Source organism: Mytilus galloprovincialis, chromosome 1 (genome assembly GCF_965363235.1).
Source record: "Mytilus galloprovincialis chromosome 1, xbMytGall1.hap1.1, whole genome shotgun sequence".
In the NCBI taxonomy this organism is placed as follows: Eukaryota; Metazoa; Mollusca; class Bivalvia; order Mytilida; family Mytilidae; genus Mytilus; species Mytilus galloprovincialis.
The window spans coordinates 8,535,807-8,668,625 of NC_134838.1; the positions used below are offsets into that span (position 1 = coordinate 8,535,807).

General features: G+C 32.7%; 6 protein-coding genes across 12 annotated transcripts; 1 reads left to right on the forward strand and 5 right to left on the reverse strand.

Annotated features, from left to right (window-relative positions):
• The first annotated feature begins 5,774 nt into the window (after window positions 1-5,774).
• Window positions 5,775-44,760, forward strand: LOC143064617 (uncharacterized). Of its 3 annotated transcripts, none has more exons than XM_076237565.1 (7): window positions 5,775-6,030; window positions 32,858-32,923; window positions 33,536-33,678; window positions 34,483-34,632; window positions 35,767-35,834; window positions 39,221-39,368; window positions 40,514-44,760. In XM_076237565.1, exons 2-7 carry the CDS (start codon window positions 32,891-32,893, stop codon window positions 42,408-42,410), a joined length of 2,439 nt encoding a protein of 812 aa, XP_076093680.1. In that variant the 5' UTR covers window positions 5,775-6,030; window positions 32,858-32,890; the 3' UTR covers window positions 42,411-44,760. The 3 variants fall into 3 exon arrangements, with proteins under 3 accessions (XP_076093680.1, XP_076093689.1, XP_076093696.1); XM_076237574.1 differs by lacking the exon at window positions 5,775-6,030 and adding an exon at window positions 13,935-14,066; XM_076237581.1 differs by lacking the exon at window positions 5,775-6,030 and having other exon boundaries at window positions 32,626-32,923; window positions 39,221-39,302.
• Window positions 44,761-45,280: 520 nt separating this feature from the next.
• On the reverse strand, window positions 45,281-66,001 carry LOC143064635 (uncharacterized). Of its 2 annotated transcripts, none has more exons than XM_076237596.1 (14): window positions 65,878-66,001; window positions 63,104-63,220; window positions 62,622-62,730; window positions 60,282-60,460; window positions 59,238-59,345; window positions 58,570-58,663; window positions 57,280-57,329; window positions 56,890-56,971; window positions 56,043-56,125; window positions 54,799-54,993; window positions 50,253-50,354; window positions 47,932-48,195; window positions 46,834-46,919; window positions 45,281-46,215 (listed from the first exon to the last, which is right to left on the reverse strand). In XM_076237596.1, the coding sequence occupies exons 2-14, from the start codon at window positions 63,164-63,166 to the stop codon at window positions 46,152-46,154; spliced, it is 1,479 nt and encodes a 492-aa protein (XP_076093711.1). In that variant the 5' UTR covers window positions 63,167-63,220; window positions 65,878-66,001; the 3' UTR covers window positions 45,281-46,151. The 2 variants fall into 2 exon arrangements, with proteins under 2 accessions (XP_076093711.1, XP_076093720.1); XM_076237605.1 differs by lacking the exon at window positions 65,878-66,001 and adding an exon at window positions 64,870-65,107.
• Window positions 66,002-77,536: 11,535 nt separating this feature from the next.
• Window positions 77,537-107,526, reverse strand: LOC143064658 (uncharacterized). Of its 4 annotated transcripts, none has more exons than XM_076237665.1 (13): window positions 107,485-107,526; window positions 95,438-95,549; window positions 94,020-94,201; window positions 92,673-92,780; window positions 90,799-90,892; window positions 88,832-88,881; window positions 87,940-88,021; window positions 87,067-87,152; window positions 84,619-84,813; window positions 79,906-80,007; window positions 79,378-79,638; window positions 78,898-78,983; window positions 77,537-78,364 (listed from the first exon to the last, which is right to left on the reverse strand). In XM_076237665.1, the coding sequence occupies exons 1-13, from the start codon at window positions 107,509-107,511 to the stop codon at window positions 78,274-78,276; spliced, it is 1,476 nt and encodes a 491-aa protein (XP_076093780.1). In that variant the 5' UTR covers window positions 107,512-107,526; the 3' UTR covers window positions 77,537-78,273. The 4 variants fall into 4 exon arrangements, with proteins under 4 accessions (XP_076093780.1, XP_076093768.1, XP_076093758.1 ...); XM_076237653.1 differs by lacking the exon at window positions 107,485-107,526 and adding an exon at window positions 104,927-105,081; XM_076237643.1 differs by lacking the exon at window positions 107,485-107,526 and adding an exon at window positions 104,551-104,818.
• A 1,600-nt stretch (window positions 107,527-109,126) lies between these two features.
• Window positions 109,127-110,106, reverse strand: LOC143068854 (M-phase inducer phosphatase-like). Its single transcript, XM_076243226.1, has one exon. The coding sequence runs from the start codon at window positions 110,071-110,073 to the stop codon at window positions 109,198-109,200; it is 876 nt and encodes a 291-aa protein (XP_076099341.1). The 5' UTR covers window positions 110,074-110,106; the 3' UTR covers window positions 109,127-109,197.
• A 6,966-nt stretch (window positions 110,107-117,072) lies between these two features.
• Window positions 117,073-118,023, reverse strand: LOC143068926 (M-phase inducer phosphatase-like). Its single transcript, XM_076243352.1, has one exon. It carries the CDS (start codon window positions 118,017-118,019, stop codon window positions 117,144-117,146), a length of 876 nt encoding a protein of 291 aa, XP_076099467.1. The 5' UTR covers window positions 118,020-118,023; the 3' UTR covers window positions 117,073-117,143.
• Window positions 118,024-122,995: 4,972 nt separating this feature from the next.
• On the reverse strand, window positions 122,996-124,041 carry LOC143068997 (M-phase inducer phosphatase-like). The gene has a single exon (XM_076243457.1). The coding sequence runs from the start codon at window positions 124,010-124,012 to the stop codon at window positions 123,137-123,139; it is 876 nt and encodes a 291-aa protein (XP_076099572.1). The 5' UTR covers window positions 124,013-124,041; the 3' UTR covers window positions 122,996-123,136.
• Window positions 124,042-132,819: the final 8,778 nt, after the last annotated feature.

The following is a 132,819-nucleotide window of genomic DNA, read 5'->3' on the forward strand; positions in this document are numbered from 1 at the left end:
AGCTCTAATTTTCAAAGTCATACAAGACATTGCTGATATAAACCTATGATACAAGTTGCATAAAAAATCTGGAAAGACTTGTATACTTGAGAGCGCTAACGATGTAAGTTGCTATACAACTGATGTTTAAGGAATATACCTCTTTTAAAAATAAGCAATCGTTTTCAAACTCATTTAAGACATTGCGAATTTAAATCTATGCTATACGTTTCATTAAATTTTATAAGAACAGCACCATGAGACTGGACGAGCCGACGAATGGAAGGACGGTAAATATTTCCTAGTCCACTGAAATGCATTGCGCGAGCACCCATTATTTGATCGGACTAATTTTTAAACTAGTATAAGACATTGCTCATATAAATAATTTAGTACGGTGACGAGCGAGGTATATTGAAAAATTTAATGGAAATAAATATCTAACGACTTTTCTACTTTTGAAGAAATATACAATACCCTCTAAAGCATGTGGTGCAAATTTTTGAAAAAGAACTGCATGTGTTCAAAGATCAACATGCAGGGGGTATTTTTACAAAATCGCAATTTAATGTCTGCCTCTTCTTACAGTGTAAACTGGCTAGAGTGTTAGTAAAAGTTCAAACAGCTGATTTGAAATACTAGTATTACAAAACAGTAAAAAAATATGTAAACGATGCCGAACTTCTTTATTGTATTCTAACTTTCAATGTTGAAATATGAACGGCGTCACTAGAATTTTATCTGCATGTGGTTACATAGGGTTAAGTATTGCTACATAAATGCATTGTTTCTCTGATGCAAGAGCTTCAAGTTTATATTGTAATAGGGGAAGTTGTTATCTAAATAAAAGACCTTGTTAATACAAAACAGAATAATCAAGATTGTCAAATTTCCAATAGAAATTGATAAGATTAGTATTATAAACTTACAAATGAGTTATTTTCATTGAAACAATTTAAAAGCCCCCAAATGCAATTTGACCGAAATAACAGTATGGGTTGGGATTGGGGTTAATCATTGAAAATAGTTTAGATCGGATTAGAAACAATCACTATCACTTCGATATGCTTGGAAACATCAAAATTGATTCATTCCTTCAAAATAACATTTGACCATAGTATGTGGAGTATTTGTTTATTGAACGATACATCAACTGTTGTTACGTTATGTAAATACGTGAACAGATTTTAAATTTGCATAAAACAAAAGTTAAATTCCTCAGATTCATAAACACAATATTAATTTCAAGAATTGTATGTTTGAGTGGGCTGACAGTGCAATTTCTCAAGGACAATATTTTTTAAATGGCTGTAGTCGCCAATTTGTTACTTTTAACAACTGTCATTTTAATGGTTGTTACTACTGAAATATTCATGAGGAAAAATATATGTGTTCAGTATCAAAGTTACAATGAAGCTCGGAACCAGTTTGTAACTGAGATTCCGCAATAGGAAGTGAATTCTTATATCCTCGTGTTCTTCTTCTTTTCGTTTCCAATGACAACCGTATCACTGACGAATTATCCACGAGTATTATTATTTTTTGACTGTTTTCTTTTTCAAGTTAACAGCACAGGAATTCGCCATTTCTTTTATTTTACTGACGATCCAAAAAGTGACTGCTAAATACGGTTTAACTGTATTACCAAAATATGTTTTAAAATAAAATTGTCTAAGAGTAGCTACCAAATGTTGAATATAGTTATCACAGGTACCAGGATTTTAATTTTATACGCCAGAAGCGCGCTTCGTCTACATAAGACTCATCAGAGAAGCTCAGATCAAAATAGTTATGAAGCCAAACAAGTACAAAATATATATATACTGTAAATTCAGAAATGATTGAGTGCATTTATATTAAGATTTTTGAGAAAAAAACAATATTGTTATTTAATTAATGTTATGTCATGAAAATCTGGATACAAATATATGTATTAAATACAAGTATGTGAGTTTTTATTATTGCGATACTCACCAAGTCACATTATTTGCATTTATAAAAACCTCACAATAATTTCTGAATTTAAAGTACTAAGATGAACTTATTGTATTTGTTTTTTGTTTGTTTATTGTTTTTTGCATAAATATGGCTAATATTTTTGTCTCCTTTTAATTGTTTCGAGCCTTTTATAACTTGCTTTGTGTAATGGATTATGATCATTGCTGAAAGCTGTATGGTTACATTAAGCTGTTGAACGTCTCAGTCATGATGTCTCTGGTGGAAAGTTGTCTCCTGGGCAATCATATCACTTTTATATTATAGTTATGCATAGAAACATTTTCAGTTTTTTATTGCCAGTTATTATGTGATGTGCTCAGGAAGGGTTATCATATCCTATTTTCCGTGTGTTTACTAGTCTATTATTGTGTTGTACTGATAAGGAAGAGTAATCATCTCCTGCTTTCCATGTTTCAACCAGTTAATTATTGTTTTGTGTGTAGGAAACGTATTTTTGCTGCTATCAATGTGTCTATAAGTCTATAATGATGTTGGTAATCATATCCTGCTCTCCATGTGTTCACTAGTCTATTATTGTGTTGTGCTGATCAAGAACGATAATCATATCCTGCTTTCTATGAGTCGACCATTCTATTGATGTGTTGTGCAGATCAAAAAGGGAAATCATATCCTATATAAAAAAGAAGATGTGGTATGATTGCCAATGAGACAACTGTCCACAAGAGATCAACATGAAACAGAAATTAACAACTATAGGTCACCGTGCGGCCTTCAACAATGAGCAAAGCCCATACCGCATAGTCAGCTTTCTATAAGTCGACCATTGTATTAATGTGTTATGCTGATTAAGAAGGATAATCAAATCTTTCTTTCTATGAGTCGGTCATTGTTTTAATGTATTATGCTGATCAAGGAAGATAATCAAATCTTGCTTTCAATGAGTCGGCCATTGTGTTAATGTGTTATGCTAATCAAGAAGGATAATCAAATCCTGCTTTATAGGAGTCGACCATTGTATTAATGTGCTGTGCTAAGGGAGGGTAACCATATCATGCTTTCCATGTGTTCACTAGTCTATTAATGTATTGTGCTGATCGAGAAGGGTAATCATATCCTGCTTTCTATGAGTCGACCATTGTATTAATGTGCTGTGTTAAGGGAGGATAACCATATCCTTCTTTCCATGTGTTCACTAGTCTATTAATGTATTGTGCTGATCGAGAAGGGTAATCATATCCTGCTTTCTATGAGTCGACCATTGTATTAATGTGCTGTGCTCAGGAAGGGTAACCATATCCTGCTTTCTATGTGTTTACTAGTCTATTAATGTACTTTGCTGATCAAGAAAGATAATCAAATCCTTCTTTCTATGAGTCGACCATTGTATTAATGTGTTGTGATGATTAAAGCCCCAGTCCCACTAGACCACGAATGCACCACGCTCACCGATATCTAAAATAAATTCAGATCGTGTTGAGCTGACTACGATTATCACGATTTTTTTACGCTTATCACATCCTCACTACAAACATACCACAATTTATTCATTTTCAACACGATCTTACCACGCTTCTACTGCGAGTATAGCACGACCATACTACGATCATGACACGTGCATACTACGATCATGCCACGTGCATACTGCGATCTTCCTACGCTACCAGAAATATATCGTCAACATCGTGTTCCATATAAATGCTGTATTCCTTCTATTTCTCATTGATACGTAGAGTTTCTCGGAAACAATGCAGTCATGCAACCAAAATCTACCAGAACTCGTGGGCGTATTGGTATTGGTAGAGGTAGAGGCATAGGGAGGTCTTATAGTAACGAATCATACGCAAGACGTAACATGTATAATTGACAACTTTGACGCCATATACTAACTTTGACGCCATAACCTAACTTTGACGCCATATACTAACTTTGACATTTTGTTATCAAGAGCGGAGAACCTACTCAATCGACTTTTATCAAATAAATACAATAAGCTGCAGAAATGTTTCAAAATTTATCATGTATAAGGCAATTAAGTAAGGATCGTTTTTATTTTCTGATCTGTAATGAGATGAAAACAAATGCAATTTTTTCCAATTCTATTTTGGATAGGATACATAGCAACCTTTAAAAAAATCTTGCTCCCGGAGGGACACAGGAAAACTAAAATATGGCTGAACATTTTTTTGACAAATTGAACATAAACACTTTTGGTATTTATTTCATAAAAATCGGTCAAATAATAATTCAGCAATATTTCTTTTTATAAGGATTTTAGTTGAAATGCTTTTTTTTTTTTTAGATTGAACTCACTTTTGTCCAATATTTGTATGTGTCTGTGCGAGTTTTCAGACTATTTCTCTATCTTTTTAGCACTGATGGTTTTATTTTACAAATAAGTATTTATTTAATTCTTTAAGAATTATAAGACCATTGTACCTCGGATTCTAATCGGTTTCCTATCTATAAAGGTGTTTTAGATTTGCGTGAAAACTTTTGTCCATAAGAAATTGTTCCTCGGCCCATCCCCCTTTTCCCCTATGTCTATAAAGGGTTTATTCCTTGTGTTGGTGTGTTTTTATAATCTGAGTGTTGTTTTGATTCTGCAGACCATTTTAGAATGAACGTTTCCCGGCATCATTTTAACTGCCTAAACAGTTCGTGAATAGTGTGTATTTGTATAAAAGACGCCACTGTGCAGAAACGTCAAAATGACGCCCTTGGAAATAATGGCTAGACATAGGGAATGCTTTCCGAAAAAAAATTGTAAGGTCATCATGTTTGGGAAAACACCCGACTCATTTAGCCATTTGTATGAACTTATAGTTTGTATCTTATAAATATGTTAGTTTTGTATTATAAATGCACATTTAGTATTTATACAACATGTTTCATCTTAGGAATAGACAAAAATTACGTTTGGACATAGTGGCTAGACATTCATTTTTTTTTAAATTCTGTTTCTTACATTTGAAACTTTGGAAATGTTTATCTTTTTCAGAACTTTCTATTGAGTATAGTTTTAAAATGATTTTATTACTTTATAGGGATAATAATAAAACTGAAATGTTGATAAACTTTCCTAATAACACATTAAGACAGGTTCCTCTGTTGAATATTTCGTTGAAGGCTTGCTTCAAATTTCAGCCAATACCAAAAAAACGGGTATGATGTTATAATATAAATCTAGTAGGAAGCTGATATACTAAATTTCGCAGATTTTATGTGCAAAATTACAACGAAACATAGAAAAATGCATTTTATTTAATTTGAAATGTTACGCCGGACATGCAATTTTAACGTAAAAGTAAGATTTGTGTGTTCAATAGAATGAATGTATTTGTATGGTGCAAAAATTTATAGAATTAATTTAAAATAAGAAAAACATGTCCGGGCCTTTCTGTAGATATATGGATGTTGGTGATTTTATTTTGTATAGGCAAATGGTTGCGTTCTTAAATCATATAATAACGTATATATACATCTATGTTGGTTCTTTTGTTTTATTAATATGTGTTTATTAATATAGCTGATCTGCCTGCAATGCTGAAATTACCACTAATAGCAAAGAAAGAAACTGAGTTAATTAAAATGTTTTATTTCTTCTGGAGTGATATTTGATGAGATAGTCACTGATGCAGTAAACTTACTTAATCTATAATAATACATTTTTGGCATCGATGCTTATAACTACTGTTACAGTTTCTCATAATCACAATAAGCGATCTACCGCTAGAACTGAGGTATTTCAAACTTAATCACGTGTTTAGCTATAATTACAGGGAGTTAAACAATTACGACATGTTGACAGTTTCTACAATGTGCGACATTATAATATTCAGTACGAAAGGTTATTATTCAGGTCAGATAGCTGAGAGGCAGATCGATACTGAACTTAGTACTGATTCCATGTGTTCATTCTTTATTTATTTTTTATATGTCGCTGGCAACATTGAACAGACATAGATGGGGAGACATAATCAATGGGATGTGCTGGTATCAAGACGGAAAACCCTATATTGTTTAAAGTATCGATTTTATCTGATTTAAGTGGAGCAGTGATAATTAAACGTAAAATGTTACAGAGAAGCTAGGGTAAGGTGACATGTTTTAAATTTGATCGATATATTTGTTGTGGCAAGTGCTAAGCTTGGTCTTTGTCAAACTGTAACATTGAATGAGGTTATAATTGTTTACATTATCTCTTGCTGTTTATCTCTTGCTAAGCTTGGCCTTTTTCGAACTGTAATATTGAATGGGGTTATAATTGTTTACATTATCTCTTGCTGTTTATCTCTTGCTAAGCTTGGCCTTTTTCGAACTGTAATATTGAATGGGGTTATAATTGTTTATCTCTACGAACATTAATTTTGACTATGTATTATTTGCATACGATTTTTAAATGTTTATAAGACCTATTACTGTGTAACGTTGTAGAAGCACTATATTCCTTCTCCTTAATTCCATTAACTATCTTATGTTATAGTTTGGGTTTTTTGTTTGTTTGTTTTTTGTCGCCCTGAACATGCATAAGATATTTGCCACTGGATGTTAGGCAATCAACAATCAAGTTTGTCAGGAAGCTAACTGAAAACTTTTTTTAATTGAATATCGCAATCTGCTTTAAAAATCCTTAAAGATTAAAATTAAGAATAAAACGAAACAATATTCATTCGGAAGATAACAATCGTTTATTATGATGGTTCAAGCAAATATAGAAAACACGCAGACATAAAGAAGGCTAGATAGTACTTTAAATTAAGACAACAGTAAACTGCTTATTATGCCCTGCCTACGACATAAGCAATACATTGTCTGGTCGTGTTGTCCGTACGGTGTTACTTAATTGTAAAAGTAAAAGGAAAATTTCCAATTAAATTGAGAACGGATCTGTGGAAAGTTTCAAAGAGACAACAACCCGACCAAAGAGAAAAAAAACTGCCGAAGGCCAACAAAGGGTCGTAATTTTTTTCTTTGAGACTAAACAATTTGTATTTTATGATTTGGTATTATACGCGTCTTGCAACATAGGTAACGATATTTAAATATACACTAAACGTTCAAAGGTAGTCAATCATGAAATTTTGAAAAATTCAAACTAAAAAATAAAATTCATTATGATGATAATATGCCCAATTTTGATTTTGATCCATATTTCATGGTTTACTGAACAAGGAAAACGATAGAGCAAGAGTGGTGTGTTGTCATTAAAAGAAGCTCCAGCGATGACATTTGCATACATCAAATCGAAAACGTCATCTTTGTGAGTTAATGATGGTTTCGCTTTCGACTGTCCGAAGCGGTTGTCTATCGTTTATGATATTGACTGAATAATTGATGAGAGGACTTGTTGGTTTGAGTTATAAACACTTTTGTATGGGATTGTTGGTAAATGTAAACACTTCTGTATGGGATGGTTGGTAAATGTTAACACTTCTGTATGGGATTGTTGGTAAATGTAAACACTTCTGTATGGGATTGTTGGTAAATGTTAACACTTCTGTATGGGATTGTTGGTAAATGTAAACACTTCTGTGTGGGATGGTTGGTAAATGTTAACACTTCTGTATGGGATGGTTGGTAAATGTTAACACTTCTGTATGGGATGGTTGGTAAATGTTAACACTTCTGTATGGGATGGTTGGTAAATGTAAACACTTCTGTGTGGGATTGTTGGTAAATGTAAACACTTCTGTGTGGGATTGTCTGTAAATGTAAACACTTCTGTGTGGGATGGTTGGTAAATGTAAACACTTCTGTGTGGGATTGTCTGTAAATGTAAACACTTCTGTGTGGGATTGTTGGTAAATGTTAACACTTCTGTATGGGATGGTTGGTAAATGTAAACACTTCTGTGTGGGATTGTTGGTAAATGTAAACACTTCTGTGTGGGATGGTTGGTAAATGTTAACACTTCTGTATGGGATTGTTGGTAAATGTAAACACTTCTGTGTGGGATGTGTGGTAAATGTTAACACTTCTGTATGGGATTGTTGGTAAATGTAAACACTTCTGTATGGGATTGTTGGTACATGTAAACACTTCTGTGTGGGATTGTTGGTAAATGTAAACACTTCTGTGTGGGATGGTTGGTAAATGTTAACACTTCTGTGTGGGATGGTTGGTAAATGTTAACACTTCTGTATGGGATGGTTGGTAAATGTAAACACTTCTGTATGGGATGGTTGGTACATGTTAACACTTCTGTATGGGATGGTTGGTACATGTTAACACTTCTGTGTGGGATGGTTGGTACATGTAAACACTTCTGTATGGGATGGTTGGTAAATGTAAACACTTCTGTATGGGATTGTTGGTAAATGTAAACACTTCTGTGTGGGATGGTTGGTAAATGTTAACACTTCTGTGTGGGATGGTTGGTAAATGTTAACACTTCTGTATGGGATTGTTGGTAAATGTAAACACTTCTGTGTGGGATGGTTGGTAAATGTAAACACTTCTGTATGGGATGGTTGGTAAATGTAAACACTTCTGTATGGGATTGTTGGTAAATGTAAACACTTCTGTATGGGATGGTTGGTAAATGTTAACACTTCTGTGTGGGATGGTTGGTAAATGTAAACACTTCTGTGTGGGATTGTTGGTAAATGTAAACACTTCTGTGTGGGATTGTTGGTAAATGTAAACACTTCTGTATGGGATGGTTGGTAAATGTTAACACTTCTGTGTGGGATGGTTGGTAAATGTAAACACTTCTGTATGGGATTGTTGGTAAATGTTAACACTTCTGTATGGGATTGTTGGTAAATGTTAACACTTCTGTGTGGGATGGTTGGTAAATGTAAACACTTCTGTATGGGATTGTTGGTAAATGTAAACACTTCTGTGTGGGATGGTTGGTAAATGTAAACACTTCTGTGTGGGATTGTTGGTAAATGTAAACACTTCTGTGTGGGATTGTTGGTAAATGTAAACACTTCTGTATGGGATGGTTGGTAAATGTAAACACTTCTGTATGGGATTGTTGGTAAATGTTAACACTTCTGTATGGGATTGTTGGTAAATGTTAACACTTCTGTGTGGGATGGTTGGTAAATGTAAACACTTCTGTATGGGATTGTTGGTAAATGTAAACACTTCTGTGTGGGATGGTTGGTAAATGTAAACACTTCTGTATGGGATTGTTGGTAAATGTAAACACTTCTGTATGGGATTGTTGGTAAATGTAAACACTTCTGTGTGGGATGGTTGGTAAATGTAAACACTTCTGTATGGGATTGTTGGTAAATGTTAACACTTCTGTGTGGGATGGTTGGTAAATGTAAACACTTCTGTATGGGATGGTTGGTAAATGGAAACACTTCTGTGTGGGATTGTCTGTAAATGTTAACACTTCTGTATGGGATTGTTGGTAAATGTAAACACTTCTGTATTGGATGGTTGGTAAATGTTAACACTTCTGTGTGGGATTGTTGGTAAATGTAAACACTTCTGTATGGGATTGTTGGTAAATGTCAACACTTCTGTATAAGGGTTGTTGGTAAATGTAAACACTTCTGTATGGGGTTGTTGGTAAATGTAAACACTTCTGTATGGGATTGTCTTTAAATGTAAACACTTCTTTTTGGGATAGTTGGTAAATGTATGGTTGGTAAATGTTAACACTTCTGTATGGCATTGTTGGTAAATGTTATCACTTCTGTATGGGATGGTTGGTAAATGTAAACACTTCTGTGTGGGATTGTCTGTAAATGTTAACACTTCTGTATGGGATGGTTGGTAAATGTAAACACTTCTGTGTGGGATGTGTGGTAAATGTAAACACTTCTGTGTGGGATGGTTGGTAAATGTAAACACTTCTGTGTGGGATGTGTGGTAAATGTAAACACTTCTGTATGGGATGGTTGGTAAATGTAAACACTTCTGTGTGGGATGTGTGGTAAATGTTAACACTTCTGTGTGGGATGGTTGGTAAATGTTAACACTTCTGTATGGGATTGTTGGTAAATGTAAACACTTCTGTGTGGGATGGTTGGTAAATGTAAACACTTCTGTGTGGGATGGTTGGTAAATGTAAACACTTCTGTATGGGATTGTTGGTAAATGTAAACACTTCTGTATGGGATTGTTGGTAAATGTAAACACTTCTGTATGGGATTGTTGGTAAATGTAAACACTTCTGTGTGGGATTGTTGGTAAATGTAAACACTTCTGTGTGGGATGGTTGGTAAATGTTAACACTTCTGTGTGGGATGGTTGGTAAATGTTAACACTTCTGTGTGGAATTGTTGGTAAATGTAAACACTTCTGTGTGGGATGTGTGGTAAATGTAAACACTTCTGTATGGGATGGTTGGTAAATGTAAACACTTCTGTGTGGGATGTGTGGTAAATGTTAACACTTCTGTGTGGGATGGTTGGTAAATGTTAACACTTCTGTATGGGATTGTTGGTAAATGTAAACACTTCTGTATGGGATTGTTGGTAAATGTAAACACTTCTGTATGGGATGGTTGGTAAATGTTAACACTTCTGTGTGGGATGGTTGGTAAATGTTAACACTTCTGTATGGGATTGTTGGTAAATGTCAACACTTCTGTATAAGGGTTGTTGGTAAATGTAAACACTTCTGTGTGGGATGGTTGGTAAATGATAACACTTCTGTATGGGATGGTTGGTAAATGTAAACACTTCTGTGTGGGATGGTTGGTAAATGTAAACACTTCTGTGTGGGATTGTTGGTAAATGTAAACACTTCTGTGTGGGATGGTTGGTAAATGTTAACACTTCTGTGTGGGATGGTTGGTAAATGTTAACACTTCTGTATGGGATGGTTGGTAAATGTAAACACTTCTGTATGGGATGGTTGGTACATGTTAACACTTCTGTATGGGATGGTTGGTACATGTTAACACTTCTGTGTGGGATGGTTGGTACATGTAAACACTTCTGTATGGGATGGTTGGTAAATGTAAACACTTCTGTATGGGATTGTTGGTAAATGTAAACACTTCTGTGTGGGATGGTTGGTAAATGTTAACACTTCTGTGTGGGATGGTTGGTAAATGTTAACACTTCTGTGTGGGATGGTTGGTAAATGTAAACACTTCTGTATGGGATTGTTGGTAAATGTTAACACTTCTGTATGGGATTGTTGGTAAATGTTAACACTTCTGTGTGGGATGGTTGGTAAATGTAAACACTTCTGTATGGGATTGTTGGTAAATGTAAACACTTCTGTGTGGGATGGTTGGTAAATGTAAACACTTCTGTATGGGATTGTTGGTAAATGTAAACACTTCTGTATGGGATTGTTGGTAAATGTAAACACTTCTGTGTGGGATGGTTGGTAAATGTAAACACTTCTGTATGGGATTGTTGGTAAATGTTAACACTTCTGTGTGGGATGGTTGGTAAATGTAAACACTTCTGTATGGGATGGTTGGTAAATGGAAACACTTCTGTGTGGGATTGTCTGTAAATGTTAACACTTCTGTATGGGATTGTTGGTAAATGTAAACACTTCTGTATTGGATGGTTGGTAAATGTTAACACTTCTGTGTGGGATTGTTGGTAAATGTAAACACTTCTGTATGGGATTGTTGGTAAATGTCAACACTTCTGTATAAGGGTTGTTGGTAAATGTAAACACTTCTGTATGGGGTTGTTGGTAAATGTAAACACTTCTGTATGGGATTGTCTTTAAATGTAAACACTTCTTTTTGGGATAGTTGGTAAATGTATGGTTGGTAAATGTTAACACTTCTGTATGGCATTGTTGGTAAATGTTATCACTTCTGTATGGGATGGTTGGTAAATGTAAACACTTCTGTGTGGGATTGTCTGTAAATGTTAACACTTCTGTATGGGATGGTTGGTAAATGTAAACACTTCTGTGTGGGATGTGTGGTAAATGTAAACACTTCTGTGTGGGATGGTTGGTAAATGTAAACACTTCTGTGTGGGATGTGTGGTAAATGTAAACACTTCTGTATGGGATGGTTGGTAAATGTAAACACTTCTGTGTGGGATGTGTGGTAAATGTTAACACTTCTGTGTGGGATGGTTGGTAAATGTTAACACTTCTGTATGGGATTGTTGGTAAATGTAAACACTTCTGTGTGGGATGGTTGGTAAATGTAAACACTTCTGTGTGGGATGGTTGGTAAATGTAAACACTTCTGTATGGGATTGTTGGTAAATGTAAACACTTCTGTATGGGATTGTTGGTAAATGTAAACACTTCTGTATGGGATTGTTGGTAAATGTAAACACTTCTGTGTGGGATTGTTGGTAAATGTAAACACTTCTGTGTGGGATGGTTGGTAAATGTTAACACTTCTGTGTGGGATGGTTGGTAAATGTTAACACTTCTGTGTGGGATTGTTGGTAAATGTAAACACTTCTGTGTGGGATGTGTGGTAAATGTAAACACTTCTGTATGGGATGGTTGGTAAATGTAAACACTTCTGTGTGGGATGTGTGGTAAATGTTAACACTTCTGTGTGGGATGGTTGGTAAATGTTAACACTTCTGTATGGGATTGTTGGTAAATGTAAACACTTCTGTATGGGATTGTTGGTAAATGTAAACACTTCTGTATGGGATGGTTGGTAAATGTTAACACTTCTGTGTGGGATGGTTGGTAAATGTTAACACTTCTGTATGGGATTGTTGGTAAATGTCAACACTTCTGTATAAGGGTTGTTGGTAAATGTAAACACTTCTGTGTGGGATGGTTGGTAAATGTTAACACTTCTGTATGGGATGGTTGGTAAATGTAAACACTTCTGTGTGGGATGGTTGGTAAATGTAAACACTTCTGTGTGGGATGGTTGGTAAATGTAAACACTTCTGTGTGGGATGGTTGGTAAATGTTAACACTTCTGTGTGGGATGGTTGGTAAATGTAAACACTTCTGTGTGGGATTGTTGGTAAATGTAAACACTTCTGTGTGGGATGGTTGGTAAATGTAAACACTTCTGTATGGGATTGTTGGTAAATGTAAACACTTCTGTATGGGATTGTTGGTAAATGTTAACACTTCTGTGTGGGATGGTTGGTAAATGTAAACACTTCTGTAAGGGATGGTTGGTAAATGTTAACACTTCTGTGTGGGATTGTCTGTAAATGTAAACACTTCTGTGTGGGATTGTCTGTAAATGTAAACACTTCTGTGTGGGATTGTTGGTAAATGTTAACACTTCTGTATGGGATGGTTGGTAAATGTAAACACTTCTGTGTGGGATTGTCTGTAAATGTTAACACTTCTGTATAGGATGGTTGGTAAATGTAAACACTTCTGTGTGGGATTGTCTTTAAATGTTAACACTTCTGTATGGGATTGTTGGTAAATGTAAACACTTCTGTGTGGGATTGTTGGTAAATATTAACACTTCTGTGTGGGATTGTTGGTAAATGTAAACCTTTCTGTATGGGGTGGTTGGTAAATGTAAACACATCTGTATGGGATTGTTGGTAAATGTAAACACTTCTGTGTGTTATTAAACTAATTCATAGATTATCAATTACACTCTAAATTGTTGACATTTTAAAATGCAGCTATAATTTCCTGCGAGACGAATATGCTTTATCATTAGTATTCGTATTACATAATTGTTTCATCGGTTGACAGCGTTCAAAACTAGAAACAAAAATTTCAATAAACATGTGATTAATGCTTTAACATGGCATTTTGAAAAATGTTTGAGGATATAAATATTTATATGAAAATGATGAATTTTCTGGGAAAGCCATCCTACCTAGTAACTAGAAAATAGATGGTCCCACGACTTTTAAATTTTTAATTAATATTATGTTTAATTAGATCATACATTAACGGTTGTATCCCTGTAATTTGATATAACTACTCCGGTGTCGCTATTTCATTGGCTGCTTAGAGTTGACAACATATTTTCTAGGAAAGCTTTCGAAATCTGTAAGTAAAATCGGATCTATCGATCTTTTACTGGTTAGCTCATCTTGAATGTAAACAATTTGACGAATGACGACAGTGCCTCGTTCTAGATTGGAATAATTTTCTTCAATGACATTGGTTTTCATTGAAAAAGATCTTGTCACCGACTTTTAGTAATGGCTAAGAAATTAGAAAATTATTTGCACTTGCAATATGGTGACATTTGATTTTAAACGACATCAGATATAACAAAGGTAGGAATTTAATACATCAACTTTAGTAATTATTAATTTGCTTCCAGTGATTGATTAATTTACACGTACGGTTCTCGTTTCCTCTTTTTATACACTTTCATTCATAGAGTGAAGAAATCAATACAAGTTTTATTGCATGTAGAACGTTTATACCATAGATACTGCTGTCGTTTTGAAGTAGTGGCGAAAGAGACATTTCTTTACATGGCTAAAATTAAGATAGAAATGTTGATGTAAATTATTAAAGATGGGACTTCGTAAAATGGCTTAAATAAAGGGCTGGTATATTGCTTGGTGCTGTGCTATTGAATTTACTATTGGCATATAATTAACACATATAACACTTAATGAATTGTCCTGACAGACAAAAAAAAACATATGATTTGTGAAATAATTAGAATAAGTTAATATATATATTATTTATTCCTTATAGCATGCAAGTTAAAGAAGAAAATAACTAGTGAACAATGAACCGGGGGGAGGGGGTATGTGTCAGATATTGGATATTGATATGCATATAAATATAAGATGATGTGCTATGAGTGCCAATAAAGCAACTCTCCATCCATGGTACAATTTGTAAAAGTAAACCATTATAGGTCAAAGTACGGTCTTCAACACGGAGTTTTAGCTCACACCCAACATCAAGCTAAAGGGCTCCAAAAATAACTGGCGTAAGACCTTTGAAACAGGAAAATCAACGGTCTATGAAAAACGTGAAACACTTATGAACCACATCAAAAAACGACAACCACTGAACATCAGGTTCCTGACTTAGAACAGGTGCAAAGAAGTGCAGCTGGTTTAAACGTTTTAATATGTATCAACGATTACCATTAATTTACCTGAAAGGGTGACATCCCAACATAGAAATACACACGTTCAAATATCAATTCACTTTTTTATAATTATTGAAATGGCTTAACTCAACCAAAAGGCATAACATGAATAATGAAACAAAGAATAAGATATTGTGTAAAACTTTATATATTCACTAAGGGAAAAACAAGTGTGAGTGTGTGAGGACTATCTTTAATTTTACCTCAATTTACTGTCAAAAATGCCCCAAAAATTAAGGATAGATGGCAAGGGAACCCTTAACTTTATTTTGACCTGAAATATTTTTCTGTAATATAGAAACATGTCATGATTTTTTTGGATTTAGTTTTAAACAGACATAAAGGTGGGAGTGTCGTTTGTATAATGCGATTACAATAGGAAGATTTCAACCCCCATAAACATCTTTCCCTTAGTATAGCATACAATAGGGTATATAAAGGAGTAAACAAACAATAATACCAACGAAAGGAAACAAATTAATCATTATCAATATGACGTTAATTGCCGTATTTGGTTTTTCTGGAAGAAATCTAACAGACACTGTTTAAAGTCAATTTGTATTTATTGGAATCTCCCTAGAAGCAAATTGAAATCTTTATTTTCTTCAACTTTTTAAAGTTTTGATTATCAGGGAATAAGTATTGATTACAATTCACCAAAAACATATTTCTATCAACATTGTTCGACCGTCATATCATTAATTTTGATAAAAGTATGATTTTTTTTTAAAAAGGGCAGTGGAATATGTGGAAACCAATTAAAATGAAAAAATAGCACATTATGCAGACTTGGACTACCGAGTCCCAATTTATATGTACTTGATTGTATCTATCATCATATATGGACTACCAATTCAGAACTTATACGTAGATTATAGTATCCTTCATTAGACTTTGACAACCTAGTCTGAACTTATACATTAGTTAAATATACTGCCAAGTATCTATATAAGTTTGGGCTCTGTAGTTCAAGCCTGATAAATGATACTGCCAAGAAAATATAAGTTCGAACTCCGTAGTTCAGGTAATAAAGGTATTTAAGATATTAGCTCGGACATGGTAGTTCAAATCTGCTAAAGAATACTTTCAAATAATAGAATATGCATGTTCGAACGTGGTAGTCCATGTCTAGTTAAGGACAGTGTCAAGTATACTCGTATATATAAGCTCGAACTTGGTAGTCAAAGTCTTGTAAAGTATAGTGCCAGGTAAATACAATTTCAGACTTGGTAGTTCAAGATTGATAAAGGATACTGTCGAAGTAATGGTATATTAGTTCGGACTGGGTAGTCAAAGTCTGCATAACGATACTGTCAAGTATGTATAAGTTCGGACTAGGCAGTCAAAGTCTGCATAACGATACTGTCAAGTATGTACAAGTTCGGACTAGGCAGTCAAAGTCTGCATAAGGATACTGTCAAGTATGTACAAGTTCGGACTAGGCAGTCAAAGTCTGCATAAGGATACTGTCAAGTATGTACAAGTTCGTACTGGGTAGTCAAAGTCTGAATAAGGATACTGTCAAGTATGTACAAGTTCGTACTGGGTAGTCAAAGTCTGAATAAGGATACTGTCAAGTATATACAAGTTCGGACTGGGTAGTCAAAGTCTGAATAAGGATACTGTCAAGTATGTACATGTTCGGACTGGGTAGTCCAAGTCTGACTAATGATACTGTCACGTATGTACAAGTTCGGACTGGGTAGTCTAAGTCTGATTAAGGATACTGTCATGTATGTACAAGTTCGGGCTGGGTAGTCTTAAGTCTGACTTATTATACTGTCAAGTAAGTACAAGTTCGGAATAGTTAGTCCACAAAGGTCTCCAATTAATCAGGTCATTCACACTTCTACGTCATAGAGAAATGGTCTTAAGAATAAGTGCGTAAGAGCACTCTTCTTTGTTTCTTAACCGCAAAATATTAAAAAAAAGTCCTCACTTACAGAGTTGTATGAACCGATTGAAAATATGATGATCATGATACATGTAACTGCTTGTCCCATTTGTTAATAGAATGAAATTCAAAACAGTGTGGCTGTGGCCATTGATTGACACATGAAATTCATCCATTGACTGGGACAATTTACGTGAACGTTTGTCTGTAACGACCACTGTTCACGACGTACCTACGATAGACATTTAAACTGTGGGGTCACCAAAGGTTTCTTAACGCCTTTAATTATAAAATAATTCGAAAAATTAATCAGGAATAACCTTTAAGTTTTGATTTATACAATTGATATAAATCAAAACATCGTGTTATTTCTGATTAATTTTTCGAATTACTTTATTAAGGTGTTGAGAACCTTTGGTGACCCCATAGTTTAAGTGTTTTTAAAAAGTACATAGTGAACAGTGGTCGTTACATACAAACGTTCACCTAAATTGTCCCAGTCAATGGATGAATTTCATGTGTCAATCAATGGCCACAGCCACACTGTTTTGAATTTCATTGTAAGTGCTTAAAAGTACAATGATGCATGGTCACACCTTATGTAGAGTACATTGGACATAGATCATTACCCTCGTTTTCAATGTAAAGGACTAGCATTACAAACTGACATCAGATCAAATTCTATATGGGGCGTTTTATTAAGGGTCCATTTGAGGACCACCTCCGGGTGCGGGATTATCTCACTGCATTGAAGATTCGTTGGTGGCCTTCGGCTGTTGTCTGCTCTTTGGTCGGGTTGTTTTCTCTTTGACATATTCCCATTTTCCCTTTTCAATTTTATTCAGGTCATTCCCCTGATAGACTTGCATTAGTATAAAACAATGATTGGAGGGAGGTCAGACTTCTTTGTCGGAAATAATACTCTGAGCTGGGCTCATCTTCCTCTGTATACAGGATAAGGACATGTATAAACTGCCTTTGAATATTAACGAATAAGTTAATTGTCAAACTTATTTGTCTTATTTGTTACGAATGTTTTATAATCAATCTTTACTAGGAGAAATGACCTATTGTCTTGTGGAACTTATCCAACATGACCTCATTTAATTGGGTTTTTATACGACCGCAAAAATTTTAATTTTTTGGTCGTATATTGCTATCACGTTGGCGTCGTCGTCTGCGTCGTCGTCGTCGTCGTCGTCCGAATACTTTTAGTTTTCGCACTCTAACTTTAGTAAAAGTGAATAGAAATCAATGAAATTTTAACACAAGGTTTATGACCATAAAAGGAAGGTTGGGATTGATTTTGGGAGTTTTGGTCCCAACATTTTAGGAATTAGGGGCCAAAAAGGGCCCAAATAAGCATTTTCTTGGTTTTCGCACTATAACTTTAGTTTAAGTGAATAGAAATCTATGAAATTTTGACACAAGGTTTATGACCACAAAAGGACAGTTGGGATTGATTTTGGGAGGTTTGGTTCCAACAGTTTAGGAATTAAGGGCCAAAAAAGGGCCCAAATAAGCATTATTCTTGGTTTTCGCACAATAACTTTAGTATAAGTAAATAGAAATCAATGAAATTTAAACACAAGGTTTATGACCACAAAAGGAAGGTTGGGATTGATTTTTGGAGTTGAGGTCACAACAGTTTATGAATTAGGGGCCAAAAAGGGGCCCAAATAAGCATTATTTTTGGTTTTTGCACCATAACTTTAGTATAAGTAAATAGAAATCTATGAAATTTAAACACAAGGTTTATGACCATAAAAGGAAGGTTGGGTTTGATTTTGGGAGTTTTGGTCCCAACAGTTTAGGAATAAGGGGCCCAAAGGGTCCAAAATTGAACTTTGTGTGATTTCATCAAAAATTGAATAATTGGGGTTCTTTGATATGCCGAATCTAACTATGTATGTAGATTCTTAATTTTTGGTCCCGTTTTCAAATTGGTCTACATTAAGGTCCAAAGGGTCCAAAATTAAACTTAGTTTGATTTTAACAAAAATTGAATCCTTGGGGTTCTTTGATATGCTGAATTTAAAAATGTACTTAGATTTTTAATTATTGGCCTAGTTTTCAAGTTGGTCCAAATGGGGGTCCAAAATTAAACTTTGTTTGATTTCATCAAAAATTGAATAAATGGGTTCTTTGATATGCCAAATCTAACTGTGTATGTAGATTCTTAATTTTTGGTCCAGTTTTCAAATTGGTCTACATTAAGGTCCAAAGGGTCCAAAATTAAACTAAGTTTGATTTTAACAAAAATTAAATTCTTGGGCTTATTTGATATGCTTTATCTAAACATGTACTTTGATTTTTGATTATGGGCCCAGTTTTCAAGTTGGTCCAAATCAGGATTCCATATCAAGTATTGTGCAATAGCAAAAAATTTTCAATTGCACAGTATTGCACAATAGCAAGAAATATCTAATTGCACAATATTGTGCAATAGCAATTAATTTTCAATTGGAGTTATCTTTCTTTGTATAGAATAGTAGTTGATAATATATGTTGAAAATTTGCCAGACATGACTATGATGTCATTTTCTATTTTTATTTGCCAATAACTTTATGTAAATAACTTCATTGGAAATTTGCCAATATAAAATGTTGCTGATGAAGCTTTTTTCCCTTATCTTATCTAAAATGTTTTTAGATAATGTATGTTGGACATTTGCCAGACATGACTATGATGTCATTTTCTATTTTTATTTGCCAATAACTTTATGTAAATAACTTCATTGGAAATTTGCCAATATAAAATGTTTCTGATGAAGTTTTTTTTATTGTTTTATACAATAAACAATTTATATTCACTTTTACTACCAACCAATCTTTACCATTCAGTGATAACAAGCACTTTATTTTACATTTTAATATTTTATGATGTATTTAAAAGAGTAGTTATTGTTGCAAACTCCATTAGAAATTTGAATTGATATCAGTTTTGGAAAAAGGGAAACGGGGATGTGAAAAAAAAATGGGGGGGGGGGGGGGTTAAATTTTTCTCATTTCAGATTTCATAAATAAAAAGAAAATTTCTTCAAACATTTTTTTGAGAGGATTAATATTCAACAGCATAGTGAATTGCTCAAAGGCAAAAAATTTTTTTTAAGTTCATTAGACCACATTCATTCTGTATCAGAAACCTATGCTGTGTCAACTATTTAATTTTAGATTTAAATAAGTTTGAAGAAGAAATCTTTAATTGATTTGTAAAATCTTGAAATTTGTTTTGTGTAAAAAAAACCATGTAATGTCAAAAATTTGATCACAATCCAAATTCAGAGCTGTATCACGCTTGAATGTTTTGTCCATACTTGCCCCAACTGTTCAGGGTTCGACCTCTGCGGTCGTATAAAGCTGCGCCCTGCGGAGCACCTGGTTTACATATGTATGTAAATCCTAGATTAAGTGAATCGCCTCTGTTCAATGTGTTCTGCATAAAGTGTGGCAGTGTATTTTGTGTTCGCCTTTGTTCAAAGTGTTCTTCTTCTTTGGGTCAATAGGCTTCAATATTGAAGAATACATATGGTGTGGCAGTGAGTATTTTTTGTGTTCGCTTTGTTCAATGTGTTTTTCTTCTTTGGGTCAATAGGCTTCAATACTGAAGAATACATATGGTGTGGCAGTGAGTATTTTTTGTGTTCGCCTTTTTGCAATGTGTTGTACATATGGTATGGCAATGTATTTTGTGTTCGCCTTTGTTCAATGTGTTCTACATATGGTGTAGCATTGGTTTTTGTGTTCGCCTCTGTTCAAAGTGTTCTTCTTCTTCTTTGGGTCAATAGGCGTCAATACTGAAGAATACATATGGTGTGGCAGTGAGTTTTTTTTGTGTTACCCTTTGTTAAATGTGTTGTACATACGGTGTGGCCGTGTGTTTTATGTTCGCCTTTGTTCAGTGTGTTCTACATATGTTGTGGCATTGGTTTTTGCGTTTGCCTCTGTTCAAAGTGATCTTCTTCTTCGGGTCAACAAGGCTTACATATGGTGTGATATTGGTTTTTTGTGTTCGCCTCTGTTCAAATTGTTTTTCTTCATCTTTGGTTCAACAAGACTGACATATGGTGTGGTATTTGTTTTTGTGTTCGCCTCTGTTCAAAGTGTTATTCTTTTTTTCTTTGGGTCAACAAGACTGACATATGGTGTGGTATTGTTTTTTTGTGTTTGCCTCTGTTCAAAGTGTTCTTCTTCTTCTTTGGTTCAACAAGGCTGACAAATGGTGTGGTATTGGTCTTTTTGTTCGCCTTTTTTCAATGTGTTCTACATATGGTGAAGCATTGTTTTTTTGTGTTCGTCTTTGTTCAAAGTGGTCTTCTTCTTCTTTTGGTCAACAAGACTGTCATTTGGTGTGGTATAGGTTTTTGTGTTCGCCTCTGTTCAAAGTATTTATCTTCTTCTTTGGGTCAATAGGCTTCAATGCTGAAGAATACATATAGTGTGACAGTGAGTATTTTTTGTGTTCGCCTTTGTTAAATGTGTTCTACATATGGTATTGCAGTGTATTTTGTGTTCGCCTTTGTTCAATGTGTTCTACATATGGTGTAGCATTGGGTTTTGTGTTCGCCTCTGTTCAAAGTGTTCTTCTTTTTCTTTGGGTCAATAGGCGTCAATACTGAAGAATACACATGGTGTGGCGGTGAGTATTTTTTTTGTGTTCGCCTTTGTTCAATGTGTTGTACATATGGTGTGTCAGTGTGTTTTATGTTCGCCTTTGTTCAGTGTGTTCTATATATGTTGTGGCATTGGGTTTTGTGTTCGCCTCTGTTCAAACTGATCTTCTTCTTTGGGTCAACAAGGCTTACATATAGTGTGATATTGGTTTTTGTGTTCGCCTCTGTTCAAATAGTTTTTCTTCTTCTTTGGTTCAACAAGACTGACATATGGTTTGGTATTTGTTTTTGTGTTCGCCTCTGTTCAAAGTGTTATTCTTTTCTCTTTGGGTCAACAAGACTGACATATGGTGTGGTATTGGTTTTTGTGTTCGCCTCTGTTCAAAGTGTTCTTCTTCTTTGGGTCAACAAGGCTGACAAATGGTGTGGTATTGGTTTTTTTGTTCGCCTTTTTTCAATGTGTTCTACATATGGTGAAGCATTGTTTTTTGTGTTCGTCTTTGTTCAAAGTGGTCTTCTTCTTCTTTGGGTCAACAAGACTGTCATTTGGTGTGGTATAGGTTTTTGTGTTCGCCTCTGTTCAAAGTATTTATCTTCTTCTTTGGGTCAATAGGCTTCAATGCTGAAGAATACATATAGTGTGACAGTGAGTATTTTTTGTGTTCGCCTTTGTTAAATGTGTTCTACATATGGTATGGCAGTGTATTTTGTGTTCGCCTTTGTTCAATGTGTTCTACATATGGTATGGCAGTGTATTTTGTGTTCGCCTTTGTTCAATGTGTTTTACATATGGTATAGCATTGGTTTTTGTGTTCGCCTCTGTTCAAAGTGTTCTTATTCTTCTTTCGGTCAATAGGCGTCAATACTGAAGAAAACACATGGTGTGGCAGTGAGTATTTTTTGTGTTCACCTTTGTTCAATGTGTTGTACAAATGGTGTTGCAGTGTGTTTTGTGTTTGCCTTTGTTCAATGTGTTCTACATATGTTTTAGCATTGGGTTTTGTGTTCGCCTCTGTTCAAAGTGTTCTTCTTCTTTGGGTCAATAGGCTTCAATACTGAAGAATACATATGGTGTGGCAGTGAGTATTTTTTGTGTTCGCCTTTGTTCAATGTGTTGTACATATGGTATTGCAGTGTATTTTGTGTTCGCCATTGTTCAATGTGTTCTACATATGGTGTAGCATTGGGTTTTGTGTTCGCCTCTGTTCAAAGTGTTCTTCTTCTTCTTTGGGTCAATAGGCGTCAATACTGAAGAATACATATGGTGTGGCAGTGAGTATTTTTTGTGTTCGCCTTTGTTCAATGTGTTGTACATATGGTATTGCAGTGTATTTTGTGTTCGCCATTGTTCAATGTGTTCTACATATGGTGTAGCATTGGGTTTTGTGTTCGCCTCTGTTCAAAGTGTTCTTCTTCTTCTTTGGGTCAATAGGCGTCAATACTGAAGAATACATATGGTGTGGCAGTGAGTTTTTTTTTTTGTGTTCGCCTTTGTTCAATGTGTTGTACTTATGATGTGGCAGTGTGTTTTATGTTCGCCTTTGTTCAGTGTGTTCTACATATGTTGTGGCATTGGATTTTGTGTTCGCCTCTGTTCAAAGCATTTTTCTTCTTTGGGTCAATAGGCTTCAATACTGAAGAATACATATGGTGTGGCAGTGAGTATTTTTTGTGTTCGCCTTTGTTCAATGTGTTGTACATATGGTATGGCAGTGTATTTTGTGTTCGCCTTTGTTCAATGTGTTCTACATATGGTATAGTATTGGTTTTTGTGTTCGCCTCTGTTCAAAGTATTCTTCTTCTTCTTCGGGTCAATAGGCGTCAGTACTGAAGAATACATATGGTGTGGCAGTGAGTTTTTTTTTGTGTTCGCCTTTGTTCAATGTGTTGTACATATGGTGTGGCAGTGTGTTTTGTGTTTGCCTTTGTTCTATGTGTTCTACATATGTTATGGCATTGGTTTTTGTGTTCGCCTCTGTTTAAAGTGATCTTCTTCTTTGGGTCAACAAGGCTGACAAATGGTGTGGTATTGGTTTTTGTGTTCGCCTTTTTTCAATGTGTTCTTCTATTTCTTTGGGTCAACAAGGCTGACAAATGGTGTGGTATTGGTTTTTGTGTTCGCCTTTTTCAATGTGTTATACATATGGTGAAGCATTGTTTTTTGTGTTCGTCTTTGTTCAAGGTGATCTTCTTCTTTTGGTCAACTAGACTGGCATATTGTGTGGTATTGGTTTTTGTGTTCGCCTCTGTTCAAAGTGTTCTTCTTCTTTGGGTCAACAAGGCTGACAAATGGTGTGGTATTGGTTTTTGTGTTCGCCTTTTTCAATGTGTTATACATATGGTGAAGCATTGTTTTTTGTGTTCGTCTTTGTTCAAGGTGATCTTCTTCTTTTGTTCAACTAGACTGGCATATTGTGTGGTATTGGTTTTTGTGTTCGCCTCTGTTCAAAGTGTTCTTCTTCTTTGGGTCAACAAGGCTGACATATGTTGTTGCATTGGTTTTTGTGTTCGCCTCTGTTCAAAGTCATCTTCTACGTCTTTGTGTCAATAAGGCTGACACATGGTGTGGCATAAGTTTTTGTGTTATTGTATTTATCACTATCATACTTCAGGAAACTTGCCCTTGGTTTTATGCATGTATCATATTTATCTTTAGGGATTCCCCTCCCACTAATTCTACCCAATTAAGACAATTCATTTTCAGACTCCCACTTACCCTGATTCTTATTGGATATGTCATATTATTTTCTTATTCCTAATTAGAGGGTACATCAGTTACCAAAAAAATGTATCATAGTCGTCAACTTCTGAATGTTCATACCATCCCATAAATGACGATCTATAATTTCATATTTATATTCAAACGCAAGACGAATGCACATTAAGACTTCAGAATTGATATTTAATGTGCATACATTATGACGTAGACATTTTTTTATAATGACCTGGGTTTGATTTTTATCGGACGTTTTGAGAATATGATGTTAACGGATGGTGGAGGTTGGGTCCAATTTAGACCATTCGTAAATCCACTGACAATGTTTCAAGTACAATGTTATTCAGTTTTTAATCTGGTCATGACACATATTAGGTGACATTAAACTCTATAAAGTCATACTTATGGTTTTCAATGATTATTCAAATAAGCTTAATGGTAACTTTGATTAAAAAGGATATTGTTTCAAAGACAATTAATTAGGATAGTATTGCTAGAGGGCGACACCACGAAATGAGTTTGATTTGTACAACAAAGGAAACGACAGTTTTTTTCCGCAGATCAAAGACATCACAGAGGCATAGAATATTAAAAAATATCTCTCCCTCTCTCGTCACAAAGCTCTTTGAATTGAGGCACATATTGAACAATACGTAAATAGGTCAAAAGTCAACTTACGTTGGACCCTTGTTCGTGCATCCAAAAGTTGTTGCTGTGCTCTGGAATATTTGGGTATTTTTTTTTTTATGAAAGGTCATTATTTATAGCAATTAAGATGAACCCTACCGAAACAAAAAGGTTCCTAACGTCCGTATTTGCAGATTTCGGTGTCATAGTTCCTTGATATCAAGTATTATATGTAAAGTTCTAAGCACCTGTGTGTAGATTAAATAAATTATTTTTTTTCTAATGGCGTCAAAAGACATTTTAGTATGACTTGCAACCGAAATAATAGATCTTGTTTTAAAAATTGCCTTTTTGTTATATCAATACACGTAGCCATTGATGTTAGCGACGATCTCTTTTGCTGAGGCTAAATTGTTTTTAATTAGATAGAAAGAAAAAGTCAATTTTTCTGTCATGTGATCCATAATAAACATCATAAACCATTCTGTACTTAATAAATATATCCTTTGACCTTTACAAACTAAATAGAATAATAAATCATCATACATGAATATCAGTTTTTCACAAAAAACAACAACTCATAATTGTGGAGTTGTGAAAGAGGCGTAACTAATTCCTTTATTATCAGTTTCACAGTTTTACAAACAAAGCCAATATCGGTGGAAGTTGATAATCAAAGATGCAAACAATGAATGAACTAAAATAATGAATGAATGACCTATATAATGCCCAAACAGGTTAAACAGCGTCACAATCATAGGGAATTTAAGTAAGACTATATAATGCCCAAACAGGTTAAACAGCGTCACAATCATAGGGAATTGAAGTAAGACTATATAATGCCCAAACAGGTTAAACAGCGTCACCATCATAGGGAATTGAAGTAAGACTATATAATGCCCAAACAGGTTAAACAGCGCCACCATCATAGGGAATTGAAGTAAGACTATATAATGCCCAAACAGGTTAAACAGCGTCACAATCATAGGGAATTGAAGCAAGACTATATAATGCCCAAACAGGTTAAACAGCGTCACCATCATAGGGAATTGAAGTAAGACTATATAATGCCCAAACAGGTTAAACAGCGCCACCATCATAGGGAATTGAAGTAAGACTATATAATGCCCAAACAGGTTAAACAGCGTCACCATCATAGGGAATTGAAGGTGAAACAGCGTCACCATCATAGGGAATTGAAGGTTAAAAAGCGTCACCATCATAGGGAATTGAAGGTTAAACAGCGTCACCATCATAGGGAATTGAAGTCCTTTACTTTATTTAGCTGATGAATTAAAACTTTCTTTCAAATTTATTGAAAAAATAGAAGGTCATGATCAAAGCTTAAATTCCTTTTCTGTCATGCCCTGTCCAAATTATTAATTTTCTAAAAGCATTTTTTCCTGTAAGAATAGTACTAATGGAGTTCTAAGACAAAAATCTGTCAAAAAAAAAACAAAACACATGTTTATGCATGTTACGAGTTATGAGTGCCAATGAGAAAACTCTCCATCCATGACTGTCATCATTTGTGAAAGTAAATTATTATAGGTCAAAGTACGGTCTTCAACACGAAGCCTTGACTCACATCGAATAGCAGGCTATAAAGAACCCACAAATGACTAGTGGAAAACCTTTCAAACAGGAGAACCAACGGTCTAATCTATATACAAAAACGAGAAACATTTATGAACTTCATCAACAAACGACAACCACTGAACATCAGGTTGTTCACTGTTAAATTTAACTTCGCATGTTTTACTTATGTTGACGACTTAGAGCCTGACCTATTGTAGAGATATGTTGTTTCTTGACCTATAGTTGTCTTTGGTTGTTTACTACGTTGGGATGTTGTTTTATTGACGTAAACCCCACATATGTTTGTTACAATGATATAACTTTCCTAGGTGCTTTTTTCTTCTTTTTCGCAATGCTACTTAAGTATTTGTGTTTAAATTCTTTAAAAAATTGAGATGTGATACACTTGATTGTCAACAGGACAACTTTCTACCATTAGCAGAATGACACAGTAGTAAATTAATATAGCATTCAACAATGAGCAAAACCGATTTTCCATATCCAGCTACAACAGGTTTCAACATGACAAACATAAAACAATCCAAAACGAGAATACTAACGGCGTGATTTAAGTGTAAAATAATAAACTAAAAACAAATATTATATTCACCAACAAACGACAATAAATTACAGGGTCCTGGCGAGGGACAGGCACTAACATTATATAGTATCAATTACAGGGTCCTGGCAAGGGACAGGCACTAACATTATATAGTATCAATTACAGGGTCCTGGCAAGGGACAGGCACTAACATTATATAGTATCAATTACAGGGTCCTGGCAAGGGACAGGCACTAACATTATATAGTATCAATTACAGGGTCCTGGCAAGGGACAGGCACTAACATTATATAGTATCAATTACAGGGTCCTGGCAAGGGACAGGCACTAACATTATATAGTATCAATTACAGGGTCCTGGCAAGGGACAGGCACTAACATTATATAGTATCAATTACAGGGTCCTGGCAAGGGACAGGCACTAACATTATATAGTATCAATTAATTGAGATAAAAAGTTAGTAGAAAAATATACCGCATCAAACTCAGAGATACCAGGCTTGGAATTTTGACGCCGTATGCGCATCTCGTCTACCACTGATTCTCCGTTAAAGCGCCCAACGTCCACATTATATGTGTTTACTCTCACTACGTTTAATGGTATTGTGCTTGCTAATCAGTAAGACTGTATTCTTCCCGACCAAGTGTTATATTTGAAGCTTGCTGTCTTATTGCATTGGCGTTAATCTATCTTTTATTTAGTATTTTATCCAACAAACCATTATATAGTATATATATATAACTTCCAAGCTTGATTTTAGCTTTTTTGTTGAAAGAGTAATATCCTTAAAGATGAATTAATCTATAGATGTAGTTGGTCACCTTTTGGTGATTCTGTGTAGAAATAACACCTACAATAGACCACGTTTTCCTCAGGGTAAAAATGTCATAAAAAGAACGAGGTATAATGTTGGGGCCGTTAATTATCGTGTTTATAGGTCGATAAAATTGTAAAGACATTAAATAAAGTAATATGATCTACTAATTCAAAATTGATGCATTTCCACAGATTTGTTGGTAAACGTACACATTAGTCATGCTACAAATTATAACTATGTACATGTACATTCAGTGGCGGACCCATAACAAATCATAAGAGGGGTGTCACTGACTGCCTAAGAGGGGATCCGTTTAAGTAATTCCCTATATAATCAAACAAATTTTTACCACAAACATTGGGGCCAGGGTCCCCCCTCCTAAATCAGCCTCTGATATTGTGTGTACACTATTTTTTTTCTTTCTTAGTTCTGGTTCCTTTGAAGACGGATAAGAGCTTATTCCTTAATATATTATGGCCCTCATTCTTCGAATATATTATCTTGGTAAATTTCATCAGAAAATTGACAAAAGGTATGATCGTTGGATTTTTTTAGGAAACCAAAGAGTTGAAAATACATTAATTTGAAACAATTAAGTATACCATAACAGGTTTCCTACTGAAGGCCAGTGGTTCTCTCTGGGCAATGCGGCTTCCTCCACCAATATAAACTAGTCACCACAAATTATTACAATAGTGTTGAAAGTGGCATTAACGCTTATTTTCATGAAACATTAACGCGACTGCAGTGATTTATCCCAGGAGCATCGACCACTTAGCCACAACTACAAGTATTTACCCCAAGAGCATCGAACATTAATGCGACTGCAAGGATTTATCAGAAGAGCATAGGCCACTAATCCACAACTGCAGTGATTCATCCCAGGATCATCGACCACTTAGCCACAACTACAAGTATTTACCCCAAATAACATCGAACATTAATACTACAGCAAGGATTTATGATCACAGGAGCTTACACCCCTTATGCGACTACAAGGATTGAACACAGGAGCATAAACCACTTATCCACAACTACAAGTATTTACCCCAAGAACATCGAACATTAATGCGACAGCAAGAATTGATCACTGGAGTATAGACCACTTATGCGTCTGCAAGGATTTATCACTGGAGTTTAGACTCTAAGGCGACTGCAATGATTTATCACAAGAGCCTAGGCCTCCACAACTGCAAGTATTTATTTCAGGAGCAAGCATACTGATACATGTCAGGTTTTAAAGAAACAATGATGAGTGTAATGCTTACAAAAACAAAAGAAAAAATGAAACACCAAGGTGGCAACCAGAAACCAAAAATGATCTTTAACAATTTTAATGGCTGTCGGTTTTTACATCATTGACGAAACTGAAACTTGTCCGGTTTTCTGATAGAATTTCCCAGAAAATATCAAAAAAAGAAACCGACGTTTCCTTTCATTAACTGCTAAATTATTAAAGGATCCTAATTTATTTTCCCAGAAACTGAGAACACTTCGATGACATTTAACATTTAAAGTATGTGGCTGTTACTGGAATGGTATAATTTACGAGTTGTCAAGTTCTCTATTGTCTTGCATTTAAAGGTCACAGATAAATTATTTTGATATACAGAAGACATTCATTATTATAACGAGAGAACAGAAACTCTATTTTCTTTTCGTTATTTTAATTAAGGTCAATTGATTCGTAACGAATAAGGACAGTTAAAAATTTAAGTAATGAAAACATTTATAGTGGATGACACAGTTTATATTACCATTGTGTTCAATCGTTTTTGACTACCATAAGCATTCGACATGACTATAGTATTTGAGCATCATGAAGAGATTTATTCTATACCTAAAGGAATCTTTTTATTGGTGCAAGTATGACGTCACCTGATTGATCCCAAGGTTGTCATGGAAAAGTAGTTCCTGTAAAATACAAGTTTCTAATGAAAAATGTATTCTGAAATATTACATTATTTGTTCCGATGTAATAAAAGGTTTATCATACTTGTTCCAGAGGAAACAGGTATTATAGTATTGTTAATAATAGGTACCAGATGAATTTCGGTAAAGAGGAACCATTTTACTGTGACAAGGTAATCAGGAAGCGGATGATGATTTTTTTTAAATGGGGGCATAACTTCAGAGACGTAATAGATTTCGGACAATTTTAGGGGAAATAAATATAAATCGTGAAAAACATGAGTTTTAAAAAAAAATGGGGCGATCAAAAGGGGGGCCTATACAAATGTACCGTCTACGCCTTATCCTGGATCCTCCGCTGATTACACTTGGATAAGATGAATGCCTGGTGAGGAACACGTTTTCAATGAGTCTCCAGTTCCATTACAGCGTGCAAATGAAGGCCTTCCCCCCTCAATAATTGATTTATTGTTGGTTGCTTAACGTCCAGTGCACCACCAAATAAAGTACAAAGATCTATCAAATCAATTAAACTGACACCGACGATTAATTAAGAACCTTGATTTTCCTAATTTACAACTGTGTTCAATAGATTTGATCTTTTCTCTTCAAGTAAGAGTCATTTAATTGGAAAAGCACTATTAAGGTAAAATCGATTCTTGCGCTCAGTCATTTGAAAACACACAATGTACATTTCCGTGGTGCAATATTAACCGGAAGCTTCTCTCATGATTCTTATCAGTAGGGATTTCAAAATTGGATTTATGTAATAATTTCCCCCTCAATTTTATTATGAAGTTATTAGGTACAATAAGTCTGATAGTTACGACGTATTTAACGTTATTTAACAATCCCTTGTTCATATCGTTTGACTAACTTTAACACAGAATAGTTTAACGTACTAGCACCTACTATAGTGTTAAGATAAACAAGTACCCTTCCTTTTACTAGTATCAGATTTGGGGAATTCTATAAAGAAAAACTCAGCTGAATACTCATTTGTTGTAAGTTAATTGTTTCTTGTTTTCATTTTTGTATGTTAAATAAAAGGAAATTTTGTATTAAGAATAAGAAGCATGAAAAACAATCTCGAATTTGCCATCTTTTTGAAGTGATATTAAATGTACCACAGTGACATCTTTGTTGTCTTGTTAAAAAAAATGAAAATTTCCTTTTATAAAATAAACCCGTTGCATTTGTTTGCACATGTCCTAAGTCAGGAACCTGATGTTCAGTAGTTGTCGTTTGTTGATGTAGTTCATAAGTGTTTCTCGTTTCTCGGGGTTTTTTTTTTATATAGATTAGACCGTTGGTTTCCACGTTTGAATGGTTTTACTATAGTCATTTTTGGGGCCCTTTATAGCTTACTGTTCGGTGTGAGCCAAGAATCCGTGTTGAAGACCGTACTTTGATTTATAATGGGTTTTCTTTTACAAATTGTGATTAATGAAGAGTTGTCTCATTGGCATCCATACCAATCATCGAAGAACTCGTCGATATCGCAATGACGACATGGGAATAAGCAGAGACGTTTGACCCATCATCGACAAGACATTGGCAAACACGTCAGGGTTAAAATATATATATATATATGACCAATTAAGCCTATAGGGATATTAATTTCATAATGTGCATGTCTATTACTGATTAAAACTAATCCCTACCGATTTATTGATAGTTGCCATCCTTTGTCGTACAATATTTTAATATCGACCTGATAAATATCCATCATAGTTATATATAACGGGTTCAGTAATTAGTTCGACGACACTTGCATAATCGGAAGGAAAAATTATTCCAGCTATTGCATTTATAATGTCTACAGGTGAATTTAGGTTTCTGGGCTCGTTTGGATAATTGTCGCATTGATTTGTGTTCCTTGTGTGAATACGACAACTTTTAGGATTTTCTCTCTTTGTTGAAGACCTATTGATGGACTTCGGCTGATTTATGCTCTTTAGTCGGGTTGTTGTACGTCTCTTTGACACGGTCTCCATTTACATTCTCAATTTTATCCTATCTGTCTCCATGCAATCAAATTAAGCATCAACTCAGCTTTCAGTATTCAAAGTCACGTCAGCATAGTTTATAAACATCTCACGCGAATTCACTTTAAAGTGCATCCGGAATTAGTTAAGAAATCGATAAACAGCCTTGGATCACGTTTGACCTACATATATCTCATTGGATCACGTTTGACCTACATATATCTTTTCTTATTAAATGTTGGCTTCTTTAATTATTTGATTGATTTTGATTAAGTGCAATGAACTTCACATAGCTGTGTAATTATTCAAAAGTATCTCTTACATCACCAAATTGTAATCTTTAATGCTTGCGACATGTAAATTGATTAATATTGTTGACTCTTTTTATATATCGCTTCATTCTCTTTTCATACCAAGAACTTGCAACGTTCTTTATTTCCGTAGTTTTATAGTGCTATATTTCATTGTATTCGTAGTTATCATTTTAAACGTTTTTTGTATATAAATAAGAAGATAGAGTTTTCGATAATGAGAGAACCAACTGAATCTATTATACTGATTTTATAGACGGAAAGAAAACAAGGGTTCAAGTAATACAATATTTAAAAAGTCATGGTTTCATTCATGTGATCAAAATCTCTAATATTTAACTTTTCAGTTGAACCTTGTGTGCATTTCTGTGACTTAATTGTCCTCTTTCGAAAATTCGCGAGACCCCAAACATAAATCTATATTGCTCACAGTACAAGTCAATGGCACCTTCTTGCTTTGACACATATAGTTCATTTGAATATCCGACAATTTATACAGAATTCCTACGTCACAGAATAGCGTTCCTGATTATAATCAGTCTAATTTGTATGATCTCTTAATTCTCAATAAAATCAGTATTGGTTTTCTGTTGTATGATTGATATAATGCATATCTAATATGATCAATCAGAAACTGAATGAATCGTGTCAGTTTGTGTGTGGGTGTAATGCCATCACAACTTTACTCTCAACGCTGAACCAGTCTTTGTTATGTCGAAGGCAGCTGATGACGTATCGTTTGCTTCAGAATATCGATCGATCCATAAATATCGATATTTGTATATTTTATCTGTAAATTGCTTGAGGAATCATCAAATTCTATTATGAATTTTGTGAAATGCCGACATGATGATTTTAAATGTGTGGTGTAAAGTAGACCAGCCATGTTTGTTTTAGTTGACACAGTGACGACATATGTCTTTGTATATTCTAGGAAATGATCAACATCATAAATGGTTGATACGACATGCAACAGTCGACACTTGTTCCTGGCCAATCGGTGAGTATTTTATACACATTAAACCATATATAGTTAGACGTGAATAATATTTAATAATTTTATATTGATAAGTGTATACATATTTAGGTATTTGTATTTCTATTCATCGATGTTGAATTAAGTCCAGACAGAAAGGGAGATAATTATAGTATTTCCTGCTAGAACAATCTTTAAGGGTCTGGATGGGGTTTAGCAAATAGATAATAATGGTAAATAAATAATGAATTGAGACAATAAGGGAAAATAGAACAGAGAATGAATGTATACAAAATATGAAAGATTAACTGTGGAAAATACAAGTATAAGGCAATCAAATAATGAATAATGGTGTAAAGAATAAAAAATCACTGAAAAAAATCATTTTAATTAGAATTTTACAGAAAAGGCGTGTAAAGAAATGCCATATAAATTTTAAAAAATACAGAAGTAAAAGACCCTATCTAGACAATCAGTTTTTACGAGTCTGTAATTTTTTTTATCAGAATAAAAGTACTCAATACCATTCTTTGCTGTTGTATTTTGTAATTCGTCTATCGAAAGAGTAGACAACTTGAAAGTGTATATATTACAGTGAAAACTGATATGACATAACTGATTATATCTTTATTTTAGAGATATACTTCTGTCAAAGGACAAGTTGCCACCGAGATAACAATCGGCATCCTTGTGGCCGGGGTACTCGGTGGACTCATTATAGTAATAGCTGTAATTCTCTTTTGTAAATACTGTGTCAAGAAAAATAAAGACTTTAGAAGGTAATATATTAACTTATACAATTTGTATTATACTGTTACTAAAAATAAATATATGTAACAAAAAGTATAAATAATGTGACCGATTTTGTTTAAATAATAAAACTAAGGAGTTTTGGGATGATTTCCAATGTGACAGCTATCCTCCAAAGTTCAATATAGTGGCTGTAAGCAATTATACTGTCTTTTTACACCCCCCCCCCCTTTTTTTCCGAATCCTGGATCTATACGAGTAACACAAGTAAGTCACAAGTCCTACGGGTAAAAGTTACTTTTTTTTTACCAAAATTGACAAAAATATTTCCCTACCATCTTAAAATTTTGAACATGTATACAACATGGTGTATGAATATAGTATTAATGCAAAATGTCTTATAATGCCATGTTTCCTTGGCTATTTTGCGGTTATTACATATCATGCAGCCACAGGGACGAGGGTCTATATATGTAGCTTACTGTTCCGTCCTTTTGAAAAGTATTTGCACTGAGAAAAATGGACATCACACCTTCATAGATTAATTATTTTTTTGGTAACGGTATATGATGTTGATATTTATAATTTTTGCATTATGTATATATTAGTATTATTCATATGCTGTCAAACCCCTGGGGAAATACTATAAAATTGGTGATACACGACGTCATATCTGAATCGAGATACACGTATCTGAACTCTAAGTTACTTTTTTTTCAATGCATCAATATTAAAATCTGCATGTTCTATATATGTCTAACCTAATATCATTATCAGTAGTATTAAGAAACAACATATTAATCCATATATTTTATTTGATATTGTAATGGTAGACAAGATTCCTATAGTAGCCGAAGACTATCGGACAGAGACCGTAGATTTAAACCATTACAAAGATACGAAACGATCAACTCAGATGTTTTCTCGGAACCAAGTACAGGATCTATGGATGGTGTCCCAATAAGTCCTAGAATTCATCATGAGTGAGTATTACATTGACAGCATGCCTTGGGTTTTAATATATTGGAGCACTGTGATCAGAACCTCATTTACACGTAGCTTTTATCACTACTATACGGAATGTTTTTATTTTATATATTTCTTTCATTTTTAATTTATTTTTTTTTATCTAAAACCGTTATTGGCATTTAAAAAGCAGAGACATATATACATGTGTATATAGTGTATATATATGTCTCTGTAAAAAGTAACCATTGTCCTTTATATCTTACCACGTGTCTAGCTAGTTCTACAGTGAATACAATGGCGTCAACACAATGTTGTTTGGGTTAATAGTTATTAGTATTGTATATGTACTGGGTTAATAGTTACTAGTATTGTATAGGTACTGGGTTAATAGTTACTAGTATTGTATAGGTACTGGGTTAATAGTTACTAGTTTTGTATATGTACGATCTCATCACTTTTAGTTGCAATCTAAAAATAATTCTTTAGTTCAAAGAAAGTATTAATGTATATGAAAAAAGTTAAATCACATAGGTACCGAACTCTGGGGAAAATTCAAAACGCAAAGCTCTGATCAAATGGTCTCAAACTATAACTTAATGATGCATGACAAACACAAAAATCCAGACAAACCCTAGCGTTCACATAAGCGATGTTATTGATCTGTCTTCGAAGGATAGTACGTTGTGAAAAAAATAAAAAATTGCATTTCAACTGGTATAGACTTTCTACGAATGATATCATTCGTTATCTAATAAATGACATAACAACCGTAAACACTACACATAAGCAGATGGTGATTATATACCATCGTCAAGAATTTCTTTGGAAAAGGTGAAAAAAGTAATGCTGAAAAAGTCAGTTGAAAGAAATATTTAGAAGAGGTTTAGTCTTGCAAAATCTCGCGAAAAACACTTTTTACCAGAATTTGACAAAGATCTAACACGATATGAGGTGAGTGTACATAGGTCTTTAAAATTTAAACACTGCATCTTAGTGTTCAGCTAATAATGACTCAGATGTGCATAGTTATACTACAAATAATGTAGAAAACACTTTTAAACTGTTAATAATTCATACACTCGATACTGGAATACCACTTATTGAGTTACTGCTTGTGTTTTATCTTTACAATTATTTCATTTTAATAGGCTCGAGAGATATAGTGAAATTAACGAGGCAGATGAAACAACACAACTTAAATCGGATTTTGATAAAGGTTTGATATTACTAATTTTATATTTTAAGATATACTATGCTATATGTCCATTCGTTTGATGTATTTGAGCATTTGATTTTGCCATTTGATTAGGACTTATATCTAGAAATTGACTATAAGGGTCCGTTGAAAACAAAAAAATAAGACAAAAGAGATTTTACGGACGCCATCACGAGTTGGTTGACCGTTGGAATATACGTTATACAGATGATATCAGATATGTTCTTTATGTCGTAACTACAATCCGTTCCCTTTTCACGAATGTGACCTACCGATATAGGCTATTTACCGGCTTTGTAATAACATGGGCAACACGAAGGGTGCCACACGTGAAGCAGCACCTAAAATCCCCCAACTTTTTGGTGGGATTTGTGTTGTTGTTGTACCCCTATTTGTTCACGCATCGTTGTCAATATAATGGAATTTGATGCGACTGTCGTACAAGTGAGAGGCTTAGCGCTAAAAACATGTTCAATCCACCATTTTCTACATTTGAAAACGCTTGTACCAAGTCAGGAATATGACAGTTGTTGTCCATTCGTTTGATGTGTTTTGTCATTTGATTTTGCCATTTGATTAGGGACTTTACGATTAAATTTTTTTCGGAGTTCGGTATTTTTTTTATTTTACTTTTTTTATACTCACCCTGATAAATCCGAACTACTGATATTTATAAATGTCATCATGATGCCTTGAAGATCTAGTTGCCCCTGTCATGTTGGTCAGTGCAAGTAAAAAAAAGGAATTGTCATAAACTATTATGTTATTAACGAAAAATTTATGACGTAGTTTTTGTAACAACAAGCGGAACATGTCTGCTTTCGTCTGTAACCTATATATTCCATTAGTTTAGATGGAATTATTGTACTACAAATGCACTGTGTTATCCTTAATTTACTGTCTGGTTGTTTCTTCCTTTTAGCTTGCGTTTATCTACTATGGTTTTGACCCTTACTTGAATTGGAATCAGAAAAAAAATATTAACATCCAATATTTATGAAGCAACTCTGACAATTAATGAAATTGTTAACCAGAACACCACAAAATAAATGCTTTGAAAACGATCAATGGTCTGTGGAAAAGGTCTAACAGCAATGATGTTCAAATATACTAAAAAGTGTGAAACTGAAAATAAAGGAATACATTTGCTGTTGTAATTTAGGTATAAACAGGAATGACGTTTTCATTAATGTCAACATGTTTTAACTGCATTTCTTTAGATGAATAAAGGCAAAAGAAGAATACCGGTGTTGAAAAGTCATAAATCGGTTGACAGAAAACAAATCCGGTGTCAAACTAGAACCGAGAGAAACACATCAACTATAAGAGGAAAACAAAGGAACAACAGGAACATTGTATTGCAACTCATAACGCACATAAACTCTCAGATGATTCTGACTTGTCAATCGGTGATCAAATATATATATAGTTATCAAAAGTACCAGGATTATAATTTAGTACGCCAGACGCGCGTTTCGTATATATTATTTATAATTATTCTCTATTTGTATTTAGCTTGAAATAAATCCTAATCTACCATTAGCTTCAATAACATTAACGGTACCAATTTTCCTGCACCAGATGCGCATTTCGACAATACATGTCTCTTCAGTGATGCTCGTGGCCAAAATATTTGAAATCCTAAGCTTATATAAAAGATGAAGAGCTATAATCCAAAAGGTCCAAAAAGTATAGCCAAATCCGTGAAAGGAATCATAGCTTTGCATGAGGGAGATACATTCCTTAATTTATAATAATTTCTAACATTTTGTAACAGCAAATTTTAATAACACAAAAAATCCGTATTTTCATGCCAGTACCGAAGTACTGGCTACTGGGCTGGTAATACCCTCGGGGACTAACAGTCCACCAGCAGAGGCATCGACCCAGTTGTAGTAATAACATTAACGGTACCAATTTTCCTGCACCAGATGCGCATTTCGACAATACATGTCTCTTCAGTGATGCTCGTGGCCAAAATATTTGAAATCCAAAGCTTATATAAAAGATGAAGAGCTATAATCCAAAAGGTCCAAAAAGTATAGCCAAATCCGTGAAAGGAATCAGAGCTTTGCATGCGGGAGATACATTCCTTAATTTATAATAATTTCTAACATTTTGTAACAGCAAATTTTAATAACACAAAAAATCCGTATTTTCATGCCAGTACCGAAGTACTGGCTACTGGGCTGGTGATACCCTCGGGGACTAACAGTCCACCAGCAGAGGCATCGACCCAGTTGTAGTAATAACATTAACAGTACCAATTTTCCTGCATCAGATGCGCATTTCGACAATACATGTCTCTTCAGTGATGCTCGTGGCCAAAATATTTGAAATCCAAAGCTTATATAAAAGATGAAGAGCTATAATCCAAAAGGTCCAAAAAGTATAGCCAAATCCGTGAAAGGAATCAGAGCTTTGCATGAGGGAGATACATTCCTTAATTTATAATAATTTCTAACATTTTGTAACAGCAAATTTTAATAACACAAAAATCCGTATTTTCATGCCAGTACCGAAGTACTGGCTACTGGGCTGCTGATACCCTCCATGATATAATTGTATGTGTTACAAAATAGACACAGAAGATACCAAAGAGACAGTCAAACTCTCAAGTCGAACAATGCCATAACAAACATTGAAAAACGACCTGAAGACAAATAAGTCTACAAAACACCAACATAGAAAACCAAACGAACGCCATCGAAACCGCGAGTGATATCAAGTGCGTGCCTCGAATGAGCAAGCAAATCCTGATAAAAGTAGATGTAAATACAGAATATATACATAGCTACTTTTGCATAGGTACTATTTCTGTACTAAAAGTATGTAGTACTGGAAATTTACTTTTAATATTTAGTACTATTTCTTTACTTTAAAATTATTGTAATATTCAGGTACTTGTATTTTACAGTACTTGATTTGTACTAAATATTTTGGTACAGAAATAATACAATATTCCATCTTTGAAAATCATAATTTTAAGAGATTAGAAATAGAAAAACTTTCAAAATGCTGGAAATGTAACGGTAGTAACCAAAAATCTGTAGTACTTAAATTTCAAGTACAAATTAAGTACTGTAAAATACAGGTACCTAAATATTACAATAGTTTTAAAGTAACAAAATAGTACTCAATATTAAAAGTAAATTTTAAGTACTACAGATTTTTAGTACAGAAATAATACCTATGCAAAAGTAGCTGTGTATCAGTTTGAATACAGCATTTTTATGTTCAGGTTTGGAAGTAAGCTAACCTTTTAGTTACTTCCAATTTTTGGAGATCCCAGATCATCCATCCATTGCCTTCTACTCCTATACAACTGTTCATTTTTTGATAAACCTTTACTTTTCACTTAAAGTTTCATAATTTTCTATTTTTAGTATCTTACAAGGAAATAAAACCAAGCATTGAGACAACTAACGTACAGACAGCTGAAGATGAACCAGAAATTAAAATAGGGAGGCGAGTATCCTTCAAATTGGACGAAAAGAAGAAGGAACGTCAGACATTACGTCAGCAGGGAAGAAGGTGTGGCCAAACTGCTGAACCACTGTAGCGCTAACCAATTAAAATTCAGCTTCACATTAATTTCATATTGAAATTCTTTGTTTATATTTTTATGACATATTCATGTTGTTTTCTTTCCTTCTGATTAAGACGTTGCTTTTTACTAATCAATGTTTTATTAATTACCCTTCTTTACTCCATTTTTACTAATCAATCTTTTATTAATTACCCTTCTTTACTCCAATTTTGCATGTTTATTTCAGCAGTTTGATCAACCTCTTTCCGACGTTCTTTTTTTTTTCTCCACCCCTTTTCTTGATAACCTCTTTTATATGTAAGTATACCTTAAATTTTCTAAGATTACATCGCATGATAATAAAGAGCATGATTTATTTCACATATTTGTCACTTTCGATTTATTCTCAATTCAGGTATCGACGATGTGAATAATTCTGCATTGAAGTAATTATACCAAACTCAGAAAACACAATTATGTGTCATTATGAAATTTGTTTCAGTTATTTTAATGACTTCAACAATATCATATGAGCACGACTTAAGGTGGTACCCAACACAGTGAATAAAATTAATTGGGCTTGTTTAATTATCATAAAATGTTGACAAAATATTTACTTTGACCCTTTGAAAAAAATATAAAAATTTCAAATAACTTGAAACAATCACTTTCTTGGGAAAATTTGGTTGGATAAATATTAGTTTGACAAACACTAATTTTGAGCATCGAGAAGCTTAATATTTCCTTAACAATACACTGTGATTAAAAAATTAAGCTAATTTTACAGAGTTGTCTACCTGTAGTGTTAGGTACCACCTTAAACCAATATAGTAATTGATTGGGTTTTCAGAGTAGAAATGGAAAGGGAACTAAACATGATCTGATGATCTACTCAAAATTGTTTTGATTTTGAAAGAAATGTAACAAAAATCGGTACATGGGTACTAGTATGTGATGTGTATTTCTAGAAATATCTAACGAACGAGGGAACCACACAAAACTACTTTTAGTTCTTGATATATTTGTATAACTGTAATTTTCAAAAAAAAATTATAAAATCATCTTCCGTACATGTTAAAATATTGAATGAATTTTGCATTACATGCCACTTATAATTTTAATTTAAATACTTATTTGTTCATACTTACAGATATACAGAAGGTGATTTTCACCATCTTAAGAAGGCAAGGATAGACAAAAATGTTCCGCGTCAGTACTCTCTAAACGTGAACTACCAAACTTCAAATGAAAACCAATCGGAATGGAAATATCATCAGATACAACTTGAAGAATCCCCAACTGAATCTGAAAATGACGTACTCCATGTGTTTCCACGTGATGATGATTCACCACCAGAGGATCCAACACAAAAGCAGGTCTCTGTGGAGATTCATCGCCAACCGAACCTTTCACCGGTTAAAAGTGATCCCAACTTACAACGACATAAACCAGAGAAACGGGGAAGATCGTTGTCACAGGTTGGTGCATTTAATGAACAAGAAAACTGGAAGAAACGAACAAGAAGAGCAAAGAGTTTTGATCACATTTGCGATCATGATATGTTTAAGATAACAGAGTTCAAAGGACCTTTTTATAATACCGACTTTGATGTTATATCAGAACTAAGCTCCTCTGAAAGTTCTAAAGTTCGATATAATGACACCGGAAGTATCGAACAGTTAAACGAAGATCAGTTAGAACGACTAGAGATTGACAAATTTGATATCGACATTTGTCATTTATCGGAAAGTGATGACACGGATACGTTAAATGGAAGCAGAAAATATCGAGAGTTGTGGAACTTGAGAGCAACGTTTGAAGAAGAAGAGGAATGCAGTGATACTATCCGTATGGAAGACATGACATCACCAGATCAATCGCCGGAATGTGAAGTTAAAGATTCTGACTTTGAATCGCATTCTGGTAGTCCTAAAAGACAAAAAAATGAACAATGTGAATCTGAGAATGGTTGTGAAAAGCTGCAACCCCCAAACTGCGAAAATAAACAAAAACAAAGTTATAAAGAAATATTAAGTAATCGCTTAAAACAGTCTGAACAAAGCGGAAGTCGGGACAACAGTTTCGACAGTATAGAGACATGTGAAACGGACGAAAATGTATCCGATTTAAGTCGAAATGAACCAACAACATCATTTGATTCCACAACGGATAACACAGACAGTACCAATGAAACGCAAAGCAGCAGACTCCTGCAGATGAAAGCTGATAGTGGTTATAAATCATTAGAAATTCAACATCCGCCTCCACCAAATGGGGCCGTAAAACGAAATCATAGTGCGGGGGAAGTAGAGCCTTATTATATTTACGACGATGCTTTTAGGCGCTTTTCATTGTCAAGTCAGGAGGCGGGTCCGTCTGGAGAACAATATTCATCAAGAGGTACATTTTTTGACCGACGTAATGGCAAAACTGCTTCGAAAAAGAGACGTGAGTATAGCAGAGATAGACAGATCGTTCAAATATATGAAAGCATAAACGAGCCAGAATCTGATTCAAAGTCGGACCAGCCATCCGGTGACAGTTTCGAAGAAAACAAAATGCCAAATAAAAAGTCTGTTTTCTCTAGGTTTTTTAAATCCTACCGTGAAAATAAGGACTGTCCTTTATCATCCAATAGAGATTTTAGTATTGATGAAAAAACAAACTCAATATTTCAAGAATTTCTTAGATACGATCCACAACTTGAACCAAAGTGTGCTTATGCGTCGTACCTACGTAGGTCGTCTCGTTTTAACAAACATAGACTACACCGGAAACATACTGATTCTATGTTTATCGATGATCGCAGAAGAGATCGATTAGCACCGGATATGAGAAGTGCTAGCTTGGGAAGTGATAGTAGTGCAAGTTCAGCTAGACGTTTGTCCCCACAAGATAGCATAGAAGAAGAGGAAGAAGAAAGAGAGGAAGAGGAAAGATGGTTAAACCAATTTCCTCGAGATATAGAATCTCGACAATCATTTTCAGTTCACGAAATTCCTATTATAAAACTCCCAGAAGAGGAGAAAACTACTACTGAAGCTTAAAACAAAACCAATTTATGTATCAGACCAATTTTTTGTACATTGCCCTCGTAAACTAATATTTCGTCGATTTCTTTGAAATATCATATGGATTTAACTTAATGTTAATGTAATTTGTAGTTTGACTAAGAGTGATTATTGAGAAAAATTAGATAGTAAATACCATAAATGAATAAGTAAAGTGTGGGTCACTTATGTACTTTTCCGTCTGCTTTCTGTATATAGTGCTTTACATACCCCACCACAAATATATGTGTCAAATTTTGATTGTGATATAACCCTTAATGAGCTGATTGTATGCGTTTTTATATGACTATTTTTTATTTAAAATTCCAGTGTCATGTCAGGGGATATAAACCAAAGTGTTTTTTAATTATTTCTTGCAAGAGATATGAATTTATTTTTCATAAATAAGTATTATTAAATGTTTAAGATTTATACATATTTTTTCAAAACATATAAATATATCATTTGTTTAACAGAAAGCGTAAACCAGTTAGGCGAGCTTTATTCTTCATTTGATAATTGAGATGTATTTTCATTTATTGTTTTATGTTTGATGTTATATTGATAATAAATTATTAGTTTCCTGGGAAAAAAATCTTTTTAATTTGTGACTAGAAAACTGTGCTAGCAGTTAATTGTATAGTGATTAGTGATTTAGGGAGAAATTAATCGGATAACGCCCGAATACTTAAACATTAAAATATGAAAAGCCATACTAAATTTATTAATCTTTTGCGTGTGAACATTTTCTAAATTAATTCGAACTTAATGTATTTCAGAATTTTGGACTCAAAATTATGTAGCAAAACTTGCCATCTTCCTGCTAGTTCAAATCCAATTATTATTTTCCAATTACAAATGTTCAAAATTGTCCACATATTTGGTGAATGAAAATATTTATACATATTTAATTTTACATGTTTACGATGAGGTGTGCTCATAGTCAAGTCCTTTATATAAGTCTATTTCAATTACAGACTCGTGTAATGTTTTATAAAAAAAGAACAGATACTTTTTTTCAATGTAATTCTTTAGGTTAATGATGGTGCTTCTATTAAAGTATGTGTTTATAACAAATGAAAGGGTTACTTCTGTTAACTTTATGTACGCATCACGTAGTATTTATATTTGTAAAAACCCCAGACCTTAATTTAATTTATTAAATATTTTGTTTTCAAAAAGGATTTTCTTGCTGTGCATGCTTGTGTATGATATAGGTTTTTCTTTTTTCAAATTTAACATCAAACTGCATCTCCGCCTTAACTAGAAAGACGTTTGTCATGTTTATCCTTTATATGGTGCTTTTTCTATGTTTAATACAGTTTAAATTATTTTTAGTCTTGATGTTGTATTAGTATTGTTCCTAGAACTTCATATTCATCTGTATAAAGATTATTTATGCTTTCATCGTATAAGAGTTTTGAAAGTAGTGAGTGTGAAACTTTTTCTTTCATTGTATATTTCATCAAGTTTTCAGCGTTTCGTCAAAACTTTTATTATTGGAACATTAAAACTCAACTTTTCTAAATTTATTTTTGAGCTAGTACGCTTGAGGTCTATTTTTTTTTTATTTTTATGATTATAATTTTGGGAACAATTAAAAAGGGCATTTATAAAATTTAATTTGTGAAAGGTGTAAATGTTTAAAGATTTAGTACACAAACAAATCAATTCCAATTTCCAATTCTTGAATTGAAAGAGATAAAAAAAAAAAGAATACAACCTTGTAAAGACTATGAAATAAGCCACAACAAAAACGCATATTATCTTACAAAACTAGATTTTTCGGCTTTTGCACTTAATTTTTGCAGCAGATTTCTACATTTTAGAATAATGATATAAAATGGTCCATAAGGTAACTTTATTCTTAAAACTTTACCACAATCTGTTTTTCTGCTGGTTGAACGAAAAAAATATATAATATTCTAAATAGCTTTAGTGAAAATCACGCACAACCATTGAAATAATAATGTGTTGTTAGTCAAACCTTTAACTTTCTTGAAGGAACCGGTTAAATTGCCAGACAAAATCGAGCAATGATAGAATATTTGTGAAATAGTCTTAAGAAAATTGATTTTTTAGCTTCCTCTAAATGTAGAATTTAAAACGATGTTGTTTTCTCGAATTAAACGACGAGGTGCAGATTAAATCTGTAGACACTTAACTACGATAGACATATGTATACTTATTATTCTGTAATAAATCCTATTTAAGGTATTTAAGAAAAAACAATTCTATCTTTTGCCAAAAAACTTGTGTAACCGTGTACTGGTGTGTTATTCACATTCCAAACCACCCTTTTTTTATTACGTTTCTGTTATTTGTAATAAAATCTTTTATACTGTTATATGTTTTACTTAATTCACATATGGTGTATGTATAAAACTCATCAAAGCTACAAGGCTTTTAATTTAATTTGAACGACGCTCGTTTCGTCTACAGAAGACTCTACATTTATGTTTGAAGCAATTAATATTTGAAAGCCAGATCAATTATGAAGTATAAGAATACTGCAAACTAAAACGTACCAAACATTTGTTTCTATAAACTGCTATTAATGACAAGGAGAAGAAGAACATTTTTTTAACATCTTGTGAACTGTATTAATAAGCTGAACTTTGGATTTTCAAAAACATTTTGCCTCAAGCTTTACCGAAGAGACACTGATTGGCAAAATGCGCAACTGGTGCTAATTTCATGTATACTAATAAACTTTGGTATATATCTGAAGAGCAAATAGGTCATTTTCGTTCCCTTTTCCTTTCATAACATGATCAGTAGTATGTCGTAAAATGTACAGCGAACTCATCAAATCATTATTATATTTTTGATGGATAGGTGTCACATTGGATTACAAAACATAAGTCCTTATTTTATATGTTTAAAATAATATAAAGTTCCATGATTATACAATGTATAAACATTATAGTACATTAACAGTACAGTGCATAAAAAAAAGAATACAAGACAGTATGATTCGAAACAAAAGTAAGACATGATCATATGATAAAAGAATACATCACATTACAACAAATTTCTCTGTAACAAATTTTTACAAATTTACGGATTACATTTATTATATTCACTGCATGTATATAGTTCTACAGTCGTGTAGCTGTTTCATAAACATATGATATATCATTTGAAGCTAGTTGCAATTAGTCCCAGTTATCAGCGGTACAAAAAAATGGATGATAAAATGAACTTAGTACGATTGATGAAATTTTGATAATGTATGCTCACTACCATATATAGTTACCATTTCCTATACAGGTGGATTGGTATGAATGATTTAACAAGCAAATGCAACTATAAATAGATGCCTTGAATAATAATGATATTTATATTGTTCTCATACATTCGTATGCATCCATAATTACTGGGCGCAGTCCTAACAGCTCATTCGTACAGAATGTTTTCACTTGTGTTTTCGTCCTTTACGTACAGAAAAAGTAGCATCCTGCATTCACTGTTAGTTAAAACTAGTTATTTGGTCGAAACAAAGCTATTATCTCGATATTCCTGAGTTAAAACTCTTTTTTAAGGAACACAGTAAGGTTAGCTTGAATTGCATTGTTACATCCTTAAATCTAGGAACAGTTGGATACATTTCTTCTGAAGTAGATATAAATCCTTCACTTTCCCCATGTATAAGTATTTCGTTGTTTATAACATAAAAGATGATTCTAGTATATTATTGCACTTCAGCGATTGTTTTTCCCGTGAATTTCTTATTTGCTAACTAACCGTTTTACTTCTAATAAGTTTTTCAGATAACCCTCTTAGTTTTGTGGCAAGCTCTCTGTAATTCAAAATACAGTTACTAGTAAAATCATCGAAACAACAGTAATTTTGATCATTTGGATAACATTTCTAAAAATAAGATATCATAGTGTGCTTTTGTTTGATACATTTTTGTATCAGTTGTTATGTTTGTAAGAGTTGACATTCACATATACATAATTTACCAGAAAAATAATGAAAACCAAAATAAATGGAATTGCTGTTTATGTTTCGTATTAAATACATCGACTGAATGAGAATTCTTATATCGCGCAATGCATGCATACGCTAACACTGTTGACGGTTTTTTACCTTGATTTGTCTTTTACTAATCAATTTCCGAGATTTGGATATTGTAAAATTCTGTCACCTTTATATATCGACATTTTTCTTTAAGGAGTACAAACCAAATCAGAAAACGCAAATTCAGTATGAAGATACTTATTTCTGTTGAATCCACAGGAAATTTTCAGGTGTAGTTTTCAGAGTTTGTTTTATATTTTCCAATGTTAAAATCCATTGTTCTGCACACAATTTATTGGCTTCTTTGTTATTTACAAAAAATATTTAGTTGTATTAAATTTGAGTTATCGTTCTTACAACATCAAGTTCAAATTTTGTTTGCTACGCTACTTACGCAAGTTCTATTTCCCCATTGTGATCTGAATCTAAGTGTTGCAGTAGTGTATCTACTTTTGAACTTGGAAGTGGTATTTCTGCTGCCTGTAATGTATATAAGCAAACCTCAGATCACAGAAAGATTTTGATTCTTTATAGGTAGTTGCTTGAAATATCTATTTAGATCAGTAATGTATTTATAATAGAAAACTACATCAATCGTGCAGGTAAAACTTGGTTTGAGTCTGTACCAAGTATGGACCATGTATTTAAATGCTGTTTGTTGGTCTCTTGTTTGTATGTTTTTTTTCAAAGGAGTTGAGTTTTGGGGTGGTTGTGTTTGATTTACAGATCAGTATTTGTAGTCAGTACCTAATGTAATTTCAAATGTGACATTGCGTTTTTTTGGGTTATTGCCTAATTGATATCTTTCCACATGTCCTTATCTTATATTGTCTAGATTTTAAGAAGAATCAGATAGTATGTACATATTAACTATGGAAATAGTGTTTAGCTTTTTTAACAAAACAAATTAACTGAACAAATTAATTTTACGAAAGTAGTATAAGTTTACATTTTGTGGCAGAAATATGCACGTTATTAATTGTTCTTGGAATAGTGAAATTAAGTTTACACACAATGCAGAAATGTAAAACTCCCACACGGATAAAAGTGAAGATATGGGGTCAATATTACATACACCATAAAACAGCATGATTACCATATGCGAAGTGGAATAAATCAGTAGCCAGCACTTTCTGTGCTGACATGAATTGTCATTGATATGGTTATATTTATAAATTTACTGTTTACAAATTTTTGAATTTTTTGAAATACTAAGGCTTTTCTACCTTAGGCATAGATTACCTTAGCTAAATTTGGCAAAACTTTTAGGAATTTTGGTCCTCAATGCTCTTCAACTTCGTACTTTATTTGACCTTTTTAACTTTTTTGGATTCGAGCGTCACTGATGAGTGTTTTGTAGACGAAAAGCGCGTCTGGCGTATATACTAAATTTAGTCCTGGTATCTATAATGAGTTTATTATCAAATATAGTATTTACACTTTGAAGGCAAACACAATAACTACCAACAATGATTTGTGTTACTCTAGTTACCTGAATTCCTCGCTTAAATTCGTTGTAATCTATAGAATCACTATTGTCATCGTCAAATTCACGGAACAGTTTGAACACCGATATGCTTTTGGCTTCTAAATATTGTTTTATGGCAAGTAAACCTTCTGTTGCACCGTCCAATAACACTGGTTTAGTCCGAGATCCTTTCACACTTTCTTCACAACCAGGTTTTATTTTTAACATTGGTAAAACCTGTTGTACTTCGTGCATTTTCTGTTGAAATGACCGCGGTAAATGTAAACCCTACAACAAAATACAAATGACCGTGGTAAGTAAGTGTAAACCCTACAACAAAATCCGTGCTAAATGTAAACCCTACAACAAAATCCGTGGTAAGTGTAAACCCGACAACAAAATCCGTGGTAAGTGTAAACCCTACAACAAAATCCGTGGTAAATGTAAACCTTACAACAAAATCCGTGGTAAATGTAAACCCTACAACAAAATCCGTGGTAAGTGTAAACCCGACAACAAAATCCGTGGTAAGTGTAAACCTTACAACAAAATCCGTGGTAAGTGTAAACCCGACAACAAAATCCGTGGTAAGTGTAAACCCGACAACAAAATCCGTGGTAAGTGTAAACCCGACAACAAAGTAAAATGACCGCGGTAAATGTAAACTCTACAACAAAATACTTGCGTTGAGAATAATTGATACAAGTTATATTCCAAAACATTGAATAGCAATTTGATGTCGTTTTTATATAAATAAAAGGAGGTGCTCAGTATATGTCAAAGAGAAAGCAACCAAATGCAACAAATGAACACGAAAATCATCTAGAAACTAACATTTGGTGTTTCACAATAGAAAAGTCTCCATAAAATGTCAAGCTTTAATCAAAGTGATTCGTGTTACTGTTTGGAAGAATTATGTGCATATTTTCAGTACTTTCGTTTATTAATTATTGAGGCAAAGTGATGGACAAATAGAACGTGTTTTAGCATTATTGCAGATATTTGCATAACTGCAATTATTTGAATGAATTAGCATTTTTTTCTTCATAAAATGTGATAATTTCGTGTCAACATCAGTGAGTCACTTAACTCGCATACCATTTTATGTTTATTCGTTATTTAATACTAGTTTTTGGTGGGGTTCGTGTTGTTTATTCTTTAGTTTTCTAGGTTATGGCATGTGTACTATTGTTTGTCTGTTTGTCTTTTTCATTTTTAGCCATGGTGTTGTCAGTTTATTTTCAATTTAAGAGTTTGACTGTCCCTCTGATATCTTTCTTCCCTCTTTTAATACGTTTATCAAATCATGTTCACAATTTTCAATTTCAAGTTTACAACAGAAGAAAGTCAAATAAATTACTACTAATAACGTTTTTAATATTTGTTCGACGGCTACCTGCTACCAAAAGAGATTTGAAATTAAAGAGTGTTTTCTCCGAAAATTTACCTTATAAACTCATGAAAGATACAAGTATAGGTATACAAAGTCATAACTCCTAATTGTTGCTTATTCATTTAGAGAAAAAAACCAATATGGCACACTTAAAAATGAAGATGAACGATTGTCGGATGGAAATATTTTTCACAGACATGAGAAATATTTTCGAACTATAATTCAGGGTCTATAGATATATTAGTGAACTATGTTACATCATGATGATTGGAAACAGTCCTTCCAGTAATTCAATATAGTAAAATTTCCTCCAGTAAAAAGTAAAATCACAAAAATTCTGAACTCTGGGGAAAATTCAAAACGGATAGTCCCTAATCAAATGGCAAAAATCAAAAACTCAAATACATCAAACAAATGGTGAAACTGTCATATTCCTGACTTGATACAGGCATTTTCTTACGTAGAAAATGGTAGATTGAACCTAACTAGCTAAACCTCACACTTGTATGCCAGTCATATAAAATTCTTTAATATTGACAATGATGTGTGAACAAAACAAACAGACATAATAGGTAAAAAAAGTCAAAAATAGGGATACAGCCGTCAACGTTGTGTTATTATCCAAAACTCTAAAAAACAAACAACAATCTTTCCAATATTTAAATTTAGAAGAGACTATCAAAGCAACTGCCCTGCCAATATCAATTCAATTTGTTTCACTCCAGGGGTTTCACTGATATTGTGTGAAACGAGTAAAACATGAATATTGAAGCATCTAACATATCATTGTGAATAACGAATTTTTACAATTTCATTTATAATAAAAAGTTCCAGTGGAGATTGTTTGATTTTCCTGGAAATATTTTTCTGTATGAATATGGTAAAATTTCCTCCATTAAGAGCTGCATTTGGGTAAACTAGTATATTTATATATAAAGTATTACCGACTTACCGTTAAGTCAATTATCCTTATTTTCGTTGTTGACGGATCAAACGTGACTAAAGAATCTAAAGCAGTTTCTATTGCTTCTTTTGGTATGTAGTTTCCACCAATCTGTAAGAAAAACAACTACCAGCATCACTATTCTGCTGATTTATTTTACCAAGACAGCATTTTATCATAAGATTTCCACTCTAAACAGTAAAAGGTACAGATTTTAACATGTGATTATTCACCGTGTAGAACACCACATGCAGGGTGTCGGCTATGTTTGACACGGGGTGGCAATTTCGATGCGACGAAAAACAATAAAAGTAAGTTCAAGCATCAAAATTTCTTTTTTTAGAATTCTTAGTACTATGTAATGTATTGCACGGAAGGAACTGAAATATAATCTATGTCCTGCACGTAGAAGCAGTCGTTTTCAGTGCTCTGTTTCCTCAAACACCTCGCCCTAGTTTTCCGTGTTGCAGATTTTGAGGCTTCATATGCAAATTTCTGGATAAAAAACTACTTTAGACGACTACCTCCCGTATCATTTACATAGAACTGAATTTCTATCATGAAATTTAATCAAATACCAGCTTCTTACTTAACAATAATTGGTTTTAAAACTAGTTTTTCATCAAAATATAAAGTGTCGCTCGGGGTGTCAGATTTTGCATCTCAAGGGGTAGAGGCTTTTGATAAAAATAAAATATTTTTGCATATAAATCGGTCTTTATCTGACACCTTTTAGTTCAAACACATTTCCTATATTATGATAACACATTACAAACTGAAGGTACTTCATTTTGCCTGTTTTTTAGTCTTATAAAACATGTGTTTTTTTTATTTTATAAAAAGTAAAAAATGACTCAAAATATTTTGTTTTAAAGCTGGAGAATGATTTCGTTTCCTTTCAGTTACAATCATAGTTAGAAAAAAGCCAGGGCTGAGACTCAATGCACAGAAACGTGTAGGAAAATCACAGAGCCGACATCCATAATAGATTTGCCCGAAGCCACCAACGGTCAAACTCCATCAAAGTTAATCACCAGCTTCCTTTCAAAAGCACTCGTGCACGCCACAAAAGGCACTCACTCCAAAACGAACTCGATTACTATCTCCAATGAAACACACAACGGCATCTTTAACATTAAATGAAGTACAGCTTCAAGGAGACCTGAAGACGATGACACTACTATTCTTAACAATTTCAAAACAGAGATCCAAAATCTTAAAAAAGTTAATCTGGCTGCTGATTCCTACCTTTTCTACAAATGGTTAAAGAAATAAATTGTCTTTAGACAATATTTCTCTTCGTCTTTTCCTGGAGACGGTCAGATTTATGTCAAAAAGAATTCCATCACAAATATGGTTTCGAGAAACAACAAAGAGGTTTTGTAAAACTGACTACAGACTTTTTCACGGTAATTTTTCATATTTTATGGGGACCAAAAAGTATTGAACGCAATACAGAAAACTTGTGTGAGCGCGGAAAGGCCGATACCCAAGACGCAGGAATTAATTTTGCAGTTCCAAGAAAAAAGATTCTACTAGTATCAGAATTCATCGCCGTGGACCTTGATATCCCAAATTCTGACCTCTGTTTTAGATATATTGGTTCTAACATTGAAACATTTCATCATCTTCAAAGAGGCTAACATGGTTTCTTTGATACGATATGTCTACTGTGCTTTCATTAACATAATGTGATTATGTTCCAAGTATGTCACTTGCACTAGATAACTGCAAAACTAATTCCTGCGTCTTGAGTATCGGACATTCCGCGAGTTTTCTGTAATGTGTCCAATACTTTTTCCCCATAAAATATAAAAATTTACCGTTAAAACTCCGTTGTCAGTTTTCCAAAACCTCTTTGTTGTTTCCCGATACCACATTTCTAGTGTTATTCTTTCTGACATAAATCTGACTGTCTTCAGGAAGAGAAGAAGAGAAATGTTGTTTAAAGGAAATTTCTTTCCTTTACCATTTGGATAACAGATAGAAAATCAGCAGCTAGATTAAGTTTTTTAAGATTTTAAATCTCTGTTTGAAATCGTTAGGAATAGTAGTGTCATCGTCTTCAGGTCTCCTTGAAACTGTATTATTATTTGATGGAAAAGATGAAGGTAAGTGTTTCATTTGAGTGCGTAATCAATTTCGTTTTGAAAGGAACCTGGTGATGACTGATTTTGATGAAGTTTGACTGTTGCCTGGTGGCTTCGGGCAAATCTTTGATTCATTTTCTCCATGTTTCGTTGCATTGAGCCACAGCCGTGACTGTTTCTGACCATGATAGTAACTGAAAAGGAAAAGAAATCAAAAATCCGGCTTGAGAAAAAAGTATTTTTTTTTTAACTTTTTATAATGAAATCAAAAGCAAATGCCTTTTCCGAAAATTGTTAAGTTGCGGCCGCCTAATTATCTTAAAAAAAACTTTTTAAAACATGTAAGAAAATTGCAAAAAAAACAAATTCATTTTAGATGGGATTTCAATTTTTTTTTAATACGCTTCACGAAAAACATCCAAAAGTCTGAGTTAATGTAGTAGTGAAAGATTTTATATTATCAAAAATAAAGAAAACTGACAGCTGATTAAAAATATTATTCTAAATAAAAGTTACACTTCTTTTACTTTACTGAATTTTTAAATTCATGATGTAAACATTTTATTAAATGTATAAATATTTTATGTACAAATAAATTTAACTTTGTTTTGTGACCTGTGAGCGATTTACTTGGTAGGACCATGGAAGTACTAAATCAATATAATACTTCCATGGACTTAGAATTTTTCTCGCAATCTTCAAACAATGACAACAACTCCAGTTTTGGATAAAAAAGGCCCCGATTCATTAAATTTTCTAAAATACCAAATATATACCATTGGAAAGATTATAAATTAAAAAATATATATTTATGCCAATGAATTTATTTCTAAGAATAGTGAAAGATGTATTTATATATGAAAACTCCTATGCACACATTTTGGTTTTGAATTGTATGAAGCAATAGGGAATGGAACCACTTTTTTATAAATGAAAATGGCCTTAACTTCTGCAATTCCGATTCAATTATAAAATATGTCATTAGAAAGCTAAGAAAATGTATTTTCTAATGTGATACCAATGAAAAAGATATTTATTTTTGTTTACTGTCAGCTAACGAAAATTCAATATTTCCTTTAATAATCTATAGTAAATTTATCGATATTGATTGTGATCAAATTTAGCGCATGCGCAATGCGGGTGCTGATAATAGTTGCGTATGAGACTAAAAACAGGGAAAATGAAGTACCTTCAGTTTGTTATATGTTATCAAATTATAAGGATAGTAATGCCCTTTAACGTCAGGCGTCAAACAGTCATTTTCGGCTACCATTAGCGTCAAATTGGTTAAAATCTTACCGTGATTCGTCAAAATATCCTTTTCGTGATTCGTCAGAGGTCTCAAATAGTAATCGATACCGTCATTTTTGGAAAAAAAAATTAACGTGATTCGTCAAATTCAGTCGATGTTTTTATCGTCTAAAAGAAAGTGTACATTTTATCGTCATACACCAAAAATTACCGTTAACGTCATTTGGTAAGAATTTTTACCGTTATTCGTCATGAAGATACCCCCATTACGACCCTCAAATATAGTAGATGTGTTTGAACCAAAAGTTATCCGATACTAAAGACCGATTTATACGCAAAAATATTTTATTTTTATCAAAAGCCTCTACCCCTTGAGATGCAAAATCTGACACCCCGAGCGACACTTTATATTTTGATGAAAAACTAGTTTTAAAACCAATTATTGTTAAGTAAGAAGCTGGTATTTGATTAAATTCCATGATAGAAATTCAGTTCTATGTAAATGATACGGGAGGTAGTCGTCTAAAGTGGTTTTTTATCCAGAAATTGCATATGAAGCCTCAAAATCTGCAACACGGAAAACTAGGGCGAGGTGTTTGAGGAAACAGAGCACTGAAAACGACTGCTTCTACGTGCAGGACATAGATTATATTTCAGTTCCTTCCGTGCAATACATTACATAGTACTAAGAATTCTAAAAAAAGAAATTTTGATCCTTGAACTTACTTTTATTGTTTGTCTTCGCTTCGAAATTGACACCCGCATGTGGCGTTCTACACGATGTTATTGCGGTGAGCTTTTTGTTCATCCCGTGCCATGAGAGAGGCCTCGTTATGACTTTGAGATTAAGAACAGCAACTGTTGTTCTATTGCGTTTGTTTTTTTCATGTGCGTAAAGTGATTTTTTGTTACGAATTGATACACATTTCCTGTTCATTATAATTTCCAAGTGATTTTGTGTGTGTGTGTGGGGGGGGGGGGGGGAGTAAAAAATATCCAACATACACTGATCGATAAAAAGTTAACTTAGTCGAAAGAAATTGAACAATCTTGTAAATCAGTATTTTTCGTTTTGTAAAAATAAACCAACCTTCTGCCAAAAAAAGATTTTAAACATTGAACTATGAGGATCACTCATATTCTTCTCCGAATATTGATAATCTATTAATTATTTACTACGATGAATGTCACAGTAACAAATAGAATAGACATACCTTAAGGATTTCTAGTCTTTCGTTAGATTTCAAACCACATATAAGTTTACCAAATCCTTCCGCGGTTATTCGGCATGATGAGATATCAAGTTCTGTAAGGAAGTCATTATTAGCCAATGCATCCCCAAAGGCAGCCCCTCCATCATCATCAAAGCCGTTCCAGGAAACGTTAAAAGTTTTTAAATACGCATTCTCCTGAAATTATAAAACATTATTCGTCATGTATCTCATTTGCGAAGACCTTTCAAGATATAACAGTTATCAAAGGTACCAGGCTTATAATTTAATACGCCAGACGCGCGTTTCGTCTAAATAAGATTCATCAGTGACGCTCAGACCAAAATAGTTATAAAGCCAAACAAGTACAAAATTGAAGAGCATATAAACTCAGTTTTTGCAAACAAATCAGCAATACATTATATTGCAATACAGTTTCGTATATAGATTTAGGAAACTCATTTTTTTTTCCAGACGTTTCTGTGTTTATCATAAATGTATTTTGTTTTCCAAATAATATATTCCATAAGCCATCTTATATGATTATAAAGATTAAAATTAATAAAACTGTAACTTGAAGTGAAATTTCTGGCATTTAAATGCACAAAAAACTTTTGGTTTACAAAAAAGAGATTAAAATATAACATTCTTACATCAAGGCATGTAAGAAATATTCCAACATATACTTTCAGTATTGATATCTCCATTGACGTGGCTTGGTACTTAAAAATCCCGCCATTGTTTTATTGTGCTATGTTCATTTTTTGTATTTTTGTCTTTTATTTTTTTTATGAGCTTTTATGGTACTTTTTTTCTTCTTTGGTTAGATATTAGTGATTAAGATTATAACACAATGGTGACTTGCTATACTTCCTACATTTTTACGTTTTATGTCTGTTTGCATTGTTCACAAATTGTTGTCAATATGACTGAACTACGAAGCAACTGTCATACAAGCGAGAGCTTTAACCAGCTTTATAATCAGGTTTAATCCTCCATTTTCTATATAAGGAAAAACCTGTACAAAGTCAGGAATATACTAGTAACAGTTGTTTCCCATTCGTTTGATTTGTTTGAGCTTTTGATTTTGCCATTTGACTTTCCGATTTGAAATTTCCTTGGAGTTCGGTATTTGTGTCAGTATGTTATTTCACAGTTTATATCGTTAAAGGTTCATTTTCATAAGCTAAAGAAAAAAAGGCGTTTCTATAAAAAAAAAAAAAAAAAAAAAAAAACACTCTCTCTACCTTTAATCCAGATGAAATATGCATAGCACCATGAGTTCTAAATTGGTTCCAACTGATATCAAGGTATTTCAATTTACAATTTTCTGTAAAATAATTGCCAATTTTAATTAGACTTAATATGAGAATAACAGTGTATAACCTTATTATCAAATCTATATAAAGGAAATCAAACAGGTAAACATAATACAAAATAGCTTATTTTGAGAATCAAGGTCCAAACTTGATATAAACAAACAACTTAATTGATCTGTTTAAGTGCATAACATAGAAATAGTCGTATTTATTGTGCACAATTATTGTATACATTTCACAAAATAACAAACATCTTTGTGTAACTGTGCAAAAATCTTTTTATAATTAACACTTGTTAAATCTGTTTTTTTTTTTCTTCAAATTTATCATTTCTTTAAAACGATTAAAGAAATGTATACATAGTTTATGATCATGTAAGGTCGAGTAACAATTCAAATAGGGTGTTGAAATATCATTTGAAAGTCAATACCCTAAGTTGACAGCACCCTGTTTAGGTTTTTTTGGTCGTGCCGTCAAATCAAATTGAATATAACAGGTCTCTGTGTTAATAATTTTAAAACTTCACACAGCTTCTTTATGTCCTAAATTGATATATTTTCTATGTATGTAAGAGTGCAACATGTATCGATAAAATTTAAATTATTTCTATTAATTCTGCAGGATAGCCTTAGTATCATAATAAAAAAAGTAGGAGATGTTTTCACATAATGTTTTATTCATATTTTTAAAGAATTGCCTATACACATAAAAAACATCTTACACCTATTTCAGTATTGTAATAACTTCAAACATATGTAAATATTTGTATACTCACCCAATAACTGTTCAAATACCGGACTAGATGAATCACTAAATAAATTATGACTTAAGTTGACAAACTGTAGAACTGGATGTACCTGCAAGTATCAAGCAAAGTATGTCTCTATGAAAATGTGCTTTATAAAATAATTTGGAGTGAAAGTAGAGTTATCAAAAGGTTAATTAAACAGCAGTACACAATTTGATAACAAGAACACGCATTTTGATCAGCAAAAAAATCTTTTTTAAATATTTGATCAAGGTTATTGTTTTATTGGCCATGCTGTAGGAATATGTTAGTTTTTAGTCTACTAAGGATTCAATATCCAAAAATATCTATAAGTATACCCATTCCATACTTCTGACCTAAATTAAATTGTACGATTATAATGGTTATATTGCTTACTTCTATTGACCGTGACAAAACTCGTGCATCCGAATCAGTGAACTCGTTTCCTACAAAATATTAAAAAATATTATTTAAAAAGCCATATTTCATCTCTGAAAAGACAACTCTGCTATTGACCAAAGAACTGCAAAAAGGGCATAATTCTTCGAATTAATATTTTTTATTTAACGATCATAGAGCAATATTCTTTTCCATGTAAGCTTCGTGTAAATAAAATAAGAGTTTCATAATTTTGCGTCTTGTCCATCACCAAATCTTCAGAAACAAATGTGAATGACTTCGATTTGAAACATCTTCGGAAAGTGGGAAACGAAAGAAGTCAATTTTCAGGAAAACTAAATAATTCAAACTAAAAAATATACCAGATTTCACAAAAATGTTGAATAAAAGATCGATCTTATCCTGACTGTTTTTACTTCAAGTTTTTTTGCCTTATACATCATGATATTTACATAAAAAAAGAAATTATGATCCAGCTCTCGAGTACAGAACTGAAAATAATTGTATATTAAGGAAATATAAAAATAAATGGTGTGGTATGAATTCCGATTAGACAACTAACCACTTGTGAACACTGGACGAGAATGTTAGCAGTTATTGGGCACGGTACTACCTTCAACAATGAGTAATACCCAACGCACTCACAAAAAAGGCTAAGTACCGATCTAAGATTACTAGCAGTTGCTGAAAGGAAGTGATGCTTTTATAAACGCGTTTAAAAACTGCCATGTAATCTTAACAGACATTTTTATTTTTAATGTGGCATCGTTTGTTTTATCTTACTTTGACTTAGTATCATCAAATTCTAAGTGCAGCTAGTGAACATTAATCTTGAAAAAGGATAGTTATACAATTATTCTGATGTCTATAAATGTAATTACAAGCAAAATACAAGTTTCCATCGCACTATATGGACATTTTCATGTAATTTGAATATTGCATGAATATCTGCGATTGATATCTTTCATTTTGTGCCATTAATAATTTAGCATGAAATGAGAATAGATTATAAAGCAAACATGACTTTTGATCGATTTTTCATTCAAATAATATTCCAGCAGATTTTTGAATATATTATACTAAACACATACTAAACACTCCAGGAAATCCTATGAAAATATCTGCAATTTCACATCATTCACATTCTTGTTTATATTGACATTTCATCCCCCACATGGCTAATATGGAGAAGGAAAAAAAACTTTTATGAAGAATTTCAAAGATATTAATTGTTTACATTAAAATAAATAATACTGCATTCCAGTACCACATTAATTGTCTGTTTACCTGAGATATCTATCTTTTGAATAAATCGGTTGGTATCCAACATCGTTGCTATGGTTTTGGCGCCAAATTCTTTTAATTCGTTTTCTGACAAATCCTTGACAAATATTAACAAAAATTGATTTAAAAAACAGAATAAGAATAGAAAGAGATTTTTATTTTGAACAACATATTTAATGTTATAACTAATAGATTAAATGTACATGTATGGCATGAGTGCAAATGTAAAACTCTCCATCAAAGTCACAATTTGTAAAAGACCAAAATCAATAGTTCTGTTTACAGCTTCTAAACTTATCTTTATTATTCCTGCGTACCCTTACATTTTATGATCATTTTTATTTTGTTATGCAATTTTTCAGCGCAGTACATTTTCACCAGAGTTTATGCAAAACATTTTCAAAACAAAATTCTGTTATTTACCTACCTTACCTATTTTATTTTATTTTTTGCCATGAAGAACGATACAACTATATGTGTATATTGACCTAATTTTCATATCTTGTATTGTAAAAGGATAATACCATAAAAGTAAAAAACGACTAAATTGATCAAAACTTTATTTTCTACTGTTTTCTAACCATCCATCTTGGTTTGGCATTTTTTTTTTAATTCTTTTCGTTTAATGGTGATTCTAATTATTTTTATACAAGTATAATTTCGACACTCACTAGATCTGTAATACTGTTATTTTCGACCATCATTTTCTGTATATAAGATATACCCTTTTGACCAATGTTGTTACCTCGAAGATACAGGCACGTCACTGAAGTATTTACCTGTCAAGAAAGTCAACATGTTTTCATTGATATAAACATGTAAACAGGTTACGGAATTCTAGTTAAGATATTTTACTATCCATATCTCACAAAGGTGCTAAATTGTAAATAGATACAAAACAATAATCAAACATTCCTTTTGAGTGGGGGTTTCATTAAGATTAAGAAAACGTCTGATTTATGTCAAAGATTACTTAAAGATATACAAGACTTAGATTTCTGATAATTTTTATGGTGTTTTTGTCCAGATCAAAAGCCTAACTGTCCCTATTATAATCCCCTCCAGTTTCTTAATTCGTTTTACGTATTACATAGACTGTTTTTCTTATCGTTGATTTTTTATTTGTTATTTGGTAGGATCCCGTATTCTGCTGCCCTTATCGCAATTACGTCAAGTTTCGTGCATCTTAAGACATATATTTTTATTCTTCTGTTTTTGTGGGTTTTTTTTTTATTCAACAAACAAGGTATTTTAGAAAAAAATATGCTTAACGGTATATGAATCTTAATTTGACTTAAGTTGAATGACTATCTAATAAAAACGAATAAATAATTAAATCCTTCGTGCTGTTGTATAACATATAAGTATTACGGTTGAGTTATTGGTAATTAAACATTCAGTAGCATTTGATTTTCTGTTTTATGTATAAATGAAAATCAGAAATACATATAAATTTAATGCAGATCGAGAATTTATTATAGTTCAGAACACTGTAATCAATCGCACAGGATATCAAAAATAAAAGCTAAATAAGAACAACAAAAAGTCTCGAATCCATTGCTCAAAAGAGCAAACTTTCCGTATCTACCAGCAAATAACATTGTTTCGACTGTTTAACTTTATATTACCTTCTTCTCAGATCTAGACGCCAGTTAAATCTTTAATTAACATATGGTGTATATTTAAAAAAAAATGAAATCTTTTGTTGTACTCACTAACATCGCTATAGACAGTGCCATTGTCCCTCCCTCTGCTAGTCCATAATATGGCAAGTTTAGAACTGTATTTCCTTCGGCTAATTGTTTGGCAAGTTTTGATGAAGGAACAACGTGTTGCATTTTTGAAGCTCTAATGTACGTTTGGGATCCGGTTATATCAAAACTTGCTCTTTTTACTGTAAAAAGTAAAATCACAAAAATACTGAACTTAGAGGAAAATCAATTCGGAAAGTCCATAATCACATGGCAAAATCAAATAACAAAACGCATCAAAAACGAATGGACAAGAACTGTCATATTCCTGACTTGGTACAGGTCAGCTTGTTACATTGGTGATAATTGATTGACTTTGTCAGATGTCCATTTCGGGAAATCGACAAAAATAATGTTTTTCGGAATAGATGATCATAAAACATCTGTTTTTGAGATTTCAAGTTTTCACAATGGTAAGAAAAAGGTAACTATAGAGATAAACATAATAAAGAGCGACTGTACATCATTGGAGCTTTTGATTTAAATAGGACTAATACAGTAAACAGGTTAACTGTTTTATAGAGGTAAATCAAACGAACAACCTTAAATCTACCTTTAATGTTTGTCCCTCCCTTTAATGTTTGTCCCTCCCTTTAATGTTTGTCCCTCCCTATTTCATTGTATTAATAGTTGGTAGAGCGGTTGGTCTTGTTTTCCAGTAGCAATCATTGTAGCCCAATCTGTATTTGTTTCTTTTGATTACCAGCATTACTAATATATTGTTCAAATAAAAGTTTTCTTCTTTTTGAAAGAATTGCATTCAGTTTTTATATTTAAGGTACTTCTATTTTGAATGGAACATTTAAAGTCAATCATAACCACTGTAAACCAATTGCAAAACGTGCACAATCTGCAAAAAAAGCAACTGGAAAAAACTCCAGAACAACTGAAAAAGGTAGCAGATAGTTTAATAATATCGTTTTTTACAAATCAATTATCATGGATACACGCACCATTTGTTAAGGAGAAATCCGCGAAATTAAAGGGGATGATTTATTCGTCCAGCTTTAAAAAGATAAAAATGCAAGGCATTACTAAGAGTGTCTAGAAACATTCAAATATTTCTACAGCAAAATAAATTCTTAGTGTAGACTTCACACAGTTATATCTGAACGATTGTGACCAGTCATAAAGGCCCTGTTGTAACGACTATTGATTCCAAATGTCTGTAATTGTTGAAATCTGCCTTTTATGGGAGGGTAATGAGAAAATCGCTGCAACTTCATCCTCTTTAGACAGCCATGGTAGGGTAAAATCAATTTGTCTATCGAATTATGATATTGCTTAAAATTGGTATGAAATTGAACTTTTCAAAAAAGTCAGAACTACGAAGAGAACTAATTGCGTTTTCTTAAAACCCACAGTTTAAATTTTAATTTTACTTTCAAGATTTATCTTTCGCTTAGTTTATTGCACATTATACTGTACTGAAATATGTACACATTGAGCACAGACTTAATATTTAACAATTAAGTTGTGGTTACGGTCATAAAATTGTATCCCCCACTGCGAAGCTGCAAGCAACTTAAACATAATATAGAAAAGACAAATTACTACGTGCACTCGAAAAGGAAGGAAGGATAATGTTGGCTATGCCATTGACATGTTACTTTTCTATTATATTAAAGAACAACTATTTTTCCCAAACATTAATTTCCTCTTTGTTTAATTCTAAATTCCAGATGTACTTGGGCTAGTAGATTTGTATGTTGATGTTTGTATATTTAAATCGCTGTAAAAATGTCTTGAGTAGGTAACATTAACATTAGGCCGTTGACTACGTGTTATAAATTTACTTTTAAAACATTTAATTTTGTGTTGAAATTGAATCACTCTGACTTAAGATAAATTAACATTTTCCGCTTCAAGATGCAAATTTTAATTAAATGAACAAGATGTTTTTAATAAACATTTACGCTAGTTTTACCTTTTAACGAACCAACTTTAAAGTTCAGTAAATTGTATGTTAAAAGTATAAATCTTCATTTGTTATTGTCAATAGGAATTTGTAAATGAACACAAATCCTGATGACTTTCGATTCAATAACACTAAATGATTGAATGATTAAAAATGTCATGGATCTTTACCCCCTAGGCACACCTTTACTCATCTTGTTTAAGAATTAAAGATTTACTATGCCAAATTTCAAATTTTCCTTGTACATGTTTGATTGTGGTTTTTCACCTTTTTTTTCTGGGTGACGTTCACTATTGCCACCTGGTTAATATTCAATCACTTTACATAACTTCTTTAAACAAAAATACCTATGTAGAAGACAACCTAAAGAAAATGAAGCTACTCACCTACTACGTTGAGAACCGTTTCCGAATCATCATCAATATAGGGTTTATTCCTCACTTCGGACTCCATCAGACATTCAACAGTTAACGAAGAGCTTCTTTTTTCATGAGGCTGAAACATAGTGCGTCACTTTTATCCACTTTTATATACATTGTATTCAGGAAAAACACAGAGTTCCGCTTATATCCACTTTTATAGTAATCGTATTTCGAAAATAAATATATTGTTCCGCCTATATCCACTTTTATATTAATTGTATACCAGGAAAAAATAAACATTGATACTTGCATCGATAATATTGTTGGAGTCTCTGTTTGTCCATGTTTATTAATCTTTTCAAACTTTTCAATTGACCGGATAAACTATAACCACAACAAGGAGTAGCATTTATTAATAATCGTAAAAATATTTAATAATAACGTTCATTGAACTCAACTTTATAATGAACAGAACTTTCAATACCAAGAATAGATTATCATCTTACCTTCGTTAGACTTTTCTCTGCTTGTTTCTTTGCGTTAATTTTAACGTCTGCAGTGTTTTCCATATTGATGTTTGATGCTACGCCGGAAGTGGAGCACAATTTGCCGCCATTATATCACTTGACGTCAATACAAAAGACTTAATGAGAACTTATTTTTCAAACAATATAAATAATTATGACTTCAATTAAATCCAAACGGCCTAAACATAAAAATTTAAATGTAAAATGTTGTGATCTTTATATGGCGGTGTTAAATCCCAAGGATCCGTTAGAATTTGATATCCAATAGATTCAATTTAGAAATTGTTACTTTTGTGATTTATTGTAGTAATTAAACATGAGGGTTATTAAAAAGATCAAATGTTTTGTTGTAAGACTGTTGGTTGGTAAATTAAAAAACTTTATGGCATGCGACAAATATAGCAATCTGTCGATACGTAAAATAAAATTGAGAATGGAAATGGGGAATGTGTCAAAGAGACAACAACCCGACCAAATAAAAAACAACAGCAGAGGGTCACCAACAGGTCTTCAATGTAGCGAGAAATTCCCGCACCCGGAGGCGTCCTTCAGCTGGCCCCTAAACAAATATATACTAGTCCAGTGATAATGAACGCCATACTAATTTCCAAATTGTACACAAGAAATGTATCCCACATCCGGGTGTTTATTCATATAAAAGATAGTTAAACTGTATATAATGTTTTTGAGCACTTTTACCTTTTCAAAACATTTTATACAAAAATTTAAATGCACTTAATTTACTGATATTTTCTTATCATGTATTAAATTGCCACTGAAAAATGTCAAAAGCATCGATAAGTGTAAACACAAAAACAATTTAATAGCTTGAGACAAGGTGTGAATTCTAACGTTGAGAAAAAGGTCGGTAATTGGAAAATTGACTATTGGAAGAAAACAGAAACACAAAGAGGATTTTATTTTTGACATTCTTTGTAAAATTAGAATGGACATTCAGTTTATATATCGACAAGAAACCAACCTAGCGATTGATACAAAAAAAAATACTTGAAATCAATTTAAAAAGTGATGAGATGTGGTATGATTTCCAAGAGACAACGACCACAGAGACGGGGGTTTAAACAACTACAGGTCATCGTACGACCGACCATGGACAATTTCCCATCAACGACCACTAAAAAGGTTTTTAATATAATTTATTAAACGCCCTTTGATGCAAAACAGCGATGACGTTACAGTATGAAACTTCTGAAGGATGTGTTAATGAATTTAGAGTCACTATAGAAAAGAGTTTGAAGACAAAGAAAACATCATGATTTCAGATTTCTAATTTAAGACAGGCAAATAAAGTAATAAAATTTAAGAAAAGAAATGGGGAATATTTTAAAAAGACAAAAATCCGACCAAAGAGAAGACACCAGCTGAAGGCCACCAATGGTCCTAGAACGAAGCATTGATAAGTTATACACCCCTTCTATGTGTAGAAAGAAAACTCATCATATGACTAATTCACATTTTCATGTTAAACAATAATATTCTCAAGTACGAAAATGAAAGGACAAACATAATTCTTTTATAAAGTTCGTGGTAATTGTCAGCTAGCTTAAACTTCGAGTATTCAAACACCACAAATCAATCTGCAAAATATTGGTGATATGATTTTATTATGATATATGATCTTGTAGCGTGACAGTTGTCAGGGTAGAGAGCTCTTCTAGATAGAAAGTGTTTTAATTCTTCATGTTCTGACCGTACAGGCGACACTGATTTCATGTTATACGTACCTCTAATCGTTGATTAACCTCCCATACGCCAGAAGTAGATTTTTTGTTTATATGATATAAAATTGAGAATGGAAATGGGGAATGTGACAAAGAGACAACAACCCGACCATAGAACAGACAATAGCAGAAGGTCACAAATAGGTCTTCAATGCAGCGAGAAACTACCGCACCAGGAGGCGTTCTTCAGCTGGCCCCTAAACAAATATATATACTAGTTCAGTGATAATGGACGTCATACTAAACTCCAAAATATATTTTGTAATATGCCATTTATACTTAAGGTAACTTAATTAATTGAGAAAAATCATATAGAATTGTTTTGTCAAACAAAAGATTTTTTTTACATTTTTTTTTTTTTGACATACTCATTTTACTCATACAGAAGGTTTTTTATTAGATTTTGCCAATTTAAAAAGCACGTGTCGTTTTCCCTGTACATATGTCTGAACCAGTTTCTCTCAATCACAAGATCCATTTTTAAAACTTCTACATGGTGAGATGTTTGAAATTTCGCACATTCAGCTTTTGAAATATATATTATTCGTATATTTGGGGTTTGTAATTACAAGATTTTTGTTTGTATTTTAGTTACATCAAACATTTTACAACAGAGGCAAATATTTTTTGTTAGATTCCACTATTTTCAATGCCTATCTTTGATATCAAGGAGTAGGTACATGTATATAAATAAATCTTTTACTATTTTATGCACATGCATGCGACCTTAGAATACAGATTAATGCTCGGCTCTTTTCTTCCATTCTTATCTGTATCGCCCTCGACAGTTAAAGACGCAAAAAGCAGTATATATACATGCGATTGCGTATGAACAATAAAACCAAACGGGTCTTTAAAATAAGAAAAAAGCGAGGAAAAAAAATTAGCTCAAGCAGTTTTATTAACTTGAGAAGGTGTGTTTTATCTGTGTGGAATTTAATATTTTGTTAAAATATTTTAGATAAAAATGTATCGAAGTATTTTAAATAAAAATATATTATTTTACTTTACCAGTTGACTTGTGAAACATACACCAGGTAACTCCATTGAAGAAAGAAATTCCTGTATTATTACATCGCATCAATGTTTAAATACAAAATCATTTGACATTTCTTGTTTAAATATTTAAAGTGCACTTTATTGGTAATTGAAAGCACTTGCAGTTTAATCCAATAAGTATACGAACCTATTACATAACTGAAAAATTGTACTCAATAGTTCGTAAGAGACCGTGTCATAAACCGTTCATATCGTGTTATTCACCAAAACTGATGAGAACTCCTTTCAATTTCTTTTGCAGATATAATACAATAAGAATTTAATAACTTTTTATTACTAATTTTGCACTGTAACAAACTGAGCATATTACTTTATCTGTTAACTTTATGTATAATTGAATAAGTTACCGTTATGTTTAATAATATAAAAATAAGGAGATGTTGTATGAATGCCAATGATACCAAAGTTCATTTGAAGTGGATGTAAGCAATTATTGGCAACAGTGCGGTAAGTTTATATTATAAATATATAAATTATATATGACACGTCTTGGCAGTAGTAGCAGTATTGTGTGTCAGATATAAGATGATGTGGTATGAGTGCCGATGAGACAACTCTCAATTCAAGTCACAGTTTGTATAAAGTAAACCATTATAGGTCAAAGTACTGTCTTCAACACGGAACCTTGGCTCACACCAAACACAAGCTATAAAGGCCGAAAAATGACTAGTGTAAAACCATTCAAACAGGAAAACCAACGGTCTTATTTATATAAAACCTGAGAAACGAGAAACACTTATGAACCACATCAAACAAAAATCTCTGAACATCAGGTTCCTGACTTAGGATATAAAAAAATAGTGCTCATCAATTTAGGTATACATATTTTATATTAGTTTTCAACATCTAAACACCCTTTTTGTGTAAAGTGTTCTAAACTTTATAGTATCTCAAGAGCCTATCTAAACAAGTGTGACCAAAAAGCGTGCGTTATAAGAAGTAAAACTGTGTATTAGGTTCTTTTTTTAATGACAGCTGTTTTTGTTAAATCACTGTAATGGCTTTTTAGGCATCAACATCAAAAATGACAATTCTAGTATGACACAAGACTATAACTGAATGTTTCTTTCATTGTTTCTGATTGTTTCTTTCAATTTTCTAAATGTTAATTTTGGAATAAATGATATCTTTCTGTACTGCTGTCGTATGAAATTTAAGGAATATATTCGCTTTTTTCTTAACACGTGCGAATTAGTGCTTGCAAGTTCTTAAGACATGTTTCTATTGACCAAACGATGACCTTATAATGTCTATGTTTTATGTTTCATGTCATTGCGTTGTCTTCAATTGATTGAATGATTGCTGTTTCCTTGACGTTCAGTGGTATAAAATCATAAATTTTCCGGGTTTGAAACTGTTAACAATTAATAAAATAAGTAGGTTCTACATGGCGGGAGGACAGAAATGAAGGATGGGAAATTTGGGTTGTCTCTAGAAAACAGCTGTATGTTAAAAATAGGGGCAGACATGTTTGAATTGCAACAAACCATATATGCGCCCTTTATAAGAGTTGTTGCAAGACCTCCTTAAAGTGCAGATAACGGGGCATTATCTCTATTAGAGGCATCAGATTTAAAGTCCCCATTCTGATCTGACGTGGCTGCGTATTTAATCATCCCGCAGAGTCAAACGAACGCTTCACTTTGACAAAAATTTAAATGTCGGTTGGAAGTAGACCAATCTGACAATATATCTATACCCCAATCAGCCTTGGGTACAGTATCACTGAAGAAACCCTTATATATCCTTTTGTTCATTCTATAACTGATTTTGTCCAAACTGAAATAATTTGTTTAACCATACAGAAGGTAAACTGTGAAAAGTAAACACACAAGTGCCCATTTCCTTTTTTTTTATTATTATTTATTCATTATAAAAACAAATATAACATGCCAACATGTAAACACAATGTATTAATAGTTTTCTCAAAACTTGTGTATCCTGCTGACAAAATAAATACAAAGTTGTGCAGTTTGTATGTTTATACAATAAATCCATACAATTTGTTATAAAACATTCACCATAAACTGCTAATTACGTTTTCATTTTGTAATACGTTTGTAATTGCATGATGACTTTGTGACAGGGTTAGATATAAATAGACAAATACATGTTTTATTGCACTAACCATACAACATTTGTGAGTGACAAATCTTTAACTTAATTCTAATAATTTTACAGAATATAGTAGAAAGATCAACAAAGGATTGAAGTACTTTGCATAGGTTCAATTTTTGGATGCTTTGTATGTAAGGTGTGCCTGTCATTGATTTACGTACTGATAAAATTTGAATAATGGTGTGTCGTAAAATTCACCCTATACTGTGTCCTCTTCTTTTTCCTAACTGCTTTAAACCTACCGTAAAGATAAGTGTAAGGTGAAAACTGTTGCTTCATCATACAACTAGGTATATAGGCTGTCTCTAATATCAAATATTAGTTTTCAAATATTCATACAACATTAGCATTTAAAATTAAGGCCATGATTTGAGCATTCCTAAAAGTAAAATCCCCAAAAAGTCCTTATGATGCTCTAAATTTCCAAAATGCTTTTTAATCTTAAAAGAGCGATTCTCCAAATTTGGCAACGTCGGGAAAATGCGAACAGTTAATTGCAAAATACATATATTCTGTTTACGTAAGAAAATATTATGTGAATTTGACTAATACCGAACAATAAAACAGAAATCTGAATAGGCCTGTAATTCCCGCTATTTTTCTTTGATTATCAAGTCAGATTTTGTAATACCTTTCAAATCATTTGTTTTATCAATCAAAACATTTCGATAAAATAATGGCACCATTCACATTGCACTCATGATTCTAACATAAGATACAACACAGACAGGGAAAATTCAGCATCATAGGGTACTTTAAAAAAAAAACTGAAAAATAGTTATAAACATTTCAAACTGTACACATCGGTCGTCCTGATAATGCATACAATATTTACCAGTGGACATTAAGTTACAACAAATATATCAATCCACCAAAAAATAGTCATTGTGAGAATAAAAAAATCTACATTTTGACATTCCAAGGTTCAAACATCACTACCATAAACGAGAGTGAAATTCTTTCATGATTACACATGATTAAAAGGGCAACAACATATAAGTTCAATATCAATACATTCGACTTCTCGTGTTCAAATATTGAAAGTGCACTTGAATAGTAATTGAAACACATTTGCAGTTTTATCCTTTATAAAAACAAGAGATATTATATAACTGGTCAGGAGTACTTCGTAGGTACTTAGTAACTATGAGATAAAAGAAAATACTTCGCCATTTACTGATTTCCACGGGGCCAACCATTTAGGTCCTGGCCTTTGTACATATAGATATTGACTATTTGCAGCGATTGCAAAAAAGGTATATACAGCAACACAGATTTAATTATATACAATTCTATCAGAGCTAATATATTTCTTAACACGAACACATGCAGATTTGTTATAATTATAAAGATAACAAATCGCCTACTGTCATTTAGTCAGTCACTATATACCTTCTTTGTTATAAGCATGATTTATAATGGTAATTTCGATTAAAAATGTTCGTGCATGCAAAGTAAAAGGGACGTTGTACAAAATCGAAAGCTCTCTTCCCTCGGTTAAAGTTATAAATAATCTCGAACAGTTTTGTTTGTTGTTTTTAGACCATGTCTTTGAAACAAATAAAATGATATCCTATAGCATTATAGTGTTTTTGCTACAATGTCATATTGTTCAGGTTAAGTAAAACGTTAATAACTATCTGTTGGTGGTTATGTTTTTATTCATACTGTTTATATAATGTATGTTGTTTATTCTATCAATGTAGCTTTAAAAGGGTATTGTATTATTCGCAATTTTTCACATTGGTGTAATAGAAGACCAAGGATATATTCCGTGCATCTCAAACTCTATTCCGCTATTCGATCTTCGTGCATAACATGTTAACAAAATTCTGAGGGTCATACGACATACAATTTGATCATGTCCAGGATTTTAGCGGGGTTCATAATGCTTTATTCATATTCTTATTTTTTCGTGTAAGGGTTTATGCATATTGTTTTGTTTGCATTGCTTTCTGTTCTTCGACTTTGATATGACACATTTTACTTGGCATTTTGGAAGTTATATGTTACATAGAATATTTTAATATTTAAAAAAAATCTCATGCATATTTTAACACAAATTTATCAACATCCTAAAGACAATTCGTAACATTATGCATTTTTGCTCTATTGATGCTCTTCTCTTATACAAACTAAGTTAAAAACAAAAAAAGGAGTCTGCATCAACTAGCTATATTAATATTTATATGATCCGTTCATCCTATATTGACTCTTAAAATTCAAGAGTCTATCTAAAAATGAGGGTACATTTTATATGGCCTTCCAAATACCGTTTCGATCCCTAACATCACTGAAGAGACATTTATTGTCGAAATTCGGATCTGGTGTACAAAAAATATAAACACCTTATGTTGGTGACATAACATCGTGGCCACAAGTTAATTGTTTTCTGTTTAGTATTAATTTATATTAAGATCCATTTTGTTACATCTTGTGATCAATTTTATTTGACAATCGCCAATGGCAGTCAGCAGGGTTAAAGAATATCAGTTGTTCGACCTGTTAGTCAAATGCGTTTTGTTTAAATATACAAAATGTACTTCTTTACTTTTTTGGTCTTTTGGAAAATGTTGTTTGTGCTGTATTTAGACCCTTCTACAACGAAATTTGTTTTACATGCACACGTATAAAAATTGCGGTTTTTATCCAACGCAATCATAGGTTTGAACGTAGTTTTCAATTTAGACTCGTTTATATTTTTTCGTTTGGGCTTGTATCATATTTTCCCTCTGGTTTATATGATCCGTTCATCCTATATTGACTCTTAAAATTCAAGAGTCTATCTAAAAATGAGGGTACATTTTATATGGCCTTCCAAATACCGTTTCGATCCCTAACACCACTGAAGAGACATTTATTGTCGATATTCGGATCTGGTGTACAAAAAATATCAACACCTTATGTTTGTGGCATAACATCGTAGCCACAAGTTAATTGTTTTCTGTTTAGTATTAAATTTATATTAAGATCCATTTTGTTACATCTTTTGATCAATTTTATTTAGCAATCGCCAATGGCAGTCAGCAGAGTTATAGAACATCAGTTGTTCGACCTGTTAGTCAAATGCGTTTTGTTTAAATATACTTCTTCACTTTTTTGGTCTTTTGGAAAATATTGTTTGTGCTGTATTTAGACCCTTCTACAACGAAAGGAGAAGGTCCGATAAGGACCGATTTTGGCCTCAAATTTCAGGTTCATCTGACGAAAGATTTTGACCATTTTTTAAACACTTAAGTGTCTATTTCATTAGATTCAATTAGTTTAGGTGAAAGATTTTAACTAATTTAGTCATTAAAAACGATTCGATTGAAGCTCAAATATGAAAATTCTACCAAATATGCCGAAAAATGTCGTTTTTCAGATGGTTTTTGTCAAAAATGAAAGTGGCCGCATCCGTGTTCATCCTCAACCTTTATGTATGTTATGTATTATCATCAAATACAACTTACATTTCAATATTAAGGATGAACACGAATGCGGCCACTTTCGTTTTACACGGAAATCGTCTAAAATTTAACTAAAATGCTAGAATTGTGAAGATTTCAGTAATTTAGCATGACTTAATGGTGCTAGTACCCGATATATGTGCATTGTAATGTCAAAAACAGCCCATATTTATGTAGCAGAAGCATTTAACTAGCCAATAAATAACTAAAAGTTTACATTTTAACAATTTTGTAAAACTGCTATATTTTGGGGCCAAAAAGGGGTCTTACTGGACCTACTCCTTTGTTTTACATGCCAACGTATAAAAATTGCGGTTTTTATCCAACGCAATCATAGGTTTGAACGTAGTTTTCAATTTAGACTCGTTTATATATATTTATATTATATGACATTTGTCATCGTGCTATTACCGAGGAAGGATATCTGTTATCCGAAATATCTAACATATTGTTCGTTTTATTGTGTTTTTGGTGATGTTGTACCCTTTTAGACTTGTTATATATATATATATATATATATATATATATATATATATATATATATATATATATATATATATATATATATATATATATATATATATATATATATATATATAGTATGTTAAAGCTTTGAGTCACAGTTCCATTATGAACTTACAAAGAACTTTATACACGCTAAATTTCTTCTTCTTCTTCTTCCTTGCTAAGGACTGGATTCTTTAAAAAGAATGTTACAAGTCTACTAGACGGAGAATGAGACAGCAATTCTCCTGTAACTATTTACAAATAAAACGTTCTGAATATATACAATTTAAAACTATGTACACTTGGCTACTGTCTTTGGTGTTGGTTTCTTCGGTGTACTATTGCTGGCTAGTGCACTCTGGAACTCCTCTATTGTCAGAGCTTCGGTTGTAGCTGTTGGAAGGGGTTCCACTCTTGTATAGTCCTTGGAAATTATGAGTACTTATATACTCTCTGGTTTGCTGGTGGTTGATATAGGCGTTGTTTGCCTCTAGTACGCCGATCGCTTGGACGTAAGATGGAACTGGCATCAATGTCCACGAGCTCATGTTGGATCTTGTAAAGCATGACGAGTCGATGGTTACTTCGTCTGTTAGTTAGTTGTTCCCATCCTAGTGTCTTGACCATATTTGTCACACATCCAGGTATTTCATCAGTGTAGTTGTTTGTTACAAACCTGGAGGCCCTCCTTTGTATCTGTGCGGTTTATGTCCTCAGTGGTATGAGGGTCCCATGCTGCACTAGCATATTCTAGTGTTGGTCTGACAAGAGAGATATAGGCTGCATTTCGTACATTCTTGCTGCATTCTCGAAGGTTACGCCTACGGAATCCGATGGATTTGGATGCTTTTTTGGCAGTAACGTCAACATGATGTTTCCATTGTAGGTCCTCACTGAAATTTACTCCTAGATATTTGCTGGTTGGTACAGTTTCGAGAGTGTGGCCATGTAATTTACAGTATGTCTCTTTTTTTGGATTTACTGTTGGTGCTAATGCGGATGAAGGTGCATTTTCCTGGGTGGAATTTCATCTGCCATTTGGTTTCCCAGTCTTCTAGTGCTGAAAGGTACTGTTGTAGTTTGGCTTCATCCTGGGAATTCTTGATATGGTGGAATAGGAGACAGTCATCAGCGAATAGTTTGACAGTTGAATGTTGAACTGTTTCTGATAAGTCGTTGATAAATACTAAGAAGAGTAATGGTCCTAACACAGTCCCTTGTGGGACCCCTGAATGTACGTCTCCCAGTGTAGACTTAAAGCCCTCAACTACCACTTGTTATTTCCTGTTTTCTAAGAAAGCTTGTATCCATTTCAGGTTTTCGTCTCTAATGCCATAGTGGTTCAGTTTGTTGAGTAATCTGCAGTGTGGGACTTTGACAAAAGCCTAAGCAAAGTCGAGTAAGATTACATCCACTTGATCGTTCCCTGATTTCAGTTGTTTGGCAATTCCTTCTATTGTTGAAATTAGTTGTGTCTCACAGGATCTATGAGCTCTGAATCCATGCTGACTGTCTGTCGAGATGTGATGTTTTTCCAAAAATGTGATGACTGAACTGTGGATATGTTCGAGAACTTTGCATGAAATAGAAGTCAGTAAAACTGGTCGATGATTTGCTGCTATATGTGTTTCTCCTTTTTTGAATAGTGGGACTATTGTTGTGTCTTTCCAGTCGTTTGATATTTCACCGTTGTCAATGATGGTTTGGTTCAGATGGGAAAGGATGGGAGCCATCTTGTTTGCTGCTTCTTTGAGTATTAGTGCTGGAATGTTATCTGGTACTGTAGCTTTGTGTTGTTTAAGGCTCTTGAATAGCTTGTAAACTCCATTTCTGTTTATGTTGATTTTATCCATGGTGGGATATGGGCTTGGGCCTTTGTTTGGTATACAAGTCATGTCTTCTTTAGTATAGAACGATTGAAGTTGGTCGTTTAAAATATCATCCTTTTGAGAGCCTTTACTATTTAAAAATCCGTCTTTGTTGGTAAGAGCAGAAACACCTGATGACTCTTGTTTCTTTCTTTTTACATATGTGTAGAAGCGCTTAGGAATTTCTCTGAAGTCATTGCTGACAACATCTTGGATGTACTTTCTATGAGCTTTTCTTGTCTCCTTTTGGGTGTTTGCTTTCAGTCTTTTATACTTTTCCCAGTCGTTGAGTGAGCTCTTTGTTTTCTTCTCATTGCTCTTGTCTGGGTGTTTATCCATGGATGTGTGTGCCTGTTCATTGTTTGTTTTGTTGGTACATGCTTTTCGATAAGATGTTCCAGGATTGTTTTAATTGTCTTCCACATGGCCTCCACTGTCTGGTCTTTCGATTGACAGAATTGTTCACAAAAGTTCTTAAGAGAAATTTTAATTGCTTTCATGTTTGCTTTTTTCCACAAAAAAAATCTTTCTATGTGTTGGCTTAACCCGATTTGATTGTATATTTGTGTCGTACAGTACTATATCATGATCACTTTTTAGTCCAATAGGTGGATGTGGCTTACAGCGTATCATAAATGAAGGATGACTTGTAAGTATTAGATCTAGGGTGTTTTGGAGTCTTGTTGGGAATTTTACCATTTGTTCTAATGCCATATCATGTGAGATGTCGAGATATGTTTGGCTGACTCTAAGTGGATAATGTTTTGATCCTGTAATTGAGTTGCTTTCCCATGAAATATCTGGAGCATTAAAATCTCCTCCAATTATGTGGATTGTATTTTTGTTGTTAGTTTTCAGGTCTGTGATCTCCTTATGCGAGTTGGTTAGGTAAAGGTCATCAGTTCTCCCCGGTGGTCTATAATATCCTGCTATAATCAGTTTTTTTAGTTTTTTATCATACCTGATATGAGTTCTATAGTTTTGCTCTTTTCAACATTCAGTAATTCCATATTTTCATTGCCAGCAATAAGTACTCCCCCATGGGGGTCTTTGTTTCTATCGTGCATGCCTGTAAACTTGATAACCTAGTTCATTGCTGAAAAATTCTGTGGTGTTTATATCATCAGAAAGCCATGTCTCAGTACCGATGCTAATATCTGGTGAGGTGGTATCAACAAGGACTTCTATGTTTAACCCTTTCTTTCTAATGCTTTGAAAGTTAATGTTTAGGATACGTAAAGATGGTTTATATGTTTGTTTTTTCTGGGTGGATTTTGGTAATGAAGTTGCTTCAGGACTACCAAAAGATGATGTCGATGTATCCTGATTGTTTGTTTTGCTATTGTTGCTCGACTTATTTGGTGTTAATAATTCACTACCCTCATGAACGATTGATTATGTACTTCCCACACTACTACAATCTGATAAAGGTATATCATATGCTATGATAGAGTGATTTACTGTGTTACAGTTCACACAACTCCGCTGATGAATTTGCATAATAATTACAAGTAGAAGAGTTCATCCCTAAGCATGATTTGTGTGACCATGTGTCACAGCCATTGCAGGCAATCGCACTTTAACCAATGTCTTCCACTTCCAATTCGCATATGCCAAATGGGTATCTGGCCGAGGTTGATGGGCCGGCGTTAGTCTCAATACCGCTCAGCAAAAGGAGAATTAGAAGAAATCTACGTTGTTGTTTTGTAGCATTTTTATCAAGGGCATGATTATTCCTTACATAAAGTAGCCAACAAAGAATGTTTAGTGATGGGGTAACATTATCACTGATATCTGGTGATAATAGTATTCCTTCAAAAAAAGTTTGGGAATGTTAATATGTTTACTTCTAGGTTCTGTTATGTTATTATCACTGTGATCTTTATTTATGTTCTGGATATGATTTACAAACCAAAAAGTATCAGTACTCATGAGTATAACTGTCAACAAGTGAATGTACATGTGTTTCTTCATGATGTTTACTTTTGAGAGGAAGTGATGGTTATTCTGAGGTCTTCTAGACGTTTTTCAAGCGCCAAGTTGATCAAGTGTACACAAATTTTTTTGCTTGAAATTTTCATAAGTCGTTGAAATGCAAATTTCTAAGTTTATGTGTTTCCCGAAGGAGTTCATCTATACATCTGTGAAGTTTTGTAGTCTGAGTAGCAAGTGTAAGTAGCTAAATTCAGAAGTTTTTGCCGGTCGTTAGGAAAGCTGCTGTCTCATTCCACGCCTGCGCAGTTAACGTAGCAAATAAAAAAGTGTAGTGAAGTAATATCACTTTTATCTCAATCTTTCTTTTTTTTTCATAATTTTTTTCATATCATGTGTACGTAGATTAGTTTGTTCACCTGATCTTAATAGCAGGTAGAGAGAGGCTCTTGTACTCAATTAAACATGCCATATGGTATGTGCCTGTAAACGCCACGAATCTAGTCTGTAAGTTTAATTTTATTTCCGTCCATGCCACGAATCAAGACAATAAGTTAGGCATAAATTACCTTCTTGTCTACGTCTAGTTAACAATTTTCTTTATACCCAGTCCTATTGAATCTGCTTGTCTATGTCTATGCTCATCAAGTTTAAACGGTTATAAATTACTTTCCTTTCTACAGCATGAAGTTGGTCAAAATGTTTTTCATGGTACATGGGTATGTGCATGACATGTCGAGCTCATCGCTCTAAACACGTATTGTTGTCATATTTTTAGCAATTGTCATATAAGCGAGAGGTTTGGCTAGCCATAAAACTAGGTTCAACCCACCATTTTTTCATGAAATGTTCTGTACCAAATCAGGAATATGACAGCTGTCAAAAAGTTCGTTTCTATGAATTTTGGCGTTTGTTTTTGTTGCACTTCAGTGTTCCTTAGTTTTCCTCCTATATTAGGTGTGTTTCCCGCTGTAATAGTTTGTTAGCAGGATTTGTTCACACTCAATAGATTTGTGGCGTTTAAACAGCATTATACTATTGTTGACTGTATATACCTTCACATATTTGTATGCTTGTCTAAGTAATGAATCTGGTTGGTAGTTATTGCTAAGGATTTGAGAGTTGAGAACGATATTTTGATATCAGAAGCCTGTCATCCTTTTTCAACTTATCCCGATTCTGGGTGATTTTATGGAGAATGTTTTCACTGTATCACACTCAGACTTTACTTTGAGGATGATGTCTTCTTTTAATGCTGTCCGATTAAAGTTTACCCTCAGATCAAAAATAGACTTATATAGATATAGGAAGATGTGGTATGAGTGTCAATGATACAACTCTCCATTCAAGTAACACTTTATAAAAGTAAACCATTATAAGTCAAGGTACGGCCTTCAACACGGACCCTTGTCTCACACCGAACAGTAAGCTATAAAGGCCCCCAAAAATTACTAGTGTAAAACCATTCAAACAGGAAAACCAACGGTCTAATCTATATAAAAACGAGAAAAAAAACCACTTATGAACCACATACACCGACGACAACCATATTTGTTTTAGTAGTAATACCACAACTGTTTTTAACATTGTCTTAATTAAAGAGTGAGAATTTTCTGCTTCCAGGCATAGATTGTATTAGTGGTGTTTTATTTGCCAACCCAACTGTTATGATTTGATCGCCACGAGTTTGATGTTGACGAAACGCGTCCGCTCTGTCGTGCCAAATTATAAGCCTGGTAGATTTGATCAGTTTTTATAGATATATAAAAAGTAGCTGGGATTTGCATTTTGTAGCTACTCACATGAATTTAGAGATTCAGTAAATATTTGGAAGAGTTATTTTAGGTTTTTGTATAAATATCGCTTGTAAAGCAGGGTCATGGCATGTCAAATAACTAATATACATATATTTATATGACATGCAATTTTCTTCTGGCAAAATACAAGCTTGTGGCTCTTATTAATATTGTTCTTATATTACAAACGACGATTAGAAATGTCAAACCATATTTACAAATCATATTTACATATTGCATAGACCATTTGTTTCTTCAGTGACATACAATAAAATGTTTCAGTATGCTTCAAATTAAATATTCGTTGCTAACAGTAGGCATATCAGTTGACTATAAGGCATATATGTTGACTGTCTGTTCGTATATGTATTCATCCACATGCAATTTGTTGAAATAAAAAAAAAATGACTTTTTTTGGCAGACGCAGTCTTATATGATTATATCTAATTTTAAAAGATAGATTATTTTAACGAAAACTATCATTTCCGTAACCAAAAGGATATTAGAAGTTGCCAGATATCACGAATCTTGTTGTAAATCTGATTCGAGATAACCGTTAACAGGAATTGATAGACGAACTGTTACAAATTGTGATGGAATATATGGCACAACACGTTCCATGACAAAAATGCTGGTTACGGATCTTTTGAGTAATGCATACATTAATATCGTGAAGATTTATCGCCGCCGTTTCGCTGATTCAGCATCTCTCTGTGCCACCTCCTCTGCTCGTTTCTTTGTTATCTCTTTAATTTTAAGTACCAGTTCACTAAAAAAAGATTTTGAAAATGTTTTAGGATGCCTCATTTGTGTAGTAATAGCTGTATTATCTTTAGATTTCTAAATTTTTTCTAAGCGTTATGAGAAATTTTTTCCAAGCGTTATGAGAAGATTTCTAAATTGATTTGGTGAATAATTAAAATGATTATATTTTGTAGTGTAAAATCACATATTTAGTCAAACAAGAGAGGAACACACTGAATCCATACAAAAATATTGAACAACATATTTCTTAAAAATCAAGCTTCGTCTCGCATAACTTATGCTACAGATTTTGAATAAAATATTATATTAAATTTGGTCGTCTTCTTTTTATAATACCGTACTTTTTAAAAGAGGGACGAAAGATACGAAAGGGACAGTCAAAATTATGCATGACGGAAGTGCACATATCCGAGCCAAACATATTGCGATGCTAGAACGTGTAGGAGAAGATGCAAGTTTGAAAGTTTTTTTGTTTCTCCCGAATACAATCAGTATATTAAATTTAATTTCCCCATTTCCACCTTAAAATGTACTTACCTGAAGTCTATATCACCGTCGCCATCGATATCTATGTATTTGATTAAGTGGTCTACTTGTTCTGATGATAATGGTATACCTTCATCCTAAAATTCAAATAATTCAATTTTTACACACGGCTCTTCATTAGAAGATTTATTCATTTACTCAATGTACGAGAGTCGCAACGCTGGTTTGTTGAAATAACAGTTGGACAAAAATTTTACAAGCATTTGAAGAAGAAACCTGAACGAGACACATTATTGCCATGAGTGGCGTTCATAAGGAGTACATATATATTTATAAAAGTAAGATTACACTTGAAGTAATAATTTACGTTTTTGTAAGGGTGCTATATTCAAATTTTGATTGTGTGATTGAATTTTGTGAAAAAATATGTGGTGTAATTTTTTTTCTTCGTTGTTTTGTATATTATAACACATTATAAATTTTGTGCGTCTAAAAGTTTTTAAAATGTGTTATAAACTTAAAAGTTCTTACCCGGATTCCTTGTCTAAACTCATCATAATCTACACTATTACTACCGTCCTCATCAAACCTACTGAACAGCTCAGTCACTGTCATATTACATTCCTCTAAGTATTCCTTCAAACATAACAAAGCTTCTTGTCCCATGTCACCGAAGCCAACCATCCTCCTCTTTCCATAGGAATCAGTATATCCATGTATTATATCCAACTCTGGGAAAGGTTCTTTAAGCTCTGCTAGTCTTTCTTGAGATTTGCCTGTTAGCATTACATCCTGAAAAAAGTTGAATTAACGAGTCGGAAGTTTTTATCAATTATCCGAAATCATATGTAAAAGTGAGAAGGAGGAAAAATACATCTATTGTTTAGCACTTAAACTTTAGATGGTTTAGGGAAACAGGAACAAATATATTCACATTAAGGTATCTAGTTTCCAGTTAAAAAGGGTGTAATAATAAAGCGGCGAAAGATTCTAATGGAACTTCAAAACTAACTTATATTCTAAAAAGTATTAATTAGTACAATTTTATTTTCTACTTACTGATAAATCTAAACATTCTAGTTTAAAGGTGGAAGGATCTAGAGTCAACAGGAGATCTACAGCTGTTTCTACTGCGCTATCAGGAATATTGTTCTTACCAATCTAAATAAAACAGGAATTCATTAGTTACGTATTATAGTGAATTATATGATATGAATCTTTATTGCATTAGCAACAACATTGCTTTAGCATAATACAATATACATATATGACAAATATGACAGAATACAGAGAACAATTAAATAGATTAAATAATGCAGAGATAACTTATAATAATATGAGTAATATATTAACTGATAATTTGCAATCTTAGTTTCCATGCAGCTTTAAGATAATTACATAGATTTTTAGTTAAGCTTTTTTGACCCAGCTTGTAACAGAAAAATAAGCTTTCGTGTATTTGGCCATGAATAATAATACTTTGGCAAAAAATTACATCTAAGTGTTCTATATGCAGGACAAATCAACACAACATGATATTCATCTTCAATATTATTGAATTTTACCTTTACTTTAGATTAAATTCGTGTGTAAAAAGAATTTAAAAAATATACCGAACTCCAAGCTAAATTAAAAAAGAAGGAAGACCCGTAATTGGCACAACCATTTTTCAACTTTTGATCCTCAGAGCTGTACAACTTTGCCCCCCTTTTTTTGACTTTCGAACTTTTATATCTGGGCGTCACTGGTAAGTCTTGTTTGGACGAGGCGCGTTTTTGACGTAATGAATTTTAAACCTGATGCCTTTTGTTATCTATTATTCATGTGTTTCTATGCCTAATACGTTCTGCTATTTATTTGTATTGTAGTCCTGTATTATTATGTTGTCATTTTAATGTTATATTTAATAATGCCATCAAAGTGCGAGGTTTGGCATGCCACAAAACCAGGTTCAACCCACCATTTTTTTCTTTAAAAATGTCCTGTACCAAGTCAGGAAAATGGCCATTGTTATATTATAGTTCGTTTCTGTGTGTGTAGCATTTTTACGTTGTGTTTCCGTTGTGTCGTTTGTTTTCTCCTATTTTTGAGTGCGAATTCACATTACTATAAGACGTGTCACGGTACTTTTCTATCCCAAATTCATGTATTTGGTTTTGATGTTATATTGGTTATTCTCATCGGATGTTGTCTAATGCTTAGTCCGTTGCTGTGTGTGTTACATTTTAATGTTGTGTCGTTGTTCTCCTCTAATATTTAATGCGTTTCCCTCAGTTTAAGTTTGTTACCCCGATTTTGTTTTTTGTCCATAGATTTATGAGTTTTGAACAGCGGTATACTACTGTTGCCTTTATTTAAAACTGAACCAACTGAGCAAATGGAAATCAACTGTCATGATTCCGACTTGGAAAGTCATTTCCCGATGAAATTGGAAATAAAGGCAACATAAGTACACCACTGTTCAATAGTCAATGGATAAATCAAATGCTATAGCTAGCTTCATCTCCAACTTAAATGACAGTTGTTTATGGATCTGTTATATTGAAATTAATTTTTGTGAGCAACAGCGGCCAAAGTTGTGTACATCACAGACATAAACTGACTTAAAATACAGCAAACAAACATACGAACAAATAAATCTGACGACAATAAAAACGGATTGTTTAGTTACAGTGACTTGACTGTACATTTTTGCTCGCCAACTATTTTAACTCATTCAAAAGTATGACCAAATTGCAATTTGTTTAACAAACTGTTCAGTAAAAAATGTTTAATTGCACGATGATAAAATAAAACATACTTACAATCCTATAAGACTTTATCTCCACTTTAATGTTCATAAGAATCAGAAATCATTTGAATTAAAATATCATATATTCAGTAAAATTTGTGTGAAATAACAATACGTTATTGATAAGTTTCCATGGGGAGATAACCTAAAATAAATATTTTTTTGAATGAAAATTTTTGAAAGAAAAAATGATTATCTCTCCATGGAAACTTCCTACAAACATATTGTAATTTCACACATATTTTACTAAATATGAAATGTTTTATTTCACATAATGTCTGTTTCTTATTAATATAGAAGAATTTTAGAAAGAAAAACTATATGAAAGCTTAGTTTGGACATTTTTAAAGCAATTCAAAATAACAACATTTCACCTTCAGCATGGTAATGACTACAATATATTTATACAAACTGATTTTGTCTCAACAACATCAAAGTGGAATTAAAGTCTTGTAGGATTGTAAGTATGTTTTGTTATATCACCTTGCTTTTCGTGACTTGGCTGTGGTTAACTACAGGAGTTTGTTCAAATTCCTGACCGGTTGAACAGTTTGGTTTTATAAAACAAATTGCAATTTGGTCAGAATTTTGAATAAGCTGCAATATGTGGAGACCAACACTAACAGTCAAGTCACAGTAATATTACATAAAACATTATACCGCAAAAGTTTATACTTTCCTAATAAAAGTACATTTTAGTAAAATATAAATACATGGGTAATTGCAATGAAAGCAACACTATAAAACCTCTTGTGTTTTAATCGAACGCCCTACGACAAAAGCCAAAACCTCGATGTACAAATACCGAGTCAAGGCAAGAGTAATACGACTAAAAGGATTTTCATATGAAAATGCTCTTTCAATTAGTTTAATTGAGGTACAAGTGAGAGGTTTAGCGCTATAAAACCAGGTTTAATCCACCTTTTTCTACATTTGAAAATGCCTGTACCAAGTCAGAAATATGACCGTTCTTGTCCATTCGTTTTTTATGTGTTTTGTCGTTTGATTTTGCCATGTGATTATGGACTTTCCGATTAGATTTTCCTCTAGTTCAGTATTTTTGTGATTTTACTTTTTAATTGAGGTCTTGAGCTGGCGTGACAGCAACTGTTAGTAGCCCTTTGTAAATTTGTGTTCACCTTTGTAATTTTGCTAAAAATTGAATCACAAAAATACTAAACTTTGTGGAAAAATCAAAACGGAATGTCCCTATTCAAATGGCAAAATCAAAAGCTCAAACACATCAAACGAATGGGTAAAAACTGTTATATTCCTGCCTTTGTACAGGTATTTTTTAATGTAGAAAATGGTGGATTGAACCTGCTTTTATAGCTAGCTAAACCTTTCACTTATATGACAGTCGCATCAAATTCCATTATATTGACAACGATGCGTGAACAAAACAAACATACATAACAGGTAAAAATGTCAATAATACAGCAGCCAACATTGTGTCAAAATCTTAATCACTAAAAAAACATACAAACATGTAACAAAGAAGCACAACATAGTAAGTTTCTTCTGTTATTTTAACTAACATTGGACTTATTTTAAACAGATTTAATGTGCGTATTGCTTTGGGTTTTTATTCCAAATTGGCTACACATAAGATAGATAGATAGATCTTTAACTAAATAACATAGTTACAGAGATGATAATATATTCAATACAACAGTTGTCGAGTGATGAATCTGAAAATGCATCACACGGTATGGCTGACTTATATAAACCCTGAAACCAAATTTCAGAAATCCTGGCATTGTAGTTCCTGAGAAAAATGCGACGAAAATATTCATGGGACGGACAGACTGACGGACTGACGGATGGACTTGCGGACGGACAGACAGAGGTAAAACAGTATACCCCCATTTTTCAAAGCGGGGCAAAAAAGGGGATAAAACCCAAGAATACAAAATTGCGTGTACACCAAGTGGAAGTAAATGTAGAAAAGGGTATTCTTTGAACAAAATTCCACATCGCAAATAGTTTTTTTTTATTGCCATATTATTTACTATGTTCAACCGTTGTCTAAATGTTTGGAAACAGTTGAAAGAGAATCATTTGTAAAAGACCCTTAACTCGTCAGGCCGTCAAAGTTTCAAACAATTTAGATTCTTGAGGAGAAAAGTTTTAAAGAAATACTAAAGCCCTCTCCTGCGCCCTTGTTTTTCATTCGATTAAAACCAAAAGAGTTTTTTTTATATGTACCCCATATTCATACAAAACTCTTTTGATGTTTCATAAATCAAATTTTCCAGGTTCAAGGAGAAAAAAAAATATAAAACGTAGTTTTCAAAATATTCATTTGGGAATGATGAGCAACATTTATTGCCATGATTGCTCCGTTATCAAAATTAAATGAAGATAGATCAAAATTTAATAATCAATTATGTAGAGCGAAGACTTTGACTAACTCTACAAGGAAGAATTTTTTCATAATTGGACATTCAGATTACATCCATTGGTCGTGCTCATCATTTGGTCCTAAAAATACCTAGAGTTCCATTAATTGAAATGCAAATTACTAAATTGAACAAATGAGCTCTTTGAATCGATTTCTAACGCAAAATAAATACGTAAAGACGGACGGTCATTAAATATTAACCTAAGAGCGCTTTCGACTACTAGCAAATACAAACTGTTTAACATTGATTAAAAAACATGTTTCTAGTAGTTCAATACAGGACACAACATGGATTTTGCCACTGCTTCTTTTAAAGTGAGAATAATAGATTTGTATGTTTTTTCGTGTCTGAAACATTTAAACATCCTTTTAGATGCATTTAAACATATCATAATTTAATTAGAAATTCATAAAGTAAAGGTTTAAGAAATCTTTTTTGTCTTGTATTGACATATAGTTAAGGCAATGGGTATCTGCATGTTTCTAGTTCAAGGCAACTTTTTGTGCTTTTGTCTTTTTTATTATTGTGTACGTTATAATCAAATGTAGTCAAGTTCTTTTGATATCCATGTCTTACCTTTAAAACCTCTAAGGCGTCGTTACTCTTAAGACCTTTCATAACTTTTCCAAATCCTTCCGGACCTATTCTACAACATGATATGTCTAATTCTATTAAGTATTTATTATTGGCAAGAACATCACCGAATGCTGCTGCTCCGTCGTCATCGTAGCCATTCCAAGAGGCGTTTACTATCTTTAAATGGTCATTTTCCTGTAATATATATATGGATTTTCTAATATGACCAAAGTGATATGGTGCACATTTGTAAATGAAACGAGTGTCATTTTCAATTTCGTTTCATACCTCAAACAATAAACCTTACTTTTTGCAATGTGTGCTTGTGTTAAGAAAGCATAGAAAATGTAACATTTTTTATAAAGGAAAAAAATCAATACTGAAATCAAATTGAAAACACTGCCGAATTCAATGCCCACAACACTTATTTCATGTATAAGATTCATCAATTTTATCGCGGGACTTAACAGTCGGAAACCCGGTTGAAATAGAACAAAAGTATCGAAGCTCTTTGTTAGAGTAGTTATCAAAAGTACCAGGATTATAATTTTATACGCCAGACGCGCGTTTCGTCTACATAAGACTCATCAGTGACGCTCAGATCAAAATAATTAAAAAGCCAAACAAATACAAAGTTGAAGAGTATTGAGAGACGATAAATGCTTACTGTAATGTTTACTATAGTGACAAGAATTTTAAAAGTTAATAGAAACAAAGAAAATGACAATTTTCTTCTCAATTACGAAGTGTTTTATTTTAAAAACACCATTTTATCAACATAGTTAAGCAGAACAATTAGATATCAAGTCGACGACAAGGGTATCTTTCAAGTTGGATGTAAAAAATGCATAACCTCCGATTTTTTTAAAAAAAATACCACGGACGGAAAACATTTCAATTTATTAGTTCAGTAATTTTCGTGTCTGCCCTTCTATTAAGTGACTGAAGAAAAAATTCCCCAAAAAGGGTAACAATTGTATCGAAAAGAGAAAATCGAGTGCACTTTTTTTATGTTAGGGCGTGTTTGAGTTGAATATGTTGTCTTGATATCGTACAAAGCAAGAATATTTCATATATCGTCTCGCTTCAGATTCTATCATTTTTAAATATCAAAGCTACAGGTTGACTTTATAACATAAAAAAAAGTGCAGTGCTAAAAGATGATATATATGGGTCAAGTGAACTATCTATCTAATGAATCACAAAAACAGAGTAGGTGTGTTCGAATAGCTATTTTTTTACTGAAAGTACTTGACGACAGTTTTTCAATTTGGACAATGAAAATGCATATCTCCGAAAAATTATAATTTTTTGTGCGTGATAACAAAGGTTTACAGTCTCCAATCACTAAAAAAATATAGTAGTCTGCCCTTCCACGAAATATTTAATTAGAAATTTTTTAAATGTTTATGAATTTTCGAAAATTCCACCTGACAACCGATCAGACAATAGTTTTAAGTTGAATCAATGCAGACAAGATCATTTACTGATGCTCATTTGCTAGTTGATACATTTGTTTTTTTTAAAAACAACTGGCATAGAAGGATCGTAATGGTGCAATGTGGATAAATTTATCGGTTTCCAAGAGCAAATTTGGCAGCGCGTCATCCCTACAATGGCTTCCATATCTACGATTGTGAAAATGAACTGGCGTAATGGGGAGATAATTTTGACGAAGTTGAATCCTGACTGTTAAAGTATCCGAACAAAACACATTTATGATCATCAAAATCTTAAGGAACGAAAATGATCTAGAAGTCGCCAATATCATTTCATTCACGATATAGTTTAAGCATCTGATATAATCTTGTTCAATTGAAGAATAAAATTTCCTTCATTTCAAAGCTGTTTTGGAAAGTTAAAACGCAAAAAAAAAATTGAAAAAATGACAGGTTTAGTGCGAGACAATATATAAGGAACTTAGTATATTACAATTCATACCACTCATCATGTGGGAAATTGTTGTAAATTGTTGAGCCTCAAATATACCTAGTATCTCTTGTTATTCATATAAAAAATGTATATTTAAGAATTGAATGCTTCTTTTTGTAACTTCATTGGGGTGTAAAAGCGTTGACCGAAGTACATTTTGTACGAAGCGCGGAAGCAATACTGCGCACGGTCAACGCTTTTACAACCCTATGAAGTTACAAAAAGAAGCATTCAATACTTATAATAACATTTTTTATTTTTTTAGCTTTGATCATGAAAACTCGAATTTTATTATTGTTTTATTTAATTCACCTGTGCACTTTATTGTGGGACCACGCGTTATCATGAATGAAAAGTTTTAGTGAGCAATGCAATTGCTTACGGAATAACACGTGATGTGCAGTTAGCCAATCAGAATAAAGTATCATAATGAAACATACATCTAATGTAATTATTGTTAAATGAAATTATACATATAATCTTTCTTTTCATTGGTTCGGTATGTTTAAATCTTACCTTCAATCCATTAGCTATCTTTTTAGCACCAATAATTCTGAACTGGTTCCAGCTCAAATCTAATTCCTCCAATGAGGCATTTTCAGCTGAAATTGATAAAAAAAAAAAAGTCCATCAAATACACTAGCTGTGTGCCCAATGTTAAAAAAAAACAATAGAATTATAAAAGTCGGTTATCCTACATGAATCCAAAATACACGCGTTGTCATGATAAACGTAACCCTGCTCGTAGTACTCATTATCGAAGCGCAGGAAGTAGATGTATATCTTCAATCAAAAATTCAATGAATTGCAAAACATGAAGTAAATTTTAGAAGGATCCAGAAATTGTACATATTAATAACTCATCACTGTCAAGCTGAAGGTGGCTAATTATGAAGACATTTTATTGTCAGGAATTTCTGCGAGAAAGGTGTAACGTAAATATTTGTAAGAAGAACAAGGTGATTACAATATGGATTCGATTTCTTAACTGGGAGTATAGTAATTCTTTTAACTTATGTACTCCATGGAAAAATGAACTTATAATATTTTAATATATATTAAATAAATTACTAATCAATAACTAAACAGACCGGCCATTTAAGTTGTAAGAAACAAAACATTAGTTGAAACCAAATCAGATCAGTAACTCAAACGTTTTTTTTTTTTTTTTATATATATATATTCTTTATTCCAAAAGCAATACTGCTTATAGGTATCTTTAGACATCCCGTGGCACAAGTAATTATATGATGATAGAAGATGTATGAAAAGGGTAAACCATTATATTTTTACAAAGTAGGTGCGACTGAAAAATTGTTTTATCCAGTATATAATCCTATGCATTACATATTACGAATAATTAGTTACATATTACTAAGAAATACAAACCTATCATGTGTTCAAATGAGTTCCCTGATAAATCTCCAAACAAATTGTGGCTCAGGTTTAAATAATGCAGAGCCATGTGTTCCTGTAAAATTCAAATAAAAACAACTTTTAAGGAATCAAGAACATGCAAACGCGTATTTCGCTCAAGTTAAAAAAAAAATATATAGCAATGTATATTGTATGTATTTTGAAATACAGTTTTCTATACATTTATACATTTGTTTGAGGCTAAACATTACACCCCTGAATTTAACGGAAATATATATAAAAATAAAACATAACAGATTTTGTTCGTCATTGTTCAATTTTTATTCAATAATAAAGAGATAGATATGGCATGATAGTCAATGATACATCCAGCATCTAAAACAGAATGTCATACATATAGCATCTAGAACAGAATTTCATGAAAACTTGAACATCTTCAAATGCACACGACGCTCCAAAGTCTTCAAAAAATGGCAAAATTTATGATTGAAAAGTAAACTGTGAAAGGTTAAAAAAATTCATGTGTAAACAGATAACTGATGAGACGACACAATGTCATTGCACATACACCACAACAATTTTTTTAATCATGCATATTAAGGTAATTGGCTTGAAACAAGCATATGAACTGGTTATAACCAATAGTGTATATCTTAGTCCAGCCCTGGCCTCAGTGACTCATTTTTTTTTTTTTTAATTGTTGTCACTGACATATTTTTTGTTGTTGTTGTCACTGAGGCCAGAGCGGGACTATATATATCACATCATACTGAAAAGTATATTTATCCAAAAGAGCTTGACATTTGATTTTCTGATTGGACGATTTTTCATGTTAATTCAATAAAGTTAAACGAAATATCGTAAGTCATTCCTTCGACTTAGATAGGAACCAATAAATGTTTACCTCAATCTTTTTTGTAAGGAAAGGTGCATCGAGGTCTGTAAAGCCATTTCCTGAAACAGAATCCAGAATACATAGATAAATTACAACTTAAAAAAAATACACAAAACCTTGGTGGTATAATTCATGGCCTTCTTTTACTTTAAGGGTCCTTATAATTTAGAGTTAAGTTTCTTTTATGGTTATGGTTAGGTTAGATTTTAGGGTTGGGGCTAGTGTCAGGTTTAGGTATGGGTTAGGGTAAGGTTTGGGGTTAAGAATAGTTAAGTATAGCTCTTTATGGGTTGGGACCCCGAAAGTAAAAGAAGGCATAATTCATGAACAGAACAAAACTTATATTGTATCATATATTCATAGTATACATTGTATATGTCAATCAAGTAAAGTATATACTAAATACAGATAAGGCTAAGACAATACTCTAAACATATTGTTTTATAATCGTATAAGCTTAATATGATTTTCAGTGCACACACATTTAATGGCATTAAGTGGATACAATTCCAACATGGTTTTACATGTGTTTTAAAAAAGATACTTTCTATTTTTATCAAGAAGAAAGACACACGAAAACCTAAATGTAGTCTAAACCATGTAAGGTATGACGTGTTGCTATTACGTGAAGTAACAACAATAGTTTACCGATGTTCATATTGTGAATTTACAAATCAAGTTAAAAAAAAAGTTAGGGAATCGCGTTATTTCAAAATGTAACGAGACCGGGTGCATGCATGCACCACATGTCATCTGAATTTAAATCTTCTCAAATTTTTCAGTCGGGGAATTACAAACCAGACGACTATTCTGATATCTAGATATATAATACCACAAAACTATGTTGACAATGAGATTGGCCACAGACACATCGATTGTGATCGTAAAACTTATACTGTGTCAATTTATGCCGGTCTTCCTTATTTCTATGTTTAAACAGTTTTTGTGTCGGGGTTTCAAAAGTAAAATTTTTGGTTTAATTGTTCTTCAAGTGAAGTGGCAGCAAAAGAATAGAATTTTGCTGTTCTAAAACCAATATTTCATTTTAACTTTAGCTGTTATAAAAACTAATTAACTGGAATATTATTAATCAAAATAGTGATTATAGGATTTAAAGTATTCACCTATTATACATGTAGGTTTCTCAGAGACAGTCTTGCAAACACAAACCACTAAATGTTGGATTTTTTTCTTGTAAAAGAAAGACAACTCTAATGTTAAAAAATATTCCATCAAGTTTACGTTGAATCTACGTTGTTTTTGATACTAAAACGGCGCAATATGAGTTTTTTCCATTGGCCCCTATATTAGAGGTGAAACTGATAGTCTCGAATTAAGCAAGGCTAACAGAAACTTTTTACAAAAACAGTTTTCTTTAGTCTAGCGGACAGTTGAATTTTATTGATTTATAAATAAATGTGTAAAATATAATGACCTCATCATGGCGAGAGATAACCTTTAATCAATTTACGACTATCGAAAACTGTCTCTTACTGCAGGTTAGTTGTGTGTATGGAATACTTATTATAGAGAATTAAGAAACTTTAACATTAGCTGTTATGAAACACAACTTTTTTGAATTTTGAGTCATCAATGCTCTTCAACTTTGATTTGTATGTCTTCCTAACTATTTTGATCTTAGCATCATTGATGAGTCTTATGTAGACGAAACGCGCGTCTGCATACTGAAAATTATAAGACGGGTACCTTTGATAACTAATTATACTTCATCGGTAGAAAACGATTAAGGTTAAAATAATATTCTTCAAGAAATTCAAAGTGATTTTTGAACACAGTTGAATAAAGAAAATATAATATAAGGTTTCAAAGTTAAAACACTACGCAAATGTTGGCTAGCTTACACATTGTAGAGTTGGTAAAAACAAATGATAGGCCCAGAAGCAAACATGGTTTGACGTGTGCAGGATATATAAAATTGATTTCATTTTTACAATAGACTACAATATGATTATTACCTCCGATGTTTAGTTCTCTGAGAAACTTGTTGTCGTGTAACATCATACCAATAGATTTAGCACCAAACGATTTCAAATTATTCTCTGAAATATCCTAAAGAAAGAAAATTGAACAATATTTTTAACACTACTCACATATCATCTATTTGCAGGGGCGTAGCTACCTAAGGCTCGACTAGGCACGTGCCTATACATAGATTTGCCGATTATACCCCCTTTGGAAAAATAAAATTAAAAAAACTTTTAATTCTAATGCGTATTAGTATATAAACATAACCCACCCGTATTCAAATCCCGATACTAGTATCCTGGTTAAGTACGATAAATCGTGCATAGGTAAACACAATTTCAACATGGATAAATTTGTTGTTCGTTCAAAACGAAAGACAGATGAAGAAGAGAGTCCAAATTGTCAGACTAGGACTGCAACTGACGATAGTGGAGAATCATCTAAGATTGAAGCTTCTCCGACAAGTAATACATCGTCATGTACACAACACCATCCCCCTTACCCAGATATGGGGCTTTACAACAAACAATACCTGAGTAAATGTATCATTGATTGTCATTGTCTTTGTGTATGAAACTGGATCTGAAAGTTATCAGTCATAAAAGTTCAGAAATATTAGAATTGTTTAACCAATTTTTGCCTTAATTTGAGAGTTTAAAAGATTCGTTCAAAAAAGTTGACAATCTTTTCCTTTGACCCTCTGTCGGCCTTAATCTAAAACTAGTCTGATCTACACTGGGCATATTGTAATATTTTTTTTTTCTTTCAAATTTTTTATTGTACACTACTACGTTAATCAAGGTGTTAATGTAAAATTATTCATAATTCTTCAAACTTTTCTTCATGAATATTATCATGATAAAAACCAGTAAAAATGATATTTTTGTACACAAAATTATGCAACTAAAATGCTGAAAACCGTTTTCCGTCCGGGGGCTTCGCCACCCTGAACCCCCTACCAGGGCTCTGCCCTGGACCTGCAGGGGGCCTTGAGCGGCCCCCAGACCTCCTGCCGATTTGTGCCTACAGTAGATTTGATACCTAGCTACGCCCCTGATTTGTTTTAGATATATGTAAGTCATCAACTTATCATTTTCAGAGGATAATTGTTAATGCACACTTAAGAGTTAAAAACAATTGTTAGGTGTGTTTGTTTGATTTCTGCTTATTTGTTTTTGTTTGTGTAGTGTTTTTTTACTTTCTCTTAAAGCTCTTGAATAGTAAACTTTCTTCAGCTTTCCTTGCGTTTGACTCGAGAATTTCACGTGAATGCTAATCCGAAAAGGCAAAGAAAACAATCTCCATTTGAACAGTGTTTTCTGCACATCAGGTTTAATTGCATTATCAGTTTATGTTTAAAAAAATTGGCTTAAACTTAACGTTCTAGATTGTTAGTTTTGCGTATGGATATTTAGTTGATATAAGCAGTCATACCGTTTCCAACCAGTATTTTTTGGTTATTATCATTCGAAACTTATGTTGTGTATTATTATTTGTCTGTTTATCTTTTTCATTTTTAGCCATGGCGTTGTCATTTTAATTTCGATCTATGAGTCCCTCTGACATCGTTTGCCCCTCTATATGTTGATAAAGTTTTCTCAAAAAGGTTACGTTCAAAATTGCTAATCAGATTGCGTTTCATTTTCATCGAAAGATATATATAATCAAAGAATCACGTTTTGCATCCTTTTTATAGTAATATATTGTATATACAGATTTATTTGATAAAAGCTAAGTAATATTGCTGCTTGAAACAACTAACTGAATTTTGAATATCATCTATCTGTTTCAAGACCTGATATTAAAAATGTTAATTAATTTGATCAGTTTCTGATTTTATTGTGTGTCTTATTAGATGACATACCAATGATGTAATAGTACAGTTTTCTGACATCATAACTTGTAGATAAAGCATCCCAGATTCACCTATATTATTGCCTTTTAAGTTCAATTTAGTTAAGGTCGTGTTTACCTGAAAGCAAAACAAAAATATGTTAGTCGCCAGACGGTCGACTACTACAGAAAATAGTTCAGTGATGATAATTTTTAAAAGAAGGCCACAAGAAAATATGTTCACTCGTTTGATGTTCTGTCAAAAACCTCCAATGCTGTATGAAATTCGGATATTTAATTGCAATATATATTTGAAACTCGAAGAGCAATAAATGGAATAATCCAGAACGTATAACTATGGATGTAAACGGATTTAGATGTGCTGATATACAGGAAGTTTAGTGACAATAAAACTGTGATCACGGGTTCTCAACTTTGTTGTGGTTGTCTTTCTAAGAAGAAAAAAATACAAAACATGTGATTGATCTTAAAACATGTAGGTGTAATTAAGGTGGTACCTAACACTACAGGGAGATAACTCTATAAAATCAGCAGAATGTTTTAATGACGTTGTGTTGTTAAGGGAATATTAAGCATCTCAATGATCAAAATAAGTGTTTGTCAAACTGCTATATAACCAGTGTAATTTTTCTGATTAAACGGTTTGTTCAAATTTTTTGAATTTTTGATTTTTTTGTTAAACGGTAAAAGTAAATACTGTGTCAAAATTTTATGAAAATTAAACGAGTCAAATTAATTTTAGTGAAAGTGTTGGGTACCACCTTAATGTACAATCCAAGACAGTTGATTTTTTAAATAGCAAGCTAATACTCAAGTACCAAATCATTTAGTATCTCTGACAGTTTATATAGTTAACTCAAATAAAAGCCAGCTGACACTTCCATTGCCAGGCATTGAAACATTTCTCAATTCTCGTCAGATTAATTGTTTTATTCCCTGTAATTCTTAATTTGAAATGCATATATTTCACGAAAAATACAATAACATAGGACCAACAACTACACTCTTTTCGTGTCAAAATTTCCAGGAGATGATTAATAATGGAAATGTTTCCAAATGATGTCTGTGAAGTCATGTTTCCAAATGATGTCTGTGAAGTCATGTTTAAGCATTACTCAAAAGTAAAATAACAAAAATAGCCAACTCCAAGTTAAATTTAAAACGGTAAGTCCTTTATAAAATGACAAAAGCTCAAACACCTCTAGGGAATGGCAACTGCCATATGTATGACTAGTACAGGCATGTCCGTGAAACCTAACCTGTTATAAGACCTTGCATAGTTCCACCACGGTAAAAACTTCACATAAAGTAGAACTGATATATACTTATGTGACATACATAGATAAATAAAACTTACCACCATTGCCATAGCAACAGCCATCGTTCCTTTACTATCTAGACCATAGTGTTTCAGATCAAGTGTTGTGTCCTTATCACTGTCCATTTTTCTGGTTATTTTTGATGATGGAACTACATCGAATTTTCTACATGCTTTTTCATATGTTTTTGAACCCGTATTGTCATAATCTGGGTATTTAACTAAAAAAAGAATTTAATTTGTAGTTATGGTATATATATCTTTATATTAACGATTTAATCAAAATTGTCTAGAAGAAAGTTATTGTTAATAGGTAAATCAGCTATCTTAAAAAGAACACAAAATATTCGCCAAATGATTTAACATCCATTTGTTATTTTGATTTATCAGCAGTTCTTACGACCATAATTTGTCATGATATGTTGATTAGAGGCGTATGGTATCAGATTTTTTTTTTTAAATCAGAGTTTTTCTTATAAAATTATAAGCAAAATTATGAACTTTTATAATTAATTGTTCTCAGAGAGTGTTTGGTTACGACGAATTTTAACATTAAATATTATCTTTAGAAATATCTTAAAAAGCAAATAAAGGTAAAATGTCAATTTAGCCCTCCCTTTTAATAATATTTGTATGAAGCTCAAAATACTTGTACTGAACGTCAAAGCAAAATATAGTTTCTTTGAGTGTTTGCTTTATAATCGGAAGGATAAAGCAGTCTTAAAATCATAAGTGTATCTTATATAATTTTATAGTTATAATGTTTAGTAGTTGTAAAAGCCTGAGCCCTTTCACAAAAAAAAACTTTAGAGAAATAATACTCGCGAGTCGTGAACATTTAAGTATAACAAACAATCAATTCAAATCGGATCTTAAACTTGATTGCATCTAATTTTGCTAGATCATACTAGCTATAAAATTGACACCCGAAGCGTAGAACAATTTCATACAAACCAAACATCATAAATTTTATTTTGATAAGGTATATACAAGGTTTATCAATATTTGATTGTTTTTGGCGTTAGTCATGGTAGTAAGTATCAATAACCTTTAATACACAGAGAATAAATAAACTATATGGATCTTATAAAATCACTGTTGGTCGATTTGGCGTAATCACTCTTAATCCTACCTCTTGAAACGAAATAGTAACTTTTTATGTTTAAGATTAAAGATAATTTTATATATTCTAGAGTGCAATGGCACAATGGACTTTCCCTGTGAATGGCAATTGCATGTCTGTCTATTGTTAAAGACAAACCAGTTGATAAAAATATTAATTCCTTATCTTTTAAATCCTTTTTTACTATTAGAAATGAGAAGACGTGGTATGAGTGCCAATGAGACATCTCTCCATCAGAGTTCATCTTAGTCTCGTTAACCGATTGGAATTGATAATGCCTATTTTAAAATCCTTTTTTCGAGATACCCTCGTAACTTGATAATATATATTTTACCAGAGAGATCCAGTAATGTCTCTTGGTCATCTTCTATCGGTTTCTTCTCGTCAGAATCAGAATCGTCAGATAAATCTAGATCTACATCTTGTGTGGTTGTGGTAGGTCGGCTCTGAAATGAATTTTAAAAAAAGACATTATATGTGTGAAGAACATTGTCATTTTACCCGACTCTATGGACTACATAAATACAAGTATCTGATATTCGGAAACATTTAATACAAATATCTGATATTCGGAAACATTTAATACAAATATCATTTTCGTCAAACAATTCGTGAATCTAGTAGGAACAGAAACAAACTGGACACCAAAAATAAGATGTATACCATTAAACAGTTTTCATGGAGACGACCAGTTTCAATTCTGATGGGTACTACACCACATCTAAATTTTGCTAAAGCACTGCTGTATCTACCTGGTATATTAAAAATAAAATAATTTTCTACGCCATATACATTTTTGAACATTCTATATGTACGTAATTTATTTTTATCACCTGACATAATCTTGTCATACCATTCTTCCTTAAATTTTTCAAAACATACATTTTCAATATTCTCAATTAAATCCTTGTTCAAAATAAAACCATTGCACACATATTCCATATCAAGTTGTTTAAACTTATTTTTTCTCTAAAATGCCATTTTTTTTACTTTTTTACATGTGTCACCCCATATAAACACTTTTTTATTTACTCTATCATCATTCATTTTATTAAAACGTGTCCAGTTTCTAAAAACACCAGTCCACTGTTTGATTTTACATGGCATCCATGCCATGTCACCATACAAAGACATATTTGGCGTGTATTTTCCTACACCCATGAAAAAACGCATTGCTCTATTTTTAATACTATTTATACATGAAAAATCACGTGTTCCCCATACAGAGGCACCATAATCTATTACAGACCATACAAGTGCATTAAATAATTTTGTAAATGTACAATATTGAAATCCACCATTAGCTTTACATTTAGATATTAACAGACCCAATGATATACTGGCGGCTTTATCAACTGCTTTTGTCATATTATCATAGCTTAAATGCTCAGAAAACAATAAACCTAAATATGTGTATTGGGAAACAATATCAATATTGTTACCATGAAACAAAAATGAAAAATTTGATTTAGATACAGACTGTGTTCTAAAATGTACTATTTTAGATTTTTTTAAATTAACAGTAAGGTCATTAGTACAACACCATATATTCAAAACATCTGATATTTTTTGTAGATCACTCTCATTCTCAGTGATAAAAACAAGATCATCTGCATATAACAACATGCTAACTTTATCATTTTCAATGTCTATACCTCTGTTCAATTTCTTGACCTCATCAACAAGATCATTAATATAAATTTAAATAACAAAGGCGAAAGGATGCACCCTTGTTTCAGACCACAATTTACATCGAACCAATCTGTTAAATTACCATTTCGGCCTAGCCACAATCAGATGTGCATTTTGTGTTTCACATGAAGTCAAAAATGAGTATCACCTCAGGGAAAAACTCTTTTGATATTTTGGTTCAAAAATGGTTTAAATTATGAAAAATTGCCATCGTTAGGCTAACACTGGAAGCATTTATATAATTACATGCAGTTTTTGAAAGAAATATTTAATATTTTTATTAAATAAATGGTGTTTAAAAACTGTATAATTTTCTTTAATGGTTGCCTTCAAGACATGGTCACCAGTGACAGATTTTTGGTCAATGACAAAGACAACAAAATATGTTTAGAACTATTGAACATCAAACATTTTAATTGAAAAAAAAATAACAAGAACATGTTTGACTCACAGTTATTTCAAACAACAGTAGCTTTCTTTGATCATTAATCTTATCTGATAAAACTGTATCTAAAATTATCTATAAATAACAAAACTTCCAAAAGAACCCTTTCTTTTGGTGTATAGAACATTAAAATAACTTGATGCATATTCTTACAATAAACAATCAAACTTTGCAATACAATTTATATGTTTTGTCTACGGACAAGACAAATGTATTCATATTTTAATGAAATGCATTATTAAAACCTAATTTTGATATAGCTGAAAGTGTTATCTTGAAAAAAAAAAACATACATTTTATCAGGTTTATCTATCAAATGATGCTTAACTTCGAGGAAAATGGAAACAAATACATTTTGATAATGTCTACGGACAAGACATTGTATTGATATTCAATTAAATGCTTTCAAAGATGATTGTTAAAGTTAAGATTAAAAGTTACTAATTAAGTTTTAAGCGGTGTTTTTTAATTTTGGAAAATATAAAAATGTACCCATAATTCTTTACATATCTCAATAATTTATTGATTAAGCCAAAATGAAGACACATTCTTTTAACTGAAATCCATATATCTGACTGTTTAAAACAATCAAACTATCATTAAAACTCAATTTTGACATAGTTGAATGTGTTCTCTTGAAAAAATAACATACATTTTACCTATCAAATTAGGCTGAACTCAAGGAAATTGGATACAAATATATTGTGGTAATGTCTACGGACAAGACAATTTCAGTTAAAAAAAAATCTGTTAGAATTAATTGTGACTATATTTATGTTGAAAATACTGAGTTTTAATTTGAATAGATAACTTTCATCACCTATAAATAAGATTTAAGTTCCATAGCAGACAAATAATGGAATTTAATACTTGTTATGTACAAGTGTCTTGTCCGTAGACACTTCCTCATCTGCTGTTAATACTGAAATGCAAAAGGGAAAGTTAGAGAGAGAGAAATACTTTTTCTTCATTTGATTTAGTTAATCTTTTAAGGTATGCAGCAACTGGAATAAACAATATTGAAGTAAAATAAGGTATGCTTTTTATGACTGATAATCTGACACTTTTTAAAATCCACTCCTGTAAAGTAATTTTACAAAAATTGAGAACACTTAAATTACCATTTATTTATTAAAAATAAGATATTTCTAAGTTTAAACAACACATAGGACTAATTATGACCCATAAAGCCAAGCAATATTGATAAAAAGACATGTCTACGGACAAGACATGTGTCTACGGACAAGACATTCTGACATATTTTTGAATTTTTTCCTCTATAAATGGATGATAGAAAAAAATGTTAGTAGTGTTTTCATATCTACAAAAGAACAGGAACTTAGCAATGCAACATTAATGTAATTATGCTTCCAGTTTACTAGGGAATGCATGTCTACGGACAAGACATTTTTTCACTTTATTTGTATATCCAACTTTGATGGCATATATCTCCAGCTAGGGTACTGCAATTTTGATAAATGAGGTAGTTTTTGATAATGTATATACTAGAAGAGAAAACAAAACACATAATAGCATAAATTTGATTTATTTTTCTCTTTTATCACTACACTGAGCAAGCTAAAGTACAAAATTTCATAACAAGCGCATAGTATTCAACTTTTTATCATAACTTTGTAACCACTGAAGATTTTTTTGTTGCAACAAACAGTAAAAGAAAGATGAATAAATTGTCTATAGCAATAAACCAATAATGTAGTTCAAATTAAGTTCACTTATTAACTATCAATTGATAAAAATAGCGAAATTTTAAATGAAACAACATAACGTGAAATTTTGCCCATTTTCAGCGTGTATTTTAGTGGTTTTTTTTCAAAACGGTAACACCTATACATGATATTTGATATTCATTGTGAAGCCCTACATTCTCTTCTTCAGTTCAAAGATGTATTACTTATGTAAAGTTTCTCTTCTTGTCTTTACAAGCATATAACATAGACCCAATATGAAATGCACATCTGATCTTGGCTAGGCCGATTTACTTTAACACAAGACTGTACATTGTTATAAAGACAATAAAGTGATTTTAAAATTTTTGAACTAATACCAAGTATTTTTAATTTACAAATAATAAATTTCTATTTATCCAATCGTAAGCTTTTTTGAAGTCAATGAATGCCACATATGTTGATTGTTTACGAAGTTTTCTGGTTTCTATAATAGTAGACAATGTACTTAAATGGTCAACAGTACTACAACCTTTTCTAAAACCGTTTTGCTCGTCATCATAAGAAGTCAATATCATCAAGCTTATATGTTAGTCGAGAGTTCAATACTCCACAATACAGTTTGTAGGAAACTGGTGCCAAAGTTATACCACGGTACGACAAGGGATCCCTCGGATCTGATGTTGAGCTTTTTGGAATAGGTGTTATAATCCCTTTTGACCACATTGCGGGAACTTTACCAGAGTCAAAAAAACAATAATTGAAAACTCTAGTTAGTGCATTTAACATAGTTTGGTTCTTGTACAATTCAACTGGTATTTCGTCATATCCAGGTGATTTACCATTTTTGGAACATTTTAAAACATTAAATACTTTTTCCACAGATATTTCACAATCTAACATATCATCATATAAAACATCTACATCATTTTCGCATATATTTACATCACTATCATCATTTCTATTAAACATATTAGAGAAATCAGACTTCCATTTATTCAAAACTTCATCTTTATCATTAGAAATTTGACCATTACTAATTTCACTTCCATGGGTATATAATCACTACCTACACCAATTTTTCCAATTTTTCGCCAAAACTCTTTTGGGTTTCCACACGAATTACTCAATTCTTCCTGCATGGAGTACCAATGTTGGCGTTTTGCCTTTTGAACCGCTTTATCAAATAGTTTCCTTTTATTAACAAATACTTGTCGAAAAAACTTTTTCTGATTTTGAATTTTACACGTAATCCATATTTTTTCCGATGCACAAACGACGTTCCATAATTCAGTTAGCTCCTCGCTCCACCAAGGTTTCTTCATCTCCTTCTTTTATAATTTACAAAGTTGGATGAGACAATCACTTTAGATTATAATTTTGTAGGCATTTCCGTTTTAATAACATTCACAAATGCATCATACATGTTATTAATCTTGTCTTGCGTTACATTTGAAATTTCCAAATTTTGAATAATAATATTAATATCATTCAGAGCAGATTCCGACCTGAGCCAGTCTTCTTGTATATTTTTGATGTCATATTTGGTTTTAGTTTTACGATTGTTTTTTGGTTGCGCAGCATTTTTATTACTTTGACTAAATTTCAACGTTATTTTCCAAGTAAGTAGAGAGTGATCTGGGAAAATTTTCTGACGGTCAAATTTACCATTAGCACATATTTGCTCTATAATTAAACTAGTTCTTGTAACTTTAAATTTGTTGAAAATATCCAGCATTTCGTACTGAAATCTTTGGAACACTCGAAATTGGATACAACCGGAATGTTAACTTGTTGAAAAAAGATTACTAGGAATTAATGAAAAATTTCTGAACTAATTGGAACTTACTTTATTGGAATTATTTCCCAAACATTTTTTTCAAAAATTATTCAAATGTCAGAAGACCAATTTATTTTGTACCATGTGTTGAGATGGACGTGTCCATTTTATAAAGTCTGTATGCAACGTAACAGCATCAACGTTTGGCCTCTTTTTATAAAATAAGGGTTTACAGAAAATATATACAGACAAGAATCAAGAATGTTTATTCTAACTCTTAATGGTGATCTGTTAATGTTAAAAAAAATTATAATAAATCTTACTTTCATCGGCCTCCTACTATTCCCCATTTGAAATATGAAGTGTCGTGATAAACTCCCTTTTTGACATCATAAATGGTTGTGATCAACTTTAAAAACATTTCCAGTTCAATAAAATAAACGTGATTAATTTAAATGGAAAACTAAATAAATAATGACATTTATACTAAGGTGATTAAATCGGAAGACCAAAGAACTTCAACACATAAAGTTACCGAAAACGCTAAGGCAAAAAGATGGCTTCCAAGCAGGGGAAAAACACTTATATTTTTATTATCATAATAAAAATTAATAAGATATCAATTATTCTTTTTTCTACAAGCAAGAAAGAATAGCTTATTAGTGTCCGAAGAACTTGAATAAATTTCCAAGACAAGGTTGAATATATAGGGTATTTAGCTCAACCAGCTTTTTTCTCAATTGGGTAATAGTTATCAAATACTGTCATTTATAGGGTTAAATGGTTGGATCTAAGATGAAATACCATAATTCGGAGTGTTTGTTGGTGTACATATGCATGTGACTTGCATTATGATGTATGGCCTTTGATGATTTGAATTGATACGTAAAATCCGATGTACAGAGTTGTGGAAATACAACGCGCTCTGCGCGTTTAACAGAACAATAAACTCAACGCTGTTTTAGACGACTCGTAGTGTCGGTCTAGTATAAACCAGTGTTTATATTCATATCTGAACTTGCATTTAATATTTGCAACTATACATAAAAGCCATAGGTTCATTCATCCAACCAGTCCTGTTGGTAAATATCTTTCTTTCATTGCAAGGAAATGCAATCACAAACTTAATTCATGATTTATCACAAATAAAACAAAAACATATTTCTATGTGATTGCCCTTGTTTACCATTTGGAGAACAAGTTACTCTATATACCAAGAGTGCATACACTGAAACGTCTCGCCTAATTACTGACCATTGAGTTTATGATAAAAGTCTTCATGATTAAAGGTTTTACTACAAGTATCAGATAATCTTAAAAGTTTCAAAGATCCAAGGCACCGAGGTCAATGTCAGATAAATCATGTCAAACAGACATGTACACCTTACAATTATTCCATTCACCATATATGGTTGGCAGTAGCCCTTTTGCGCCAATTACTGTTTTTCAGGGGTATCATTTGCGCAAAATTTTGTTTTCCAAATGTATCTATTGCGCCAATATTCGGAACTCATTTGCGCCAATTTACCTGCACACATATCTATCATAAGTATTAATGATTAGTATATATTTATTCTTATTTTTGGCTTTAAAAGTATCATATGTTCGGAGGTATTTCACCATGAAGATAAGCATCTGGAGAGAAATGACTTAAAATCATTGACAGTCCATGTATTGAGAGGGAAGAAAAAATGTTACTTTGCTGAATATTTAATAAAAGATATGCAAAAAGAGAAGCAAATATAAGCATTTGCTGATTATGTTTTAGTCACATAGGTTGATGACACAGTGCTTTAATTGTTTCCACCATCCAATGGCATATGGGCTGAAACTATCTACCGCAAGACGTACCAGTAAAGGGGAAGAAGCATTCCACGGGCATTATAATGAACTGTTTTATGCATTTCATCCTTCAATGTTTGTGTTTTTGGACTATAAAGTGAAGTTACAAGCTACTATCTACATTAAAGTACCCATGCAGCAGCAGTAAAAAGAAGATATGTTTCAGAAAAGGAAACATTTGCCGTGTAAACTGCCAGTTCCAAGTCCGAAAAAAGGAGCAGGGAAGTCCTTTTTCTTCTGATTGGCGCAATCGTGTTTTATTTTTGGTGCAAATAATACCATGTAATTTTAAAACAGGTGGCGCAAACGTAGCATTGGAGAAAAAAAGTTGTGGCGCAAAAGGACGCATTTTTGGTTCAAACGGATTTCTCCCATATGGTTGACCTATTGCTTATGGTAATTACAAAACAGACCAAACAGAAAAACTAAATTTTGACCAATGAACCCATGTCAGATTATACCTATAAGAATGACATGTACACCTTACAGCCATTCCATTCATCACATTTAGTTGTATTTAAGAAACTGACACATTTATGTAATTTTAGCATTGATCACTGATCATCGAAATATGGTCGAGGTCAGTTGAACTCTATGACGGACATGTAGACGTTTAAAGACCCATAGACCAAGTATAGGATAAGGAAGAAATTCACATGTCAAATACATTTTATTTTTTTTAAGCAGTCGTTGAGTGATGCAAAAGAGGACAAGGACATAATCAATATGTCTCGCTTACTGCGACGATATACGGCGAGACTAAAATAAGAAGATGGAATATGATTGTAATAAGATAACTGTCAATCAGACATAATGAGATATAAAAAGTTGTTTTGTAACTTAATGAAATAGACTTAGAAAAAGCTCATCATAGATACTAGGTTTCCAAACAATTTACGACAAAAAGAATACAAATATCTGCGTTTCGTTTTGATGTCAAAGAAAACCCCTTTTGAGTAGGGAAAATTCATTCAAACCCGAGAAACGAACAATGAACAGAGTTTCTTTGATTTTTTTTCTACCCAAATGACTAATTAATTCAAAGAGTTACTTTTTTTATCGATCGGTCAATGTTTAATAAATATGTCTATGGTGAGGTATTTTACATAGGACATTCGATTATTTTTTTCTGCGAATAATAATAAAAATAAGATATGCTATGATTGCCAATGAGACATGTCTCAGCCAGAAATCAAATAACGTCGAATTTAACAAATATAGTTCACCACACGGCCTTCAGCAATGAACAAAATCCTTACTGCATAGTGAGCTATAAAAGTCCCAGAGATGACAAATGTAAAACAATTAAAGCGAGAAAACTAACGCCCTGGTTTGTGTACAACGAAAACAAAGATTATAAACCAACAAAAGACCACAGGATAACAGGCTCCTGACTTAGAGGCAGAGTCATATTTGCTGTGTCAAACCATTGCCTAGTCTATGACAGTGGTGTAACAGTACGTGTAGATGCTGAAACCTTGATAAAAGCTAATATCAATCAATATACACATCATGTATACAAGAATCAAAATATCAGTACACATACAACAGCAAGTTAGTTGGTTCGATGTATAGAATAAAGTGAAGGGATTTCTGTTATAACAGTATATTTCGTGTATGTCATGGGGCTACCACAAAAGCAAAACAATAGCGTTCCTTGGTTTTCGTCAATGCAATGATATTTTCCAAGTTCGGTTATCTGTTACAACCAGAATTCACAGTATACATGATAGAAACAAATTTAGTACTACTTCTTCGAAAATCAATCCTTTTTTCCGTCCGATATATTACCTTATCTGATAATAATTGCTATAACAATTATTTAACTAGACTGCACACTAATTGAAATGAAATGAAACAAAGAGGACAACGAGTAAAAGATATTCTGTGAAGAGAGTACTTGTATAACACTTGAGAAATCACTTGAAAGCTTGTTCTTTCCAAATTTTCAGTAAAAACATGAAACTATTTGTAATTCTTTTTTTTTTAAACAATGTTCTTACCTTAAACGGTTTTGTTGTAGATATACTTCCCGGCATTGGAAATCTATTTGATTGCGCCATAATCTCAGTAATCCAAACGTAAAAATTAAGTTGTGTTTTCAGTGAATAAAGTTTTATCCATTAAATTTCTATTCATTTTAACAATTTCAGATACAAATAAAATATCTCAACAAATATACGTAGGAAAAAGGTTTTTATCTTCTAATTGTTAATTGAGTATATAGCCAACATACATGTCAACATTTGATCTGGATAAATAAACAAATCAGAACTGTTTAAACTTTCTTTTGCACATAACCACCCTTTGTTACATAGAAATAAACCCACTTGACCAATAAAGTTCAATCGTATAAAACAAATACAAAAGGAAACTTACCAGAGTTTTTAAAGTAAAAGATTCGAGAAAGTTTTGCATTATAATGCGGTAATATCTTTAATCCTTTATGCTACCATTTTTCATTGCAGGATTAGAGTTAAGCCGATTCTGTGCAGGTCGGTGGGTTTTAGTGTTTAATTGCGGAATTTATTTTGATTCAATTGAAAAATAGTCTCCCGTGTCATTGAATACATTAGAGGAACGAGGCAGGTCATTTATAATAATCATGTATCATTTTATAACGCTATAAATGAATCCAACTTTAACACATATTTCAACTTTCTAACAAAGTTACTTTATCACGAAATCAAATATTTTCTCATAACGCATAATTCTAAAGTTTGAAAACGATATTGATATTTGTTATCCCAAATTAAGCCCAAAACATTAATTATAATCTAATATGATCCTTGTTTTAAGATTGAAGTGACCAGTGATGCAGATAAGACCTTTATGTTGGAGACGTCTTTAAGATTCACATCAGTAAATCAATTTCAAAAGAAGTTAAATGTCTTCTTTTAAATCGGTAAATTATTTGCAATTGCATGTAACCTATCATGTTATTTAATTTTTAATGCGGATTTTCAAACATTAAATGTCGCAGATCACGTCGCTAATAAGATCATTATGCAAAGAATAACCTTTACCCGTCCATGAAAAGGACTCTATAGGTGCTTGACATTACTTTTTTGACAATGATAACTTATTGTGGTTTGTTAAAATCTATAGGGAAATAATTCCCACAGAAAAAAAAATGATTTAAAATATATATCGCGCAATAAACACCTATCCCATAACGACATAAGGGTTCATGATTTTACACTGTGACACTGGACGGAGCGCTCTTCTCTTCCCAATCCCTATCTAAAAAAACTGAATGCCGAGTTGGAAACTTCGACGAGAAGAAGAATTTAATTGAATTTAAAAAAAAACATAACATATCATACAAAATAATGAGTTTATTATACTATGCGATATTGGCTTTGCTCATTGTTGAAGACAGTACGGTGACCTATAGTTTTTAATTTCTGTGTCATTTGGTCTCTTATGGACAGTTTTCTCATGGGCAATCATACCACATCTTCTTTTTAATATTAATTCCGTATCGTTAAATAATTTTAATAAGACGTGTGTGTGTGTTTGATTGTGTGTTATCATGTCCTGTATATTATCCAACATCTTATAACAGTTACAGGTCCACGTAATAATTTGCCCGTCTTTTTATTTTCTTTTAAAATTTGTAACTTTTAATTCTATATTTTTTGCTTTTGTTTGTTTTTTGTCTTTTTTCAAATTGAACGCATTAAAAAATCATGCTTCATCTTTCCATTTAGAAACCCTACATTTAGGAAGATTTTAAGAATGTCATATCTATATGATACCATATATCATTTTATATACTTCGGTTAAAATAAAAATTCATACAACAGGTTGTAACTCCATGTCAACAATATGTACAAATATCATTCACAAATATAAAGATACTTAAAATATATATAAAGAGCAGAATTTATTATCTTTATAGATATGTTCACAAGACTATTGACTCGTGAAGAATACTACGGAAAGATGTAGTGCCAATTTTCGCTGTATTTGTTTCACCGACATGTCAAAATAAAAAAAAAGTATAAACAAATGTCTAATTTTGGCATTATCTATCACAAGAGCGTTTTAAAATATCATTTATGGCATTTATAAGGTGTTCATATCTCTGGAAATGCATCTCGTCCGGAATGTGCATGATTTTTAGTTACTGAACGTTAAGAAAACAGCAATCTTTCAGTAAATCGTAATAAACAATAATAGTTTTAAAACTCACAGTATATTTTTTAACACACACACACACGAAGCTGTACTACTGTGAAGTTAGTTAAAATTTAAAGACTTTGTTTCAAAAAGATGTGAAATAAAAATGACCCTACCATTTATATATGAAGGAGTCACAAATTTCATCAGCAACAGCTTTATCCATAAGACGCGATATTGTTTTTCCAGGGCAAGAATTTGTAGAAGGTGTCAAATTTCAAGATCGACTTAATTCTAAATAGACATACTTTGGTTCTTAAATTTATCTTTTTTTAAAAGCCTTATCACCAGGTTAAACAAATCTCTTCGTTAGAACATTTTCTAGGCGGCAAATGTTAGAAAAGTGTCAAAAACATGATTTGGTGAATTTTCGGAAATATTAGCTTGAGAAAACTCTTAGCCACAACCGAGTATCCAAAATTTTCTATTGCCAAAAGTGGCCAATGATGATATTGGATCCGAAGACACAACACCTTCTTGTTCTTTGGTGGCGTTCATAGTAAATTATGTTCAAAACTGTTTTAAATTATTGAAAATTTGACCAAAACTGACGTTACAACAAAATGTATACTTGAGGGATTTTTCATTGTCATGTTTTATATGAGAATTTATTTTGTACAGATAGTTATATCAAAATATATATGTGAAATTTCTAGTATTTTGGCCTTATTTTTAAAAAGAACATGGAAAAAACTTAGGGCCAAACATGAACTCCTTTGGGTAAAAAGTAAAAATATATAAGCTGTACTTACAAGAATTTTAGTTTCAGCTTTTTTCATTGATGTTTTTCGTTATTCCGCTCTTGTCTACGCGAGAGAACACGATATAAACGTGACAATCCATCTTATCTTACCATAACATTCTCCTCGACGTTAAAAATCATTAATTATTCTTTCCGGTTTAGCAATATGACAGTAAATTATTGAATTTTCATTAATTTTATACGATATTAGATAAGAACTGATGTTTAATAAACTCAATATTACTTTGATGTTTGTTAATAAATTATTTGCCTGCGAGTCGGTCTTCAGACGTCTTGCTTCTTGGCAAACTGCAGAAGATTAACGTAAGTTAACTTTGATTGACAAAAATCTGATCACATGTTTACTTTGTTCTCTTTTATTTTGTTAATTTAACTTTTAAATGATCCATATGCATGCAAATATAAAATCTACGACAAACGACATTTCAAGGATTGAATTATCAGGTTCGTGTTGACGTCCGTCTTTTTAAAGACCTTGTGTTTATCTTTTGGTGTGTGGGGGTTTTTTTTTTTGGGGGGGGGGGGGGGGGGCAATGGCATTGTCGGTTTGTATTCGATCTTTGAACTCTCTAAACCACTTAGACCAGATTTGTTTCTGGTCACTCGCCTGTTGTCTTTCCTGTTTGAAAATTCGTATAATAAAATCTACATGTAAATTGGAACCATAACTTTATGTAAAAACTGCCCGATTGCATGCTTGTGACATCATCTTATAACCACTGCAGTAAATAGAATAGAATAGACATCAATTGAAGTAACACGATTGTGTCAGGTTAACTATTTAATTCCAACATAAATAAAATTTTGGTCAACTTTTGATTTTGACGATTATAGCTGTTGTCATTCCCAGATTATTATTCTTGATCACACAAATTTGTATTCAAATCATTAATATATGACTCAAGGCAACCACATCCGAAGTTCCAGACTTGAGCCAGGCACACGAACGGCCACAAATGAGTATGTTTGCACCCGTTCATGATTGCAACATTAGATGAGAATTGTTTGTCGAGATTCACCCAATAACCAATTCCTTGAGGTTTTTAAACATTACCTCTTGTAGTTTTAAAGTAGTTGTTTTTAGATTAGTCTTAAATAATCTCAATAAGCTTTTAACAGAACTATGTTCAATCAATGTTGCAATTTTCGTCGCCATGTTTGGCCAACTTTCAACATGTAATTTTAATGAGAATCTTTGAAAGAATCATAAATCTAAAGCTTCAAACCATGTCGCATAAACTCTCATTAAGGGCAGATTTGTTTTTATATTGACCATTCAGGACTTAACATTGTCTCAGTCATGTTTTCAAAAGATCAGCACAAATTGGGAAATAATAAAAGATCTTTCATATATTATTCCGCCAAAGTTTGATTCAAAAGAAGACATGAGGATATTTTATGTTCAGAATGATCAATTGCATTATTAAAATCATCTCATTCTATATGTTTGCTGTTTTAAGTTTAAAATAACCGGTTAAACCATGCTTGAAATAACTTGAGATGTTTCGTAGAATCGCAAAATTATACTTCATAACAAAAAAAAATATATAAATTGGTAATCTTTAATATATAAATAACATATAATATATATAACTTAAAAAATCAAAAACATTAAAACATAATTTGTTTAAAACAAAGCACTGATTTTACTTTTATCACAGATTACTATAGCACTAGAAAAACATAAAATTTACAGACAGTTCTAAAATCTCATTGATCTTTTGGCATATCTTCGTTTCTCGCCAGCTGTCCATGACTTTGATTTCACTCGGAAATGGCGTAAATCTTCTGAGTGGTCGGAATGAAGCATTGGTCGATAGCTCACTGGGTCACATAGATCTGCTTCTTCATTGAAGAATGCCTTGTAACCATTATCTAATAAATAGATTTCTGGAAAGTTCAGTGATGGATAGTTTTCTTTATTCAGTTCTCTGTCTTTGCTTCTGAGGAATCGTAACATTTTAGGACCTCTTTCGGACGAAAACTCACAGTGGAAGATGATGATCTGTCTATCTTTAGTCGGTTGCCGAAGCAAAGTTAAAATGGTCTCATGCAAATACATATTTTCTGCTCCTCTGATATGCCCTCCTTCAAATTCATACGGGTATCGGCAGTCGATGATCTTGTAGTCACTGATGACGTCATCGTAGCCCCCGTTTAAAACATCAGTAAGTGTCTGTGGAGTGATGCTTTTCAAATCAGTATGCTTTCCAGTAACAGTTGGTAAAGTATACAATCTACTTCCATCGGCAATCAAGTCCTCGTTCTCTTCAAGTTTTGTTACCACAGCTTTTATATCGGTACAAACTTTTGGTCTTTTTGAACATGTTATGTTGTCATCTTCCTCACGCTGTCTTTTGGCAGATTTTTTCAAGCTAGGTGTACATGTTATATGATCATCCATTCCAAGACCGGAATCCTCGTCATCAACACGAAACAGACTTCGTTTGATGTTTGGAGTCATCACAGACATAAGGTCATCAGCCTTTACTGGTGTAGAATCAAAACTCAGGGAAGATATAGATGCTGGAATGACATCAAAGTCATCACATGTGTCGAATAATCTTCTTGAAAGCATTTTTGTTGTTGTTCTGAATTTGAAATATTTTGATTCGAATGATAAATGTTTATGTTTGAAATATTATAAATTTTCATATTTATATTTTTGGAATTGACAATAAGTAATTTCTGTCTCTAATTGGGAATCGTACTCAGCTCATTACTCAAGCAGTGTTCAACTCGTGGTTGAACTTCCAAAGCTTTGTTAATTACATGTATCTTATTAATTGCCAATCAATTCCTATGATTGCTCCTTAGATAGGAGGAACATACCAGTAACAGATTGAATTTGTTAGATCAAAAATAATTTAAAATTATTACCTTTGGCTTTGATTCTACAAAGATAATTACAATCATCACACAAAGAAAAAGTACACAGGCGTTAGATCAGTGTTCATACAATACTTTTACTTCAAAACGATACAAATTAAATCAAAAGGTTAAAAAAAAAAAAATATTGAAAAATTGAATAAGATTTAAATAAATGCTATGGAAGGTATGAGCATAAAAAATAAAATTCAAATTCAATTAAGTATTTCATTTAAGTGTATTATGAAGAAAAAATATCCATTCTTTACAAACATGTCTTCTATTATTAAACATGAGTATGTACATTTTTTTTTACAGTTTAAAGCATTTTATAATATGCCTATAGGTTTTATTTTGTTTTCAAAGCATATCATGTAAGGATTTTTTATGGCACCCTCAACGGAGTTGGGGTGACATACTGTTATTCTACGTTTCTTTTTTTTTATGTCACCCTGACGGAGGTCGGGTGACATATTGTTATTGTACGATTCTTTTTTTCTTATTATTTTTATTCCACACTTTTTGTCCGGCTTAGTTCTCGGAATTGAATGGACCAATGTTGATGGAACTATAACATAATGTTAATCACCATGTGCAGTTTTGCACCTTACCTTGGAATTAAAAAAATGGCTGCCATTGCCATGGAAACAGCAAAAATGTGAAAAATAGAAATGTGTTCCAATTTATATGAAACTTCTGTGATATTAAGAGAGTCATACACACTTCAACATGGTACATTTTTTTTCAACTGGGGGGTCTCTAGACATAATTTGAAGGGGGTGAATTTTTCATGGAACATTCCAGAACATAAGTGTTAAAATAGTTCAACAGACATTAAATGTTATATAATAGTATATTCTTCGGGGGAGAACAATATGCAGCAGTAGTTTGACTTTGGAATTTTTAAAATGGCGGCCGTTACCATGGAAACAGCAAAAATATGAAAAACTCCAAAATGCTTCAAATTTAATGAAACTTAAAACAAATGTTGCCTAGCTATTGTAGACTTGACTTTTGAGTTTTTAATTTCCAAAATGGCCGCCGTTGCTATGGAAACGGCACAATTGTTGAAAACAGAAAAACGTACATAAAGCTATGAAAACTGACAGAAAGATCTTTTGTTATGGATATATCTGCATTTACTGATGGAACATTTCGAAATGGCTGCCGTTTAGTGGCAATTGGGGAACCAGGGTGACATCCGCTATTGCTTGCAATGGCAATTCTAGTTATGTCACCCTGACTGAGGTCGGGTGACATATTGTTATTGTACGATTCTTTTTTTTATTATTATTCCACACTTTTTTGTCCAGACTATTTCTGAGAATAGGATGGACCAATTGTTATGGAACTATACCAAAATGTTAATGACCATGTGCAGAAGTGCAGTCGAGGGTTGGCATATCCAACATGGCTGCCGTTGTCATAGAAACAGAAAGAATGTAAAAATGTAATGGAACGTTCTAGAACATTAGTGTTAAAGTAAATCTACGGCCATTAAATGTTATATAATGGTATGATATTATGGGGAGCACAAAATGAAGCAGCAGTATGACTTTGGAATGTTCAAATGTTGCCATGGAAACTGTTCAAAAAAAGCAAAATTTTGAAAATTCGCCAAAAATGTATAAAACGTTACAGCATATTAATCTAGATGCGACATTCAACTTTTGAATTTCCAAAATGGCTGCCGTTACCATGGCTGCTGTTTAGTGGCAATTGGTGGACCAGGGTGACATCCGCTATTGCTTGCAATGGCAATTCTAGTTATTATTATTATTATGTCACCCGATCGACAATGTCGGGTGACATATTGCTTTTCCTCTGTTTCTTTGTTATTATTATTATTCTTCCAACTATTTTGTCCGCCACTTTTCTCGGAGCCAATGGAACCAATCTTAATGATAGTTAACTATAATGAGGAACACAAAATTTTGGGTTGCAGTAGGGTCTAAGACCATAAAAAATGGCTGCCGTTTCCATGGAAACGGAACAATTGTGAAAAATTTCACTTTTTGTTTTTTTGGAATAATTTGGAGATGCTTAAACTCAGAATCATCATATTTTAATACAATGAAGGTGCCACCCATATACTGGTTTTGGATGATTTTGGCAACCATTGGAACTACTATGTTGCCATGGAAACTACACCAAAAATTTCAAAAATATGAAAATGCTCCAAATTTTTTGAAACTTTACCATAACGATGAGCAACTTTGGTAGATCTGGAATTTGGCGTTGGAATTTCCAAAATGTCTGCCGTTTCCATGGAAACAATGCAAAAAGGTCAAAATGCTCCAAAAACTTCCGGGTTTGGTGAATAACTTTAGTATGCTTGAACTTAAAATCATCAAATTTTTACACAATATAGTTATCCACTATATACAGGTTTTGATTGATTTTGACAATCATTGGAACTACTCTGTTACCATGGATACAGGATCAAATATCACAAAAATTTCAAAATGCTCCAAAATTGATGAAACTTAATATGATAGGTGACTGGCAAGTCTGGATGAGACTTTTGACTTTGGAATTTCCAAAATGGCCACCGTTGCCATGGAAACTGCAAAAAAGTCAAAATTTCTCAAAATGCTTTGAACTTAATGAAACTTGATATTATTGTTAACTGCCAAGTACAGATGAGACTTTTGACTTCGAAATTTTCAAAATGGCTGCCGTTGCCATGGAAACAGCAGAAATGTGATTTTTTTTTTAAAATGCTCTGATTGTACTGAAAATTTTCAGAAAGATGTATTGCCATGCATATATGTGCATTCACTGTTCAACAATTTTGAAATGGCTGCCGCTTAGTGGCAATTTGGGGAAGGGTGACATCCGCTATTGCTTGCAATGGCAATTCTAGTTATTATTATTATTCTTCCACCTAATTTTGTCCGGCAGTTTTCTCAGAGCCAAAGGGACCAATCTGAATGATGGTGCACTATAACAAGGAACCCTGACTTTCCAGTTGCAGTGCAACTTTGGAACCAAAAAATGGCTGCCATCACCATGGAAACCGAAAAATAATGGAAAATTCCAGTTTTTGGTCTTGATGAATTATTTGGAAATGCTTTAACTTAGAATCATTATATTTTGATACAATGTAGGTGCCGGGCATATACTGGTTTTGGATGATTTTGGCAATCATTGGAACTGCTATGTTGCCATGGATACTACACCAAAAATTTCCAAAATATGGAAATGCTCCAAATTTTATAAAACTTCACAGTAACGATGAGCAACATTGGTAGAAGTGGAATTTGGCGTTGGAATTTAGAAAATGTCTGCCGTTACCATGGAAACAATGCAAAACAGGTCAAAATGGTCCAAAAACCTTTAAGTGGCATTTACTTTCCTAAAATGGTAGGTCAAATGGATTGAAACTTTGATGGTATGGTCCCTCCCATGTACCAATGTGGTATATGCCATTCAATTTTGGGAACGGTCTCTGTTGCCATAGGAACCATCCCAAATGTCAAAAATTTCAAAAAATTCAAAATGCTCCAAAATTGATGAAACTTAATAGGATTGTACACTGACAAGTCTGAATGAGACTTTTGAAGTTGGAATTTCCAAAATGGCCACCGTTGCCATGGAAACTGCGGAAATGTCAAATATTTTCAAAATGCTCCAAACTTTATGAAACTTAATATTATAGTTAACTTGCATGTATAGATGAGACTTTTGACTTCGGAATTTTCAAAATGGCTTCCGTTGCCATGGAAACAGCAAAAATGTGAAATTTTCTAAAATGCTCTCAATGTACTGAAAATTTACAGAAAGATGAACTGCAATGCATATATGTGCATTCACTGTTAAACAATTTTGAAATGGCTGCCGCTTAGTGGCCATTGGGGGAAGGGTGACATCCGCTATTGCTTGCAATGGCAATTCTAGTTCTTATTATTTTTCTTGCACAAATTTTGTCCGCGCGAGTTCTTGGATTCCAATGGACCAATGTTGATGAAACTCTTCTATAATGAGGACCCCCATGTAAAGTTGTGCACCTTGCAATGGAATGGTAAAAAATGGCCGCCGTTTCCATGGAAACAGCACAAATGCGAAAAAAATCAAAGTGTTCCAAATTGGAAGAAACTCCACAGGAATGGTAACTGGCATGTGCTGATTTCCAGTTTGACTTTGGAATTTTCAAAATGGCTGCCGTTACCATGGAAACAGCTAAAATATCAAAAAATCTAACTCTTTCGTTATAAGATCCATCTGGATGAAACTTTATGAAAATGTTCTCCAGTATGCCAAGATGTCAAGACAATATTTGGATAGTTCAAAATGGCCGCCGTTGTCATGGAAACTGGGGCCAAGTTTTACATTAACCCTATGGAAAAATGCATAAAATCAGCATTTTCTCAGAGAGTAGTGCACCAAAGTAAATGAAACTGTATTGATACATAACATGACATGGGGCAATGAGATGTCTGCTTTTAGAATTTTGGAATTATCTACTGTAATCATGGTTGCAGCACAAATGTTCAAAATTTCCAAAAAAAATTAAGTGCTGCAAACTGGATGAAATTTTACAGGAATAGTGACTGACCTGTGCAGAGTTGCTTTTTGAAGTTGGAATTTCCAAAATGGCCGCCGTAACCATGGAAACAGCAAAATTGTCCAAAATTTCCAAATGCTCCAAACTTAATGAAATTTTGCAAAAATGATAAGTTGCAGGTGTAGATGCACTCTTTGACTTTGGAATTTCCAAAATGGCTGCCGCTCGCCTGGCAATGGGGGGACGAGGGTGCCATCCGTTATTGCTAGCAATTACAAATCTAGTTTTATTTGTTTTATATTCAGTATATATGAAAAGGGCGGGTACTTTATGTCTCAGCTGCACTTTCTTATCTAAAAGGATCGAAATGGTTACAGAAGATGCCACAATGTTTTTTACTGTTGACTTGTACCCAAGCTGATCCTGGTAAACTTCATTTGATTGATAATGTACATATCAGTTGAACCCCCCCCCCCCCCCCCCCCCCCCGCAATATCTTAATGTAAATATTTTCACATATATGTGTGAAGTTTTACATGTTTTTGAGAGGATAAGCTGCTGAAGACGCATCACTGTCATCGGCAGATCTGCTTCAGTCCGTGAAAAGCTATAAGCCAAAAGAGACACGTTAAACTTATCATGATATTATGTACTTTGATTTTTGAAACCTATGCAAAAGTAGATATTCATGTGTGACGTGTGTGCTAATTGCGAACAACAATAATGTCGAAAGTTAAGTGTTTGTCAGTAAATGTGATGAAACAGAAAAATGTATCCTGATTCAGGTTTCAACTTTGGTCGAAGTGCTAAAACCGAACAATGTTTTTAAAAATAATCAGGACAAATATTGTGTATAAACAGTCCTGTCATCCAAACATTTTGAGAAATGATATATAATTGTAGAGTTTTTTGGAATAATTCAGTAAAACTTATTCTTGATTATTTAAACTCTTCTATTCTAATTCAATAATTATCAAAATATAAAACTGCTCCTGTGTTCAAAGGTTTTAATTGTTTTTTTTTTTTTTTTTTTTTTTTAACTTTCATTCTTTAAAACAATTTCAGGCATTTTGTAAAGTGCCTAGAAAAATTAGTCATTATGTATAATTAATTAATGACTGAATCTTGCAGGCATTTTAGAAAATGCTTGTAACATATATATATATATATATATATATATATATATATATATATATATATATATATATATATATATATATATTGTGCAATGTGTCTCATAAGCCAAATGATATGGCTGGGTATTGAAAATTCGAAATGCGCATCTGGTCCAGAACATGGTACCGTTTATGTTATATTTACACTGGGTCGATGCCTCTGCTGGTGGACTGATAGTCCCCAATGGTATCACCAGCAGGGAGGAAGAACTTCGGTACTGGCATGAAAATATAGATTTTGTGTTATTAAAATTCCTGTTACAAAATTTAGAAAATTATAAAAAAAATTCAGGAATGTATCTCCCTCATGCAAAGTTTTATGTCTTTGCTAGTCTTTGGCTATACCTTTTTGTCCTTTTTGGTTTATAGCTCTTCATCTCTTTAATAAGTTTTGTATTTTAAAATATGTTGGCTTCAAGTATTACTGAAGACACATTGATTGTCCAAAATGCACACCTGGTGCAGACAAATCGGTACTCACTGTTTAGTTATAACAACATTGTCAGTAAACGTTGGGTAGATATGCTCATTCTGCCCAATTGTTTTAAGTTCTGTTGAAAACCCTAGATCCACTCTCTCGATGCTGAATACCTCGAAATAGGATCACAAAATTTAATAGAATTTGAATTGTTAAGTGGAAGCATATATAACAAAAATAATAATATTGACCATTCAGGACTTAACATTGTCTCAGTCATGTTTTCAAAAGATCAGCACAAATTGGGAAATAATAAAAGATCTTTCATATATCATTCCGCCAAAGTTTGATTCAAAAGAAGACATGAGGATATTTTATGTTCAGAATGATCAATTGCATTATTAAAATCATCTCATTCTATATGTTTGCTGTTTTAAGTTTAAAATAACCGGTTAAACCATGCTTGAAATAACTTGAGATGTTTCGTAGAATCGCAAAATTATACTTCATAACAAAAAAAAATATATAAATTGGTAATCTTTAATATATAAATAACATATAATATATATAACTTAAAAAATCAAAAACATTAAAACATAATTTGTTTAAAACAAAGCACTGATTTTACTTTTATCACAGATTACTATAGCACTAGAAAAACATAAAATTTACAGACAGTTCTAAAATCTCATTGATCTTTTGGCATATCTTCGTTTCTCGCCAGCTGTCCATGACTTTGATTTCACTCGGAAATGGCGTAAATCTTCTGAGTGGTCGGAATGAAGCATTGGTCGATAGCTCACTGGGTCACATAGATCTGCTTCTTCATTGAAGAATGCCTTGTAACCATTATCTAATAAATAGATTTCTGGAAAGTTCAGTGATGGATAGTTTTCTTTATTCAGTTCTCTGTCTTTGCTTCTGAGGAATCGTAACATTTTAGGACCTCTTTCGGACGAAAACTCACAGTGGAAGATGATGATCTGTCTATCTTTAGTCGGTTGCCGAAGCAAAGTTAAAATGGTCTCGTGCAAATACATATTTTCTGCTCCTCTGATATGCCCTCCTTCAAATTCATACGGGTATCGGCAGTCGATGATCTTGTAGTCACTGATGACGTCATCGTAGCCCCCGTTTAAAACATCAGTAAGTGTCTGTGGAGTGATGCTTTTCAAATCAGTATGCTTTCCAGTAACAGTTGGTAAAGTATACAATCTACTTCCATCGGCAATCAAGTCCTCGTTCTCTTCAAGTTTTGTTACCACAGCTTTTATATTGGTACAAACTTTTGGTCTTTTTGAACATGTTGAGTTGACATCTTCTGTACGCTGTCTCTTGGCAGATTTCGTCAAGCTAGGTGTAAAAGTAATATGATCATCCATACCAAGACCAGAATCCTCGTCATCATCAGGAAACAGACTTCGTTTGATGTTTGGAGTCATCACAGACATAAGGTCATCCGACTTTACTGGTGTAGAATCAAAACTCAGGGAAGATATAGATGCTGGCATGACATCAAAGTCATCACATGTGTCGAATAATCTTCTTGAAAGCATTTTTGTTGTTGTTCTGAATTTGAAATATTTTGATTCGAATGATAAATGTTTATGTTTGAAATATTATAAATTTTCATATTTATATTTTTGGAATTGACAATAAGTAATTTCTGTCTCTAATTGGGAATCGTACTCAGCTCATTACTCAAGCAGTGTTCAACTCGTGGTTGAACTTCCAAAGCTTTGTTAATTATCTTATTAATTGCCAATCAATTCCTATGATTGCTCCTTAGATAGGAGGAACATACCAGTAACAGATTGAATTTGTTAGATCAAAAATAATTTAAAATTATTACCTTTGGCTTTGATTCTACAAAGATAATTACAATCATCACACAAAGAAAAAGTACACAGGCGTTAGATCAGTGTTCATACAATACTTTTACTTCAAAACGATACAAATTAAATCAAAAGGTTAAAAAAAAAATATTGAAAAATTGAATAAGATTTAAATAAATGCTATGGAAGGTATGAGCATAAAAAATAAAATTCAAATTCAATTAAGTATTTCATTTAAGTGTATTATGAAGAAAAAATATCCATTCTTTACAAACATGTCTTCTATTATTAAACATGAGTATGTACATTTTTTTTTACAGTTTAAAGCATTTTATAATATGCCTATAGGTTTTATTTTGTTTTCAAAGCATATCATGTAAGGATTTTTTTATTTGTTTTTATATTCAGTATATATGAAAAGGGCGGGTACTTTATGTCTCAGCTGCACTTTCTTATCTAAAAGGATCGAAATGGTTACAGAAGATGCCACAATGTTTTTTACTGTTGACTTGTACCCAAGCTGATCCTGGTAAACTTCATTTGATTGATAATGTACATATCAGTTGATCCCCCCCCCCCCCCCCCCGCAATATCTTAATGTAAATATTTTCACATATATGTGTGAAGTTTTACATGTTTTTGAGAGGATAAGCTGCTGAAGACGCATCACTGTCATCGGCAGATCTGCTTCAGTCCGTGAAAAGCTATAAGCCAAAATAGACACGTTAAACTTATCATGATATTATGTACTTTGATTTTTGAAACCTATGCAAAAGTAGATATTCATGTGTGACGTGTGTGCTAATTGCGAACAACAATAATGTCGAAAGTTAAGTGTTTGTCAGTAAATGTGATGAAACAGAAAAATGTATCCTGATTCAGGTTTCAACTTTGGTCGAAGTGCTAAAACCGAACAATGTTTTTAAAAATAATCAGGACAAATATTGTGTATAAACAGTCCTGTCATCCAAACATTTTGAGAAATGATATATAATTGTAGAGTTTTTTTGAATAATTCAGTAAAACTTATTCTTGATTATTTAAACTCTTCTATTCTAATTCAATAATTATCAAAATATAAAACTGCTCCTGTGTTCAAAGGTTTTAATTGTTTTTTTTTTTTTTTTTTTAACTTTCATTCTTTAAAACAATTTCAGGCATTTTGTAAAGTGCTTAGAAAAATTAGTCATTATGTATAATTAATTAATGACTGAATCTTGCAGGCATTTTAGAAAATGCCTGTAATATATATATATATATATATATATATATATATATATATATATATATATATATATATATATATATATATATATATATTGTGCAATGTGTCTCATAAGCCAAATGATATGGCTGGGTATTGAAAATTCGAAATGCGCATCTGGTCCAGAACATGGTACCGTTTATGTTATATTAACACTGGGTCGATGCCTCTGCTGGTGGACTGATAGTCCCCGATGGTATCACCAGCAGGGAGGAAGTACTTCGGTACTGGCATGAAAATACAGATTTTGTGTTATTAAAATTCCTGTTACAAAATTTAGAAAATTATAAAAAAAATTCAGGAATGTATCTCCCTCATGCAAAGTTTTATGTCTTTGCTAGTCTTTGGCTATACCTTTTTGTCCTTTTTGGTTTATAGCTCTTCATCTCTTTAATAAGTTTTGTATTTTAAAATATGTTGGCTTCAAGTATCACTGAAGACACATTGATTGTCCAAAATGCACACCTGGTGCAGACAAATCGGTACTCACTGTTTAGTTATAACAAAATTGTCAGTAAACGTTGGGTAGATATGCTCATTCTGTCCAATTGTTTTAAGTTCTGTTGAAAACCCTAGATCCACTCTCTCGATGCTGAATGCCTCGAAATAGGAACACAAACTTTAATAGAATTTGAATTGTTAAGTGGAAGCATATATAACAAAAATCAACACTGAACTTCAACTAATCCAGAACTGTTTGCACTTTATGCCTTTTAGATAAATCACACTTGTAATCGTTTAACTTTAAAAAAAAAAATTTTAAAAAATATAAAGATTCAAACAATTTTAGTCTGGAGTACTAAATTATAATCCTGTTATCTTTGATAACTATTTACACTTGCAAGAAACATTTTGTTTTAAAGTAGCTTATGCAGCCTGATAATTCTGACTATTTTCCAAAATATACATTTGTTGGGTCGATAAAATCGTTATGTAATAGTGTTATGTAGAGAACATAGCTGTTCCCGTACTTATTTTAAATATTTTGGTAGATATTACTTTATGGTACCATCCGGAATGTTAAATCTGAAACGTAAAGAAATGATAAGGATGTGCGTCTGTATAGTAGTGTGGGATATATAAATACACAGCCACTAACTATCAGAATTGAAACGTTAAATCCGATGCCTACCAAGGGTAATTAGAGTGCCACGATCAATCCAGGTACCCTTTTTAATAGTTATTTAGAGAGTTCGTAGATAGGCTATTGTAGCACAAAGTCTCTTTCGCTATTTGAAATATCTTCTCTTTCCCGTGGAGTTATATAAAAAAAAAACACAGTCAACCCCGGACGAGCAAATTTAGGGAACCTTATCATTGGATTTATTATTAATTTGTCCTAGCTCTCAATATGCGTGAAATACTTGCTACTAGAAGAAAGGCAAGCACAGTTAATTATTTTTTTAGTATAATTTTCTATAGATATAGGAAGATGTGATGTGAGTGCCAATGAGACAACTCTCTATCCAAGTCACAATTTGTAAAAGTAAACCATTATAGGTAAATGTGCGGCCTTCAACACGGAGCATTGGTTCACACCGAACAACAAGGTATAAAGGGCCCAAAAATTATAAGTGTAAAACCATTCAAACGGGAAAACCAACGGACTAATCTATATAAAAAACGAGAAACGAGAAACACGTATAAATTACATAAACAAACGACAACTACTGTACATCAGATTCCTGACTTAGGACAGGTGCAAACATTTGCAGCGGGATTAAACGTTTTAATGGTACCAAACATTCTACCTTTTTCTGAAACAATAGTATAACATCACAACATAAAAAATCACACGATAAAATATCAATTGGAAGGCTTAACTCAATTAAAAAAAAAACGTAAATAAACACACTATGAACGAATAATTTTGATGTGCGATACCTGAATGCAAATAAATAGTCCATTAAACGAAATAAAAAGGGAAATTTAACTTCGCAATATGTTGATGTGCATGTCCTAAGTCATGAGTCTCACCACTGGTTGTCTTTTGTCTCAACTCATGTTTTCTACTGTTCATTGGTGTGTAAAAGTCAGATCTTTGAACGCGTATTTTAAATAACTTCTTTTTTTTTATGCAAATGTCATATCTTTGAACGTACATTTGTACAGGTTTAATTAATCCTATGTTTTTAACACGAGGAGATTTATAGCCTGCATATCGTTCTCCTCCAGAGTAATTTTGTATCTGTGTCATTGGGTTGCTGTCTCATTGACATGAAACTTACACTATCAAAGTGATAAAAATACAATAGAATTGACCACATTTCGGTTATAAGCTCAATATCTTCAAAAAGCAGAAAACGGAAAATTCATACAAAAAAAGATATGGCTAGTTTACCCTGAATTGTTTGTTTCCAACCTATGTTAATATAAGGAGATGAGGACTATTGCCAATAAGACAACTTTCTATCAAAGTTCCGATGAAGTTAATGTTAGCAATGAATTTCAAAGACTACCCTACGGACTTCTACCATGATAAAACCCCATACTGCATAGGCGGCTATAAAAGCCTCCGACAAGAACATATGCCGTATTTCAAATTTATTAACCAACGATAACCACTGAACTACATGTATCTGACTTTGGATAAAAAATAAAGGATGTGGCGAGGTAAATATCAAAAAGAAGATTTAGAATGAATGTTATTGAGACAACTCTTCATGAGAGACCTAATGACACAAAATTAACTATAGGTCACCGTACGGCCTTCAACAATGAGCATAACCCATACCGCATATTCAGAAATTAAAGGCCCGATGTGACAAATATAACACAATTCAAACGAGAAAATCAACTGCGTAATCCATGTACAAAACCAATGAAAAATTGAACAACAAAAATATAACACGGCAACAAACGACAACACTGGATTACAGGCTCCTGGCTTGCGACAGACCCATACATACAGAATGTAGCGGGATTAAACATGTAAGCGGGATCCTAACCCTCAACCCGAACCTGGAACAGTGGTGTAACAGTACAACATATAAAACGAACCATAAATATTAGTTTAAAAAGGCTTAACTCATCAAAAGAATACAAACATTAATACATCTAACATAATTACAGACGATGTGGCCGGGTACTTGTCGTCCCAACAACAAAAAGTAGAGATCTGAGAGTACTCGCAATAACTGACAGTTAGTTCAAAGCCAATATAAACAACTAACACAAAGAATTATGCATCTTAGACTAAATTATCAATCAGTACACATCCAACATCCAATGGATTTAGTTTAAAGACGTCATAAAGAGTCGGAGACAAACATGACCTTGTGCAATGCCAAAATAAACTTATCATTGATACCAGGATGGAAGTTTCTATTTTCACTAGACGAGCGTTTCTTCTACAAATGACTCATCGGGGACTCTTTTTTAAGACGACACACACGCAGTAGCAACAGTTAAAAATCATGAAGTACAATATAAATATTGGTAATCTTTAATATATCAATAATACGGTAATAACAATAACAATAAAACACAAATTGTATAAAACAAAGCACTGAATTACTTTTTATATCACAGATATCTATGAGCACTAACATTCTTCTAAACTTAAAAGACAGTTCTAAAATCTCATTGATCGTTTGGTATATCTTCGTTTCTCGCCAGCTGTCCATGACTTTGATTTCACACGAAAATGGCGCAAATCTTCTGAATGGTCAGAATGAAGCATTGGCCGATAGTTCACTGGGTCACATAGATCTGACTGTTCATTGAAGAATGCCTTGTAACCATTATCTAGTAAATAAACTTCTGGAAAGTTCAGTGATGGATAGTTTTCTTTATTGAGTTCTCTATCTTTGCTTCTGAGGAATCGTAACATTTTAGGGCCTCTTTCGGACGAAAACTCGCAGTGGAAGATGACGATCTGTTTATCTTTCGTTGGTTGCTGAAGCAGAGTTAAAATGGTCTCGTGCAAATACATATTCTCTGCTCCTCTGATATGCCCACCTTCAAATTCATACGGGTATCGGCAGTCGATGATCTTGTAGTCACTGATAACGTCATCGTAGTCCCCGTTTAAAACATCAGTAAGTGTCTGTGGAGTGATGCTTTTCAAATCAGTATGCTTTCCAGTAACAGTTGGTAAAGTATACAATCTACTAGCATCGGCAATCAAGTCCTCGTTCTCTTCAAGTTTTGTTACCACAGCTTTTATATTGGTACAAACTTTTGGTCTTTTTGAACATGTTGAGTTGACATCTTCTGTACGCTGTCTCTTGGCAGATTTCGTCAAGCTAGGTGTAAAAGTAATATGATCATCCATACCAAGACCAGAATCCTCGTCATCATCAGGAAACAGACTTCGTTTGATGTTTGGAGTCATCACAGACATAAGGTCATCCGACTTTACTGGTGTAGAATCAAAACTCAGGGAAGATATAGATGCTGGCATGACATCAAAGTCATCACATGTGTCGAATAATCTTCTTGAAAGCATTTTTGTTGTTGAAATGTCAGGTATTACGATTTAAATGTTCAATGTTTATGTTTGAAATGTTATGAATTTTCATATTTATATTTTTTGAATTGACAATAAGTGATATTTGTCTCTAATTGGGAATCGTGCTCAGCTCATTACTCAAGCAGTGTTCAACTCGAGGTCGGCCTTCCAAAGCTTTTGTTAATTACTTAATTAATAGCCAATCAATTCCTATGATTGAATTCGTTAGATCAAAAAGGATTTCAAATTATTACCTTTGGGATTAAAAGTTAAAAAGGTGATTACAATCATGACACAAAGTAAAAAGTGCACAGTAGTAAGATAAGATTTTCAAAAACGATACAAATTAAATCAAAAGAGAGGGGTGGGAATAAACAAAAAAGTAAATAATGCATAATTTGATAAATGGAAACTAAAACAATATAATCGGGGTTGTATTCAGTTTTGTGTTTATGCAGATTTTATAATGTTGACAAAAATGATAGACTGTGTACAAATTGAAGATGAATACCACTTTTTACTTGAATGTCAAAAATATAGTCAAATTCATAAAATATATATAAAAAAGTAACGTTGGAAAATTCATCTCCATACAAACTTATCCATTTGTTATCTGTCAAAATTGTTAATGAATTAAATAACTTAAAGGTATATATTTAAAATCAGCAGATAACTTAGAAATAAATTGCATTATATAATATATTTTTAAACCTTATGAAGATGAAATAACTTTTGTAGTTTTAGAATTGCTTTTCAATGGTTATCTATAGATATAGGTAGATTTGGTATGAAATGGTAAGACAGGAATGGTACTGTGTACTTTATAATTCTCAATAGATGGGTGATGAATTTCACTATATTCTATATGCTGTACATAATATCGGTGCTTTGCTTCTGCGCCAATTGGCATTTCATTTGCGACAAAATAATCTTTCATTTGCGCCACAAACTATATTTCATTTAACTCCAAAAGCTTTTAGATTGTTTCCAAGATTACACAGATGTATGGAAGCTAAAAGTTAATGTTGATAAAACAAAGGTCATGGTTTTTTTTTTCAAGGAGACGACCATCATGTAATTTTCAATTTTTTATTTAATGGCAAAAAACTGGATATTGTTGATGAATTTAACTACTTAGGAATAGTTCTAACAAGAACAGGTAATTTTAATAAAACAAAACAGTTTAATGTAGAAAAAGCTACCAAGGCTCTGAACGAAGTGTTAAGACTAGGCCGACTACAACTAGATTGATTTCATTTTGGGGGAAATTAAACTCTGGTAAAGTGACAAAACTATCATATATTTTATATAAATTGTGTTATCACATGTCTAATAATGACAATGTGAATTTTTCATGGTTAAACAGAATAAAGACTATTCTGAACGAATGTGGTATCCCAAATGTATGGGAAACGCAATCTTTTATAAATAGCAAGTGGTTAGTTTCATTCATCAAACTTAGACTCAAAGATCAATATGTACAAGTCTGGCATTCTTTACTTGAAAACTCGCCAAAAGCACTAAATTACAAACTTTTTAAAGATTTTTTTTTCGGAAAAGAAGGTTATTTTGAAATTCTTGGGAACAAACTATCTATTGATTTGTGTAGATTTCGGACCACAAATCACAAGCTCCCTCTTGAACAGGGTAGATGGAACAATATAGTTAGAAACAATAGAATTTGTCTTTTATGTAATAAAAATGATATTGTTGATGAATTGGCTTATATATTAGAATGTAAATACTTTGAAGAAAACAGGAAACATTGTCTGTCACATTTTTATTTTAAAAATGCAAATATTGTCAAATACAATCAGATTATGTCTTCAAAAAAAACAAATCAGAATTGATTAAACTATGTAAATTCATAAAGATTATTAACACAGGTGTATGTGCTCCTGGCTAAAATGGACTTCATATATTGCATTAGCAACTATTTTGTTTGTTCTGTCTTGTTGTAAATATTGTACATAATTGTCTTCTCTTCTCTATACCTATGTATATGGTTTATCGAGAATAAAAATATGTATATATATAAACATCATTCCAGTCAGCTAAGAGGTATTTTTGATAATTGTTTTGTAGTCCATATAAATTGTTATTCTGCCTTTACAAGTTATTCTACCTTTGCAAGTTTTTTTGGGACACCTATATGACAAGTCTCAATTTTTTCAGACCATATTCTTTGCATTGGCGGATCCAGGGGGGGTCCCGGGGGTTGGAACCCCCCTTTTTTTGGCCGATCAATGTATTTGAATGGGAGCATATAGCTGGAACCCCCCCCCCCCTTTTACTCTGGGTTGGGAACCCCCCCTTTTTAAAATGGCTGGATCCGCCCCTGCTTTGGTTTGTCTCGGAATTGACAATGTCCATCTTGACACATCTAAAATGTGAATACTATATTGTCTAAGATCTAACCCTAAGTGACACTCAGGTTTGTATTAGAAATGAGTATATGATTGAACTGAATCAATTATCCACGGTAATACTCTGAGACTACTTTTATTGAAGTCTCAGTAATACTGTATAAACAAATCTTTAATATTCACGATAGAGCGATGAATATTCCTTTCCTGTTATATATTACCTGTATTACCTGTAAAATGGCGCAAATGAAATATTTAATTTTTTGGCGCAAATGAAATATTTAATTATTTGGCGCAAATGAAATATAACCTTGTGGCGGCCGCGCAAATGAAAGATTGGATTTTTTAAAAATTGGCGCAAATGCAATGCGCCCCATAATATATAAGAGCTTTTCTTAAACCTTACTACGAAGCCGAGTTAATGCTTCCAAATTCAGCAGATTATTTTGTTTAAAATATTATGATATTAAAAAAATTGTGTAAATTAATCTGAATTACCCATACAGAAGTATCTCCAGGTTGATCATCAATACCTCATCTTTTTTATGTTCGTTTAGTACAAATTTGGCATGAACAAAATCTGTATGTTATTATATGCCAAAATATATTTCTCTTTACCATTAGAATTAATTTATAAGAAATAAAGAATCTCTTGAATCTTGAATGAGATGACATACTATTAATCATCAATTAAAGTATTCTGATAGACACGTTTACATTACATATATAGGCTATGCCTTGCAACCACTGCATTGTAGGTTACGACTTTCGACAGACACGTACAAAATGTGGCGACTTGTTTGTGGACGTAACTTTGGACGCTGGTATAACAACAAAATATGAACAAACTGTAAAACTGTAAATTATCCAGTTGTCAATGTGGTCCGTGACGCAATTGTCGTCCCTTGATTTTCGTTGTTCGTTCACTAATATAGTCCCTAGTGTCGACAGTGCCATTTATTTTTATACCCCCTTCCAATTTATTTCTCCATGTTTAATGCCTCAAATTGCAAGAAGGGGGGTGAAATTACACTGTAAAAAAAATTTGGGTCCAGAATTTTAAAGGAAAGTAGTGATTTGGTGCAGCTGAAAAAGGTTAAAAATTAGCACTTCGGAAGCTGTCAAAAGATTTCAAGACGCCCTGAACATAAAATTGTCCATATTTTGAGTTAGAGCCGATGAAGTTTTCTATAATTGTGGTATAATTTGTACCAAAAGTAGTACAACACACTTAAAATTTCATTGAGAAAGCGCAGGTGGGATTTTTTAAATTTTCATTTATGTTCTAAAAGAAATGCACTACGAAATAATTGTGGTCTAGGACCATGTCTTACCTCTATAGATGCCCATTCGGTAAGCATAAACACAATAAAGATAAAACAATAGAAACAATTTTGGACTAATCGTAGTTACTGGAAGTAAAAAAAAAGGTACATAAAAGATCGACTAATTGTTGTTTTTACTTAACGTCTTTGAACTACTGCTTGAATACAGGACCAAGACAATCAACAAGATATATGTACCTTTAGTTACTAGTATAGTCTTCTGATCGAGAGATTCCACAAGTCCATCATAACTCCGCCAACTATTCATGTGCCTGTCGTCAGGACCTCACTAGCTGTTCAAATTTTATGTTTTTGTCTTTTCTTTGGTGTCGTTCTTTAATAATACATGTTAGATGTGTTAAACACTTTTTAAAATTGAGACTTGGAGCATAAAATAACACTCGCCGTCTACTGTTGCTGTTACATGTTTTCTTCTAGAAGTATTTGTTATTTGTGGCATTGGATTGCTATATATATACATCTCATCGACATGTAACTATATCGCTCACTTCATTCAAATTACATCTCATTTCATTATCTATATCATTTTTTAAGCGCCATTTTTTCATTAGTATGTATATGTTGTGTACAAGTTGTCATGTTGTACACATTATAATTTGTACATATGTTTTGTACAAGTTATAAGTGTTTTATGAAATGCTTAACACAAATGAACGATGCAAGTACACAGTCTTTTGTTTCGCACATTTCTGTCATATTTTCACAATTGTATGATACAATATAATAGTGAGCATTGAGGATAAAATCACTTAGAGACTTTTTATGGATATGAATATGGCATAAGAAGAAAAGCAAAATTATAATTAAAACCATTCAGGTATCCTCATTTCCAGTTTGAGGAGAAAAAGAATAGAACTAAATGTTAGGTTGAAGTATATAAATGAATTTAAAGATAAGATAAGATAAGATAAGATACGATAAGAATTTTATTAATCTAATCAAGAACCCATAAAGGGCATCATTTTACAACACAATATGATTGGAAAAAGCAAAACAGAAAACTAATACCATACTATAACATTATGGACAGGATCAGAGCCTAACACAACATGTGTTTTATATAACTATTATATTAAATCTTATAACAATAAATTACATCTGGATCTTATTTCTAAACCTTTAATAATGTAATTTCCTAGGCACATGAGAGTTGGTAAATGCTCATTTGTGAACAGCCAGAAATATTTCTTATCATTAGGTAGTTCTTTAAAACATTAAACTAGTACATTTTAGAAGATAAACATGTATCACCTGGTGGTAAAAGGTACGTGTCAAAAAACTTATAACTTGTACAAAGCCCCTTATTATGGTGGCCGCATACCTTATAATTTGTACAAACTTACATCTTATACACAACATTCATAAAACAAGTTCAAATATTACGTAAAAACTATTGTAAATATTCATTACTAAATGTATACCAAACGTTTTGTTTTAAAAGAGAGCTGACGACAGAGATTGTTAATTTCATGGTATCTGTCATGACTGGTCTAATTGTTGATAATAGTTGTAAATAATTCAATATGTACGAAGCTCATACGTGTTACTATACAGAATCCAAATATCAGCTCAATATATATATGAGGGCAGGAATACCCTTTACCGTCAGACGTCAAACGGTAATTTTCTGCTACCGTTAGCTTCAAATTGGTTAAAAATTTACAGTGATTAATTTAGTCATATTTTACTGTATAGTGATTCGTCAATTGTCTCAAATCATTTTGTTACCGTTATTTTTGGAGGAAAAACTTTGACAAAATCAGTCGTCTAAAAGAAAGTGTACATTTTTATCGTCATGTACCAAAAAAATACCGTTAACATCAGTTGGCAATAATCTTTATCGTTTTTCGTCACAAAGTGGCCCCAATTACGACCATAAAAAGGGATGACAAAAGAGATTTCCATACGGACAGAGGTAGGACAAGTATCTGCTGAATTTATTTCGAAAAAAAAAAAGTTTAAATGTTGATGCAGTTGTCCGTAAGAAAATTGAGTGTTGACAAAAGTGATATGCACGTTCTGTTATTACAACCACGCGACAGATTTCGAAATAATTTTTACGCACAAATTGAAATTTAAGCATGAAATAAAATCTTACATCTTTAACAGAAAAAATGTTTAAACTCTGATAATTAGAATTATTAAACTCTTTGAAATCAGTCAAACATCTGTTTGCACTAAAATCGTGCGCACTTGTACAATGTCGTTATCAGGCGAGCTCGAGAATGCCATAAGCGGCGAAAACAGGAGAAACTGTTATTTAATTGTACAAAATACAAACAAAGCAAGCAAGATAACCAGTCTTCCTCTACATGCATTAGGAAATAAGCTGTAAGTTATTATGTGATGGGGTGGATAGGATATTGCAACATGGAATTGCCTTGGGCAGGAATCGGGAGTTAATGATGCAGGAACCGGGGAAAGAGGTGGAGAAAAAGTAGGGATATTCAGGGATTTTTTTTACTGATTTTGGCGTCTTTGATTAAGGGTGGGTGAGAGTAGGGCAGGGAAAGTGGGAATCGGGACCCCCTGTACACCCCCTTTTATGTCAACATTCGAGTGTTTGTAACCATTATATTATTAGATATTAATTACAATGATAACCATAAATTAAATAACTGTTAACGAATTCTACATGTTTATTATAAATGCAGTTGTGACAGTCTCCCTTTCCTTGCTAAATGATAACCATAAATTAAATAACTGTAAACGAGTTCTACATGTTTATTATAAATGCAGTTGTCTCCCTTTCCTTGCTAAACTCGATAAACCGGTATGTTTACATTGCTATTGGTATATTGGTATATACGAATATTACATCGCATAACTTCTAGCGTCAGGGTTTAAGCCGAAGAAGAAGAAAGTGTCGTTATAAGGATTTGATGGTAAGAAAGACTGACTGGTGTTTTGTAGTCTTTTAGGTAAGTTTGATTAATAACTGTGAATCTTCAGTTTTTTTTTTCAATTTATAGGATTTCCCGGTCGGAAGCCAATTTATTTTTTTTTATTCTCAGTCTGTGTACGATTTATCTTTATGTTGTACTGGTGTATATACATATTAATCTTGATTTCTTCCGAGGGGCAGTATGGTCAAAGTCCGGGAGGGAATGTCTTGTTTCAGTGGCGATTCTCGATGTATCGGTACGTGTACACGGCCGACACTCGGCTAACCGAGAGATTGGTCGGTTAATCTATATTGAGTATGTGGCTATATCGGCGGTGGGTCTGTTAATCGGGTTGGCTAAAGTCTGTTAATCAGGTGTTATCGAGGAAATCATTGGAAATTCTGCATGTTTCATTGTATAACTTTTTAAATATATGTTTATCATAAAAATTATTCATGTCTAACAAAACAATTCAATGTACCGAATCCAGTGGTGTAATTATTATTTTTCTAGCTTCGATGTACGATCTATAAAATGAAAAGGCGTGTTACTCATCAATAAATTTATACACATTTTACACACACAAAATGTACACAAAAAGACACGTTGGTTGAATTTACTTGCATGCGATATTTTGAACATCGAACAAAGACAGGCATTATTTTTGTCAACCAAATTGATATCATTGTGTGAAAAATCTACACAAAAATCTGTATTTTGGTGACATAAATCAATCTTTATTTAAAACCTGGTCTGTTAATGGGTCGGATGTATAAAACCCGGTCTGTTAATTGGTCTGTTAAGAGTTATGAATGGCAATAAAAGTATAATTTTATTGCTGTATGGGGTGTTATCGGATCAAATGGGTAGGCTAAACGAGTGGCTAAAATACACGGAAACAACACATGAGCAATGAAACATAATATATACGGAAACACTGACATGAACAATGAATTTAGGCCATGAATATTGAAAACTGACATAAAAAAAGTGTAATATTAAAGTATTATTATACATCATGTTAAAATGCCATATTTTGATTGCCTAATACGAAGGTGTTAATTTACTCTATCACATGGCTGAGCGGGTGACAATTTTTTGGAATGTCACCCTCTCGGCTAGACCAATCAAAAATCGGCAGTTTAAACGACAATGAATTGAATCTACATCAAGTTATTTTATAGACAATGCTTAAAGTTCTAATTTACTATACAACGAAACGTGGAACGACTCAAACTTATTTCTTTTACAATTGTTGGAAAAACGTATTTCACTTGTTAATATTTTTACTTTAAAACCTATAAATCATTGTGTGTTATGCTTATTGTTGATATTAAACGCATTCGTTCACCATCGATGGGTTTCAACTGGTGATGTACATTTCATCATGTTCATTGTGATGTATATTTCTCAGCCAGATATGAGGCCTTTTGAAAGGGGTATTTACCCAAAATTTAAATAAAATAAATAACAATATTAAAATAACAACAATTGAAAATATTTTTTTTCTTGATAGCAGAGCTTTTTTCCCGTTTCGGGCCTAATCCTTGTATCGTTTATATGTCAAGTCAATGCACTACTATTGTCTATTTACCTCACTTCTGATGACGTTTCAAATACCCGTTACGCTGTCAAGTACGTGACTACATAGAAAATACTTTATAATAAAACTCATCTGTTAAAGAAAATGATGATAGGACATTCATTATAATAAATCAAATATCACATAGCTGAGAGGGTGATAGAGCAGATCGGTATCCCTCGAAAAAACATTGAGTTTTGTATGTAAATTGTATGTATGCTGTTCGGTATCCCTCGAATGAGAGAAAAGTAACAGACAATTTAAAGAATATAGAAATAAACAACACCCCCAATCCGGACCCGCATTGTATACACGAGAATCTGGATGGAAACACAGAATATATAGAATAATAGATAAGGACAGTAGGAAGTGATGCATTAATAAAAAAAGATAGAAAGAAGAAGAAAAAAATAATAACTGTTTGAGAATAAAGACATGAAACTTCCCTGAGTGTTGAAACAGTAACGGATTGCTATGTACTCATATTGGTAATAAATGCTAAAAGTTTACATGCGGACAACTGCAGTTCTCCTCTGTACTTATGTAGAAAGGAACTAAACGGAATAAAATGAATTAAAACTTAAGATAACCAAATGTAGCTGCATTCACTCCTTTCCATTTACTT

Coding starts and splice junctions, on each gene's coding strand:
- LOC143064617 (XM_076237565.1), top strand. CDS start 32,891: ATGCAACAGTCGACACTTGTTCCTGGCCAATCG. Junction 34,633..35,766: donor AGTCCTAGAATTCATCATGA/GTGAGTATTACA, acceptor TCATTTTAATAG/GCTCGAGAGATATAGTGAAA. Junction 35,835..39,220: donor TAAATCGGATTTTGATAAAG/GTTTGATATTAC, acceptor TTCTATTTTTAG/TATCTTACAAGGAAATAAAA.
- LOC143064635 (XM_076237596.1), bottom strand. CDS start 63,166: ATGGAAAACACTGCAGACGTTAAAATTAACGCAAAGAAACAAGCAGAG. Junction 58,664..59,237: donor ATAACAGTATTACAGATCTA/GTGAGTGTCGAA, acceptor ATATTTGTCAAG/GATTTGTCAGAAAACGAATT. Junction 56,972..57,279: donor TTTTGTCACGGTCAATAGAA/GTAAGCAATATA, acceptor TGATACTTGCAG/GTACATCCAGTTCTACAGTT.
- LOC143064658 (XM_076237643.1), bottom strand. CDS start 104,610: ATGGCGCAATCAAATAGATTTCCAATGCCGGGAAGTATATCTACAACA. Junction 95,550..104,550: donor CTACAACAAAACCGTTTAAG/GTAAGAACATTG, acceptor AATTCATTTCAG/AGCCGACCTACCACAACCAC. Junction 92,781..94,019: donor CTGTTGCTATGGCAATGGTG/GTAAGTTTTATT, acceptor TTTTGCTTTCAG/GTAAACACGACCTTAACTAA.
- LOC143068854 (XM_076243226.1), bottom strand. CDS start 110,073: ATGCTTTCAAGAAGATTATTCGACACATGTGATGACTTTGATGTCATT.
- LOC143068926 (XM_076243352.1), bottom strand. CDS start 118,019: ATGCTTTCAAGAAGATTATTCGACACATGTGATGACTTTGATGTCATG.
- LOC143068997 (XM_076243457.1), bottom strand. CDS start 124,012: ATGCTTTCAAGAAGATTATTCGACACATGTGATGACTTTGATGTCATG.